This window comes from Pleurodeles waltl, chromosome 9 (assembly GCF_031143425.1).
Source record: "Pleurodeles waltl isolate 20211129_DDA chromosome 9, aPleWal1.hap1.20221129, whole genome shotgun sequence".
NCBI lineage: Eukaryota > Metazoa > Chordata > Amphibia > Caudata > Salamandridae > Pleurodeles > Pleurodeles waltl.
The window spans coordinates 598,680,198-598,824,376 of NC_090448.1; positions in this window are offsets into that span (position 1 = coordinate 598,680,198).

Sequence of the window (144,179 nt, forward strand, 5' to 3'; positions counted from 1 at the left end):
CTGCCTTGACATCACTGGTGGTAGCCTACTCTATTCCCCAGAGATGGTCTGTAAGATCATACTCACTTGTGCCATATTGCACAACATTTGTGTAAAAAGGAACATTCCCCTCCTTGAACCAAACCCAGACATGCCTGAAGATGACGAAGAGGAGGATGCTGGCCTGCAACAGGAGGGGGAACAACCAAACACGGCAGCAGGAGTGCGTAGGCGGCAACAGCTTGTAAATACATTTTTTTCATAATTTCTTATATCAACACTTATTGCACAATTGTAAATAAACACAGATAACAAACACCACATCATGCTTTGGCCTATTCATTTCTGCCCACCTTTAGTTCGAAATTGCTGAAGAAGAATGTCGTCTCATTGAGCAATAATGATATAACAATCATGACACAAAAAAAAAACATCACAAATGTATGCACAGAGGGTAGGATGTTACATCATACATTACCATCCACAGAGGCCAACAGGAGTACAAATGTGGCAATTACACATGCCTGATCCAGACACCTGACACAGTCTCTCACTCAGCACAAAAATGTAGCTCATTTGAAAGTCTCATTACACGTGTTCAGTGACAGGGTGGGACCATCCATGTGTACGTGACCATGTCCTCAGTGGCTTCTCTCAAGTTTTTGATATGAACAATACCCAATTGGAACAATATTAGCTGCAACTAACTCATGAGGAGACCTTGAAGTTACAGTGACAACATACACCCAGACAGGTGATAGTGGATCCACATTCGCACACACATATAAACATATGTCATCCAATCAACCAAATATTTGCAAGCTGCTCATCACAGTAGTGTCCCAGTTTAAACCTAGCAGGAAGAATTTAACATGCCACTAAACAAGGTAATGCAAAAAGGGCCACATACATCAACAATCTATTTGTCATCAGCACATGAGGAACGCTGAGATTTTGCAAACATAGTCATTGCAAAATGGTATGTCAGATTGCTCCAAATCATCAATAGTGCAAACGTCAAATGGGCAAATGAGTTGAATGAATGGCTAACAGTGATTCATACCCTATGGCCTTACATTAGCCTGCTGCTGCAGGTTTTGCATAACAGAATAAATAAAAGCCATGGATACTTTAGCAAATCTGGATGGGCAAACCCTAGGGTGCTGGGGGCCAAAGTCCACCTCTACCGCCCCCCAAATAATCAAGAATCATGTACTTGTGAACTAAACACATGCATAAGGCGCATGTGTGGCCTACATGTCAAAAGTCAAACACAAATCAGATACACAAAATCATAATAGGACATGGTTAGCCCCATAAAAACTGTAAGTGACTATTGCACTCCCTGTTTGGACTATAGATAAATGCATTACCATGATAATTGTGGACACATTTTTTAGAAGGAATACATCATGGTATCCCATCCATCATTTCAAAATAGCCATCAGCAATTACCCAAAATATGTGCACAAATATGGTTAGTACATTTTTTTAAGGTATCATAAATATTACAGTGTGAATGCCTTCTATACATCCAATAAGGGACATGTGTCATAGCTAACCACAAATGTGTATCACATAGCACCGTTTGGCCATGACAAATTTCCTTCCCCAACTTAAAAAAATGAAGACATAATTTAAAAATGTGTCAAAATTCCACACATACAGCATAGGCGTCATAATTTTTTCACGTACAGGAGTGCACAGAATGCAGAGTCAAAAAAATATGATATGAAAATTAATAAATTAATAAGGTACATGACATGTCCACCATATTGTCCATGTTGCGTCACATTTCCACGCATACAGCATGGGCGTCATAATTTTTTCACGTACAGGAGTGCACAGAATGCAGAGTCAAATATACATTTTCATAAATGTTTCTCCTATTTTGCCATGAAATTATAATTTTCATATCATAATTTTTGACTCTGCATCCTGTGCACTCCTCTACGTGAAAAAATTATGACGCCCATGCTGTATGCGTGGAAATGTGAAGCAACATGGACAATATGGTGGACATGTCATGTACCTTATCAAATTATTAATTTTCATATCATATTTTTTGACTCTGCATTCTGTGCACTCCTGTACGTGAAAAATTTATGACGCCCATGCTGTGTGCGTGGAAATGTGACGCAACATGGACAATATGGTGGACATGTCATGTACCTTATTAATTTATTAATTTTCATATCATATTTTTTGACTCTGCATTCTGTGCACTCCTGTACGTGAAAAAATGATGACGCCCATGCTGTATGCGTGGAAATTTGACGCAACATGGACAATATGGTGGACATGTCATGTACCTTATAAATTTATTAATTCTACACTAGAACTGTAAACTCAGCCTCACAATAATGTAAGGGAACAATGAAGAAATTAATTTTGACTCTGCATTATGTGCAATGTTATGCGTCAAAAAATATGACGCACAATGTGTATGCGTGAAAATATGACGCATAACGGGAAAATAAAAACGGCGGCCATTTTATGCAGGAAGTGATGTAATAGGATATCCTGTTTACAAAATCTGTACTGGGAGTTAACTTTCACTTTCACTTTGCAGTCTCAGATTTATCTAGACTGTGTGGTTGTGTGAAAAGTGTAGTCCTGTGTTTAACTGCTTTTGTGTCCTGTGTACCTTGTATTTTGTCTTTTTGTGATCCTACTCTTGTTGTCTAATATTGTCTCAGTCTGTTTAGTGTACTTTTGTCCAATCCTGTATTTGTTTGTATTGTCTGTGGGAGTTTGTTCTGGGTAGTTTAACTTTGGGGTTAGTTGGGCTATTTTTCGTAACTTTTCTTTTTCCTTCACTACTCTACCTTTCCCCATTTCCCACTTTTACTTGTTTATCTCATTTTTCTCCTTTAAATTAGTTAATATGTCAGGTAGGCCTCGGCTTGGCAGGATGGGTGAGGAGGAATTGGAGGGATTCATTTGGCTCGTTTGCCATTTCCTCCCACTCATGCTGGAGGCTGGGGGCCGTGTGATACAGGGGTAAAGTCCGGTGGGGGAAGGTGCGCCATCACCTGGTCTGGGTGTACGGGAGCATGAGGAATGAGCATCAACTAAAGCACCGCTGGGCTGATCTCATATCCAGGGAGCAGGACCTGCTGGACCACCTGGGAATCAGAATTGGTGGCCATGTTGGTGAGTACAAATCAATTACATGTGAATAAAAGAAATCTGTGTGGGGACATGTTATGATTGTTAGCCAATCTGCTAGATAAGTAGCTGACTGTGTGTAATGCTAGGGAAACCTAGGCCCATATTCATACTTTTTTAGCACCGATTTTGCGCCGCTTTTTGATGCAAAAACTGCGCAAACTTACGAAATACAATTGTATTTTGCTAGTTTGCGCTGTTTCTGCGTCAAAAAATGACGCAAATGCGGTGCTATAAAAGTATAAATATGGGCCCTAATGTGTATTTGTTGCACAATGTGTAGGAAGACCAATGCTAGCAGTCAGATGGCTCATGTTTTCAACCCATACCGGATGCCTGTAGCTGTATGTAATGTAGTGTTGCCTTTGTGTCAGACAAGCGACACGTTAATGCCTCTATTTGAACTCTACAAGTCATATTGGCCAGTGAGAAAGTCATGTAGAAACAACATACCTACATATGTTGACGCCATAGCTAGACAGAAAATTGTAAACCCATGATGATGCTATAAATGTGTGGTGCCTTCATGTCACATGAAGTTAGCTATGTTGTCCACACATATGTCACATGTGTGTCTGGTTGCTGTGTTTTGAAAATGTCCACCTAGCCTGTTTGATTGTGAGGGGTCATGCAGTCCTCAAGTAACCAGCTTTTGGATTTCTCTCTGGGATGCACATGATGAGATGTATGCAAGCCATTATTGTTGGGGCATACTAATGGAGGGGTATCTTTGACAACACCTGGCTGTCCTGGCCACTGCATGTGTGTAGTAGGGTGTGTAACTGTAGCAGGAGACTCATCCAATGTTAATGTTGAATAAAAATTCATCCATGCAGTATGAGCATGTGGGAAAGTGTATCATTACCATGTCATATTCACACAGTGTCATAGTAACTGCAATTATTTGTCAGTGCACCGAGTCTGAGTATATTCTTCCTTTCATGCTTTACAGGTGGACCAGCACCGTACACCGTGGGAGAGGTGGCACATTTTGAGGACCCTGATACCTACAGTGAGTGTGGCCTGAGTGCTATATTTATTGTTTGCTAGTGATGAATGATGGACTACTGTGTGTTCAACAGAATTCATGATTTGTTGCGCTGGCCGTTGATTGGCATTGCTGCTTTAGTGGGATTTCAAATATCACTTCTGTTTCTGTAGACCAATACTTAGCCATCTCTCAGATTTAGGGGCTGTAGGTCATTCCAGTTGGGCCGCTATGGGGAATGGGATGAGTCATGTGGAATACACTGGTTAATGTAAGAGTTGCTCTGGGACTTGGCTTGAACTGAGTCTGCATATCAGACTGACATTCTCCCAGATAGCTTTGGCAAATGGCTTGTATGAAATGTGCAGCTTCCTAGTTGAGGATGCACTGTGTACACTGTCGGTTGGATCTTCCGGGGGCATGTACTTCCACTAGTTGAACTAGAAGTGTGTGTGACTAGAGTGCAATGGCCTAGGTGTTCAGTCGACTCATGATCATGGGTGTTCTTGCTCCTCTGTGTGTGTTGTAAAACATGCCTCAATGATAGTATGTGATGTTGGCCTGAGTCAGAGCATTTTGACATGTGTGGACCTTGGATATGACAATGTTTGGCTGACTCCAACGTGTTGCTAGCCCTTCATTGGTGTTGTGTGTGAAGGCACATACTTGTTGACCTTTCTATTGACGCCTGGGTGTGCATTGAACCTGGGATTGTTGGTTGTTCTTCCCACCCCACCCTCAAAGACTGCCATGTGATTGGGGATAGGGTACCTAGGACTGTAGCAACCAGTATGTTACACGTACTTGTGACCTTTTGCAACTTTGTTTGGAACCTAGGGCCAGATGTAGCAAACAGTTTTCAAGTTGCAAATGGCAAATATCGCCCTTTGCGAGTGGCAAACGTCTGTTTGCTATGCAGAAATGCATTTTGTGAGTCGGAACCAACTCGCAAAATGCATTTCCGACTCGCAAATAGGAAGGGGTGTTCCCTTCCTAATTGCGACTCGCAGTGGTATGCAATTCCATTTGCAACCGAGTACGTGGTCGCAAAGGGAGTGGCAGTTACCATCCACTTGAAGTGGATGGTAACCCACTCGCAAACTGGAAGGGGCCCCCATAGGACCCCTTCCCCTTTGTGAGTGGACCCAAAAATATTTTGGCAGAGCAGGCAGTGGTCCAAGGGACCACTACCTGCCCTGAAAAAATCAGAAAATAAAGGTTTTGGTTTATTTTTCTAAGTGCAGCTCGTTTTCCTTTAAGGAAAACGGGCTACACTTGGGGAAAAAAACACCTGCTTTATTTAAAAGCAGTCACGGACATGGAGGTCTGCTGTTCCCAGCAGGCCTCCATCCCCGTGAGTGCCCATAGTCGCTAAGGGGGCGCAAATTGGGACCCACCTCATTGATATTAATGAGGTGGGTCTTTGCGACCCCATAGCGACTCGCAGACGGAGACCTGGTCACCACATCCACCAGGTCTCCCCAAGTGGCCCCAGCAACGTCGGGCTCAGTTGACCCTGGCTCCTCATCCAGACCTGGACCCAGCCATGTTCAACAACCAGGACAGTCCAGTGGGCATTCAACTGCTGGCACAAGGTCCACCTCGGCCGGGACACAGACAGCATCAGCCCCTCCTGTGGACCCAGCCGCATTCCTGGCATTGAGCCGTAAATTGGACAAGGTGTTTAATAAGGTGGACAAGCTGAGCCAGGATGTGGCGTATATAAAAAAAAGGGTTCGCTCCATCAGGCGGACCCTACGGAGGTCCAACCTCTAGGACATTTGCCTTGTTTTACTTTTACCCCTCCCCTCTCTCCTCTTTCCTATTTTGTACTGATATTTGGGTTTTGGGGATCAGTATTAGGTTAGTATAGGTAATTAGCTTAGTTAGTGTTAGGGAAGAGGGTGGGGGGTCCTTATTCTTTCTATCTTTATTTTTTGGGTGGGTGGGTGGGGGTCAATGTTGGGATTCCTGTTTCTTAAAAAAAAAATACAAAAACATAAAAAAATAAATAAAAAAAAGACAAACAAATATATGCTTGTTTAGGATAGTATAGTATGTGTGTAGGTTAGTAAGTGTTGTGCTGCATGTGTCCTGTCTCATAATGGTGGGTGGGGGGTTGATGTTTAGATCGTTTTGTTATATGTGTAGAGTAAGTTTAGCTTAGGTTAGTTAGGGACAGTTGTGGGTTAGTAGTAGTCAAGTTAGATTAGTGTAGGTATTAGTTTTCCCTTAGTTGCCTCTTGTGTGAATAAATAGTAATAAATATATAGTTAACCCTTTACATGATGCGTTAGGTGCTACTTTATCATGGCCTTGACATCAGTGTAGGTGAATGTTTTTGTATGACGTTAGTGTCCTATGCTAGCCATCCCCAGAAAATGGAGGTTTAACATGCCAGCTACCCCTGTGATCACTTGGTAAGTATCCACCATTTGGGAGACCCACCATTGGTAGTTTGCATTGATCACCAAGGTTTTGTGTTGGTGAGTATGTATTCTACTTCACAAAGTGTGCTTCCAGACTTGTTATTGTGGGTAATTTCATAGGTCGGACTGCAGTGTGATGTTCAGGGAGATCATTGTAGATGAGGTGTTGTTAACACTCTTGTCTTGTTGCCTTCATTGCTGACCTACATCATGTGTGTGCTAATTCTGCATGACTTTCCTTCATGGAAGTATACTCAGAAAGGGTGATTGATGCAGTGTTATTTGTTTATGTTTGCTTACATTTTGCAGCATAATTTCATGTTTTAGTATTGCATGGTGCCTACATATCTCAGCCACCATTAGTTGACTAGAATTGCTATAGATGGTGCATCATTCTGTCCAAAACACCATGATTGTGTGTGGTTAGTCCCTTCATCAGTTATTCTCCTCAGTATGGTAAGGCTATGATGCAATCCTGGCCACTGCACAGATGTATCAGACTACATGATGTCAGGACAGTTGTATTGACAAGCTACATGGTTGCCACACAGGCACTTTGGAGTTATGTACTGCACAGTTGAAGTGTGAAATAACACAGAGACATATTAGGTGTGCAAGTGCTATTTATTTATAGGTGCTGTAGTGCAAAATGTCCATTGTCCATGATTGCTGGGTCCGTTCTGGTGCATTCTTACATAGTGATCCTACAGAAGGGGTGTGGATGATGCTCCTGACATGCTGGGGTGATGTCACAGACACTGCAGAGGGACAGGAATTGGCAAATAGTAGGAGAGAGACATTCACTGGCAATGCTGACAAGTCATACAGTGGATTGCAGAACAGTCATTGAGTGTAGTTGTAGTGAGACTGGCATTTGTCAAAACGTAGGACCTTGGTCAAAGTAGGCCATGGTGCAGGGACTAGTGCTTCCGGGTACTCTTCCGTGTGAATGTGATCTGTTCCATGTCTTCTTCTTCTGATGTGTGTGTTGCCTGGTTTATCCTTGTTGTTGTTGGTTGTGAAGGAGCAACACACACCTCAGTGTTAGAAGACGTGGAGGCAGACATCCCGGGGGCTGCTCCCTTTGGAGTTATTAAGGGCAGTACTGCAGCAAGGAGGACCTGCTGGTTTTTGAAAATGGCAGCCACATCACGATGGTAGGCAGCCAGGTCGGCCCTGAGGGGTTCAATGTTGCATTCGTGCACACGTTGACTGGATTGCAGTTGTAGGTGTTGTGTCAACTGGATGACAGCTGTGCTGATTTCCTTCAGTGTTTTGGCAAGTTCCTGCAAGAGAGATGTTCGGGCTTCCGTAGCAGCTGCCTGATCTGCAAATGACGTCATGCACGAACGCACCCCCTCAAGGCTGGCTGCCATGTTTTGCATCCCCACCGCACCTCCTTGGCCAGCTCCCGCTGGACACCAACTACAGTTCTTTCAAAGCTGGTGCCAGTGTCGTCAGAGTCCTCAGCTGTGTTGGAGCTGGCAGGTCTCACAATTGGGGTGGTGGGTGGTTCTTCTGTGATGGCTGCTTCTTCTGTGCTCCTCCTTGTGACTGAAGGTGGGGTCTGGAGGCTTTCAAGGACCTTTTGGATGGTCTCCTGGGACATATTTATGGGCTCGTCATCCATGTCATCAGGGAAATCAGGGACAGCCATATCTGCAGGAGATCCATGTTGCTCTGCAATGAAAGAGGGTACAATTAGTGTGTCTGTGTTGTGACAATTTTGCCATAAGATGCAAGCCTTTGGATGACTTAACTTTGTGCTCTGGTTTGGTATTGGTATCTGCTGTCCTTCATATGGGCATTGTTATAGGCCTATGGCCCACCTGTGTATCACATGTATGATATTGAGTTATCAGACTTGTCTGCCTAATTGCCTCTAGTTGTTGCTTTGTCCAAATTTGGGAATAGCCATCTTTTTGTCCTACTCGTCCCTCCGTGTATATCTATTCTTATGGAGAGACATTTTGTCGCGTGGGCTCTCATTATCCTACATGAGATTACTGGATTTCTAGGCAGCAGGATAGCTAATGGTGTGGGGGACTGAGTCTGACCCACTTGTAAATAACTCTGTCACCCTAATTCTTTCTTTTTGCTCTGGCTAACTAGCAGTGCCTGATGTCTCCCATGGCAAAGAAATGATTAGACAGCCGAGCGCATGACATCTTTGGAACTTCTCCGGGAAGTCGTGGTCACTCAGATCCAAACCAATTCTCTCTTTTCCAGTATGATCTCATATACAAATGACAAAGACCATATTGGTTTTATATGATGATTTCATAAAACAACTGTCTTTTAGATAATTAGGTGTGAGCCATAATAACCCAAACAATACAACATAGTAGAATTGAAATAGTCACCAGGAGTGTAAAACATTTGAACAAAGCTATCATGGTGCCTAACTGTTTCTACTCTCCCTCTGCTTGTACTATTTAGAGCACAGCATGTTTAGCTTGGAGCTTGCCTGTCTGAATCACTGGGGAGACATCAGCCCTCATATCTGAGCAATGGCCTGTGATCTGGTTCAGCATCTGCAGCAAGGCGGGCAGCGTCTAGTTGTGGTTCACTGTTCGGAAACTCCCTATTGCGTGTATTGGGACAAGGAAGTGATTTTATAACTAACATGTCATCGTGATGACAAAGTGTCCCTACGCAGGAACGCCAAATCTGAACTCCTACCACTTCTATCGGCAATGTACCAGACTGTATCCTTGACTGGAGCACAAAGTGAATATGTTCTGGAGAACTGCAGTGCTGAAGTAGGCAAAACAGTCTGATATGACTAAAAAACAACACCGTAGGACTGGCTATTTACAAAATTACTGATACGAAGCCTAATAAATAGCATTTAGTGCAAAGTGCACAGAGGCTCTAAGCTGTTAGCAAATGAGTAAAAGTACATTCAGGGCAAAGTGCACAAAGGCCTAAAGCCTGAAGCTAATGCGCAAAGTATATGTAAAACTTACCACACTACACTTTGACTGGCTGTGGGTGTTGTGAATGCCCTGGCAGCACACTTGCCTCTCAGGACCTGCCCCAAACACTTGTTATTCACATTGACCTAAATGTACATGTTATGTGGCATATCCTATGCATGGCAATGTTAGGATGTGGTATGGATGTAAACATTGTTGATGTTTCGAGATGATGTTGGGTAATGTGTGTTTAATTGGATTGCCCTGTTTATCGTATCAAGGTCCTATTTGGTTCTCAGACTGTGCAGGTGTGTTTCAGTGACCAGTTGCATGTGTCCCCTCCTCAATGTTGTTGTCTGAGCAGTATGACATTAGTGATGTTGCCTTGTTAGCCAGGCACGTGAGGGACCCTGACGTATGCAGCATGTGTGTGTCATTAGTGCTGTGTGGTTCCTATTGCTATTTAATTTGGCTGATGTATGTGTCAAGTATGGACATTGGCATTTGAGTGTACTGGTGCCTTTGTCTTATTTCTATAAATAGTTGCAGATGTCATCCTCACCCCCTAATTTAGGTATGTATGTTCCATGGGGAGGTTCCTGCCATTTGCTACTACAGCTGCACAGAGATCAGAGGTGTTATTGTCAACTGTTGTCGCAGTTACATTGCAGTTGTTGTTTTGGCTACTGGATTACAGATGGGGACCTAGTTTATGTAGGATACATTTTGACTGACGAGTGCCTGGATCTAAGTTTGACGTAGTGGCCTTCCCACCGGTCTCTGCCTTCCCTTGGCTCCATTGTTGTGATTACAGGATGGCCCCATGGGACTGTTGTTGGTGCTGTATTTTGTCGTGCCCCAGCTTCAGTCTGTGCTGGCCATGCCCCCCTGCCGTGCCCCTTTACCCATGCCACTTCATATATGCTGAGTTACATGCATTGTGTAGTAGGTATTCCCCCCCCCCGGTTGCAGTTATCATTATTGTATTATGATTCCCCATGCGACTTACCCTGCATGTGCGTTGTGTCGTGGTAGTCTGCGCTGTCCTGTCCTTGAATCCCTGTGATGATCTCCTCAGGGAAGACGGCTGCGACCATCTCCTCCATGTGGTCCAGGGCCTCCTGGTGTGCTGGACTCCCCCCTCCAGTCTGCAGTGCTGCCTTCCTGTTCCTGGCCATTTTTTCTATTGTCCTACGTTTGCAGTCATGCCAGCGTTTCTTACACTCGGTGACTGTTCTGCGTGCTTCAGCCACACTGTTGATCTTGTCCACAATTTGTTTCCATATGGCCTCTCTCCTACTGATAGGCAATTTAGAGGTGATGAACAATTTGTGCTGGTGTTCCGTCACCTCTTTAAGCAGGATTTCCTGCTCCTCTGCACTGAAGAGACACTTTCTTTTTTTTCTGAACATGTCCTGGTTCCTGTATGGTTCATCCTGGCTGGTTCCTGGTCTGCTGTCATCTTCCTGCGGTCTGTTGTGGCATCTGGGATCCATTTTGGCTCTCCTCTGCTGAAAGGGTAGTTTCTGCGGGTAAATGTGACGCAATTGTGTCAAAATAAACAGCGCTTTCCGGGTTGCGCTGTCGTAAATAGACCCACAGTCATTTGCGTCGCGTTAACGTTGGTTTCCTTTACGACTTGATGCCGCTGGGTGCATCACGAAATAATGACTCCCACCTGTTTGTTGCGCCGCCGTGCGTCAAAGTATAAATTTGACGCCCTCACGGCGCATCGAAATGGCGTTAGCCGGCACTAATTTTTTTGATGCAAAACTGCGTTAGCGCAGTTTTGCGTCAAAAAGTATAAATATGGCCCAAAGTCTTTTGCCATTTGTACAGCAAAGTCTCTAAGCATAGGTTTGACACAGTGTCAACCTTGCCGAGCTGTAAAATGACAAAAGCCATTTACCACTCTAGGCACAGTATTACAGCTTTGGACTGGTAAAATACCATCCAAGCCAACCTGGAATGAGTAAAAGCAACCCCTGACACGTGTTTCGCTCTCATTAGAGCTCATCAGAGAGGTTTAGCTTTGTCCAGACACAAGGGAGCACCCAGTATAAGTCAAAACAAATCCCTTTCAGGGTTAGAGTGCCGCATAAATTATGCAAAAAAAGAGAATAGAGAACTCTGGGTAGTTCCCAAGTTTAGGTGGAGAGCAGCTCCAGTAAGGAGCACCCTGCAACACCAGCGACACTCTAGATTTGCTCACCTCAAATGCCTGTTTATCTAGCAACGTTTTTAAGCATTGGATCAGCACAGTGCTATCCACGCCGAGCTATATAGACAAAGGGGCATATTTATACTCCGTTTGTGCCAGAATTGCGTCGTTTTTTTTGACGCAATGCCGACGCAAAATTAACTCTATATTTATACTTTGGCGTTAGACGCGTCTAGCGCCAAAGTCCATGGAGTTAGCGTCATTTTTTAGCGTGGACACCTACTTTGCGTTAATTATATGCAAGGTAGGCGTTCCCGTCTAAAAAATCGACTCCGAGGCATGTGTGTCGGATTTATACTCACGGGCAAAATTCACGCCCGGGAGTGAGCGGGTCCAAAAAAATTACGTACGGCCGCTTTTGCGCCGTTTTTTAGCGCCTGCAAAAGGCAGGCGTTAAGGGACCTGTGGGCTCTGAAGAAGCCCAGAGGTGCCCTCCCATGCCCCCAGGGACACCCCCTGTCACCCTTGCCCACCCCAGGAGGACACCCAAGGCTGGAGGGACCCATCCCAGGGACATTAAGGTAAGTTCAGGTAAGTTTAAAAAAAAAAAGAATTTGTGGCATGGGGGGCCTGATTTGTGCCCCTCTACATGCCACTATGCCCAATGACCATGCCCAGGGGACAGAAATCCCCTGGGCATGGCCATTGGGCAAGTGGGCATGACTCCTGTCTTTGCTAAGACAGGAGTCATTTCTATGGGGGTTGGGAGTGAAAAAAAAATGGCACAAATCGGGTTGAGGCGAAAAAACTGCCTCAACCTGACTTGCCCCATTTCTTGACACCCAAGCCCCATATCCCCCTACGCCGGCGCTGCCTGGTGTACATCGTTTTTTTTAACGCACAACAGACGGCGCCGGCAGCTAACGCCGGCTAACGTCATTCAATAAATACGGCGCCCGCATGGCGCTTCAGAATGGCGTTAGCCGGCGCTAATTTTTTTGACGCAAAACTGCGTTAGCGTAGTTTTGCGTCAAAAAGTATAAATATGGGCCAAAGTCTTTTACCATTTGTACAGCAAAGTCTTTAAGCATAGGTTTGACACCCGCCGGTTTTCCGCTGCCCTTTTGAATCCTCCATGGCGGCGCAGCTCGCTGCGCCACCATGGGGATTCACACACCCCATACCGCCATCCTGTTCCTGGCGGTTCGCCCGCCAGGAACAGGATGGCGGTATGGGGTGTCGTGGGGCCCCTGGGGGCCCCTGCAGTGCCCATGCATCAGTTTTGCGTCAAAAAAATTAGCGACGGCTAACGTCATTCTGAAGCACCATGCGGGCGCCGTATTTAATCAATGACGTTAGCCGGCGTTAGCCGGCGGCGCTGCCTGGTGTGCGTGGAAAAAAACGACATACACCAGGCAGCGCCGGCGTAGGGGGATATGGAGCTTGGGCGCCAAAAAATGGGGCAAGTCAGGCTGAGGCAAATTTTTCGCCTCAACCCGATTTGCGCCATTTTTTTCGACTCCCAACCCCCATAGAAATGACTCCTGTCTTAGCAAAGACAGGAGTCATGCCCCCTTGCCCAATGGCCATGCCCAGTTACTTCTGTCCCCTGGGCATGGTCATTGGGCATAGTGGCATGTAGGGGGGCACAAATCAGGCCCCCCTATGCCACAAAAAAAAAAAAAAGTACTTACCGGAACTTACCCTAATGTCCCTGGAATGGGTCCCTCCAGCCTTGGGTGTCCTCCTGGGATGGGCAAGGGTGACAGGGGGTGTCCCTGGGGGCATGGGAGGGCACCTCTGGGCTCCTTCCGAGCCCACAGGTCCCTTAACGCCTGCCTTGTCCAGGCGCTAAAAAACGGCGCAAAAGCGGCCGTACGTCATTTTTTTTGACCCGCCCACTCCCGGGCGTGAATTTTGCCCGGATGTGTAAATAGGGCGCACATGCCCCGGAGTCAATTTTTTAGACGGGAACGCCTACCTTGCATATCATTAACGCAAAGTAGGTGTCCACGCTAAAAAATGACACAAACTCCATGGACTTTGGCGCTAGACGCGTCTAACGCCAAAGTATAAATATGGAGTTAGTTTTGCGTCGGAATTGCGTCAAAAAAAACAACGCAATTCCGGCGCAAACAGAGTATAAATATGCCCCTCTGTGACTATAGACATGTTACACCCATCACAATTCTCCAGCAAAGTAGATGTGTCACATTACACAGAGACAAAGTGGTTGTGTAGGTGCTGTTTTTTAAAGTGCTGTAGTGCAAAATTTACATAGACCAGGTCTGTGACCCCATTAGTGTAAACCATTTTATTGTGACACAACACAAGTGTAGGGTTGAGGGGCATGTCATTGGACATCCTGAGGTGAAGTGTCATTCAGTGCAGGGGAACATGAATTGCCAATGGAGTATTGAGAGACAATTGCAGTCCATAGTGGAAAGGTTAACAGTGTGTTGGTAAAGAGTGCATGCCACCAACTGTAGCAACACTGGCATGTTGCAAAGCACAGGACAAAGGGAAATCACTGCCCAGGTGGCAAGGGCTGGTGCTACTGGGTACTTCTACGGGTGAAGATGATCTGTTCCACATCTTCATCCTCTGTTGTGTGTGTTGTCTCCTCTGCCCTTGATTGTGGTGGGGGTGGGGTTGAGGGGGCCACACACCCTTCAGTGGTTGGGGAAGTGGACACCAAATTCCCGGCAGCTACCATCTGTGGAATTACATACGGCATCACTGCAGCAAGGAGAAGCTGCTGATTATTGAGTATGGCAGCAACATCCCTGTGGTAGGCTGCCATGTCTGCCTTGAGGGAGGCCAGTTCCTGGTACATGGAGTACTGCTTGTTGTCATGCATGCAGCAGCAAGATTGGGAGGGCAGGTGTTGTGGCACTCCCTCACTGCAGTGGTTAGGTCCCTCACACACTGTTGGACTCCATGCAGTGGGGATTGTGTGCCTTGTTTGGCTGCTGTCTGTTCAGTGGCTGTTATCATGCACATGTGCATACCCTCAAGGCTGGCTGTCATAGTTTGCATCCCCACCCACAACTCCTTGGCCAGCTCCCTCTGGACCCCCACTACTGTCCTCTCAAAGGTGGCCTCTGTGTCATCAGAGTCCTCAGCTGTGTTTGAGCTGGCAGCTCATTCTATTGAGGTGGGAGGCCTGTCCTCTGGGATGGCTGCTACATGAATGCTCCTCCTTGCGACTGGAGAAGGTGTCTGGAGGGTTCCCAGAACATCTTGGAGGGTTTCCTAGCTGATGGTTGTCAGCTGGTTATCCAGGTCATCAGGGTAGCCCAGGACAGGCAGATCCACTGGAGAGCCATCGTCCTCTGTAAGGAGATATTGTACAATTAGTGTGTCTGTGTTGTGCCAGTTGTAATGTGACGTCATTGACTTCCTATTGGTGGTACATTGTCAGCTTGGTTCCAATGCATTGTTCCTGTAATTAATGTTTGCAGTCTCTCAGCCCTATGCCCCACTTGCATGTCACATGTAGTGAAGGGCAGTTTGGGCAATTGTCTGCGTCACATCTTCTAGGTGTGGGTTCTGTCTATTTGTGGATTGCCATCTTCTTGTCCTCATCAACCCTCCCTCTGCTTCCATTTGCATGGTGAGGCCTTGCAATGAATGTTGGTGTGGTGATGCCACAGCACCACACATGACAATATCGCCCTGTCCCAGTCTTTCATTTTTCTCATACACCTATGAGGTGCGGAGGCCTAGCACCACACCATGCATGTTGATGTTTGCGTATGTGTGCTACATTCCATTGCACTGATGGACCTGGCAGAGTTCTGTTTTCTTTTGTGACTGTGCGGGTGTGTTCGCCTTCCCACACACATATGTCCTCCCCCTCAATACAGTTTTCTTTGCACTATGATACCTGAGATGTGGCACGGTGGCATTTCAGCTAATGTGACACAGGCACAGGGCTAAACCCAGGGATGGCCAGCATGAGTATGAGATTACTGCTGTGTACATCAATATGTCTGTGACAGTGCCTGATGGTTATTGAGTCTATGCACATGACCAGTTGACAGGAGTTGCACTTGAATGGGGATTGATGGGGATTGATCATGTAGTCATACTGAACCCTCATTTCGAGTGTGTTTGTTCTATGGGCACCTAAATGCCATTTCCTAATTGACCAGTGCAAACAGCACAGGTAGTTGTGGCAATTGTTGTCAATGGGGAATGCCGCTTGAGCCAATGGCCTGACACTGGGAATTTTCCTATAGTTTACATTCTGACAATACCAGCTTTCCTGTGACACAAGACCAGTTTTATGTTCTACCCTACCCTCCTGGTCTGCTTCAGCATTTCCACCAGCCTTGGCATGGTGGTGTACCCCCATGCAAAGGTTGCTGGTGTTTTGTTGTGCTGTGTCACTGGATGCCCTGCACCATCCATGCACCTGGCATGGGCAGTGCAGGGGGTCCCATGCCCTGCCTCTATGCCCTTTCCACTGCCTGATTTGATGACTAACATGCATTGTGTAGTAGCTATGTGCCTCCTCCTTCTTGTACTTAACACGTTGGCATTTTTGTCCCCCGTGCAACTTACCCTGCCTACATGTTGTTTCCTCGTAATCTGCGCTGTCCTGTGATACCAGTGATGATTTCCTCCACGATGATGGCTGTAACCATCTCCTCTATCTCGTCCAGGTCCTCTTGTGGTGCTGGATTCCCACCTCCGGTCTGCAGTGCTGCCTTCCTGTTCCTTGCTATTTTCTCCTTTGTCCTCCGCTTGCAGTCATGCCAGCGTTTCTTGCACTCAGTGACAGTTCTCCTGACCTCTGCCACACTGTTAATCTTGTCCACAATCCGCTGCCAAATTGCCTGTCTCCTTCCAATTGGCAATTTAGAGGTGATGAAGAGTTGATGTTGGTGCTACATCACCTCTCTCACCAGTATTTCATGATCCTCAGAGCTGAAGTGACACTTCCTCTTTTTCTTGTCTCTCCCCTGGGTCTTGTCAATGTCTTCCTGGCTGGTTCCTGGTTGTCTTGGGTCTCCCTGGGGCCTCTCCTGGCTTTGTGGATCCATCTTGCCTCTCCTTTACACTGTTTGCTCCGTTAGCATCGTGCTTTGACGCTATTGTGGGAAAAAATGGCACATTTCCTTTTTGCGACATGTTTACATGTCGTAAACCGGATTAGAGTCATTTTTCCTGTGTGAACGTAATTTTGCCTTACGACAAGGCGCAATGTTTAGCATCAGGAAAAATTACTCTAACCTATTCTTAGCACCACCCAGCGTCATTGTATAAATATGATGCATGGGTGGCATTAAAAAATGGTGCTAGACAGCGCTAAACCTTTTGACTCAAAACTGTGTTTGCACAGTTTTGCATCAAAAAGTATAAATCTTCTCCTTTATGTCCAAATCCAGCCAAATGATTTAATAGACCAATTGTGTCTTGTTTGCAATCTTCTTTTGTGCTTGATGCCACAAGTAGGTCATTTCTATATTGCACAAAAACTGATGTACATGGCATATTCAATGTCTGAAGGTTTTTCTTTAGGATCTGAATAAAGATTGAATGAATCTCAGTACACCTTTCTGGGACTCAACACCATGCTAAGACTCTCTCTCAATACACAAATTAGAATAGGAATTGGCTACCCTCTTGTAATGGAATCAAGAAGAAAGCTTGGCAAATGTCCAGAACAGTGAAACACTCTGCTGTGCACAAAATTTGATAAAGAAATGTGGCTGGATTCGGTACCATATGACAACATGGGATTACAATGTTATTCACCTTTCGAAAATCCTGCACTCTCCTAAACTTGCCATTAAGCTTCTGTAATCCCATAATCGGTGAGCTGCATGGACTCCTGATTATTTCGCTAAAGATTCCTTTGTATCATGTCCTCATTTATTGGTGCTGTACTTACTATTATTTCTGGGGGTCATGTGATATAGTGGTGTTTTTGGAAAAATCATTTTGGGCTTGACTGTGATTCAGACTGGTTCTTTGCCTTTGATCAGTCTGATATTCTTTTCTATGACATCCCACAATTCTCAATTCACAGTCTCATTAAAATCTGGAGACTATTCATCCACAGTTTTCATTTGGTAAAGCCCTGTAGCATCTTGTTGGGCTAGTTTAAATTCAAGGTCTTTATCATGTGTCTGGAACTCGACCCCATAAGGAATACAATAGATTGTGCAATTTAACTTGTACAACAGGATGCATCCTAAAAGATTTACAGGACTTGAATCACATACAACAAACTGATGAGTTTCTTCAAATGAACACATTTTTACAGGAAGGTATTTTGAAACTGGGTTTGTAATCTGTTTGTTTGTAACACCTACAACTTGGATCTTCTTTCCCAAGAGGAGTAGATCTGGAATTTCACCTACAACTTGGATCTTCTTTCCCAAGAGGGGTAGGTCTCGGACTTTTGCTGTTCTTACAGTCGAATGGGGAAAACCTGTGTCCATGAGAAATAACACTTAGTGGCCTTTACCTCACCTTCTATAAATGGTCCATGTTGGTCCACCTCAAAGACTGCGCCAGGCACCCAATCTGCCTCCCCTCTCAGGAACCATAACTGAGACGTGTCTGAGTCAAAGCTCTCACTATCAAACATTGGAAACTGTTGAATTGCAATCTGATTCTTGACCTGAAATGTATTTTTATTTACTAGGGGCATCTGGTTCACATTCATTTTAGAATTACCCACATCCTGTTGAGCCATAGAGGCTTGTGGGACTAGTGTATTTTGAACTTGGTTTTGCACTGGGACTTACGGTGGCTGGATAGGCACCTTCTGCATTTGCATCTGGTTTCTTCCCTGCATTTGATTATTATTTATTCTGTCTGGGTTCAGCCTACACTCGCACTTCCAATGCCCAACCTTGTTACAAATGTGACAAGGAGTCATTATCTTCAACATTGCAACATCTACACCACTATTTGACCTGTATGCTGCTGAAATAATTTCAACAACTTCTCATAGTACAAATGCACAAATTCTTTCACCTCCTGCTGAATCCTGTTCAACATCACATTGTCCAAATCCTTTGGAGGAACTCTGCCTTTCAGGAAAGTAATCACCTCACTATATTGTTCCATCACAGTAGGTGATGGTGCACCAGTGCAATCATTTCTTGGTGGCTTTGAGTGTGGCCAGTGCACAGCAATTTTATACACAGACCACAAGTCTTTCTGGACAACAATATTAAAGAAAGTATTCAAATAAGTCCACAACATCTTTGAAGTCTTCACAAACATATTAACCTGAGTGTACCACTGCATGGAGTTTTCCCTCAGCTTGGGAAAATTGTTTGTAAATGCTGCAAGATCTCCCCTATTCCAAGGCATATTAACATAACCTCCACCTAATATTTCTCTTAATAGATAAACAATGCTTCTACATCATCTGGGGAACCTGAAGATGACTTTCTCTTTTCAGCCACCTTTGTTGGTTTCTTTTTCTTTTCATGTTTCTTTGCCCATTTGCTTAATTTCTCAAACTGACTCCATCCGTGGACACATTTAACTAATTCAGTAATGTACAATCATGTGAGAAAACTGGGCTGATTGCAGAAGCCCCCTAACTTTTTGCCCCCATTTTTCACATTTTGCAGGTGTTTTCCTTACTGTGATGGTACCCTAGGTACTGCTAACCAGTCCTAGGGCCTGTCCTCTGTGTAAAATGAGTATGCAAATTAGGCTAAATATAATTGGTAGATTCAACCTATCTTTAAGTCCCTAGTATATGGTAGAACATGTAGTTTTAAGGAGCCCCAACATAGGTAGGGTACCCATAGATGCACTGTTGAGGTCCCCAGTGCCATTTTAATGGCAGGCCTGCCTCGCTTGCTGCTTTTAAACTAAAGTTATATATAATTTTGAATTTGGAATTTAAAGTGCTTCCAAAGTCTTAAACTACCTTATTTTCACATCTGAGTAACCCCTAAGGTGCTCCCTAAGTGTCACTAGGGTTGAGTGCCACGTAACTATAAACAGAGACGTTAATTGTTTTATAATCCCTGGTGAGGTAAAATAGCCAAATGTGTTTTCCCTCAGTGTAGTTAATGGCCTCCCTAGGCTAAATTAAGGAGCCTTTGGTGGTCATTACAACCCTGGCGGTCGGTGTTAAAGCAGCGGTAAAACCGCCAACAGGCAAGTGGAAAATAAATTTGAATTACGACCGTGACGGAAACCGCCAACATAGACAGCCACTTTAACACTCCGACCGCCAAGGCGGTACAAACAAACACCCGGAGGTCACCGCCAACAGACAGGCGGAGGACAACGTATCACCCACAGAATTACAACAGGCCAATCTGCCACCTTTTCCGGGGCAGATTCACCGCGAACAAAAACACGGTGGAAACAGGACTTGGAAGGGGAAACGCTCACCTCTACACATCCCATGAGGAACCAGGATGCCATGGAACCTGAACTTCAGATTCTTCCAGCCTTTATCTTCCTGCTCCTCTACCAGGAGCATGAACGCCGGCGTACTACACCTACGATACTGTGGAGGGGGGAGGGAAAAAACAGTGACACACACACGCAACACTCTCACCCCCACCCTCACCCACGACAACACACACTAATACATCATGCTACATTACAGTTACACCCCCCAACCCCCCTGGAAGAATGCAAGGACAAAAGGAAATGAGTCGAATGATTGTAATATATCCAAAGACAGTAATCAAAAATATGTACAGATATAAAGATATTCACACTATAAACAAATATATACACCAAGAATACAAGTCCAAGGTATTCCATTATCATAGTCCGTGGACCACTGGGCCCAAAAGGCATGGGCGAGGCCCACACTCAATACCCGAAAAAGACAGAGAGAACACTGCTGGGGCATCAGATAGAAATAAAACAGGCACCCGAGGGGGAAGGGAAGGGAGGGGCACCTCAGCCGGATGAGTGCACAACACCAGATCCACGAGTGGGCTCCATGCCCACTGTTCAAACCTGGGGAGTGTAAAGCCACAGTCTCTCAAGTCTCTCCAGTGGGTGGTTTGCCAACTGTTCAATCCTGGGGAGTGCAAAGCCACAGTCTCTCAAGTCTCTACAGTGGGTGGTTTGCCCACTGTTCAATCCTGGGAAGTGCAAAGCCACAGCCTCACAAGTCTTTTCAGTGTGTGGGTTGCCCACTGCTGCATCCTGGGGAGTGCAAAGCCACAGTCTCTCAAGTGGATAACATTCTCCACTGGTTTCTGGAGGGGGCTTTGTGCCCAGAGTGCTTCATCCTGCCAAGGACTGAGGTAGTGGATGTCTTTCTCCACTGGTTCTGGAGGGGGCTTTGTGCCCAGAGTGCTTCATCCTGCCAAGGACTGTGTGAGTGGATGTGATACTCCACTGGTTCTGGAGGGGTCTTTGTGCCCAGAGTGCTTCATCCTGCCAAGGACTGAGGTAGTGGATGTCTTTCTCCACTGGTTCTGGAGGGGGCTTTGTGCCCAGAGTGCTTCATCCAGCTTGTGGCGGCCTCAGTAGCGTTGGAATCTTTGGCGCTCACTGGCCTGCGGTTCTGGTGGCGGCTGTGTCCTGTTCAGCGGTTCTGGTGGTGTCCTGGGCAGTGGTGCTGGTGGCAGCGGTGTCCTGGGCAGAGGTGCTGGTGACGGCGGTGTCCTGGGCAGCGGTGCTGGTGGGTGCGGTGTCCTGGGCAGTGGTGCTGGTGGCGGCGGTGTCCTTGGCTGCGGTGCTGGTGGTGGCGGTGTCCTGGGCAGCGGTGCTGGTGGCGGCAGTGTCCTGGGCAGCGGTGCTGATGGCGGCGGTGTCCTGGGCAGCGGTGCTGGTGGCGGTGGTGTCCTGGGCAGCGGTGCTGGTGGCGGTCCTGTCCGCCGTGCAGATTTTCACAGACTTGCCGGTTTTACTGTGCCCTTTTCCCACCTTGGATGGTGGTACAGCTGTCTCCACACTCCCAACTGTACCCCTGGGAGCGGCTTTGGTGGCTGATTTCTTTCCTCTCTCCCGCCGGGCACTGGACAACTTTTTGTGCTTTACAGGTGGGGGACTGTCTGTGCTCTGGCTCCTTGCCACACTGGCTTCCCTGCTGCCTAGCACACTCCAGAAGCCGGTTACTACTGGCACCACTGGTCCCGCAGATGTTGTGGCTGAGGTGCTGGGTTGGGACCTGGAGAGGCGGGCCCTAGGAGACTGAAGGGGTGGGGGAGGTGAGGGGAAGAGGTCAAGGTTGGACAGGAAAAGTTTTTGGGGAACACTAGGACGGGTAGACGGACGGGGTTTGGGATTGGAGGAAGAGGTAGATGTTGTAGGAGGTGTACGTCTGCTGACTTTGGGTGAAGGTGCATGGGCTGGATGCTGTCTTGAGGTGGATGTCTGTTGGGTGGGTGTGTGGCTGCGTTTGTGTAGTTTGGGAGGAGGGCTCACAGACACACTGGTAGAGGACACAGGGGATGTGTGAATGGTAGTGGGGGTGGTGAGTGCACGTGAGCAAGGTGTGGTGGTGGGTGTGCTGGTGATGAACATAGTGGCTGAGAATGTAGTGCATGCAGGTGTGAGTGGAGACAAGACAGGGAGGGAGGAGGGAGACGTGAAGGAGGGGGACACAGTGGAGGCAGTGGATGTTGGTGTGTCTGCATGTGTTTGATGCTTGTGTGAGTGCCTGTGGGATGTGTGGTGCTTATGTTTGCCAGAGCTTGTGTGTTGAGGTGAGTGCATGCTGGTCTGATGGTGTGCTTGGGATAGGCTGAGGTACAGGTGTTTGGGTCTGGGTGGAGGAAGTTGGAGGGGGGAGGCTAAAGACAGGGACAATGGCTGCCATCAGTGCTGAGGCCAGAGTCTGAAAAGCTCGCTGATGGGCTGCCTGACCAGAATGAATGCCCTCCAGGTATGCATTGGTTTGTTGCAACTGCCTCTCTACACCCTAAATGGCATTCAAAATGGTAGACTGCCCAACAGTGAGGGACCTGAGGAGGTCAATGGCCTCCTCACTGAGGGCAGCAGAGGTGACAGGGGCAGGGGCTGAGGTGCCTGGGGCGAAGGAGATGCCCACCCTCCTGGGTGAACGGGCACAGGACACACGCTGAGGGGCTGCTGGGAGGGCGGTGCTGGTAGGGGGGTGGCGGCTGTACCTGTAGATGCGGGGGCCACAGATGGGCCCGCCACCGCAAGGGAGCTCCCATCAGAGGGGGAGTCCGTATCACTGGTGTCAGCTCCTGTCCCCGCCCTTCGTCCTACTGGGGAATTTCAGACTCCGTTGTGTCACCCTCCACGGCCATGTGGGATGCAGCTCCCTCCTGCTCCGGTGCCACTGCTCCTCCGCCTGATGATGCTAATGCACACAAGAATAGAGAGACCACAAAAAGGGGGGGAAGACAGAAGAAAGACATGTTGAGTGCATGCAATACCACTACAGTTGGCGGACACTTCAGACACAGAAGCCCCCTGCCCTACGCCGTGCACTTAGAGTTCCCTAATCTATCCCAGGGACATGGGTTACAAGGCTATGCCTGCTTGCTGAACACATGGATGTCACAGGAGCATGACTAGGTGTAGTTGGCACTGTACACAGGTGCGGTGGGGCGCCAAGGGCCTGCCTTAAGAAGGGACCTTGTCTACTAAACTCGCCCTGGCCTAGGGGAACCCACAGCCCACCTCCCCGACCCAGATACCTACAATGCTCGCTGAATCAGCAGAATGAGAGTGTACTCACCCCCTTGTGGCTGCTGTGATGCCCTCAAGCGCCCATCCAACTCCGGGTACGCCACCGCCAGGATCCTGAACATCAGGGGGGTCATGGTGCGACGGGCACCCCTCCCGCGTTGGGAGGCCATCCGCAGCTGGGCCTCCGCTGTCTTCTTGCTCCAGCGGCGAATGTCCTCCCATCTTTTCAGGCAGTGGGTGCTCCGTCTGTGGTAGACCCACAGGGTCCGGACTTCCTTGGCGATGGCACGCCAAATGTCCTTCTCCTGGTGGGTGCTGACCTTCAGGAATAGTACAGGGAAAAAGGAGAAGATATTACCGTCCGCACCGTCACAGTCATTGGCCCGTATTCCTACCCTTGCCATGACGCACATGCACTCACTGTCGTTTCATGCACGCCTCATTCTCACCCCCCCTATCTTTTTTCCACACCACTCCACACAGGCATTGCCCATACAGCATGCTCACAGTGTACTTACCTGTTTGTCTGGAGGACCGTAGAGTAGGGTGTACTGGGGAGGACCCTATCCACTAGTTTGTCCAACTCCTCCATGCTGAAGGCAGGGGCCCTTTCCCCAGACACATGAGCCATTGTCTCTTCCAGACTGAGGTCACAGCAGCACTTGCAGTGTAGGTCCTCTCCTTTCGAAGATCAGGTATCAAGTGATTGAACATAGAGAAAATGGCGGTCACGTCCGCAGCGGTGTGTACCGTCACCGCCGGCGTACATCGTCATTGGCTCCTGGGACCCATAGGATAGGATGCAGTATAGCCAAGACCTGCTCCTCCCATGTTGTTAGTTGTGGGGGAGGAGGTGGGGGTCCGCCGCCAGTCCTCTGAACTGCAAGGTGGTGTCATGAGACCACGGAACGCACCTTTCCCCGTATGTCGTTCCACCTTTTCCTGATGTCATCCCTAGTTCTTAGTTGCTGTCCCACTGCGTTGACCCTGTCCACGATTCTTCACCATAGCTCCATCTTCCTAGCTATGGTGGTGTGCTGCACCTGTGATCCGAATAGCTGTGGTTCTACCCGGATGATTTCCTCCACCATGACCCTGAGCTCCTCCTCAGAGAACCTGGGGTGTCTTTGCGGTGCCATGGGATGGCGTGGGTGATGTGTGGGGTGGTGGGTGTTGTGATATGTGCGTGATATTTAGAGGTGTGTTGTGTGAGGTGCTTGGATGTTGTGTGAGTGATAGTGTTGAGTGCCTGTGGATGCTAGTTTGTAGATGGTGGTGTCTGTCTCTGGCCTTCAGTCACAATTGTTGACGTAAGGGTTTGTGGTTGATGTGGGTGTGTGTTTTATATTGTATTGGATGTGTGGGAGTGGTGTGTGAATGTGTATCAGGTTTGTGTATTTGGAATTGTCCAATGTGGTTGTGTTTTGTAAATGTGTGTGTATTTTGAACACGGCGGTGTGTACCGCCAATGGACTACCGAGGTTGAAAGACCGCCTCGTGGATTTGTGGGTCGTGATAGTGTGGGCGTATTCCTGTTGGTGTGAGGGTGGAGGTTTTGTTATCTCCAGTTTATCACTGACCTTTGGTGTGGCGGACTTGTGTGGGTGTCTGGATTTTGGCAGATTCCGAGCTGTGGGTCATAATGACCATGGCGGAATTCCACAGCCGCGGCGGTGTGTTGGCGGTCTTCTGCACGGCGGTAAGCGGCTTTTACCGCCAATGTTGTAATGACCCCCTTTATTTTGTTATAATAAATCCCACAACTTGCCATTGTTGGACTTAACATAACTAGTTCAGGTAAATAGTTTTAAAACTGTATCAGAATGTTGCCAACTTCAGCTCTATAGTGTGCTTCTCTGATTGGCCGGCCTCTGGCAGCCTGGCAAGGCTGCCTTGGTGAGGTGTGAAGTGGCTTGAGCTGAACACAATGGATGTGCCTGGGGAAGGAGATCTGCCTCAGCAAATGGTGAAACAGGATGGGGAGAGCAGCCAAACTGGTCTTCAAAGGCAGGGAAGGGCATTTGGAGCAGCTCAGGATGTGCCCAATTCCTGCCACCCCAGACAATTAGGTGCCCTTTTGATTATATTAGGAGAGGGAAGGAGAGGGGTGTGTTTAGGATTTTTAGCCACACCTGTGGGTGGGCTCAGCCAGATCTAACCACCAGAAATCACTTTCAGGCATGTTGGATTTTTGAAGAATGTTGCTCTTTGAGAATCATTTTTGCCACACTTCCCAGGAAGTGGTCATCCAATGGGGAACTGGCTACCCTGTGATTAGACAGTTGCCCCCCCTTGCTTTTCACCCCAGGAGCAAGGATAAATATGGCAGAGCCACAACCACACTTCATATCACTACAAGGAACAAGACAAAGAAGAAGAAGGAGTACCCTGCTGGACCTTTGACTTGCAGCTGGACACTGAACTCTGAAGGACAGCACTAGCAGCACACTTGGGCTTCACCACTACAAATATCTGAGTGTCTTCAACTGCTTCAAGAAGGGTCTCACTGTAAGCTACAGGTACAAAGGAGCTACCCAGAGTCCCCTGCATCAAGTCCTGCAAGAAGAGCCCAGCTGACCATCATCCATTGGCCATTTGATGATTCTAACCAGGTGCATTCTGGGAATTGTAGTCTTAATTCCCAAGAGGCAACTCAGAGCTTCTGGAACCTTGAATCAAGTTGTGGATCCTTCAAGGACCCAAAAAGGACCCCTGGAAGAAGATCCAGAAGGTTGGAGTCATTTGGAACACCTGTAGCAAACCACTACATAGGTTGAAGAGGTGCACTGTGGGAGTTGTATTCCCAGACCCCATGAGGCAAACCAGAGCCTCTGAACCCTTGGCTGGTGCTGTTTACCACGTCCCTGTATCAAGATACATTCTGAAAGTAAGTGTAACTGGGTTAGATCGTGGGTGGTTTGAACTCTGCCCAGTGAGACCTTTTGTAACCTTCTGAGTGTTATTTGCTTCTAAGTGCCAGAACTACTTTTATTCTTTGAAAATTCATATCTCCGCTTCCCCTTATCCGATTTTAATCAGTTGGATCTCATTTTACAGATAAAAATACAATCTATTTTTATAAATTGGTGTTGGATTTTTATTGTGTTTTGTGTTTTACTTATTTACCGTTTTGTGATTTTTAAATACTTTCCACACTTGTCTCCTAAGTTGAGCATAACGACTTGCTGCCAAGCTACTAAGGGTTGAGCTGGGATTAATTTTTTGAGACCTGACTGAGCCTAGTGGAGGTTAGTGGCCTATTGCTAAATGAGGGTACTTATCTGGCCTTACCAATAATCAGCTTTCCAACAAATCACATTCTTGAAGAACGCATTATCTCAATTGATTCATCATCCAACTATACCCTGAAACTTCTCTGCAATGGAATGTTTTTGGAAAAATCAACTTTTATTATATTATTTATTTGCTAGTTCAGTCAATTTGTCATTTATAGTTGCAGCTTGCCTAGCAATTTCTTGGCACAAATAAATCAATTATTTTTCTTGATACTGATTCACATGTTCCAAATCCAAACACCCTCTATTGTATTTATTTCTTCCAATTCTATTTTTAATCATGGGACATTTGTGGGCTCTCTTTTTCTGCGCTCTCACTAGTACTCAGGCTTTCTGCAATCTCTGTGTTTGCACTGCTTCTGATAAGTTCCTCAAATCACAAGGGAAAAATCAATTTTTTTTATATTTTTGTTTCAGCCTGTGTTGTCTGTGTCGTAACGACAATTCTCCGTTCTTCCCCTAATGATGGAATAATCTCTGGTAGTGTCCATACAACAGTCTGTAAATCTTGCGAAGTCAGTATAAACCCAGTCACAGGTGTGCCTTCTGCAACTCCTTAAGATACTGCATTTGCTGCATTTAGGGCACAATTAATCAGAGCATTTGGTGCATTTGGTATAACTGATGTGCACACCTCTACTGGCTGTGCTGCTACAACTCTAGCTACAGATGGTGGTACAATCACAATAAAAGCAGACAGATGTAGGCATCATTGCCAGTACATTCTGAACTTAGGCAGACACATTCTTAGGTTTCACTGCTTGTACAATAGGCTGTTTCATCACAGGTTGTGCTACAATGAATTGGGTCATTGGTAATGACCTTTCAATCTGATATACATTTGGATTAACAGGGGCTATAGCCACTGTCACATTATAAGTTGCCATTCCATCAGTATTTGTCATAGGACACACATAGGGGTTGAACGTCTAGCCAATAACTCATCCAAAATATCATCTCCTGAATCAGTGTGTGTCTGATTTCATTTAATCTTTTGTCTCTTTTTCTGCTTTACTCTTTTTCTTTTTGGGTTTTTCATATTTTTCAGATTGTTCATTTTTCTCACCTAGATCTCCCTGCTATATTCTTTCTCCATCTTTGCTGTTGCTCATCCCATATTGTATCCGTGCAATTTCTCATTGCACTCTTTGTTCATCTTTGGTATTTCTCTCTGTCTCTACTGTAATCCATCTTCTCCCATGTACTTAGGGGCATATTTATACTCTGTTTGCGCTGAGTTAACGCTATTTGTTTAATGCTAATTCAGTGCAAATTCAACGCCATATTTATATTTTGACGCTAGACCCGTCTAGTGTGAATATATTAGTGTTAATTTCATATTTTGGATGTGTGAAACCTTGCGTCAATGAGATACAATGTTGGTGTTCCCATCCAAAAAATGACTCTAACCCACTAGCGTCATATTTATCCACCTGGGCAAAAAAGACGCCCAGGTGGGAGGCGGACTCACAAAATGACGTTAACTCCGATTTGCATCAAAATGTAACGCCTGGGTCATCACTACTTAAGGAAAACACACAGAAGCAACATTACCAACCCACAGGAGAGGATGGAGGTGATACTGATCCAGCTTGCAAGACAACCCAGAGGACAGCATCAACTACAGCAATCACCACCACCACAACACAGCCCACAAAGGCAACGAAGAAGGCAGGAGAGGGTCTTCAGAATCAGGACAACCCTCCTTGGCCTCAGGGACCAGGGCATAATAAGGACCTACAGACTGAACTGGCAAGCCATACTACAACTGCTGCACCACATTGAGCCACAACTTGCATCCAGGCTGCAGACCCCACACATCATACCACCTGTGACAAAGCTGCTAGCTGTCCTGCACATGCTGGCAAGTGGCTCATTCCAAACAATGGGTGCCTCGATTGCTGGCGTCTCACAGCCGTCATTCTCTGCGTTCCTGCCAAAGGTGTTAGACCCTATAATCTCCATGATACCCCACCACATTAGCTTCCCCAACAGCCAGGAAAAGCAGCAGGAGACAAAACAGGGGTTCAGCCAAATCTATGGTTTCCTGCATGTGCTTGGTGCAATTGACTGAATCCATGTCCAGCTCATACCACCTGCAGCAACAGAGCACTTATACCGGAATTGCAAGCACATGCATTCCATTAATGTGCAGGGCATATTGGACCACCGGGGGCTATTCATAAACCTTTTGGCCAAGTATCCTGGGAGTGTCCACGATGCCTTCATGTTTCGGCACAGCAGAATCAAAGAACAATTCTAAGATGGACAATATGGTAATGGCCTACTTGTGGGTAAGTCAACTAACCTAGAAATATACACATAACACACCAACCCTGTAGGGCAAACAAGACATACACCACTGCATTAACACATGGCCAGGGTAACACAGATGTGCAGGTAACAATACACATGCACCATGCTGTAGTACAGCACAATCAGTGCACACCACAAACACATACACCCACATGTACGTAACACATCCACAACTTGACAGGCACACCTCGTGAAGGACAAGTGCAGATATGTCCCCTTTCCTAACAGAAGAAGTACACAGACTACTACAAGTGCCCAGAGGTTGCCTACCACGTACACACAGTACACCAAACAAAGAATAGTACAGCCATGTCAATGGCATACACCATGCTCATGTTATGTAAGTCTCATATAGGCACAGATCCCTCAAATCATGCCGTAGATGTCACTGCCAGAACAAACATCAAATGCCAGACAACTGCTGCCTATACCAACTACATATCATCAACACATACCTGACTTACTTGTAGTGTGCACAGACATCTGCCTGAAGCATTGGCTCACACACATAGGAATACAAGATCAATGGCCATCACATACCATATGCCATTTGTGTGATAAGTGGCACCACACCTACTATAGTGCTACCTCACATGCACCACTTACTGACCCACAACACTATCATGTCTGTACCATAAACATTAAATGGCCAACCATGGGGCAGAGTCACTGTCAGCCAGTGCAGATCATGGATTTCGTAGTGGAACCCTGTAGGAGAATACAGGACATCACTGACCTCACATGCACTGTGCCAAGGGACATATTTGCTAAGTATCTGAGCTCCATCCCATAGCCTGCACTGTGCATGTGTTGACAGTGTAAATGCTGATTCATGTGTTAGAAGATAGGAGCGACACCGGTGGTTATGTTGATCATCCTGAAACAATGGGATACACGCCCTTGGACACCTGATGGCTGCCACAAACATTAGCTGCCACTCAGGATCACCAAAGGACCTATGTAAAAGCCCACAGTGCCATTGTCATGGTCTGCACTGTATGTACAACTTGGCAAATGACCATTGTTTTATGACTTGAAGACACAATGTAAATTGGCCACCCTCCCATGCAGTATGTAACATGGAAGAGGCGTGCAATGTGTGTTGCTGCAGGTCTGTCAGCACAAGACACATCGCATGATGATGCTGACTCAGATGTGGGTGTCACCTAAAACCTGAGGCAGTGCCAACATCAAACATCACCCCAGGGGTGCCATTTGCAGGTTGCAATAAGGAAGTAGAATGTACTTTCAACGTATATGAATGTCCCACCAATGCATGCTTCATACTGCTGCACACACAGAAAGAGCCAATTGTCCATCAAAACAGCATATGTATTGGGCGGTGTTAGACTTTTCATCCTTGGTGTGGTCTCCCTTAAATTTTTACCTCTGTTTCCCAGGTTGTTGATGTGTGCTGGACTCTGTTTTTGCTGTTTTTGTTACTCAGTGCACTTTACCACTGCTATCCAGTGCTAAAGTACAAGTGCTCCTATAGAAAATGTGTATGTAATTGGTTCGTCCAGAATTGGCATATTTGATTTACTGGTAAGTCCCTAGTACAGTGCACTAGAGGTGCCTAGGGCCTGGAAATCAAATGCTATTAGTGGGCCTGCAGCACTGGTTGTGCTACCCACATTAGTAGCTCTGTAAACATGGCTCAGACCTGCCACTGCAGTGTCTGTGTGTGCAGTTTTAAGCTGCCAATTCAACTTGGCAAGTGTACCCACTTGCCAGGCCTAAACCTTCCCTTTTCTTACATGTAAGACACCCCTAAGGTAGGCCCTAGGTCGCCCCATGGGCAGGGTGCAGTGTATGTTTGAGGTAGGACATATACTAATGTATATTATATGTCCTAACAGTGAAATACTGCTAAATTTGGTTTTCACTGTTGCAAGGCCTATCCCTCTAATAGGTTAACATGGGGAATACCTTTAAATATGATTAAAGTGTAGATTCCCTTTAGGAGCGGATAGACAGGTTGAGTTTGGGGTCTCTGAGCTCACAATTTAAAAATACATCTTTTATTAAAGTTGATTTTAAGATTGAGTGTTTGAAAATGCCACAACTGAGAATGTTCTTGCTTAAACCATTCTGTGACTCTGCCTGTTTCTGGATTCCCTGTCTGGGTCAGTTTGACAGTTGGGCTGCTTGTACCTCTCTCTAGATAGTGACACAAAGGGAGCTGGGGAGTAGCCTGCATATTCTGATGCGCCATCTGTGCTAGGAGGGAGGGGAGGAGTGGAGGGGAGGAGTGGTCACTCACACCTGAAAGGGCTGTGCCTGCACTCACAGAATGCAGTCGGCAACCCCCTGGGGTGCGTCTGGGGCCTGGCCTGGGCAAAGCAGGATTTCACAAACACGAGAGACTTTTCTGTGAAGTAAGCCTACTTCAAAGGGCAAAATGGGTGTACGAAGGGCACCCAATACCACAGGCTTTAGATCCTTTCTGGAAACCAAGAGGAACCTCTGCCTGGAGAAGAGGTGAAGAGCTGATGAAAAAGAGCTGCCCTGCGTGTGACTATGCTTTGTGGAGCTATCCTGCAGTTGCTACTTCTGCTTGTGCAAGAGGACAAAGACTGGACTTTGTGTGCCTTCCTGCTTGTGAGGAACTCTCCAAGGGCTTGAAATTGAGCTTGCCTCTTGTCAGGGACAGAAAAGACTTCTCTCTGGCAGCACCTGGAGCCTCTGCTGAGACTATTGCCCTGCCAAGTTGTGCCCTATCCAGTTCCTGGGGCCTTGAAAGGAGAAGCTTGCAGGCCAAGTTTGAGAAATCCACACACCGACCGCTGTACGGGGAAAATTTCGATGCAACGTCCGGGAAAAAACGCACCACCAGCTTTGCGGCTGAAATCGACGCTCTGCCTCTAGTGCATCTGGGAGATCGATGCAGGCAGCTGGAGAAACGACGTGCAGCATAGCTGACGGAGGCTGATGAGATCACAACCCACACTGCGTGGTTGTTGGATCACTGGGCAGCAGAATTTCCGACACAAACATCGCTGGGCATCCAACAACGACACATACCGCACCCCAACTACAGAAGATCATCAACAGCTCCTTCGAGTCCGCCACCTTCCCAGAGAGCTGGAAACATGCTGAGATCAACACCCTCCTCAAAAAGCCCAAGGAGGATCCAAAGGACCTCAAGAACTTCCGCCCTATCTCCCTGCTCCCCTTCCCAGCAAAAGTAATCGACAGACAACTAACCCGCTTCCTTGATGAAAAAACCGCACCCTGGACCCTTCCCAATCCAGATTCCACAGCAATTACAGAACCGAAACCGCCCTCATCGCTGCCACCGACGACATCAGAACCATACTGGACAGCGGCGAAACCACAGCCATCATCCTCCTGGACTTCTCGGCTGTGTTCGACACCGTCTGCCACCAAACCCTACGCTCACGCCTCAGCAATGCTGGAATCCGCAACAGAGCTTTGGCCTGGGTCACCTCCTTTCTCACCAGCAAAACCCAGAGAGTCCGTCTCCCCCATTCTGCTCGGAGACCACCAAAATCATCTGCCGCATACCCCAAGGTTCATCCCTCAGCCCGGCCCTCTTCAATGTCTACATGGCCTGCTCGCTAACATCACCCAATCCCACAATCTCAACATCATCTGATATGCCGAGGACACCCAGCTGATCCTCTCCCTCACAAAGGACTCCGCCAAGACCAACCTTCATGAAGGAATGAAGGCCATTGCCGAATGGATGAGGAGCAGCTGCCTCAAACTCAATTCTGAGAAGACGGAAGCCCTCATCTTTAGCTCCACCCTCTCCACATGGGATGACTCCTGGTGGCCTGCCACTCTCGGAACCGCTCCGACTCCCACAGACCACGCACGCAACCTAGGATTCATCTTGGACCCCTCACTATCCATGACCCAGCAAGTCAACATCATCTCCTCCTGCTTCAACACCCTCCGCATGCTCCAAAAGATCTACCAATGGATGCCCACTGAAACCAGAAGAACAGTCACCCAAGCCCTTGTAAGCAGCAAGCTCTCTACGCAGGAACCATGGCCAAACTCCAGAAGAGGCTGCAACGCATCTAGAACACCTCCGCACACCTCATCCTGGACATCCCCCACCACTGCCACATCACAGACCACCTGAAAAACCTGCACTGGCTCCCAGTCAACAAGAGAATCACCATCAAAGTCCTCACCCACGCTCACAAAGCACTGCACAACACCGGACCAGAATACCTCAACAGGCGACTCTCCTTCTACACCCCGACCCGGCATCTCCGATCCACTGACCTTGCCCTCGCAACCATCCCAGGTGTCCGCAGAACTACAACCGGTGGTAGATTATTCTCGCAACTCGCCGCCAAAATATGGAACACCCTTCCCACCCACTTGCGCCAGACCAAAGACCTCCTCACCTTCAGGAAACTTCTCAAGACCTGGCTGTTCGAGCAGTAGCAGCACTCCCCCTCCCCTCCTCAGCGCCTTGAGACCCTCATTGGTGAGTAGTGCAATTTACAAATTCCTGATTAATTGATTGAGGCTCTGAGAGACACAGGAGCCAGTGTGACTACAGTGAGGAGTCACCTGGTGTCTGAAGAGCAAATTGATCCCCGGGTACTTCACTAAGTAGTAGCATTTGACAACTCAGAGTGCCTGTGCAGAGTGGTGCAGGTTCCCTTTGAATGGTGGGGGGGTCTCAGGTTTCTTGAAAGTAGCTGTGAGTCCAACCATGCCTGTAGATTGTTTGCTTGGCAATGACCTGGAGGATTCGCCTTGGAGGGAGGTGGAAACAGGTCGCACTTGGAGATGTTGGGTCTGCCTGGGTGGGCATGCATATCTACCAGGTCAATTGCAGCCCGTCAGGATGGTCAAGAGCCCCTGGAGCCTGAAATAGTGGCCCAGGGGACCACCAAAAAGAGGAAAGGCAGGGGGTGTGGGAAACTGGCCCCCGAAGTTCCCACGGTCTGGGAGGAGGCGGAGTATGAGGGGTGACATCACGGAGCCTATAGGGGAATAGGTGGCTGAACTGGGGAGGTCCCTGAGCTGTCGCAGTGGCAGCAGGAACGGGAGCCCACCATGGAAGAATTCTGTGCAGCACAGAAGAAATGCCCTACTCTGGAGGGTTTGTGGCAGCAGGCTGCAGACCAGGTGTCTGGCAAGGAGCCAAGATCTCACCTGATCTATTGGGAGGACGATCTCCTGTATAGTGAGCCTAAGGTTCCGGAGCCTGAGCCTGAGTCAGCCCATGTGCTGGTGCTACCCCAGTGCTTCAGGGCCTTCCTACTGGGGTTAGCTCATGATGTGCCTTCAGTTGGACATTTGGGGTGGGACAAGACCTTTGAGAGGCTTGTCACCCACTTTCACTGGTCCCTAATGCGCAGGCACTCAGATGCACATCAGGCAAGTGGCAAGAGTGGGGGGAAATGTGTGGGGCCTCTGGATCCCAAGGCAGCCATGGGCAACAGGTTCATCCTGGTCTTGGTGAACCATGCCACCCAGTACCTAGTAGCCATTCCTCTGAGGTCAATAACTTCCCCTGTGGGGGGGTCATGCTTTGATGGGAGTTTTTACCCTCATGGGGTTCCCCAAGGAAGTGGTATCTGATAAGGATACCAACTTCATATCAACCTATATGAAGTCTCTGTGGAAGGAGTGTGGGGTAACCTACAAGTTCACCACCCCTAAAACAATGGTCTGGTTGATAGATGCAACCGCACCTTGAAACTCATGATCATGGGCCTGTCAGAGCCCTTGAGGAGGAAGTGGGACGTCCTCTTGCTATACCTTCTGTTCACTTACAGGGAGGTGCCTCAAAAGGGACTTGGGTTTAGTCCCTTTGAGCTAATCTATGGCCAACCTGTGAGGGAACCTTCAAGTCTGGTGAAGGAGGCTTTGGAAAAAGGTCCTAGTAAACCCCCCCAGGATGTATTTAGCTACATGCTGGCTCTGAGAAACCAGACTGCCTGCTTCAGGAGTCTCGCACAGGAGAACCTGGAAGCAAGCCTGGAGGATATGAAACTGTGGTATGACCGGAATGCCACTCTGGTTGAGTTTCAACCTGGTCAAAAAGTGTGGGTGATGGCACCAGTGGAGCCTAGCGTGCTCCAGGACAAGTGGACTGGGCCTTTTGAGGTGGTGGAGCGCAAGAGTGAAGTCACCTATCTGGTGGACTTGCAGACACCCAGGAACCCTTTAAGGTTCATTCATGTTAACCGCCTCAAACCACACTTTGAGCGGACTGAACTGTCCATGCTCCTTGCAACAGATGTTGGGGTGGAGGAGGAGAGTGTGCCTCTTCCTGACCTCCTGTCTTCAGGAGAAAAAGATGGGTCTGTAGAGGGAGTGATCCTCTCCCCCTCCCTGACTGCAGAACAGCAGATGGACTGTCACCAGGTGTTGGGACAGTTCGCTTCATGGTTTTCACTGATCCCAGGGGTCACACACTTGTGCACACATGATGTGGACACTGGGGACAGTCCACCCATTAAATAGAAAGGTTACAGGGTGACTGACAGGGTCAGGGCTAGCATTAAGGATGAGGTATCCAAAATGTTTACCCTAGGGGTTATTTAGCATTCCAGCAGTCCTTGGGCCAGCCCAGTGGTATTGGTCCCAAAGGATGCTGCACCTGTTGCCACTCCAGAACTCCTGTTCTGTGTGGACTACTGGGGACTCAGTGCGGTCAGCAAGACTGATGCACGCCCCATCCCCCGAGCTGATGAGCTCATTGATCAGTTGGGAGCTGCCACCTACCTCAGCACGTTTGACTTAACGTCTGGGTACTGGCAGATTGCCATAACTGAGGGGGCCAAGAAGAGGTCTGCAGTTTGTACCCCAGATGGGCACTTTCAAATTAAAGTGATGCCATTTGGGATGAAGAATGCCTCTGCCACCTTTCAGAGGCTGGGCAACCAGGTGTTGGCTGGGCTGGATGAGTTCAGTGCCGCCTACCTGGATGACATTGCTGTTTTCAGTTCCACATGGGAGGAACATCTGGAACACCTCTGCAGAGTGTTGGAGGCCCTGCAGAAGGCAGGTCTCACTAGTAAGGCAAGCAAGTGCCAAATAGGGCAGGGTTCTGTGGTGTACTTGGGACACCAGGTAGGGAGTGGCCTGGTGGCACCCCTACAGCCAAAACATGACACTATTCTGGCTTGGGTGGTTTCCCAAAACCCAGACTGAGGTGAGTGCCCTTTTAGGTCCCACTGGCTACTACAGGAGGTTTGTCAAGGGATGTGGTATCATTGTTACCCTCTTGACTGAGATGACTTCTAAGAAGCAAGTCAAAAAGGTAATCTGGACAGAGGCTTGCCAGACCACTTTTGACGCCCTGATGGCTGCCATGTGCACAGCGTCTGTGCTGAAGGCACCTGACTATTCCAAGGAGTTTGTTGTGCAAACAGATGCCTCAGAGCATGGTATTGGAACAGTACTCTCACAGCTTAATGAAGAGGGCCTATATCAACCTGTAGCCTTCATTAGCAGGAGGTTACCTCCCAGGGAACGTAGGTGGAGTGCCATAGAATGTGAAGCATTTGCTGTGGTCTGGGCGCTGAAGAAGCTAAGACCCTACTTGTTTGGGATTCACTTCCGGGTTCAGACAGACCACAGGCCCCTCAGATAGTTAATGCAGAGGAGGAGTGAGAATCCAAAACTGTTGAGGTGGTCCATTTCCCTACAGGGGATAGACTTTACGGTGGAACACCGCTCTGGTACAGAACACGCCAATGCTGATGGTCTGTCCCGATTCTTCCGCCTTAGTGATGAGAACTCCCATGAGGTTGGGTAGTTGCTCCCCACATTCAGCTGGAGGGGAAACGTGTTAGACTTTTCATCCCTGGCGTGGCCTCCCTTAACTTTTTGCCTCTGTGTCCCAGGTTGTTGATGAGTGCTGGACTCTGTTTTTGCTGTTTTTGTTACTCTGGGCACTATACCACCGCTATCCAGTGCTAAAGTGCAAGTGCTCCTATACAAAATGTGTATGTAATTGGTTCATACATGATTGGCATATTTGATTTACTGGTAAGTCCCTAGTACAGTGCACTAGAGGTGCCCAGGGCCTGTAAATCAAATGCTACTAGTGGGCCTGCAGCACTGGTTGTGCCAGCCACATGAGTAGATCTGTAAACATGGCTCAGACCTGCCACTGCAGTGTCTGTGTGTGCAGTTTTAAACTGCCAATTCGACCCACTTGCCAGGCCTAAACCTTCCCTTTTCTTAAATGTGAGACACCCCTAAAGAAGGCCCTAGGTAGCCCCATGGGCAGGGTGCAGTGTATGTTTAAGGTAGGACATATACTAATGTATTTTATATGTCCTAACAGTGAAATACTGCTAAAGTTGTCTTTCACTGTTGCAAGGCCTATCCCTCTCACATGTTAACATGGGGGCTACCTTTAAATATGATTAAAGTGTATATTCCCTTTGGGAGCGGATAGACATTTGGAGTTTTGGGTCTCTGAGCTCACAATTTAAAAATACATCTTTTGGTAGAGTTGATTTTAAGATTGTGTGTTTGAAAATACCACTTTTAGAAAGTGAACATTTTCTTGCTTAAACCATTTTGTGACTCTGCCTCTTTGTGGATTCCCTGTCTGGGTCAGTTTGACAGGTGGGCTGGTTGCACCTCTCTCTAGACAGTGACACAAAGGGAGCAGTAGCCTGCATATTCTGATGAGCCATCTGTGCTAGGGGGGAGGGGAGGAGTGGTCACTCACACTTGAAAGGACAAAAACGACGCAAAGCCTGCCCGGACCTGGGAGTGTTTGTCCAGATCGACGCATCCCTCTCCTGAGAAGAGAAGAAATGACGCATACCGACGCGACTGAAGGAGAAACAAAGCACGGTCCCTCTTGTGAGTTATATCGATACATCGCAGGCTTCTTTCGCCGCACACTCGCCCGTGCTGGGTTATTTTTGATGCAACCCAGGCACATTTTCACGCTAACAGCGTTGGCAGTGTGTTTAAAAGAGCCTGAAGATTCTTTTTGCATTTTAATTAATGAGTTGACTTGTGTATGCAGGATTTTTGTCGTTATGGTCTTGTTTTTTTTAGATAAATATTTCCTATTTTTATAAACAGGTGTTGTGTCATTTTGTAGTGATTTCACTAAGTTACTGTGTGTGTTGGTACAAATACTTTACACCTAGCACTCTGAAGTTAAGCCTGCCTGCTCGTGCCAAGCTACCAAGGGGGTGAACGGGGGTTAGCTGAGGGTGATTCGCTTTTACCCTGACTAGAGTGAGGGTCCTTGCTTGGACAGGGGGTAACCTGACTGCCAACCAAAGACCCCATTTCCAACAGGCGGTATCCCTTCCTGCACAGATACATCCATCTCCACAGGACAACTAGCAAAGTACCCTGGTGCAAGGTTAATAGTGTAGGTGCACGGCTGCATATGAGCTACTGGCACAGGGGACAACAAAGGATTGCCTAGTAACATGTCACACTTGGGGCACTCTTGCTTAGTCAAAATGTTGCAGGACAGTGCTGCCAATGTTGGAGACGCGTTGTACATTGTCACTTACCGATTTCAATGGGCCTAAGTGTTGCACATCATCTGCAATGACACATGTCAAAATGGATGGGATGTCCAGGGTCTGTAATGCTAACATGTTGCCACCACATCTGACCCCATTGTGTTATACAGATGGGTCATGTCCCCTCTAGTGATACAACACTGATACAAAGATGCACTACACAACAAATGGTAAATACATACTGACCATCAGTTAAGAATCCAAATCATATGTCCCAGGTCCTTGAGCCAAACTCAAGATTGTCATGTCCAACAACCCAGTGCTGAGAAGACCTTACACAAGGCTGGGAACTCAAACCATACCACAAATACATATGAGTCACAACCAACTCAAAATATCAACTTCCATGCTACATGACAAACCTGTTGCAAGCCTTAACACCAACTTACTCCTTTAATCTTTTGCAACGGATCAGGGTTATGGCATACGCCATCGATAATGACCCCATTTCCCAACCCAAAATCAGCAGCAGAGCGTGCATATAATGAGGGACATTGGAAGACACAGAATATTGTCATGAGGACATTTGGCATCTTGAAGTCAATATTCAGGTGCCTGGACATCACAGGAGGCAGCCTCCCATATGCCCCACACATCGTCTGCAAGATCATAATGACATGTGCTATCCTGCACAATATATGTGCACAGATGAACGTCCTCTTGTATGAGCAGGTTGATGACCACCTGCCTGAGGAGAAGGAGGAGGACGGTGGTGAAGAAATTGAGAGGGAACAGCACAGCACAGCTGCTGGGATACACCACAGACGGCACATAGTTGATAACTTCTTCACTTAAAAGTCACTTAGCTCACCTTGTACATTGTGTCAATAAAAACCTCACTTATTTAAACAATCCTGCTTTGGTCTCTTCAACCTCCACAACATATATCTTAGGATTCCAAGTCTAACCTCAGGGAGCATGTTACAAATACTAATCTGAAAAGTACTGTTGCAACATCACATGTGATGCGTAAGATGTTACTGCTACCATTAAACACATCACAAATAGCCTCATCACTTGAATGTGACAACTGAAGGACACAATCTATGGACCACAACATATGAATTACATCCACGTTGCCAACTTGTTCATCAATAGCTCATCACACACAACTACATCATTGTCCAACTAGGAGGTAAGCAAGGGGCCAACACATGAGGCAGTGGATGTCAAAATTTAGATAGACAGTAATGATGGAACAGACCACTATCACAACTCAGTGTGAGAGTTGCAATGGCTGTATGAATCATGTGTGGCAAGTGGAGGATATTATTGGTAAGAATGGTCATCATGATTAGCCCAGGTATGACAAGCAATGGAAAAATGTGGGCCTCCGAAGTACATCCATGGCAATCAGTCCTGCCACTGCCATGGGCCCCAATCCTGACACAGAGTACACATGACTTCGCACTTTGCACGGACACGTCTGTGGAATGCACATTAGAATGGATGAGAACATATACGGCTGGGCTGCAGGTCCACCATGCAAAAACAAGAACCATTGCTAAATGTAATAAGTTTAATCAAACATTTATGGACAAAACATAATCTGGGTGGAATGTACACAGAGTGTGTCGATCATGGTATCTACCAAAGATGTACACATGTCAGACATATGTGTAGTGCACACACAAGCCACCATAAACTCAAATTCTACATACGAAGACAGTTGTTGGGTGAAATTTCCTAGGTAGCATATATCAGCCATCATCAACAATGCCTGAGCTGTGTTTGTTGCCTTAAATGTTATACTCTGTAAGACAACTAAGCACATCACAAAAGAAAAACAATTCACAAACCAGAATTATTGCATTGTACTGACTGCCATACATATGTGGAAACACTGTTGTCACACATGCATACATATGCACGACGTGCAACTATGTGCATTCTGTTGACTCTGTAACACACACATCTGTGTAATATACCAATCACACCCTCATCACATTGTTGCATGGACTACCACATGTAGCCATACACAATATGCCACACTGTAGCACAGCCAATTTCATTTGTATGTTGACACAGGGTGCATCCATAGACAATCGAACAAAATCAGGAACTGAGTCAAAAAATTGATGCAAATGTGTCTAAAACATCCGCAAATGTAAAGTATATGACACATGGGTCCTTAGCATGAATTCCACCTTCGCACTCTTCTCAATGCTGATTTTCACTGAATTTGACGCATAAAGGTAATGAGTCAATAAAAACGACGCACGTAGGTCATGCATCCAAAATACTCACACAAATATCACATGTGTCGTATAAATACACGCATAACAGAAAACGTGACGCATGGGTAGAGGAAGTGATGTAATAGGAAATCCTGTCTACAAGCATGGTACAGTAGGTGTACTTTCACTTTCTCTTTACAGTCTCTGCCTCTTTTGACTGTGTGGTTGTGTTCTGGAGTTGGTGGTGTGATTTTCCTACGTTTTGTATCTTGTGGTGTCATATTTTTTCAATTTTTGTCTGTATTTCGTCCCAGTGTCTGTAAATTTGTGCGTTTTTTGTGTATAATTGTACTTGTACTGTGGGGTGTCTGTCCGGGATAGTTATTAAGTTGGGTTAGTTGGGATTAGTTATTGGGCCTTAAGTTTCCTTTATATTCATTTTATTTTTCTACTATAATACTTGTGGTCAACCTGTACTTGGATAATATGTCTGGTAGGGAGAGGTTGACCAGGAAGGGAGTGGAGGAGTTGGGTGGCTTTGTGTGGCTGGTAGCCCACTACCTGCCATTGATGTTGGAGTTGGGGGACCAGGTAATACAAGGTTACCAAACCGAGGTGAGGCTGCTGCGGTATTGCAAGTGCTCCACCACCAGAAGAGGATATTTCGGAGCATCAGGAATGAGCACCAGGTGAAGCATCGCTGGGCAGATCTGGTGGCCAGTGAGCAGGATCTGCTTGATCATCTTGGTGTGGTGATCGGTGGCCCTGTTGGTGAGTTTCCCATTGGCATACTATTTACTGTTTACCGCTCTTGAATGACAATAGCAGATGTGTTGGAGTGCTGCATGCAATGCTTGTAGACAGATTGCATGCAACCAGAATGAAGTGTAACTGCGCCAGTCTAGACATGGAGTTCACATGTCCTACCATTATACCAATGCAGGTCAGATGTCTGGTGAGTCATGCACAACCATCACTAAGTCACACATTTCAGGGGCCATGGTGACACCTATGCCCTGGCATAGTGTCATGTATGATATGCCAAGACATCACCAGCCTACCATATTTAACTGGATTGTGTCAACAAAGTAGGGCAATGCATGTATACCGCTACATTGTCATCATTTTACACACATGATCCCTGCCATTGTGTTAGCAAAGGGGGCTTACCCACCTTAGGGGGCAATGTAAACGGGGTATTCAGTACCATCAGACACCTTTGCCACATCAGTCATGGATTACTCAATGCATGATCATTGCAGACTAATAACTGAGCTGCATGTCCATCACAAAGTACCTCAAGGTGCCTTGCAGGACGAACTTGAATACCTGAGTAAATTGAGTTGCAAAGCACCAGGGTAGTGTCATGTATTTGTCACCCAACTCCCCCTCATACCATGGAGTTCCATCTTCTATTGATTGACCACATATGGTTGTTTCAGGGTGTATCACTACATGAGTCTCAGGCCCAGTGTAAGTGTGAAGATGTGTGGCTCTCACTCACCTGAGTGTCAGTGTCAGCGTGAGTTTGTAGTGGTGTGTCTGTTGGACTGTTTTACACCAGGATAACTTGCTTACTCCTCTAAAATAGTACACACTATAATATGTTGTCCAATAGTAGTGACAGTGATATGACACTAAGCATGGTTTACCATCCATATCTTACAGGTGGACCTTCCCCCTACACCATCAGCGAAGTGGCAAGATTTGAGGACTCAGATATATCCAGTAAGTGTGATAATGTGTGTCCCTTGAAATAATCGAGGGTTTGGTGTGAGTGAGTCATGTGTGTTGCGCACAATGCTAGATGTGATAATCTGTCAAATGCTCAGATATCAAAGTAGGCTAGATGGTGACATTGTGTCCCATTTAAAGGTTCGCCATGCAAGAGTAGAGAGTCATATCTTGTGAGGCTTGTGGTGCTCAATGGGCAGCATTGTGTAAACAAGGTGATGACAAGACACATGTAGGGCCATATGTGACTAAGAAGTGCAATGCTGTTAGAATAGTGGCACTGGGACACTCTGTCATTCTCACAACACAGTGATGCACCATTTTGAACCCGATTGGGTGCATCCCTGTATTGTAATGTATGTGTAGGACTGGGAGGGCAATTGTCCCCCAGCATGGCGCTCTCTATTTTGCACTCCATTTGCGTAACACTTATGTGGAATGTAATAGGTGTGCATGCAGGTCAAGGCCAGACATGTGCTAGTATGGATATGGGCGTGTAAAGAATTGTATTGGCAGATCAGGTATTGATGGATGTGTACACCTGGACATATGAATGTACATGTGATAGACCTAGGGAAACCAGCTTCCTAGTTGGCAGCCCTCCGAACATATGGTCCACTCCCTGACTCCATGTATGAGTGGGCATGCCTTGGTGGATGACCAGGACAGTTGAGATGATGGATTTCATTGCCTTCCCCCTTTAGGTACCGGGGAGAGGAACAACAAATTTGTAGGTAGACGTCAGGCTCACAGTGTAGGTGACAGTCATATTGATCAGGCTTGCATGTATACTGATCAACACTGACCCCTTATGGTTACAAACTGCATCCCATAACATATTCAATTTACCGGTCATGTATGGTTGAAAATTCACACAGATGAAGAGGAATTTTAGGCCTGATTTATGTGAAGTTGACGCTGCCTTTGAATTATTACACATGGCACAAAATAAATGCACACCTAATTTGGTTTGTTTCCTAATCTTGTTGTGCGTCGCTTTGGTGTCAATAAAATGATGCTAAGGCAGTGCTGTTGTTGCATTTATCAGGGCCACTGTCTTTTCCAGAATGTGAGTTGGAGTACATGTGCAACTAGATGTAGAGTGTAAGCTAATAATCTGTACATACTCCACACAATGCTGACACTGATGGTTGCCTGTCTGAATTAACAGCTGCCAACATGAACAATGAGGAACTGGAGGCATTCCAGAAGAAGGCAGTCTGCTATAGACATATCATGGCAGTGAAATCTCGGTTCCGGAGGGTGACACGCCGATATTGCAAAGAGAGAGATCCACCAGGGAATGGTAGGCATTCACCCAAGGGGTAACCACACTGGCAGTGGCCACACAGGGAAGATCAAGCTCCACAGCTGGCAGGGGGGCACAGTTGCCACCATCACTACAGCCCTATCTGCAACACGGTCCATGTCTATTCCACTGCCCACACCACCTGCTGCCATGGACCAGAAAATGATCCAAGATCTACAGAGGGATGTGACACTGGTCCTGAAAAGGTTTGACAGTTTGGAGAAGTAAGTGGCAGCAAACACTAAGGGGCATATTTATACTCTGTCTGCGCCGAATGTGCGTCAAAAAGTTTGATGCACATTCAGTGCAAACCTTGCCCCATATTTAAACTTTGACGCCCGAGCCCGCGGACATCAAAATCCCGCCGTGTGCGTCATTTTTTAGATGCAGCTACCCGCCTTGCGTTAATCATATGCAAGGTAGGCGTTCCCATAAAAAAAATGACTTAAACGCCCATGCGTCGTATTTATGCTTTCGGGCAAAAATGCTGCAGGGCCGGGAGGCGGAGCTGGAAAATGACACACAGCCCGAGTCAAGGCAGGCGTTAAAAGGGGGCAAACACACCTGTATTTAATCAGTACACCCAGAAGCAACAGCAGAGCAGCAGAGCAACAAAAGGGAGACATGGAGGTGTTTCTCATCCAGCGTGCACGCAGACGCAGAGCCCAGCAACAACAACAGCAGCTACCAGAACACCAGCAGGGACCCCAAAAGCCGCGCAGAAGGCAGGAGAGGATATAGAACAACCCTTCATGGCCTCAGGGAACATGACATCATCCAGAGGTACAGGTTGAACATGCAGGCCATTCAGCAGCTGCTGCGCAACATAGAGCCACATTTGGCACCCACCTTGCTGACACCCCACACCATCCCAACAGAAACCAAGCTGCTTGCCGTACTTCACATGCTGTCAAGTGGCTCTTTTCAAACAACTGGTGCCCAGGTTGCCGGAATATCACAGCCATCATTCTCTGCCTTTTTGCCCAAAGTACTGGATGCCATCATTGGACTCACACCCTGCCACATCTGTTTCTCTAACACACTGCAGAAGCAGCAGGAAACAAAACAGGGGTTTTACCTCATTAGTGGCTTCCTACATGTCCTTGGTGCAATCGACTGCACACATGTACGTCTTGTGCCACATGCTGCAACTGAACACCTCTACCGCAACAGGAAGCACACACATTCCATCAATGTGCAGGCCATTGCTGATCACCAAGGATTGATCACCAACATCGTGGCAAAATATCCTTTGAGTGTCCATGACTCCTTCATCTTCCGTCACAGCACCATCAATCAACACTTCCAGAATGGACGGTATGGCAATGGAGTACTTGTTGGTAAGTACAGAAACGAACTTATATACACACTGCACAGCAACCCTCTAGGACACACAACACATACACCACAACAGCAACATGGCAACAGGAACACACTAAGGTCGTGACATCGCTAGCCATGTTTCATAGGTCACAATTGAACCTGTCACACATCTGAAATTAGTGTACAGTCTAATGTTAAGACGTCAATTATCACAACGTTTGGAGTGGTTTGCCTAATTGTCACCTTGCCAAATGTAAGCGTCTCAATTATGTTTAAATGTATCCATTGCATAAGTCTAAAGGATTGGGATGTCCAGGGTACATTGATGTGAACGTGTTAACAACACTGTCAAATTGAACCTGTGTATGGAACTATCATCTCACCCCCAGTGAAGACACAGGGACACCTGTATCACAAGTCGCAATGCTAGGGAGTGCACACTGTACGTACTGCAAATCCAAAAACATACTGCTGACAACCGGTCAGCAGCCAAACACTCGTTCAGCCAAGGAAACAACACAATGCAGATGGTACATCCTACAAGCCTAGGATGCAACACAATAACACAGAAGAGTCACAGACAACACAAGACACCTACTGCCATGCAAGGTGATATCAATGGGGCAAGCAACATCAACATGATCCCATTCATTTTCTCTTTTAGCTGATCAGGGGTATGGGATCCAGTCATGGATAATGACACCATTTGGCAACCCAAGCACTGCAGCAGAGCGTGCTTACAATGACGCACATAGGAGGACACGCAGCACAGTTGAGAGGACCTTCGGCATCCTCAAGTCGAGATTCAGGTGCCTCAACATCACTGGTGGTAGCCTCCTATATTCCCCTGAAATGGTCTGTAAGATCATTCTAGCATGTGCCATCCTGCACAACATTTGCATAAGAAGGAACATTCCCCTCTTGGAACCAGAGCCACACATGCCTGAAGAGGAGTAAGAGGAGGATGGTGGCCTGCAACATGAGGGGGAACAACAAAACACGGCTGCTCGATTGCGTAGGCGCCAACATATCGTGAACAATTTCTTTTAAAAATCATCACTATCACCACTGTATGAACTAATGTAAATAAACACTGATAATAATCACCATAGCATGGTCTGGCTAATCATTTTTGCTCACCTTTATCTCTAACTATCAGAATAAGAGTGTAGCCTCATGGAGCATTGCTGATCTACCGATCAGGACAAAGAAAATCCCAGAACAATTGTGATGCGTATCATACAATGGTCACATACACAAACACTGTAAATGACATATATCCTGTACATTTCACCTTTGAAGGGCAATAGCAGAGGACCACACCAATTTCACACATACATGTTGTAAACATGGTTCATCGCAGCATATGGCACACAACTAAAACACCATCACTCAATAAGGGGAAAACAAGCCTCATACATAAGGCAGTTGATGTGCTATTGCATAGGTAACAGGAATGTATGACCAGGCCCTTGACAGCATTAAGTCCAACTGCATCCAATTTTTTCAAGGACTATCTGTGCCTAGAGTTCCATATAAGCAGAACATAGACAGCACAAGTGCCACGCATATGACAAGCATTGCTCACATGACATTCCATGTTCATGTCAGCACATTTCCGAACTCCTGACACACCCATGCTCCTGGTCACAACCCACCTCTCTGAAGAGGTCCCTGGAATAGTAATATGTGTACCCTGATATTCCCTACTCTACACACACAGACAAACAATAGTAATCCAGTGTGCTACACCCTTTCCTATGGTATACCATTGTCATAGTACATCTGACTGCATGGACGTCAGGTCAATTAATACACTGGCTTGTAGTTACTAAGCCCAGCTAGCACCTGTACATTGCTTCCATGTGAAAGGTACTGTTGGCCAGTTGAATGCAAATCTCACATACAGGACTTGTGAGAAACAGATGCAACCCACACCTGTGATCACCTCCATGCACACCACACATCTGAACATGCACTGCCCCTTCTGATGCCTGGAACAGCATAGAAGTTGCCATTTTGTCAAATACACAGTTATGCATTGCTAGTAATTAAGCCGTGTAACACAGCCCTTGGGCTCATGTGTCACCTTCAAAAACACAGGACATACACAGTTTTACATGTCAACTGTCTTGTTCTTCCTCCGATCAGTCTTAGTCAGACCACTGATAATGTAACTTGTGAAATTGCTGGATCCTGATTGACCCTGCATCCTGTCAGCCTGACTGGCACCTGTCTGTGCATTACCCTAAAGATTCCTTGTGGCTACATACTGTATGTACCACACTTGCTTTACCAAACCTCTCATTCCTCAGAGGGTATTTTGTCATGTGCTTCATCAATGCATACCCAAATACATTGTATAGCATCATCTGCCTTTTAATTGTACCATATTTGTTAAATTGTCTTTGAATACCAAAATCATGGCCCATCCCTTGTCTGGGTCTCATGTATGCATGAACGACAAAGTGTGACAGTGTCCCAGGGCCGTGTGCAGGGATTGGGTACGGTGCCTCCAGCAGAACCAGCTACCTCTGATAATGTCCATGAAAAGTCCACACATGTTAGGACCCTGACAGTTCACACGCTGAATCACATTGCTCACAACATATTGATGGGCCGTGCGTGGTGAAAAGCTGCGAGAATAATCAGCACAGAGGCTATGATGTTCCCAGATGCAGTGGGAATTTTAGAGGCCAACCTGTGTACAAATGTTGTAATGACACCTGCCGGAACATCACACCTGAGACATTATCTCACTCAGCACACCAAGGTTGCCCTGCTGACAGTCTCATTACACGTCTTCAGTGACAGGGTGGGACCATCCCCATGTAGGTTCTCATGTCCTCATTGACTTTACTCACGTTGATCTCTGAATGATACTCAGTAGATACAGGAATAGCTGCCACTGACTCATGATGAGACCTGGACGTAACTGTGACAACATACACCCCTAAAAATATACAGGATCAACATTGGACCACACACATGAACAAGACACCTCTGTGCAATTGATCACTGGAAAAATGTGGACACGTGCTGCCTTGTCTGCTGGTCCACCTCAGCCACTGAAGAGTTGTGGCTCTGTTATATGACCTGTGGCATCATATTACATTTGTGGTTCACCTTTGGCTGTCTGGGCCAATTACATGGTACCCACTTCGTCTATGCATGTGCCTGACTTGCTGTGGGAATCACCAACAAGTGCCTAGGAAGCAGTTACCAAAAATCTAGGACATGGGATGGCCAAATTGTGGACCATTGACATGAACAAGCGTCTGCCATCTATCTGGTGCATGCTTTGTCATTTGTGGTGCCTACGTTACCGAAAATCTTGGAAGTGCACACAACGGATGTTGCTACATGTATGACTAACACATGTCCTCTCTCATTTCCACAATGACTTGCATCTAAGGTTTGGACACATTGACTTCACATTCATACAAGCATATTTGCAATAATGCATCTTGTGACGCACACACACTGGGTCGACTAATACATTAGTAGCCACTGCACACACATTGAGCCATAGGCATTGAGGTATTGTACTCATGTGTGTCACCTTGCTATCCTCTCCTGATGCCAAACATGCCCAAATTGTGCAATACATATATGAAGGCCACACATATGGCCAAGCATCAAAATCCTGTTAATGAAGTAGCGGGTCATGGTCCGCTGCAGTATGATGTCTCAAATGTGAACATACACCATCAACACCAAAGTGGGTGCAATCAGCCTATCTCAGTTGTGCCCCAATGTACCATAACATTAAAATGGAAAAAATCCCCAAAACCAGTTCATGCCCTGAAATTTTGACGTTTTTATCGTTATGCAGCATATTTTTTCACACATACAGATTGTGCGTCATATTTTTCAACGCACAGGAGTGAAAATTAGGCCGCATCCAAATAATTGTTAAGACTATTTACTATTATTTGGATGGAGCCTAATTTTCACTCCTGTGCGTCGAAAAATATGATGCACAATCTGTATGCGTGAAAAAATATGACGCATAACGATAAAAACGGCGGCCATTTTATGCAGGAAGTGATGTAATACGATATCCTGTTTACAGAATATGTACAGAGGGTGTACTTTCACTTTCACTTTGCAGTCTGTGAATCTTCTAGACTGTGTGGCTGTGTTCAGGGTGTTGTCCAATGATTATGTGCTTTTGTGACCTGTGTGCTATCTTACTTGTTACTTTGTGAAATAAATATTGTTGTTGTATACTGTCTGAGTGTGTTTGTTTACAATTGTCAGGTATTGTATTGTATTTGTTGTTTGTGGGAGTCTGTTGTGGGTAGTGCTAGTTTGGGGATAGTTGGGCTCTTTTAGTTGTTAAGTTTACATTTTGTTGTACTTCTATTTTCCCCTTTTCTCCTTTCTTCTTCTTTATCCCCTAATCCCCTTTTCGGTGCTGAGATGTTGGGTAGGCCACGTCTTGGCAGGATGGGTGAGGAGGAGATTGGGGGGTTTATATGGCTGGTGTGCCATTTCCTCACTCATGATCGAGGCAGGGGGCAGGGTGATACAGGGGTATCACACTGAGGCGCGACAAATCCAGTGGGGAAAGGTGCTGCATCACTTGCAGTGCGTGTATGGGAGCCAGAGGAATGACCACCAGCTGAAGCACCGCTGGGCTAACCTCATCACCAGGGAGCAAGATCTGCTGGACCACCTGGGAATAGTGATTGGTGGCACTGTTGGTGAGTACAAATCATGTAAATCTGCACAATTAAAAGCTCTTTAGTGACATCAGATGATTTGTATAATATCTGCCGGCTAAGTTGCTGACTGTGTGGAATGCTGCGGAAACATACAGGGTCATTGATGGACTATGTGAAGGACCACAATTGGTAGCCGTCAGGAAGCACGTGCTCTGCAAACTTACAGAATACTTGTGCTTAATGCAATTTGGTGCCGCCTTTGTGTCAGACAGCAACACAAAATAGGAGCCAATCATGTCTCTATAGGTCACATTTGCCAGTGAAGTATAGATTTACTAAAAGATTGGCAACCTTTGTTGAAGCAATAGCTAGACTGACTTTAGAAACACTACATGATGCACAAAATGAGTGCTGGCTTCACGCCAATTGATGGTAGCAATGTGGCCCAGACATATGTCTCATGTGTGTCTGGTGAGTATGTAAGGAAAGGGTTTTTGGAAGTTCTATGAATGTTAAGGATTATTGTGGTCCTTCATCTTTTTGGATACATGTCAGATCTGGATTTGAAAACGTCGGAACCTAGTATAGCACAGGTATGGCACATGAGTACTATACTAGCAAGTCCAGTTACAACTTGCAGATCATGTGGCTTTAGATTTCCAGCCCGTACACTGACATCTGTAGCCCTGGCATTGGCGGAGGATGTGCAGCATGATTGTTAGCTGACAACTGGCAGAACTCAGATGCCAAATTAATGCCAGTTGTTACCCTTCTTGTAGGGTTTAGATGTGCTATGTGTGATATGACCTTTGTAGGCTGCCCTGCCATGTACTTCCTCAGGGACATTCAATGATCTGTATGATGATATGAGCTGTTACAAGTACAGTAGATGTACTGTCTGATTTACTTCTTGTGCCATTTCACACAATGCAGTTCCTAATGTAAATTGTTTGCCTTTGTCTTCACAGCTGCGAACATGACACCCATCCAGGTCCGTGAGTTCCAGAGGCGGGCTATGAGGTACCAGCATATCCTGCTGGTAGAGTCGGGGTTCACATGGATGGCCCGAAGAGACCGGAATGAACGGGCCTACAGAGCATGGAGGGCTTTCCCACAGGGTGGTCCTACTTTGCCCACCACTGCCACCACCAGCACAACCACCACTTCCATCCAGGGGGCATCACCCACAGCTGGGACTGTTGTCCTAACGTCTGCAGTTGCTCCAGGCCCCAGCAGTCGAACACCTTCTGGGCAGCCCTCAGGCATTGACTCTACACGCCCACACACATCCTCCGCCGGTACCCAGACTGCCCCAGCTGCTACAGTTGACCCTGCAGCTTTTTAGGCAATGGAAAGAAAAATGGACCGTGTGCTATGGAAAATCAATCACCTGCAGTGGGATGTTCGACATATGAACAGGCGTGTGCGGTCCATAAAGCGGACCCTCCGGAGGTCCAACCTCTAGACTTTTGATATGGACATGATTCCCTCCCCTCCCTCCTCTTTCCTTGTTCTTATACTTAGTGGGCTTAGGGGGCTTAGTGTTAGGTTAGTATAGGCTGTTAGTTTAGTTAGTGTTAGTGGGTGGGGGGTCCTGATTCTTTCTATTTTTACTTTTTAAGTGTGTGGGTGGATGGCTATGTTGGGGTTCTTGTGTGTTTAAAAAAAATAATAATAAAAAAAAAATTAATATATATATATATATATTTGTTTAGGATAGTATAGTATGTGTATCTGTTGTCCTCCATGTATCCCGTCTCATAAGGGGGGTGGGGGGTCGATGTTTAGAACGTTTCGTTACATGTGATAAGTAAGTTTAGGTTAGATTAGTTAGGGACAGTTGTGGGTAATGAGTAGTTAGGGTAGATTAGGGTAGGTAAGACTTTTCCCTGAGTTTCCTCTTCTGTGATTACCGTTTAATAAATATATAGTGAACCCTTTACAGTATGTGTTAAATGCTTGTTGATCAGGGCCTTGGCATTAGTGTACATTAATTTTGTGTTATTACATTTGTGTCCTATGCTACGAACAAATCCCAACTGAGCTGTAAGATTGGCAGCTACCCCAGAGCTACCTTGCAAAGATTCCACCATTCATTGCAACCACCAATCACAGTTAATATGGATCCCAAAGTGTTTTTGTCAATAAGTATGTTTTCAAAGTCACAAACAGTGCTTCCAGATTTGGTATTGGGGGAACTGTTTTAGGTGTGACTGCAGTGTCATGTTCAAGGACACCCTTATAAGGTGAGTTGTCATAAGCACTCTTGTAGGATCGTCTTCATGACTCACAGACATCATTTGTGACACAGTTCAGCATGATTACTTATTTGGATGTGAACTCAGAGACCTTCATTCATGCAGTTTTTGAAATGTTTGCTTAGATTTGTGTGCACTGGTATATGTGTTAGTATTGCATGGTGACAACATTTTGCTGCCACTATTCGATGACTTAGATATCCCCTGAGGAAGCATTATTCTGTCCAACACAGCATGATGGTGTATGGTTTCTCACTTCATCAGATATTACCCTCAGGAAGGGCAGAGTATGATGCAATCCTGGCCAGTGTGCAAATTTATCTGACTACATAATTTCAGGACAGTTGTATTGTCAAGCTATGTAATTTGACAGGAGTCACATTTCAGTTATCTACTGCACAGTTGATGTGTCACATTACACAGAGACAAAGTTGTGGAAGTGCTATTTATTGAAAAGTGCTGTGGTGCTATATGTACATTGTCCACGATAGTGAGTCCATTATAGTGACATCTTCCATTGTGATCCTACACGAGTGGTAAAGGAAAATGCTTTTGACATGCTGGGGTGATGTGTCAGACAGTGCAGAGGGACAGGATTTGCCAATGAGTAAGTGAGAGACAATCACTGGGCAGGATGACAAGATTAACAGTGGTTTGCAGAACAGTCATTGAGTACAGTTGTTGTAAGACTGGCATGTTACAAAGCGCCGGACCTTGGTAATAGTTGACCATGTGGCAGGGACTAGTGCCTTTATCATGTGAAGGTGATCTGTTCCATGTCTTCTTCTTCTGATGTGCGTGTTGCCTCCTCTTTCCTTGGTGGTGGTGGGTGTGAAGGGGCAACACACACCTCAGTGTTAGAAGACGTGGAGTCAGACATCCCAGTCACTGCTACCTGTAAAGGTCTTAAGGACAGTACTGCTGCAAGGAGGATCTGCTGATTCTTAAGAATAGCAGCCACATCACAATGGTGGCAGCCAGGTCGGCCCTGAGGGGGTCATGATTGCATTCGTGCATGCAGTGGAAGGTTTGGGGTGTGAGATGCTGTGGCAACTCCCTTACTGCAGTGGTGAATTCCTTGACAGTTTCTTGTAGTCCTTGCAGGATGGATGTTAGGGCTTGCATAGCTGCTGCCTGATCTGCAGATGACATAATGCACGAACGCACCCCCTCTAGGCTGGCTGCCATAGTTTGCATCCCCACCCGCACCTCATTGGCCAGCTCCCGCTGTACTCCAACTACAGTTCTCTCAAAGCTGGTGCCTGTGTCGTCTGAGTCCTCAGCTGAATTGGAGCTGGCAGGTCTTACAATTGGGGTGGTGGGTGGATCCTCTGCAATGGCTGCTTGTTCTGTGCTCCTCCTTGTGACTGAAGGTGGGGTCTGGAGGGTTCCAAGGACATCTTGGATGGTCTGCTGGGGAATGTTTGTCAGCTCGTCATCCATGTCATCAGGGTATTCCGGGACAGGCATATCCGCAAGGAGATCCATCGTCCTCTGAAATGAAATGGGGTACAATTAGTGTGTGTGTGTTGTAACATTTGTGATGTGACATGCCTGCCTTGTGATGATTTCACATTGTGATCTTGTTTCCTGTCCATTGCTCCAGTCTTTCAGATGGGCATTCTCCCAGGCCTATGGTCCACCTGCATGTCACATGTATAGTATAGTTATTGGACTTGTCAGCATCATCTCCTCTAGTGTTGTTTTAGGCCAAATAGTGAATTGCCACCTTCTTGTCCTACTCAGGCCTCCGTTTACATCCATTCTCATGGTGAGACCTTTCACTGGCTGTGGGTGCTCTGATGGCACAGGCACCACACTTAACAATATGGACCTGCCCCAGTCTCTGATCTTTCACATCCACTGATATGTAGTTGACATGTAGCGTACCCTATGCATAGCATTGTTATGGCACGATATGGATGTTGGCATTGATAATGTGTACAGCTGATGTTAGGGAATGCGTGGTACATTGGATTGCCTTGATAGTCGTAGCAGTGTCCTATTTCCTCCTCTGACTGTGCAGGTGTATGTCAGTGACCAGTTACGTGTGTCCTCCCCCTCAATGCTGTTGTCCGAGCAGTATGACATTTGGGATGTTGCATTGTGACCCAGGCACAGGATGGACCCTGGCATATGCAGCATGGGTGTGACCTTCAATCAATCAATCAATCAAGGCATTTATAGAGCGCGCTACTCACCCGTGAGGGTCTCAAGGCGCTAGGGGGGGGGGTTACTGCTGCTTGAAGAGCCAGGTCTTGAGGCGCTTCCTGAAGGCGAGATGGTCCTGGGTAGTCCTGAGGTGGACAGGAAGGGAGTTCCATGTCTTGGCTGCCAGGTAGGAGAAGGATTTACCTCCAGCAGTGGTTCTGCGGATGCGAGGGACGGAGGCTGGTTGAGCGAAGTTGACGGGTGGGCGTGTAGAAGGCGAGGTGACTGTTGAGGTATTCGGGGCCCTTATTGTGGAGGGCTTTGTGTGCGCGGGTGAGGAGCCTGAAGGTGATCCTTTTGTCGATGGGGAGCCAGTGCAGGTGTTTCAGGTGGGCGGATATGTGGCTGTGGCGTGGTACGTCGTGGATGAGGCGTGCAGAGGTGTTTTGTATGCGCTGAAGACGTTTTTGAAGTTTTGCGGTGGTTCCTGCGTATAGTGTGTTCCCGTAGTCCAGGCGGCTTGTGACGAGGGCGTGGGTAACAGTTTTTCTAGTGTCGGTGGGGATCCCATTCGAAGGGTGTGGAAGCAAGAAGACGAGACGGCGTTGACTTGCTTGGTCATGGTGAGAAGGGGGTCCAGGATGAATCCGAGGTTGCGTGCGTGGTCTGAGGGGGTTGGTGCGGTGCCCAGGGACGTGGGCCACCAGGAGTCGTCCCAGGCAGACGGGGAGTTTCCGAGGATGAGGACGTCCGTCTTGTCTGAGTTCAGTTTCAGGCGGCTGAGCTTCATCCATTGTACGACGTCTTTCATTCCATCCTGCAGGTTGACTTTGGCGGTGTCTGGGTCTTTGGTGAGGGAGATTATCAGCTGGGTGTCGTCGGCGTAGGAGATGATGTTGATGTTGTGTTTGCGAGCGATGTTGGCGAGGGGGCTCATGTAGATATTGAAGAGAGTAGGGCTGAGCGAGAAGCCTTGTGGGATGCCGCAGATGATCTCGGTGGGTTCTGAGCAGAAGGGTGGGAGGTAGACTCTTTGGGTTCGGTCCGAGAGGAACGAAATGATCCAGTTCAGTGCCTGTCCTTGGATACCAGTGGATCGGAGGCAGGTTATTAGGGTGCGGTGGCAGACGGTGTCGAAGGCAGCCGAGAGGTCAAGGAGGATGAGGGCGGTTGTTTCTCCGTTGTCCATCAGGGTTCTGATGTCGTCGGTGACTGCGATGAGGGCGGTTTCCGTGCTGTGGTTGGCCCGAAAGCCAGACTGGGAGGGGCCGAGCAAGTTGTTATCTTCGAGAAAGTTGGTCAGTCGCTTGTTGACGGCCTTCTCGATGACCTTGGCCGGGAAGGGGAGGAGCGAGATGGGGCGGAAGTTCTTCAGGTCGTTGGGGTCCGCCGTAGGTTTTTTCAGGAGAGCGTTGACTTCCGCGGGTTTCCAGCTCTCGGGGAAGGTGACCGATGCAAACGAGCTGTTGATGATGCTCTGGAGGTGGGGGGCGATGATGGCGTCGGCTTTGTTGAAGATGTGATGAGGGCACGGGTCCGAGGGGGCGCCGGAGTGGATGGTGTTCATGGTGGTTCTAGTCTCTTCGGAGCTGATGGGGGTCCAGGCGTTGAGGGTGATGGTCGGGGCTGTGAGTTTAGTGGTGGTCGGTGGGATCTGGGGTCCGAAGCTGTCGTGTAGGTCGGTGATCTTTCGATGGAAGAAAGTAGCGAGGGAGTTGCAGAGTTCTTGTGAGGGCGTGATGGTGTTGGAGCTGGCGTTGGGATTGGAGAGCTCTTTGACGATGTTGAACAGTTCTTTGCTGTTGTGGGTGTTCTTGTCCAGTCTCTCTTTGAAAGATGCCCTTTTGGTGGAGCGGATCAGCTGGTGGTGTTCACGGGTGGCGATCTTGAGGGCTGACATGTTCTGTGCAGTGTGTTCTTTGCGCCAGGTTTTTTCGAGGGTGTGGCTGGTTTTCTTGGATTCTTTGAGGGCTTCTGTGAATCAAGGAGGTTTCCTGATGTCGGTCTGTCTTGGGAGGTTTCTGTGGGGGGGCGAGGTTGTCGGCGCAGTTGGTGATCCACTGTGTGAGGCTGAGGGCTGCGTTGTTGGCGTCGGGGTGATGGCAGGTTGGTTATGGTTGAGAGTGGAGAGTAGCTGTTCTGTGGAGATTTTGTTCCAGGGTCTGCGGGAGATTAGTTGTGTGCGAAGGTGGTGGGTCTTGCGTCTGAAGGTGAAGTGGACACATCTGTGGTCAGTCCAGTGTATCTCGGAGGAGTGGTTGAAGGATACGTGGTTGCTGGCGGAGAAGATGGGGTCGAGCGTGTGGCCAGCGGTGTGGGTGTTCACCAGTTGCTTGAGTCCGAGGTTGGCGAGGTTGTCGAGTAAGGTGGCGGTGTTGGTGTCATTGTTCTTCTCCAGGTGGAAGTTCAGGTCCCCGAGGAGGATGTAGTCAGGCGAGGCTAGGGCGTGCGGGGTGATGAAGTCTGTGATGGATTCGCTGAATAGGGCGCGTGGGCCTGTAGACGAGAGTGCCTCTGAGGGTGGTCCTGGGGTTGGTGTGGATCTGGAAGTGCATGTGTTTGGCGGCGAGGAGGGTGTCTTCGGTGGAGGTAGTGACGTTGATGGAGCTTTTGTAAATGATGGCGATTCCTCCTCCGATTTGGTTGGCGCGGTCTTTCCTGGCGATCTTGTAGCCATCTGGGATGGCTAGGGCGATGTCGGGAGCCGATGAGGCGTTCATTCAGGTTTCTGTGATGAAGGCGACGTCAGGTGTGGTTGAGTCCAAGAGGTCCCATAGTTCAATGGCGTGCTTGTGGACGGAGCGTGCGTTGAGGAGGATGCACTTGAGGTGGTTGTTGTAGCGTGGGCCGGTGGACGGATTGCAGGCGCGGTGGGAGGTATACTTGCAGGTTTGAAAGGCGAAGGATCCATGAGTGCGTTTGGGGCTGGCTTGGTAGCAGGTGGTAGTTCGCCAGGGGTTGAGTGCGTGGAGGGAGGCGGCGTCGTATCTGAGCTGGAGGTTTTGGGAGCGCTGGGGGCCAGGGGTTCTGGCGCTGGGCGTGGTCCAGGCATGGACGGGCGCAGACGGGCTTGCCTTTGGCGCGCCTTTGGCGTGCCAGTGGCACGCCCACTGCGCGCGGCCACCATAAGAGGGAAGGGGAGGGAGGAGGAGTCAGCTGGGAGGCAGGAGGTGGGAGGGAGAGTAGCGAATGGAAGCAGGGGGGGCGGGGCCGCACGGGAAGTAGCGGCGGGAAGGCGGGAGGTGGGAGAGCGGGGGGCAGGGAAGCGTCTGTGGAGTGGAACGGGAGGGAAAAAAAGAAAGAGCACAACAGGAGATGCAAGAGGAGAAAAAACAAAGCACAACAGGAGAGGAAACGGAGAAAGCGAAGTCACAACAGGAGAGGCAAAGGAGAAAAGCGGAGTCACAACAGGGGAGGCAAAGGAGAAAAGCAGAGTCACAACAGGAGAGGCAAAGGAGAAAAACAAAGCGCAACAGGAGAGGCAAAGGAGAAAGCGGAGTCACAACAGGAGAGGCAAAGGAGAAAAGCAGAGTCACAACAGGAGAGGCAAAGGAGAAAAGCGGAGTCACAACAGAAGAGGCAAAGGAGAAAAACAAAGCGCAACAGGAGAGGCAAAGGAGAAAAGCAAAGCACAACAGGAGAGGCAAAGGAGAAAAGCGGAGTCACAACAGGAGAGGAAACTGAGAAAAGCAAAGCACAACAGGAGAGGCAAAGGAGAAAAGCGGAGTCACAACAGGAGAGGAAACGGAGAAAAGCGGAGTCACAATAGGAGAGGCAAAGGAGAAAAGCGGAGTCACAACAGGAGAGGAACCAGAGAAAAGCAAAGCACAACAGGAGAGGCAAAGGAGAAAAGCAAAGCACAACAGGAGAGGCAAAGGAGAAAAAGCAGAGTCACAACAGGAGAGGAAACGGAGAAAAGCGGAGTCACAACATGAGAGGCAAAGGAGAAAAGCAGAGTCACAACAGGAGAGGCAAAGGAGAAAAGCAAAGCACAACAGGAGAGGCAAATGAGAAAAGCGGAGTCACAACAGGATAGGAAACGGAGAAAAGCAAAGCACAACAGGAGAGGCAAAGGAGAAAATCAAAGCACAACAGGAGAGGCAAAGGAGAAAAAGAGGAGTCACAACAGGAGAGGAAACGGAGAAAAGCAAAGCACAACAGGAGAGGCAAAGGAGAAAAGCAAAGCACAACAGGAGAGGCAAAGGAGGAAGGAGCGAGAAAAGGAGAAGGATGAGAGCGGAGCAAAACAAAAGAACCTAGGACTTACCAGACCAGTAGCAGAGGCCTGGTCAGGTGGAGCTGCAGCGTCGGGGAAGCGACCTACCCGAGGGTACTGTGTAGCTCCTAATGTGGATGACATAGGCTGATGTTTGCGACAACTATGGGCATTCACATTTGACAGGACTGGAGCCTTTGTCTTGTTTCAGGGGATTATTGAAGTTGTCATCCTCAACCCTCTAATTTAGGTGTGTATGATCCATGGGGATGTTACTGGCATTGGCTACTTGAGCTGCACACAGAGCGGAGGTGGTAGTGGCAACTGTTGTAACTGTTACATTCCAGTTATCGGTATGACTAGAGGTTGTTAATTGGGCCCTAGTTATTGTAGGGGGTATGGTGGCTGACGTGTGCCAGGATGCAAGTTTGACGTTGTGCCCTTACCTCCTGGCGTGGCTTTACCTTTGCTCCAACGTTGGCATGGCAGCATGCCCCCCTTGGACTGTTGTTGGTGTAGTGTTATGGTGTGCCCCAGCTTCTCTCTGTGCAGGCCATACCCCCATGCCATACCCCTTTACCCATGCCACTCCATGTATATGGTGACTTCCATGAATTTTGGGGTCTGTATCCCCCCCGCTTACAGTTGACATTAGTGCGTTATAATTCCCCATGCGACTTACCATGCATGTGTGTTGTCTCCTGGTAGTCTGCGCTGTCCTGTCCTTGAATCCCTGTGACGATCTCCTCAGGGATGACGGCTGCGACCATCTCCTCCATGTGGTCCAGGGCCTCCTGGTGTGCTGGGACTCCCACCTCCAGTCGGCAGTGCTGCCTTCCTGTTCCTGGCCATCTTTTCCTTGGTCCTGCGCTTGCAGTCATGCCAGCGTTTCTTGCACTCGATGACTGTTCTGCGTACTTCTGCCACACTGTTAATCTTGTCAACAATTTGTTGCCATATTACCTCTCTCCTACTGATTGGCAACTTTGAGGTGACAAACAGTTGGTGCTGGTGTTCCGTCACCTCTTTAACCAGACTTTCCTGCTCCTCTGCACTGAAGCAACACTTTATTTTCTTCTTAAAAGTGTCCTGGTTCTTGTGTGGGTCCTCCTGACTGGTTCCTGGTCTGTTGTCATCTTCCTTGGGTCTGTACAGGCATCTGGGATCCATTTTGGCTCTCCTCTGCTGAAATGGCTGTATTCGCGGGGAATTTTGACGCTATTGCGTCAAAAAATGCTGCAAATCCGGTGTGCGGTGTCGTAAATCGACCCACAGTCATTTCCGCCACGCTAACGTCGTTTTGCTTTACGACTTGACGCTGCGGTGTGCATAAAAAAGAATGACTTACACCTGTGGTTTGCGCCGCTGTGCGTCAAAGTATAAATTTGACGCCCGCAGGGCGCACCGAAATGGCGTTAGCCGGCGGTAATATTTTTGACGCAAAACTGCGCCGGCGCAGTTTTGCGTCAAAAAGTATAAATATGGCCCTAAAAGACCTAAGTTCATCAAAAAAAACCTCAAGAGGGCAAAGCTGTAATTGGCTTTGTAACTGTCCCCCCTGGTTCTGTCCCCTCCCTCCTCATTTGTTATAATATTTTATAGTGGATTTTAGGGGGTTAGTGTCAGGTTAGATTAGGTTAGTAGTTTAGTTAGGATAAGTGGGTTTGGGGGTGGGTTTTCTACTTTTTACATGTTACTTTGTGGGTGGGTAGGGGTAATGTTGAGGCATATATGTGTTGGAAAATATTTATATATACATGTTGTCCTGCATGAGTCTCGTAATATAAGGAGGGTGGGGGGTCAATGTTTAGAGTGTGTTGTTAAATGTGTTAGGTAAGATTAGCATAGGGTAGTTAGGGTCAGTTGTTGCTTAAATATAGTTAGGAGAGATTAGGTCAGGTTAGGATAGGTATTCTTCATTCTTATTAGTTTAGTTTCATTCTTATTAAATATCTTTGGGTACTCCCTTACTTCATGTGTGATATGTTTGGGTCTCTGGGTCTTTCCATGAGTGAACAGTGAAAATTGTGTGTTGGCCTAAGGATTCTGTCTTGCCTCCAAATCCCTCTCTTGACATTTTCATCACCTGTTTACAACTGAGCTGTCACATTGGCAGCCACAACACATCTACATGTGTATGCATCTGCCATCCAGTGTACCAACCACTCAAGGTGACTATGTTAACTTTGTATTGGAAAGGTAGGTGTGGTAATTGAGCTGTCATTGTTTGGGTCCTATGTAGGAATGTTGGGCACTGTTGGACATCTGACAACAGCCTAGATTTTATATCTATCATGCTAAACTGACCAGTGGCTATTACAGATGAGGTTACACACCAATATGCTCTACTGGTACTCCCAGCTGACGATTGTGCCCGAGAACTGTTTCACAGCCATTTTTGCTGTATGTAGTGGGTGAAGCACATATGTGTTCAACATTTTTGACATACTCAGTGAATTGCTTGTAGAGGATGAGACCAGCATTGTCGTTCACCATGTAGGAACCTTGTGGGTAGATGTGTGCCACCATATTCCTGCAGTCTTGTACTGACACTCTGTGACTTAAGACATGTTACACACATCACAATTCCTAGAGTAGTAGATGTGTCAGAGTACACAAACCCATGCTGGTTGTGTAGGTGGTGTTTATTTACTAGTGCAATATTTACAATATCGAGGTCTGTGACCCCATTAGTGAAATTCTTACAATTGTGACACAACACAAGTCCTGGGTTGAGGGACATGTCATGGGACATGCTTGGGTAAAATGTTGTTCAGTGCCGGGGAACATGAATTGCCAATTGGAAAGGGAGAGACAATTGTAGTCCATACCAGAAAAGTCAACAGTGTGTCAGTGAAGAGTGCATATCTCCAACTCTACTAACACTGGCATGATGTCAAGCACAGGACACAGGAAAACACTGCCCATGTGGCATGGGCTGGTGTTACCGGAAACTCCTACGGGTGAAGATGATCTGTTCACATCTTCATCCTCCAATGTGTGTAGTGTCTTCTCTGTCCTTGATGGTGGTAGTGGGAGGTAAAGGGGGCCACACACACTTCAGTGGTTGGATATGTGGACTCCCAATTCTCAGCAGCTGCCATGTGTGGAACAACATATGGCATCACTGCAGCAAGGAACAACTGCTGATTTTTTAGAATAGCAGCAACATCTCTGTGGTAGGCAGCCATGTCTGCCGCGAGGGAGGCCAGTTCCCGGTGCATGGAGTCCATCTTGTTCTTGAGCATGCTGATGCCAGTTTGGGAGGGCAGTTGTTGTGGCCTCTCCCTCATGGCAGCAGCTATGTCCCTCAGACACTGCTGGACTCCATTCATTGGGGAGTGTGTGCCTTGTTTGGCTGCAGACTGTTCAGTGGCCGTAGCAATGCACATGCGCATACCCTCTAGGCTGGCTGCCATACTTTGCATCCCCACCCGCACTTCCTTGGCCAGCTCCCGCTGGAGTCCTACCACTGTCTTCTCAAAGCTGGTCCCTGGGTCCTCAGAGCCCTCAACTGTGTCAGTGCTGGCAGGTCGTACTATTGGGGTGTTAGGTGGAGCTTCTGGAATGGCTGCTTCATTAATACTCCTCCTTGTGACTGGAGGTGGTGTGTGAAGGGATACATGGATGTCTTGGAGGGTCTCTTGGCTGATGGTTGTCAGCTAGTCATCCAGGTCATCGGGGTACTCCAGGACAGGCAGATCCGCAGGAGAGCCATCATCCTCTGCAATGAGATGGTGTAAAATCAGTCTATTTGTGTTGTGGCAGTTGATATGTCATGCCACTGACTTGCTATTGGAGGCTCATTGTCATCTTAGTTCCCAAACATTGTTCCTGTACATCATGGTTGCAGTCTATCAGCCCTATGCCCCACATGCTTGTCACATGAAGGGAAGCCCAGTTGGCACAATTGGCTGCATCATATTTTCTAGGTGTGATGTATGTGCTTTTTGTGGCTTGATACCATGTTGCCGCTGTCAAACCACCCTATGCATCCATTTGTATGGTGAGGCCTTGCAATGGGTGTTGCTGTGCTTATGCCACAGCACCACACATGACAAATTTCCCCTGTCCCAGTCTTACATGCTTCACATTACACCGATGCGGTGCTGAGATCTTGCACCACGCCAGGGATGGCTTTACCATGACACTATGCTCTTGTTACCATTGATAGCTCCTCATGTTGATGTTTGTGTATGTGTGCTACCTTGCATAGCACTCATGGACCTAGCAGAGTTCAATTACATCTTCTGTCTGTGCAGGTGGGTTCTCCTTCCTACACACCCATGTCCTCCCCCTCAATGCAGCCCTCCTTGCACTATGATACATGAGATGCAGCATGGTGGAAGTGCAGCTAATTTGACCCTGGCACAGGGGTAGGCCCAGGGATGGACAGCATGGGTAAACATTTCTGCTGTGTACATGATTATGTATATGACAGTGCCTGATCGTAAATGAGTCTATGGGCATAGCCAGTTAACAGGAGTTGAACTTAGGTCAGGGCCTGAAGCTAGTTTGATGGTGATTCTGCAGGTAGTCAAACTGGTCCCTCAGTTCAAGTACATCAGTCCTATGGGCACCTGACTGCCATTATCCATTTGACCACCCCCAACAGCACAGGAGGTAGTGGCAACTGTTGTCAATGGGAATGCCCCATGGGCCAATGGCCTGGCACTGGCAGATTTCCAGCAGCTTAAAGACTGGCAATGCCAGCTGTCCTGTGACACCAGATCAGTATTACGTTCAATGCTACCCTCCATGTCTGTTTCCGCATTTCCCCCAGCCTTTGCAAGGTGGTGAAACCCCCATGCAAAGGTCGGTGGTGATGTGGTGTGCCCCTGCACAGTCCATGCACCTGTCATGGGTAGAGCAGGGGGTCCCATGCCCTGGCCCTTTGCCTTTTCCACTGCCAGATTTGCAGGGCTAAGTACAGTGTGTCCTGTCACACCCAATGCACCCCAAAACTGGCACTGACTCTATTTGATCCATCAACAATGTTGAAGTAAGTGCCCCACAGAGTGAATATGAACAGAAAGACTTCCACCCGCCATCCCAACGTGTGACTCATACTGCCAACCGCAAAGGGTACACAGCCCTGGCAGTCTTACCAACACCGCACTTTCTCATGCACCATCCCAGCCCATAAATGTGGGATTACAAGCCATTGTGTTCACAGTCATACCCCATGTGTTGTTGGTGTGTGTTTATTTCCCCATTTATATGTGTCCCACATGGTTGTGTCACATAGTTGTGGGCCCAGCCTGTGACTGTTGTGACCTACCGTTTGCTATCTGTGGTCCATATTTTCTGTAGTGGCACATTTCTGTTCAGCATCAAGATGTGTGGTTCAACACCACACCAGTTTAGTTGGTCTTGGTAGTGGCATGTTACCAATGATACAGGACCCGCCTGCTTTTCCCCCAGTGCCTGTTAAGTACGTTGTTTCCTGCACCCAGGGGGCATCCTGACTGCATGATGGAGTGGTGGCTGCCTTATGTGGATGTGTTGTCAATGTGCGGGTGGTGTGCTATCGGCACATGTCTGGGTACATTTGGGACAGTTGCTATGACTTGTGTGCTGTCAGATGCAGCACACATGTGTTTGGGCAATGAGGCAAGGCAGTTGCAAGGTGTTACTGCCAGGGACACCACCTTGACGTTACCTCATGAATGGTATTGACTGACTAACTAGTCTCTGAAGTTTTGGTCGTGTTGGTAGGGTTATATGACTATCTACAAGGGGTGTTGTGATGACACAACCAGAGGCACAGTGATTATACATGCCATCTATCCCTTGTGCTGCATATGTACATGTAGGTATTTAGGCCTGGTGATCGACATATGTCCAGGTTTTGTATATGTCATGGTGCATGGCACTACCAAGGCGTAGGTACATGTGTAGCTTACATCACAATGGTGCAACTTGCTTAATGTGCAATGTGCCCACTGTGCTCCTTTGACATGCATTTTGTGAGTCCTATTTGCCTCCCCGTTCTTTCACTTGACATTTTAGCATTAATTTACCCCTTGCAACTTACCCTGCATTTGTGGTGTTTCCTGGTAGTCTGTACTGTCCTGTCCTGCAATTCCTGTGACGAGTTCTTCTGGAATGACCGCTACAACCATCTCCTTCATCTCATCCAAGTCCTCTTGTGGTGCTGGACTCCCACCTCTAGTTTCCAGGGCTGCCTTCCTATTCCTTGCCATGTTTTCCTTTGTCCTTCGCTTGCAGTCATGCCAGCGTTTCTTGCACTCTGTTATGGTTCTCCTGACCTCTGCCACACTGTTAACCTTGTCTACTCTATGCTGACAAATTGCCCTTCTCCTTCCAATTGGCAATTTGGAGGTGACGAAGAGTTGATGTTGATGCTCGGTCACCTTTCTCACCAGTATTTTATGCTCCTCCGCACTGAAACAACACTTTCTCTTTTTCTTCTCCCTCCCCTGGGTCTGGTCTGTACCCGCCTGGCTGGTTCCTGGTTGATTGAGGTCTCCGTGGGGTGTCTCCTGGCTTTCTGGGTCCATTTTGCCTCTCCTTTGCACTGTTTACTCTGTTAGCGTCTATATTTGACGCTATTTTGGGCAAAAAATGTGCATTTCTGTTGTGCAACATGTTTACTTGTCGTAAAAAGGATTAGAGTCATTTTTCCGGCATTAATGTAATTTTGCCTTACGACAAGGCGCAATGGTTAAAGTCGAGAAAACTGACTAAACTATTTTTAGCACCACCCAGCATCATAGTATATATATGACGCACGGGTGGCGTTAAATAATGGCGCCAGTCAGTGCTAAACTTTTTGAGGCAAAACTGCATTAGCACAGTTTTGCACCAAAAAGTATAAATCAGGGCTTTAGTGCTTCAAATTGTGTAGGTCTGGGAGGAAGGCTCACTGGACCCTCTTTCTCAGTGATCTTGTGCCACTGGTGAAGCCATACCAATGTGTGTAACCCTTTCTCAATCATCATGTGGTAAGCTGATGTACCTTCAGGTGCCTCTTCACCTTCCTGTACAGCAATAGTCACATCACTTCTCATTCAACTCCTAATTGTTTTGAAAAACTTCATAATTTCACATTTAAATCAAGTGGCAAAAACCAAAATATAAATCTTCAGTGTTTTGATTCTGTTCTGTATATGTTAACTTTCAAAAAGCCCTTCTCCTAATCCTAATGCGTTTCTGTATACCAGCCAACCAATCACTGGGCAGTGCTCTGAACTGCCTAACCAATTTCAGCACAGGGTCTCACCATCGAACCAATACCAGCGTGGTACAATATGACACAACAATCTGCTCCTTACAGCATCTTACTCTCCTTGAGGGTATTTGTAATAATAATTGTAATATCAATTATTTTTAACATTGACTAAATGATCATTCCCCGGCCTTTCCTCTTGTCTCTTTTCCACAGCAGATGTTGATCCATTGAGTTGGTGACAGTTTTTTTATGGGTGGTTTCTGGTGACAGGACATTCTTTTTCCATTCAATAAAAGACACCATGGATTGAATTAAGGCTCTTTGGTTATGTTCACAGCACAATAAATCAGTGGTATATGTGTAAAATCCATACCCGTAATTGCAGTTCACATCATGTGGAAGTGGAATATGTGTCTGTTTTGCATTAGAATAACCTTAGCCTGGATGAAGATCTTGGAAAATAGTTGATATCCTCATGGGTATCAATACTTGTTGGATTGCCCAGAAGAGTACCTCAGTGCCTTATTAGGACATAATTGAACTCTGTTTTGGTTACGGACACTATATGGCACCAAGATAGGAGATGTTTTACAAAATTGTCAAAAAAGCATGAGGGTGCCATTTTCTCATTGTCACGAAAAGTATTGTGGGTAGTAGTTGAGTGTGCAGGAAACAGAGCCTGCTTTTTGGGATTTTTTTTTTACTGTTGTAAACATTGGTAATTTTAGCAACACAAAAGGATGATGGATGGAGTGTTGAAACTTTTCAAACACTCACCCCCAGTCACAGATCTGGGTTTAATCCATCATTCTTCTGCTCACCATGCCACCCCAGTTTGGACCCAGCCATACGCAAATCAGTCTTGACCCTGTTCCCCATGAGAACAGTCCAGTCCGAACTGCCAGGCCAGGTCCTCCCTGGACCGAAAACAAGCATCCTGGGTCCGGTTTCAGAGTATCCCCCTTCATCAGCCAGGCAAGCTTGAATCCAGTCGCACAGTTAGCAAGGGACCCACATCTGGGCATACCCTTCCCACTTAGGGCAACTTTAGCAACACAAAAGGATGATGGACAGAGTTTTGAAACTTTTCAAACACTCACCCCCAGTCACAGATCTGGGTTTAATCCATCATTCTTTTGCTCACCATGCCACCCTAGTTTGGACCCAGCCATTTGCAAATTAGTCTTGACCCGTCCATTATCCTTTTGTGTTGGTAAACATTGGTAAGTCATGATCCTGTTTGAAAAATGTGCTATATTTTTCTGAAAAACATGTATTGGAATGTAAAATTATATCAAGTACTTGTACAATGTAATATGGATGTTTATCTAGCATGCTGATTTGAATATGAAAGAATTGTATGTTTTGCTGTGTATTTGTTTGAAAATTAATTCAAATGGTCCTTTCATGAGCTGAAGTAATTATGAAACATGCGTAAAGAAATTAGCGAGGACATGATGGGAAAGGTCCCCATGTCTCCTCCTAAATAGGTTTTGATCTATGGCGAGCGAGGGTATTCAATGTTTATATTATTGGATTTGTACTGTTACATTAAGACCACTGGTAGTAAAGGAGAACTTATTTGTTATTGCAAAAAAAATGGCAATTAAAGTTACACTTTCAAGTGCTATGAACATTAGACTAATTTTAATATTATGAGTTAGTCGACTAAGCATTTGCCAAGTGACTCTAGGTGTGTTTACTACATAAAAGATAAAGGCCCTCATTTCGACCTCAAAGACCGCTTAGGAACCGCCGTGCTGAAGACCGCCAGTGGAGGCGGTTTTCTGCACGGCGTATTATGACTGCTAGCAGCCCTGCGTCCTTTTTCGGACGGAGAGCCGCCAGCAGCCATACTGGCAGTCGGCAGGAAAGTGGAGGCTGCTCCACCTCCACCGCCCCGTCATCAGAACACCGCCCACCGAATCACGTTCCATGATTCGGTGTGGCGGTGTTCTGGTGACGGGGAGCTGGCGGCGGAGGAGCCCCCATGGATCCCGTTACCTCCCGGAGGATCTACGGACAAGGTAGGTTGATCGTCCATTAGGGAAGGGGGTGGAGGGGTGTTGTGTGTTGTGTTTGTGCATGGGGGTGTGCGTTTGAGTATGTAGAGGGTGTGTGTGAGGGGGTGTGAGAGTGCGTGTATGCATGCAGGTGGTGTTGTGTGTATGGGAAATGTGTGAGGGTCAGTCTGTGTGCATGTCTGTTTGTATGTGTGCGGGTATGTGTTGTTGCAGTGTATGTGTGCGTGTAGGGGTGTGTGTCCATGCATGTTGGGGTGGGGGTCGAGAGGGGGGGTGTGTCTGAGCATGTTGGGGGTGGGGGTGGGGAGAGGGTGTGTGTCTGTGCATGTTGGGGGTAGGGGCGGGGAGGGGGGTCCTGCCACCTTTGTGGAGTGGCAGGGGGGTGGGGGAGGGGGGTCGGGGGAGACCCCTATTACAGTAGTGCCATGGAAGGAATTCCCTGGCACTGATAGTGCCTACCGCCATGGATTTCGTGCCGGTTCCAAACCACCCGAAATCCATGGCGGTATGCAGGGTCGTGATACCGCCGGCGGTCTGGTGACGGCCGCCGGGCTGGAGACCGAAGTCTCCAGCCCAGTGGTCGTCACCGCCCTGGCGGTCGGAGTGGAGAAGTGGCGGATGACCATGGCGGTAACCGCCGTGGTCATAATTCCATTTTGTTTTTCGCCGGCCTGTTGGCGGTATTACCGCCACTTCTCCCCCGTCCACCAGGGTGGTAATGAGGGCCAAAGTGCTCCCATGGGTACATGATAAGGGCATTGCAAGGCACTGAGGCTTTCCATAACCATATAGGGGAACGAGTTTGAAGGAATGAAAAAATTAATCATGTTCTTGCTGCTAGTAATTGTAAGCTAGAAAAATAGAGCAGTAGAAAGAAAAGCAATGTTTTATTTTCATTGCTTTGAATAGCTGCTCTGTGACCAGACCTGCTTTTTACCTCAGCTTTTGGCAGCAGGCATTGTGATGTCATAACTCGACTGCAATTACTAATAATTGGCTGGCATCATGGGAGTTTGAAGATGCTGAATATGGGTAGTAAATTTAATGTTGTTCCAAACAGGGGGCCTCAAAATATATATTGGCCTGGGACCCAAAAGTCCTTGAGATCCCCCTGGGATCTCTACTCTGCCTTCCTATGCCACAAACCGCCAGATAGCTGCTCTGATGGGGACCCCTTCCCATTTGTGGATGGGTTGGCACCAATTTGAAATTGGTATTAACTGCAATTGTTTTGGGACTTAATTCACAGTCACAAAACAATCATGCATAGCACTGGGAAGAGAATGCTCCTTTCTCATTCGACTGGCAAAGTCTTTTCGCGATATCGTAAAGAGATTACCGAATCGCAAAACTGGGTTGGTGCATCGCAAAAAGCCTTTTTCTTCTCACAAACGGCCTGATTCTGAAAATCGGGCCTTTTGCAACATGAATAAAGCTATCTACATGAGGCCCTCAGTCTCTATATAAAAAGCATTTTTTTACTTGCTGATATCTTTGGCACCGCTTGACAAATCTTCACAAAACTTTCCCAAAACATTTGTAAGCCATGTCATTTGCTGTCTGGATGGAGTGATCCATCCAGGGAAGGCCAAGATAAAAGGGAGTCCCAAAACAAGTTTTCCCCAGTTTTTTCTATAGGGATTTTGAACACCTATAGCGCCACAACTACTGGACGAAATTACACCAAATTTGGCACAAAGGTAGGTCCTGGTCAAGAAAGCAACCGTTTTTTATTTTGGTGTAAATCCATTCAGTAATTTTTGAGAGATTAAGGGGAAAACAAAATTGTATATATCGGAAAGCGAAGGATTCGCAACTCCTCCCGACCTCATGCTGAGATCTGATTGGCTGACAACACTTCAAGAAGGAAGCCGACTTCAGCCAAGTCCCTGAAAAAAGGTAAAAAATAACAAAAAGGGGCCAGGGTATGTACCTCCTGACCCCTTAGCTCCTGTGCTGGAGTTCGAAAGGGACCTCTCTGCAGGGCTAAAAAGCATTCTTTTAAAAATCTTTGCTGCGGAGTTGTGACGGGGTTGCGAATCTGTGGCAAAAAATTTTTTTTAAATGAAATGGGGGCTCCTGCGCTTCATCATTTTAAAGCCCCCCGGTGGGCCAAGACCTAGGAGCATTTGCAGAATAATGTAGGGCACCTCCTGGCACCCTCTCTCTGGCCCGGGGACCGCTACCTCCCTGGGGCTTATGAATAATTTGAAGGGGGCCGCGAGCCCTCCTGTTGCCCCAGAAAACTCCACCTCTCTGGGGCTATAAATAAATATAATACGGGGTGTGCACCTCCCTGCTGCCTTGGGGATCACCACCTCCACAAGGCCATCAATAAGTATAATGCAGGGGGGCCTTGAGCCCCCCATTTACTCATGGTTCACCACCTCACTTGGGCAAATGGTTGAGAAAAGAAAGGGGGGGCCCTTTGGGACTCCCAATCCCCTGGGATCACCACCTCCCTGGGGCTTCTAACAAATTTGAAGGGGACCATGCAGCCCACCTTGTGAAGCCACGGATGCCCTGGGGACTGCCACCCCCCAGGACCAGCTCCTGCTATCTGCTGGGGTGCCCAACCCCAGGACATAGCTGTTTGCTGTGTCTTGGCAGCTGCACCCAAACCGTGGGAAACACTTTGGTTTTTGACAGCGGCACCTGTTGAGCAGGTCCCGCTGTCGAAAACTGAAGCTTTCAGCAAGCAGGAAGCTGCAATTACAAGACACTGCCTGCTTGTTGAAGCAATAGCACAACGAGGTAAGCATTGAGGCTTACCCCACAGTGCCAGATAGCCCTTAAAGAGAATTTTGTAAATAATATTTAAAATAAAAAAATAAATGAATAAATAAATAAATATGTAGGGACCACAGGGGAGCCCAAGAGGGCTCCCTCATGGTCCCAGATAGCCCATAAAGGGCTACAAAATATTTTTTCAAGCAAGCAATAGCTCAGTGTGAAGGTAGCAAACCTTCACACTGAGCACTCAAGGTTTGAGTCCAGACAGACTCAGTTCCCTCTTTTTTTTAAGTACAAATTATATAAAAAAATTTAAATGACGGACACATTTTTTTCTAAACTGCACACAAATATCTCATTCTAACTCTTTGTCTCTCTTTCAATCAAATTCTCCTACTCACACACCCACTGGAACACCTACATACTCGCTCATAGACTCACTCAGACACTTAGGGGCATATTTATACTCTGTTTGCGCCGGAACTGCGTCGTTTTTTTTAACGCAATTCCAACGCAAAACTAACTCCATATTTATCCTTTGGCGTTAGACGCGTCTAGCGCCAAAGTCCATGGAGTTTGCGTCATTTTTTAGGGTGGACACCTACTTTGCGTTAATGATATGCAAGGTAGGCGTTCCCGTCTAAAAAAGTGACTCCGAGGCATGTCCGCCGTATTTACACTCCCGGGCAAAATTCACGCCCGGGAGTGGGCGGGTCAAAAAAAATGACGTACCGCCGCTTTTGCGCCGTTTTATAGCGCCTGGAAAAGGCAGGCGTTAAGGGACCTTTGGGCTCGGAAGGAGCCCAGAGGTGCCCTCCCATGCCCCCAGGGACACCCCCTGTCACCCTTGCCCACCCCAAGAGGACACCCAAGGCTGGAGGGACCCATCCCAGGGACATTTAGGTAAGTTCCGGTAAGTATTTTTTTTTTTTTTTTTGTGGCATAGGGGGGCCTGATTTGTGCCCCCCTACATGCCACTATGCCCAATGACCATGCCCAGGGGACAGAAGTCCCCTGGGCATGGCCATTGGGCAAGGGGGCATGACTCCTGTCTTTGCTAAGACAGGAGTCATTTCTATGGGGTTTGGGAGTCGAAATAAATGGCGCAAATCGGGTTGAGGCGAAAAATTTGCCTCAGCCTTACTTGCCCCATTTTTTGACGCCCAAGCTCCATATCCCCCTACGCCGGCGCTGCCTGTTGTACGTCGTTTTTTTCCACGCACACCAGGCAGCGCCGGCGGCTAACTCTGGCTAACGTCATTGATTAAATACGGCGCCCGCATGGCGCTTCAGAATGGCGTTAGCCGGCGGTAATTTTTTTGAGGCAAAACTGCGTTAGCGCAGTTTTGCATCAAAAAGTATAAATATGGCCCTTAGAGCCTTGTGCACACACTCACAGCCCCAAGCACACACTTGTGCATCCGCTAAAACACTGATGTATGCACTCTCACACCCACACACACGCTCTCACAGCCACTCTCAGATGCCAGATGCATCCTCTCACACCTATTCTGACACCCAGAGAGGCTGTGACCAACTTTCACCACACATGGTCAACGTGCTGTCCACAGCATGGGGTTGGGTGGTTATGGGGTTGGCCACACTGTCTGGCTGCAGGTCAGACCTTGCGGGCAACCTTCACTGCACACAAGCGAAGGCCGTGCATGGTAGGGTGCTTTTAGTGGGTTGGCCAATCGCCGTCACGCACGGCCAAAGGCATTGCGCGGCGGTGGCTGGATTAACATGTAGTAATTAAAATAAGTATGTGTTAAAAAAACATAGAAATTCACTGAAAAAACAAAAATTACAAGGATGTTATATCTATGAAACAGAAGTTAAAAAAACCACAGAAATTCAATTAAAAAAATTAAAGGTTAAAGGGACATTATAGTTCGGCTCACATTTTGAACGTACAAAACCTTAGAAATTCACCCAATATAGTTAGAGTCATCGCAAGTAACTAGAACTCATGCTCTAAGGTAACTATAACTCATGCCCTACCAATGCACTGCTAATTACCCCACAAATTTTGGCACTCATGGCATCTTTGATAATATCATTGAAAATATCAACGTAATATTTGTAGTCACATTTTTGATGAAACAACTGTGCATGATGGGGGCACTCATTATAGTTACCTTAGGGCATGAGTTATACTAACATGAGGTAACTCTAACTATAACTGATGAATTTCTATGGTTTGTATGTTTAAAACGTGAACCTAACTATAACTTCTCTGTAACCTTTGGTTTTTTAAGTAGATATAAATCTGTATGTGTATATGTGTGTATGTATGTGTATATATATATATATATATATATGTATATATGTGTGTCTGTGTGTATGTGTATGTATGTGTTCTGCTTTCCTACTTATCTCGTAATCAGAGCTTACAGAACATATCAAGAATGCACTTCTGAGTTCAAAGAAGACTTTTATTGTTGTTAATTCTTCTAAAACCACAAGTTCGTGAATTAATAGATTTCAAGCACAAAAGTAGTCAGTTGCAATATACACAGCAGGTTATATTTATAAGATATTGAATGCAAAGCAAAACAAATCCTTCACTGTGTGAGAAACTATTTACAGCTTCATCTTTCTGGGGTCTGCAAGTTGATGACTCCGGTCAACCACGAGAAAGAGATTATCTACCCACACAGGAGACTGGCAACTGGCGCCAAGTTCCAGCCTGAAGTCAGGCAGATTCTAATATAATTCTCTGAAGCCCGTGTCATCCGTTACAAAGGTGTGCCCCCTCCTCTCAGACTCGGGAAAACTACGCAAGCCTTTGGAGATTGGCCAGATCTCCTAGACTGCTCCTCTTCCCAAGCCTGAGCCGGATGGAAAAACACCAAATGTACTCTCTCTCTTATCAGGTCTAGTCTAGTGTGAGAAGAAAACAGCTTGGTTCATCTTGTGGCAAAACACAGCTTGGAAAAATACAGCTTGGATTCTCAACTGCAATGTCTAACTCCACGTTAAAGGCAATAGGCTGCTAACCTAAATATCAAATGTAATGTCTAATGTCATGTCAAAGCCAATAGGCAGCTAAGCTGAATACAAAATGCAATGTCTAATATCATGTCAAAGCCAATAGGCAGCTGAGCTGAATACAAAATGCAATGTCTAATATCATGTCAAAGCCAATAGGCAGCTGAGCTGAATAAAAAATGCAATGTCTAATATCATGTCAAAGCCAATAGGCAGAATACAGAATGTAATGGCTAATGCAATGTCAAAGTCAATAGGCGGCTAAACTGGATACCGAAAGTAATGGCTAATGCCATGTCAAAGCCAATAGGCGGCTAGGTTGAACAAAACATGCAATGTGCTACTGATGAACATTGAGCAACTAATATGCGCAGTGGTGAAACACAAAGTCATTGGTCAAACTTAATCAATAGCATCACATTCCACCCTTTGACCAATGAATTTTTGTTTCACATATCTCTTGTTTCAAACAAAAAAAAAAAAAACATCAGCACAAAAAAAAAAACCTTATCAGCAAATCAGATTTCAATGATCAAAGCAATCCCTGTAAAGCAATAGAAGTGGATTAACATATTGATCTCATAACCTTTCACATCAGATACATCTACACAGAAAAGACTGAAACTTTTATACTCTGAATGAGATTATAGTGTCTCTAAAATAGTAAGTTGAAGTAGCATCAGTACTATTCATGTAAAGGTGCACGGTCCACCTGAAAGGTATGCTGGAAGATAAGCGAAAGTCAGAGTTCCATACGAAATAACACAGCTTAATTCCAGTGGAAGAATGCAATCAAACAATTTGAACTTGAACTGAAGGCGCAGTTTGCGCAAAATGGATCCATGGTGCTCGCACTTTACTCAGCCAGGTTCAGGTTGGGGGTTCGGTCTCTTCCCCGACCCCACACGCACACACCCAAAGGGGGACCACACAGCACACTCAGGGACAGTGGCAAAACGTGGTAGGATCTGCAAAAGAAAAAAGTATGACTTTTCTTGCAAATAACATTTGTCATTTAAAATGTACCCTTCCTCTTTTCCCTGATTTATAATCAGCAGGACGTTTTTGGGGCCCTTTATTATATTTTCTGAAGGTTCTGGAGGGTCACTTGGGGCTTCAACCCACACCTCAGCACAGAGGTTTTTATCTGCTGCAACACAGCTTCCCTTTTCTTGCACTGTCAGAAGGGCTGGGGCAGACTCCTTCTTTACCAAACCTCCATTCACTGCACTTTTGTCAAGTTGGGCCATTCTGTCTCCAATTCGTATGAATGAATCAGATTCTTTTCTAGTTATCAGCATAATTTTGATTTCTCCTTGGTAATTTGCAGCAATCACTCCCCCTAAAACCTGATCCATTTGCCATATCTGTCCTGGTAACTTTCCTCTCCCCAACTGCTCTGTGACTGCTTGCATGACAGATTGCTTTTGTGCGTGCTGCACAGTTTTTATCAAATCTAGGGGAATGTGCATCTCTCTCATCCCTCCCCACCTGTAAGTGGCTTTTTCTCCCAGCTGTTCACATTTCTGGTGCACCCACTTAGCCATCCCCACTAAGTCAGAATTCTGGGTGAACACTTCTCTCTCTGAATTATTCTCTTTAACATCTGCAAGGGAATTGAACCAGTTAGGTGCAAGCCATGTGGAAAACCAAACTGCTAAACCATTGGCAGTAAACCAAGAATCAGTGTAAAAATGACACATCTCACGTAGCTCTTGCTTTAAAATCTGACACACATTGTACAACGCTGTTCCTTCTCCTGTGCCATAAAACAACATTTCAGTCAATGAATCATTAGTAAAACAAGCATGCTTTTTATCTTCAGTGGACACGAATTCAAATGGTGCACACAATTTCACTAGTGACTCTTTTACCTGTGGTACTCTAGCCCTGTCTTGCAAGTACCAGATCCAGTGTATGATCCTAACTAGGGGCACTATGTTTCCCTCTTACACTGCGCAGAAACCTAAAGTCTGCATTATTTCATTTGCCAAATCACAAGCGCGCAGCTGCATATATTTTTTCCCAGTGACCATATACCAAAGTGTTAGGATTTCACTCAGATTCTGTTTCCAAAAGTCAAACAAGCTAATGAAACTCGGTGTCTCTTACTTAGTGCAAACAGTAAGAAACTCTAAAATCTTTCGTTTTACTTGTGCATTTTGCAACGGTAACTCGTAAAACACATTCTGAGCTCTCTCATCGTTCTCGTCCGTGTTATCAGTAAAGGAATGCACTTTGACTGCCAAAAAACCGGGCTCACACGGAGGCTCAGAGCAGCTCGAAGCTGTCTTAACCCCCTCATTACTGGAATGGGAAAAGAAAGATTCTTCTAAAACAGCATTTTTATAACTTTCAGCATTATCTTGAATTAATGTATTCTGGCTAATTTGCTCACGGAAATTCTCATTTTCATGTTCCAACTGCCTACATTTCTCCTGCATTTCTCTGTAAGCAGATAAAGGTATCCAAACCCTTCTGTCAAACACAAAAGGAACATCACTTCCAAAAGGCACATTTTCTAAATATGCTTCATCACAACAAAACATGTTTCTCAAAACACCATCAGGCAGTTTAGCTACACATGCATTTTCAAACATGGTTTGCCGTGCTTCTGTAATTCTCCAAACAACAAAAAACAATTACACTTTTAAATTGTGCACGTAGAAATCTATAATTCGCCTCTTCACCCCACTTCTGGTACCAAAATGTTCTGCTTTCCTTCTTATCTCGTAATCAGAGCTTACAGAACATATCAAGAATGCACTTCGGAGTTCAAAGAAGACTTTTATTGTTGTTAATTCTTCTAAAACCACAAGTTCGTGAGAGACGAATTAATAGACTTCAAGCACAAAAGTAGTCAGTTGCAATATACACAGCAGGTTATATTTATAAGATATTGAATGCAAAGCAAAACAAATACTTCACCGTGTGAGAAACTATTTACAGCTTCATCTTTCTGGGGTCTGCAAGTTGATGACTCCGGTCAACTGCGAGAAAGAGATTATCTACCCACACAGGAGACTGGCAACTGGCGCCAAGTTCCAGCCTGAAGTCAGGCAGATTCTAATATAATTCTCTGAAGCCCGTGTCATCCGTTACAAAGGTGTGCCCCCTCCTCTCAGACTCGGGAAAACTACGCAAGCCTTTGGAGATTGGCCAGATCTCCTAGACTGCTCCTCTTCCCAAGCCTGAGCCGGATGGAAAAACACCAAATGTACTCTCGCTTATCAGGTCTAGTCTAGTGTGAGAAGAAAACAGCTTGGTTCATCTTGTGGCAAAACACAGCTTGGAAAAATACAGCTTGGATTCTCAACTGCAATGTCTAACTCCACGTTAAAGGCAATAGGCAGCTAACCTAAATATCAAATGTAATGTCTAATGTCATGTCAAAGCCAATAGGCAGCTAAGCTGAATACAAAATGCAATGTCTAATATCATGTCAAAGCCAATAGGCAGCTGAGCTGAATACAAAATGCAATGTCTAATATCATGTCAAAGCCAATAGGCAGCTGAGCTGAATACAAAATGCAATGTCTAATATCATGTCAAAGCCAATAGGCAGAATACAGAATGTAATGGCTAATGCAATGTCAAAGTCAATAGGCGGCTAAACTGGATACCGAAAGTAATGGCTAATGCCATGTCAAAGCCAATAGGCGGCTAGGCTGAACAAAACATACAATGTGCTACTGATGAACATTGAGCAACTAATATGCCCAGTGGTGAAACACAAAGTCATTGGTCAAACTTAATCAATAGCATCACAGTATGTGTCTGTATGCATATGTATATGTGTATGTATATATATGTATATATATATATATATATATATATATATATATATATCTATATATATATATATATATAGATAGATATCAAAACAAAGCCCTTTCAATGTTAGAGTGACACATAAATTATGCAAGGAAAGAGGAGAAAACTCTGGGTAGTTCCCAAGTTTTGATGGAGAGCAGCTCTAGTAAGGAGCAACCTGCAACACCAGCGATATTCTAGATTTACTCACCTTACATGTCTCTCTACTGTCCCTTGGGTGGGGTTGGGGGTGTTCCTGTGGCTTGGGAAGGGTACCTGTGTACCCATTCCATGATGTTTAATCATGGAAATGGGTCCACAGGTTCCTTGGCACCTGGTCTTACCCAGGCATTAAATAATAGTGCAAAGAAAACTTTGCACCATTATTTAGCCCCTCCACCCACCCGTGAGTCATTTTAGCACAGGGATAAATATGGGGCTATAGGGATAGCACCATTTGTCAGAAGGGAATGCCTACCTTGCATCTCTATGATGCAAGGTAGTTTGACGCAACCACAAAATAGTGCAAACTCCTATATTTTGATGTTAGACGCATCTAATGTCAAAATATAAATATGGAGTTAGGTTTGCGCTGAATTTGCATTAAAAAAATGGCACAAATTTGTGCAACTGAAGTATAAATATGGGCCTTAGCCTGCTCAGCTTGTCATAATTTACAATAGTATTAGCATTGTAAAGCTACATTAATGCTACTCATCTCTTGTGTGGGGGGAATAATGCAGGTTTACAACAAATTGCAGTTTGAGAGACGGAAATTGTGTAAGAAATTCCTGGTCTCATTCTGCAGCAGCTCTGCTCACTCAGGACCACATTATTTACATTTGAAAGTGTATGAAATGCTGGATGAATCAAAGGAACAGGAGTACCCTAAGAAAACAAGTTAGCAACCCCCGCATTGCAGAAACCATGAACTGGCACCTGTTGAATGACTAACAGTAGTCTCACATTTGCTTCTGCTCAGAAAGACCTCTGTTTTGCCGTTCAGACATTTGAACTCGAAAGGAAACTCTGACTCATCTTTAATATAGCTATCTCCTAGCCCTCATATCTGCACACAGCAAAATGTTTCAAAGATTTTGTGAAACGAAAGGCGGAAATTGGAAGATTTATAGCGCTGTATATAAACCATCCTGTTGAAGGACTTTCTGCTGCTGTGAAAGGTAGTGTTTCTAACTTCTCAATATTGAGCATGGTGTAACTTGCTTCCTTGTTAGCCATTATCTGTTGCTCCCTGGACAAATTAAAAGCAGTAAATAAGTCACTACTGTTAATGTTAATGTATTTCCTTTCCAGAATCCGTAACATCCAACCAAATTGCATGATGGAACAGAGCTGACTTTGTCATTTGGAATGATGTCTATTGCAGAAAACGCTATCACCTCATTACCACTTTAGCGGTGTTTATGGAAGACCGTTGCAGTGGCGGCCCCCAAAAGACCGCCATGTTGGTGGTCATCCGACCACCGTATTGAGTCACACTGTGAAGACCGCCATAAAACAGCCAAAAATCTGAGATGGCCACGACACTGGAGGGTGGGAAATAGACGGTTCCACCATCAGCACCGCCAGCATAACAAAAATCTACCCACCAGATTATGAGCCACAAATCAGCACATCGGTTCTTCCATGGTGGAAAACCATTGACGGTGCAAACCTTCGTGGTCAAAACTCACACCAGGTAGAACACCACACCACATTTGATAGTTTGAACACACAACACCTGACATAGATCCACACACCTAACACTCATTCTCCCTGCACTATATAACACACCCCTACACAACCCACAATCCTTTGCAACAAAAACGCCATTTACATACCCAGAGAGTAGGAAATAATGATTAAAATAGCACATTCACACCATAGGCACACATACATATCACACTCAGCACACACCTCACATCAGCACAACAAACACAATACACACATCACAAGCACACACAAATCACGACAACCATCACACCCCACAATACAGCACCCACACCTCACCAATCACTCAACGCTGCACCCTTACACTCACAACACCCCTACACCATTAACAGAAACACTACCATGTCCCCACAAAACACACACAATTCACTATTGAGGAGATGAGGGTCATGGTGGATAAATTGTCAGGGTAGAGCCACAACTGTTTGGAGCACAGGTCCAACAAACACTGATTGCCAGGAAAATGGAGTTGTGGCAAAGGATAGTCAACAGGGTCAAACCAGTAGGCAGCTATCCACGCACAACGGATGACATCAGTAAGAGATGTAGTGACCTATGGGGGAAGGTGCTTTCCATGGCATCATGCCATGAGATAGTCATGCACAAGACCGGCAGCGGGCCCCACCTCTTCCCTCATAGTTCACATCATGGAAAGAGAAGGTCATGGACATACTACATCCCGAGGGTCTGACTGGAATACCTGGGGGATGAAATCTGGTAAGTGTCCACAACAGTCATGACACAGCACTGTATTATGCTGCATGCTTCCTCACCACCTAAATACTCCCTAATTAACTAGCTTCCACTGCACCTCCCACAATTCACCTAATGCCCCTCTCCTGCAAGCCACCACTCCACCCAGCTCAACTGCCCCACAGCGCTTGGCAATGGCACATTAACTGCTGGCAAGTCAGACCAATACGACTCCCAGAATACACTAACCTAACTTTGTGAACACCTTGAATGTGCACAACACATTACATTTCATGCATTTATAACTAAAGTACTAGCTACCCTATCTAGATTGACCTAGTGAGGACCAGTGCATGGCAATGACCAAAATGCAACGGCACATTAAAACAATAGTATACAAAACCACACGGCAGAGTGACCATTCCTAATGGCCACAGATCAAATATTCCAAGCCAGAAATAGACTGACCTGGGTTGGAAAGTAAGATGGCCGAGTCAATGCACATACATAACATCTAGATATAGGACTATTACCCTTGCATACTCACATATTGTGTTTTCACTAGGACACAATTGTGCATTGTACATCTATAATTTGTGACATCTAGCAACACTTACAAGTCACTAGGTAACAGAGGTGAACAGCCATGTCGATGATCAAACATCACTTGCCATATCAGCATTACCAGCCACAGGTCCAGCAGCCTTCCACTTATCTGCTATCAATGGTATCTGACGTCTCAGTGCTAAATTCTGAAACATGCAGCAGGCATCGATTATTTGGCATACCTTGTGAGGCAAGTAAAGGAGGGTGCACCAGATAGTCCAGACACCAAAATCTTGCCTTCAGGATCCCAAATGTTCACTCAATTAAACGCCCCGTCCTTCTCTGCACCTCATTGAAATGGAGTTCCCCTGGCGTGGCTGGGTACCTCACTGATGTCAATGGCCAAGGAAGATTGGATAGCCAGAGTCACCTGTAAACACAATGGTAGAACAAAACATAAATAGCTTCTGCAACTGGCTATGATGTGATGTCAGGTGACATAACACTGAAACACACACCACAATGCATACTTATCAAGCAGTTAGGCCTTCTCTGTTTGTAGTCATGCCATCAGATGTGGGACATTGCTGTTCCGCATTATGTGGGAATCATGCACTGATCCAGGAAACTTGTCTGTGACTTGTGAGATGTACACATCTGCCACACTCACACCACCTGTATGTTGACTGAGTGATAGTTCTTCCTGTTCCTGTACACCTGTTCATTGGCACTGAGAGGAACCAGGGCTACATGGGTGCCATCAATGGGACCTACCACATGAGGAATGTGTCCAATCTCATAAACATCTGCCTTCACAAATGCCAAATCCGCTCTTTGGGGGTACCTGATGTAGCTGTCCAGGTATTTCAACAATGCATACAGTGCATCCATCAACACCAGACTGAACATGGGCTGAGACAACCCTGCTGTTAAAGCAACAGTGTTCTGAAAGGACCCTGTGGCCAGGATGTGTAGCACTGATAATACTTGAACAATAAGAAGTACACAATAGGGATTGTGAATGGCTGGCATCAGATCTGGCTCCAACTGTGTACATAGATCGATGATGGTATGACGATGAAGACGAAGGGCCATATTTATACTTTTTGACGTACAACTGCGCCATTTTCTTTTACGCCCAACCCCCATTGAAATGACTCCTGCCTTAGCACAGACAGGAGTCATGCCCCCTTGCCTAATGGCCATGCCCAGGGGACTTATGTCCCCTGGGCATGGTCATTGGGCATAGTGGCATGTAGGGGAGCACAAATCAGGCCCCCCTATGCCACACACAAAAAAAAAAATACTTACCTGAACTTACCTTAAGTTCCCTGGGATGGGTCCCTCCATCCTTGGGCGTCCTCCTGGGGTGGGCAAGGGTGGCAGGGGGTGTCCCTGGGGGCATGGGAGGGCACCTCTGGGCTCCTTCCGAGCCCACAGGTGCCTTAACGCCTGCCCTGACCAGGCGTTAAAAAATGACGCAAAAGCGGCTGGACGTCATTTTTTAAGGCCCGCCCACTCCCGTGCGTCATTTTTGCACGGTAGTTTAAATAAGGCGCACATGCCTTAGAGTCATTTTTTAGAAGGGAACGCCTACCTTGCATATCATTAACGCAAGGTAGGTGTCCACGCTAAAAAATGACGCAAACTCCAAGATCTTTGGCGCTAGAAGGGTCTAACGGCAAAGTATAAATATGGAGTTAGCTTTGCATCGGATTTGCGTTAAAAAAAACTACGCAAATCCGGCGCAAACAGAGTATAAATATGCCCCGAAATGTCTGGATGACATGCCTGTCCTCCATGGCTGCCAGGTCCACTAGTGGACGGTACACTGGTGGTTGTCTCACTCTCCTCATGGCAGTATAACTATGTTGAGAGGAGAGAATGTACAATGAGTTATGCAGTATGCACATATCACCAACACATTGTATATTCCCTGACACTTAACATCTGTACAGGAGTCGTAGGACTGCTGACATATAAAATACAGACTATAGATGTTCACCCAAATCACCCTAATTGCAGCACATTGGCTAACATGTAAATTGGAATGTACATAGGAAACATTTGTCATTGTACATGTGTGGGTGACATAGCTGTCCTTGAGTAATCACACATTTGTTACGATATCTACCTACACCTAGCCATGACCTATGTACTTAAGAGTAGCTTTCTATAGTTCTCAACATATAGATAGCCTCAACACGTCATTGTGTAAAGATTGTCACAATATGTTGCACAACCATGATGGTCCAACATACGGTTAGAAGGAAAATTGTGGGAATAAGTGACTGACACAGATAATTAGCACATCCATCGATTACATGTGTCCAAAATGGCAGGTGCCTGACCTACTTTAGTGGACAGTTGGAAGTAACCTAAGTCCGCCGGCGAAAGTCGTCATGGCGGTAGGAGGTCGCAACCGTCGTGCAACTTGTCACTGCTTAACATTGTTGCCTTTGGTGGACTGGGGCCAATGGGAATGACTGCCGGCAGTGACGGTCCTGTACGTGGTGGCCATGATCACCATTTTCTGCAGGTTTGCTTACTTGACTCCTGACACTGTTGCCAGAAAGCCCTCCATGACTTGAGCTGCTATTTACTGCCTCTGGGGGCCATCATGCCACGTCCTGCAGGTGATAGGGCCCCTGCCTTCACCACGGAAGAGCTGGATAAGCTAGTAAAGGAGGTCCTACCCCTATATGAACAGCTGTATGGGGCACCAGATGAGCAGGTGAGTTCAATGCCCCAGCCATGTGTGATAGGTGTTGCGTGTGACGTTTATTCAGGCATGTGAACTGGTGAAGGTGTAGATGCATGCCAATGGCATATTGTGAAGGCATGTGAGCAGAAATGCTGGGTATGTGTGCCTACATGCAGTGGCAGATGTGTAGCGATCTTTCTTATTGGTATGGTGCATGTGTACATGACTTTCTCCTTTTGCCTTTGTCCTTTGTGCAGGTGAACACCAATCAGAAGAAGGGGATCTGGCATGCCATCACCAAGCAAGTGCTGCCCTAGGGGTCCATAGCCGGTGGAGTACCCATTGTCGCAAGAGTTGGAAGGGCCTGAGACACTAGGCCCAGAAGAACACTGAGGTCCAGCTGGGGATGTCCTCCCAACGAGGAAGGGGTGCTCAGTGGACCCTGACACCCCTAATGGCCTGCATTGTGGTCTAGTCTGAGGTGGATGGGTGTTTGAGGGCAGCACAGTTACAAAGGGGTAAGTACTGACTGTTTCCTTGTACTTTGCTCTGGTTGTATGGGAGTTTGCAGTCACATCGTAGCAGCCGTGACAATGTTGTAGGTGCTACATGTATGTAGACTAGTGGGAGTACGTAGTACCCACATTGCCTGACTATTAGATGTAGATCTGGCATCATGGTTTGCTATGTGTTCGTTTCGATCACCCATGTCAAGACAATTGTATGACTGTATGGGGAAATTCTCAAATGACAATGCCACATGTGTGACTCCACCCAGTCATTTGTAATGATGTAATCTGCTGTTTCATCCTACTCATACAGTATCCAGGTTCATCCTTCAGCATATGTGTTTTGGTAGCTCTAACATGTCTGACCACTCCCATCCATCCTGATCACCTGTATTTGCAACTGTGTGCCTGACATATTTTGTACAGGGGCTATGTATCTTTTGTCATGGGACAGGTATTGATTGATTCCATGTGAGGCAGGTATCTCAATCACTCCACAGATATGACCCATATAGATCTGTACATATGGGTCGGTAGATGTATCCCCATTGTCTCTTCATTTTCATACTATGGGGTATGTGAAGGTTGTAAGGGAAGGCTATTCTATTGTGAGCATCTGATTGTGTCTCTTTGCTCTTTTCATGCCTTTCCATGCCATTGAGATGTGGGCGAATCACATTTATCCTATTGGCTTTGTACTAGAGGTGGTAAGTGACTAGGCAGAGCTACTCTTTGGCAGTATACGATGTCCATGCTATGCGTGCCAATGCCCCACCAATAACAGTAAAACACATGTTATTAGGTGCCTAAATCATGTCTCAATGGTTACTTGGGGGCACATGAAATAGAGTGAGATAATCATTGCTACCCTTAGCCTAGCTGATGTGGGCAGTTTGGACAGGAATTTGTATTGATTGACTTCTTATTTCAAGATGTAATGGTTTAGCTGTACTACTATTTATAATACAGGTGTTGGTATGGGATATGTTGCAATGGCAGTCGTGTAGTTCCATATGTACAGGATGTGCACATATCTTTTCAGTGGGATATGTGTGTGGTCTGGACTTAGGTACAGGCAATCACATGTCAGGAAAGGTGTACGTTATGTTGGTTTACTCATTTAATCATGTGGTGGAACTGTAACAGCATGCCAGGTGGAATGTTAAGTGCCCTATGATATATTTTGTGGCTGGCTAATGTTTAGGTGTTCTTACACTGCACTCAGTGATTGTCAGTGGATGTCTCTTGTGTCCTACGTAGGCCACTGTAGCTGCACATGCACGTAAGAAGTAATGTAATGTATCTGTGTTGAGTGTCTGCAGATGTTCCTCTGGGTTTTGGTACATGTAGTAACATGGCTGATCTCCAGACATGTATTCTACACATCACATGTCACCTGTATGGGAGTGGCTCATGTTGTGACTACATCAGGGGTTGTACCCATTATGGCATATATGTACAGAGGGTTCAGCCAGGCATGTGATTTGAGTGGCAGGTGCTGTGTGGTCTGTGTATAGAGTATTCTTAACTATCATGGGACATTGCCTATGGATGTGGACTGGTCAGGTGTAGAATCAAAACATTCATGATATGTTGTTATCAGTCAACTGCTTGTCCTAAAGGTGATATGAGTATGGAGTGTTATGATTAGAACAGATTTTCAGCTTCAGCCAGGGTATGAGGATCATGCTTAGGTAGCTTTACAGGTGATTTCTTGGAAAGCTCCAGCCGTGCCACCTTATTTTGATTATGGTGTGGGCGAGAGGGATGACATAAAGGGCTGGGTAAGAGTAAACTGGAGTAACATTATGTAGGTTTTGTGGGATACCATAAGAGATAGTCTAGCTAAGAGATGTATACCTACAGTTGTCCATGTTGTAATGTGTGTATGTGAAGAATGTGATGACCTTCTCTATCCATTTCTATCTCACACTCCCTCTCTCTCTATTTGTGTGCATCAGCATCGACAAACAAAGGAGATGGGGCACAGAAGAGTGAGGATGCTGCTGGCCATGGGACCGTGAGTGCTGATACAACTGACAGTGAGGGACCCAGTGACCCAGAGGGCAAGGGGAGTGCCATGGGAGAGACAGGATCCAGCACATCTTCGGAATCCTCCTCCAGTGGACACTCCCTGGCGGTGGCGAACTCTTCTGAGACCACCCCAACACCATCTTTGTGCACCAACCCCCTTACTACCACTCCCCTCCCTGTAGCTCCCCACCCAGTTGTCCGTGCCCGCTCACCCAGCAACATGGGCCTCTCCTTTGCTGCAGGCACCTCTGCCCCTGTCAGCCCTGCTGCCCTCATTAAGAAGGCTATTGACTTCCTGAGGTCGATCTCTCTGAGTCAGTCGACCATCATGAATGCCAGCCAGGGACTGGCAACTCAGGACCAGCAGAGCAGTGCGTTTCTGGAGGTCATTCACGGTGCACTGGCTGACCTTCAGAAATCCTTTCAGGCTCTGGCCTCCACACTGACGGCAGCCAATCACCCTTTGTATTCTGTCCCCCCTCCATCTTCTTCTTTCCAATACCAAACCCCTCTTGCTCATTCCAGCCAAAGCACACAGATAGACAAGCATGCATCCACCTATACCACTGACAAGCACAAGCACCACAAGACCCACCACTGGAATGCACACAAACCACACCCACCTGCAGACACACCAACACTCACTACCTGCACTGACTCCTCCACCATCCCCACCTTCACAGACACTACACCGGACACACCTGCAGACATTACACCAAGATTCAGTGATCCAGCCACAACTCCTATCCTACCCACAGTCACCACAATAGCAGACCTTTGGATATCCACCCCAATCACCACATCTGCAGACACCACAACCACAGACATGCCTACATGCAGCACATCCACCATACCTGCAGTCGCCACCTCAAAAGACAGTCACCCATCCACCTCCGCATCTCCCAGCACCTCTACCTCCCTCCTCACAAGACAGATAAATACCCACACTCACTCACCCAATAGACACCCAGCCGACATAAGCATACCTTGCACACAAATGCACCCAAGACATCCACTAAAACACCTCTTACAGCCACTCCCTCTACCTCCACTCTAAAAGCCTTTTGCCAGGACCGTCCTCCTGTGTTGAAGAAATGTTTCCTCTCAGAGTTTTCCCTTTTACCCACTCCTCTTCCACCCTGTGTGACCCACAAAAGATCTGTGTCCCTCCCCAAGTCCAGCCTTTCGAACTCCAAGTCCTACCCTGGCTCCCCTGCAGTAAGCCATGCCCCTCTCCCACTAAGAAATCAACCCCTCCCACGAGCTCTCAGCCCTCCACTAAGCCTCAACCGAAGCCTCTCTAAGTCCAAGCCCAAAGACACACCTCCAAAACCCAAACACAAAACTCTCCTCCACCCCTCTATTCCCTGAGGTGGCTGCCTGCCCCCTTGAAGCCCCTTCATGTGGAGGTTGTATAGCAAACGCAAAAACAACAGATGATGGACGGAATGCAGAACAAATCAAACATTCACCCCCAGTCACAGATCTGGGTTTAATCCATCCGTTTTTTTGCTTGCCATGCCATTCCAGTTTGGACCCAGCCATATGCAAATCAGTCTTGACCCTGTTCCCCATGGGAACAGTCCAGCCCTAACTGCCAGGCCAGGTCCTCCCTGAACCAGAAACAAGCATCCTGGGACCGGTTTCAGGGTATCACCCTTCATCAGCCAGGTCACCCTCCTGAGTGAGCGGGCATGGGCAACTCGGTGGGGGGCTACTGGGAGGGCTTCTATCGGAGGAGGAATCAGAGTCAATTATATCAGCTCCTGTCTCCCTCGTGGTGCCCCCCTCACCCTCGATTCCATGGGTCCCCTCGGCGTCAGGGGACTCTGCTCCTGGGTCCCGTGGGCTGCAACTCCCTCACTCGCTGGTGCCTTGCTCCTTTGCCAAATGATGCTAATTCACACATGGACAGGATGACAAAAGGATCGGGGGGAGAGAAAGGGAGCACAGGGTTAATTACAGCACCAACAGCACAGATGGCATACACATCACTATCACTCACTGGGACTAAGAATGGGCAGTATGGACCACAGTCGCATACCATTGGCTAGGCATTACATCAGGTAGGACCCAAACATTTCCATCTGCACACCTACTGGGACCAACTAATCCCTGTCTGCCATGGAAAGTTGGCTACCTAGCAATTCTATGCATACCACCCTACATAACTAAGTAATACCACATAGCAATATCTAAACTGGCATATTGGGGCATCCACTGACTAGAGCCCTACACCCAAATACCATGCCAGGCAACAAATGATGAATGTCACACACACTGTACTCACCCCCTTGTGGCTGCTGTGATGCCCTAAAGCGCCCATCCAGCTCTAGGTGGGCCACCACCAGTATGCAGGCCTTTAGGTGGACTCAGGCTCCGAAGGGCACCCCTCCCTCGGGAAGCCATGCCCAGCTGGGCCTCTGCGGTCTTCCGGTCCCAGCGTTCCAGGTCCTCCCATCGTTTCGTGCAGTGGGTGCCCCGCCGGCTATGGACCCCCAGGGTCCGCACGTCCTTGGCGATGGCATGCCACAACCCCATCTTCTGATGGGTGCTAACCTGCAGAGGAAACACAGACAGAGGGACACCATGAACCACACAATCCAGCATGTCACACATATGGCCTACATACTGCATTTGCCCCTCATCCAACACACACATGACCCGTACCTCTTCATTCACATTGCCAGCAGCCATACCCCCCAAAATGACACACTGCCAGCACACACATCCATTTCCATGCAGCCATGTCGCATGCAACGTACCCATGATGTACTCACCTGTTGGTCTGGATGCCTGTACAATTGCCCATACAGGGGTAGGACCCCATCCATGAGCCTCTCCAACTCCTCCAATGTGAAGGCTGGGGCCCTTTACACATTAACACAGGCCATAGCAGGTTCCAGACACAGGTCACAGCAGCACACACAGTGGAGATGTAGTCCAATGGAAATTCCGGAATTAAGTGAAGTAGCAGGAAGAAAATGGCAGTCACGTCCGCGGCGGTGAACACCGTCACCACCGGCATTGATCATCATTGGTTCCAGTACTCCATAGAGCCCCATGTTAGCCAATGAGGAATTGCATAGCGGTGCAGACTGCCTTCCACCGTGACACATAACGCCGGCAGAGTGAGGTCACTTCCACCTGTCCCTGCATACAGGACAGGCATTAGCCATTTCCTCGCGCTAGTACTCTTGTATCAAATTCAAAAGTACGTCATTGGTGTTGACTGTACACAACTAGACAATTCTAGTGCCAACGCACATACATGCACTGTTTACTCTGATGTTCTGTGTCCATAGGTCCTGTTGTCACACCCTTTGAACTTTTGGTTCACTTAGGTACCAACCACTGCAGAGGAATAGGAGGAGGAGGCAAGCACATGTGTACAGACCACTTGTGCACTTGGCTACACTAGAGGACAGGCACATCATACTCACCTATCGGTTGGACAGGGCCACAATCACGGATCTGTGTGCGCAATTGCAGCCTGATCTGCTACCTGCTATCCATTGCACCACAGTGATACCCCCTCTTGTGCAGGTACTATCAGTGCTCCATTTCCTGGCAACTATTCTTTCAGGTGACTGTGGGCTTGGGTGCAGGAATGTCACAGCCAATGTTCTCTATTGTACTTGGAAGGGTTTTGGCTTAAACACATGTGCAGCTACATCGCATTCCCCTAGGTTGATGATTTGCCCACTGTGAAGGCTGGATTCTACGCAATGGGACACATACCACATGTGATTGGGGCCATTGACAGGACCCATATTGCCTTAGTCCCTCCCAGGGCAAATGAACAGGTGTGCAGGAACAGGAAGAGTTTCCACTCTCAATGTCCAGATGGTGTGCCTTGCTGATCAGCACATCTCCCACGTCACTGCTAAGCATCCTGGATCTGTGCATGATGCCTATGCCCTGAGAAATAGCAGTTTCCCATAGATGATGGCACAACTACAGAGGCACAGAGTGTGGCTCATATGTGAGCTTGAGTCCCCACACAATGCATGTCTGTATATGCCTGCAGGAGTCATACCCTCTGCCATTGTGCAAGGCTAATGTGTGTCCCTCACTTCCTACAGGTGACTGCGGCTACCTAGACCTGTTCTGGCTCTTGACCCCTGTTAGGAATCCGAGAACAGGGGCTGAGAATAGGTACAATTGTGCTCATGGGCGAACCAGGAGGATTGTTGAACAGACCTTTGGTCTCCTGAAGGCCAGGTTCAGGTGTCTCGATCTGACAGGTGGAGCTCTATGCTACTCCCCTGAAAAGGTCTGCAAGATTGTTTTGGTGTGCTGCATGCTGCACAATTTGGCCCTCAGTTGCCATGTGCCCTATCTGCAGGAGGAGGGGGTGACAATGCACCTGTGGCAGCAGTAGGCACTGAGGACAGTGATGTGGAGGAAGAGGAGGAGAATGTGGACAACAGGACACATATCATTCAGCAGTACTTCCAATGACACTCAGGTAAGACTGTTGAACTATACATTTCTCCATTTCAGTGTTGTGCTGTGTGGCTATAGTAAAATGCCACTCACTAACTTTGCATCGCAACTGACTGTCACCTATGCCTTCGCTTATTGCAGATATTGGTGTGGTTACAACAGTGTAATACTGTGATGTGTACAGACTGCTGAGACACATATGTAGGATGGATTCGCACATTGCAGGACAATTTCACAGGATCATGCAGTTCTTTACAGTTCAATACATTGCATATTTATTTCTGATAAAGCACTATTACTCAGGTTGTGTCCAAGGGTGTTTAGTTAATTAATAATGTATACAATTCGAAGTGCAATAGGGTGGGATGATGGCTGGGAGAAGTCCAGTGTAGTGGGCCAGTCTGTTTTTAGCACAGGTCCAGTGTCCAAGGGATCATGGGAAGAGGAGCAATGGCAGTTCACAGTGAACAAGGTGACACAGTAGAACACAAGGGGGTCATTCTGGAGAGGCTCATTTCCTGGTGGTGGCCTTGGTCTTGGCAACTGACTCTAGGGGGTCATTATGACCCTGGCGGAAGGCGGAGAAGTGTCGGTAAGACCGCCAACAGGCTGGCGGTCTTTTTTTTTGTATTATGACCATGGCGGCTACCGCCATGGTCATCCGCCGGTTCTCCGTTCCGCCCGCCGGGCTGGAGACCTGGGTCTCCAGCCCGGCGGCCGTCACTATACCGCAGGCGGTATTTTGACCCGGCTTACTGCTGTGGATTTCCTGCAGTTGGAACCGCCATGAAATCCATGGCGGTTAGCACTATCAGTGACAGGGAATTCCTTCCCTGGCACTGATAGGGGTCTCATCCACCCCCCACCCCGACTCCCTCCCCTACACCCCCCACCACCCCTGCCACCCCCCAAAGGTGGCAGGGCCCCCCACCCCACCCGACCCCCAACATCATAGAACTCACACACACACAACATGCACGCAGGCACCACCAACATACACACGCACACACACCGACATACATGCCTACATCCACACACACAGTCAGACACGCACACCCACATACAAACATACACGCACACATCCATACAGACACCCACAGACATACACGCACTCATTCCCAAAACACGCAACATCCCCGCAAGCATACACGCACTCACACACCCCCTGTACATACACAGACGCACACCCCCATGCACCCACACAACACACAACACCCCCTCCCCTAACGGACGATCGACTTACCTGTTCCGTCGATCCTCCGGGAGGGGACAGGAGCAATGGGGGCTGCTCCGCCAACACCACACCGCCAACAGAACACCACCACTCCGAATCACAGGACGTGATTCGGTGGGCGGTGTTCTGTTGGCGTGGCGTGAAGGTGGAGCAACCTCCACTTCCCCGCTGCTCGCCAGTATGGCTGTTGGCCACTCTCCGTCGGCAAAAGGATGGAGAGCAGCCAACAGTCATAATACGCCGAGCGGCAAACCGCCACTGCTGGCGGTCTTCAGCACTGCAGTCCCTCGGCGGTCTTGTAAAAAGACCGCTGAGGTTGTAATGACCACCCTAGTGTCTGTCTGGGTCGCAGGGAACGTTTGCGTGGTGGTTCACTTTCTGCAGGGGGAGGAGTGCTGGTGGCCTGTGAGTCCTGTGGCAGGGCCTCCTGTCCACTAGCTGCAGCAGATGTGGAGGGCTGGTCAATACACTGGCTAGTGGTGGGACCCACTGGTGTGCTGTGTACTCCTGTATGATGGTGGCCATGTCTCCCAGCACCCCTGCAATGGAGGCCATGGAGGTATTCAAGGCCTGCAATTGTTGCTTGACCTCCTGGAGGTGTTCCCCCTGCAGGCGCTGCTTGCCCTGCATGATGTTGAGCACCTGACCCATTGTGTCCTGGGATTATTGCTATGCCCCCAGGACATTTGTGAGTGCCTCCTGAGCAGTGGGTTCCCCTGGCCTGTCCTCCCCCTGGGCACAGCTGTTCTCTCAATGTCCCTGCCCCCCTGTGCCTGTGTCCCCTGAACGGTGTGCCCACTCCCACTGACACCAGGACCCTCATTGTCTTGAATGTGCGGAATGGACTCGGTCCCTGTATAGGTGGGCACACTACTGATTGACGTGTCCTGGGGACAAAGGTTTCGGGGCGTTGGCTGGCTGCTGTGGTATTTGAATCACAGGAGGAGGCCTGTAGTGGACTGGCTTTGGGATGGGGTAGCTGACTGACTAGTGGTCCCAGATGGTCCAGGGAGTTCATCCAGATCCAGACCTCCTGACTTGCTGTCATCACTGGGGGCATCTTCTGGTGGGGGACTGGGTAGCCGTGGCACCTCCTCGTCGCTGACATTGGCTGGGGTATCTGTGGGGATGTAAGTGATGTGTTAGGGTACTTGTCTTTGACATATTCCACATTTCTGGCTTTCCCAATGATATTGGTGTTGGCCTCTCACCTTTGGTAGTGTGTGGTGATGGATTTTGGGATTGTTCACCATGCTGTGCATGCATTGGTGGTGGGTGTGCATGCAGAGCTGGTAGGGATGTGCTTGCAGCGTGCATGGGATTCAGGGGTTGACATTTTGGTGTTGTAATTTGGTTGAGCTCTGTGTGGGATGCAGTGGGGTGAAGGGAGTCAGGATGAGAGGGTGAGACTGCATGCAGGTATGGGGGGTGATAGATTGTAAATGGTGACTCACCAGTGTCCAGTCCTCTGGTTACTTTAGTGAGTTGCTCAGGATGCAGTATTGCCAAGACTTGCTCCTCCCATGCTGTCAACTGTGGGGCAGGAGGTGGGGGTCTACCGCCAGTCCTCCTGATGGCAAGCTGGTGCCTTGCTGCATTGGAGCGCACCTTCCCCCATAGGTCGTTTCACCTCTTCCTTATGATGTCCCTTGTGGGTGGATGTTGTCCCATGTCATTCACCCTGTCCACGATTCTTCGCCATAGCTTCATCTTCCTGCAATGGAGATCTGCTGTAGCTGTGCTCCAAATAGCTGTGGCTCTACCCTGACTATTTTCTCCACCATGACCTGCAACTCCTCATCAGTGAAACAGGGGTGCCTTTCTGGGGACCTGGATGTTGTGTGGTATGTGTGTTGTGCAGAGGGTGATGTGTGAAGTGAGGGGGTGTGTGATGCATGACAGATGTATGGGTAGTTGTGGTATATGTGTGCAGTTGTCTCTGGGATTCATGTGGCAAGGTGTGACGGTCTACTCATGTTTGCAAAGGTTTGTGGGTGTTGTGAGAATGTGTTTTATAGTGCCATTGGTGGGTGTGTGGGATGTGTACAATTGTGTCAGGTTTGTTTTTTTGTTCTGGACAATCTTGTATTGTTTTGTATTTGGGTGGCCATTCCCGCCTTAGCAGTGTGCACTGCCAATGGTTTACTTCCATTGTATGTTCGCTGTGGTGATTGGTGGGTCATTATTTGGAGGGCATTGTTTTGGTGGCGTAACAGTGTGGGTGCTAGTTCTGACATTTTCTCATGTTCAGTGGGTCTGGCAAATTTGTGGTTGTGCTGTTTTCTGTCAGTTTTGTGTGCATGTGTCATAATCTGGCGCCGGATGTTGGCTTCTGTGGCGGTATGTTGGCGGCAGTCACCGCAGCGGTATTCGGTATTTACTGCCAATGTCATAATGAGGGCCAATATTATTTTCATTACTATATGTGAATCGAACCACCGCCATGCATGGCCTTTGACCAGTGGCCAGACCTTACGGCCAAGCCCCCTCACCACCCAAACCCATGCTGCACACGGCCTTTAGACCATACATGGCGGTAGTTGTCCCCGGCCGGTCTCTCTGGGTGTGACAATAGGTTTGAGAGGGTGTATCTAATGTGAAAGTGGGCGTGAGAATGTCTGTCTGGGCGTGAGAGTTGGTGCATCAGTGTGTTAGTGGGTGCGTCAGTTTCTGTGTGGGTCTGTGAATGGGTGCACGAGGGTCTGAATGGGTCTGTGAGTGGGTGAGTTTCTGGGTGGGTCTGTGAATGGGTGTGTGAGGATCTGAGTGGGGCTGTGAGTGGGTGCATTAGTACATTAGTGTGAGTGGGTGTATGAGTGTGAGTGGGTGAAAGAGATTGAAAAAGATAAATTAAGAGAAAGAGAGTAAGAGAAATAGAACTTTTTAGGCTTTGATGGAAGATATGCTTTGAATGTGATATTTCTGGACAAAATGAAAAGAAAAATGTATTTATCAATTAGAACTAGTTAGATGACCTTTCAGTATGGACCTTATCATTTTAAATGTTAAATGAAATTAAAGTAGGTAATTGAACACGGGCACACCTGTACTAGAATCTTAAGCTTTAAGTGTGAGGGACTGTGACCTTAACTATTATGCCACAGGTAACTCCTTATTGCTGTCTTTCTCTCTCTTCACCCCATGATGGGGTGGAAGAGAGATAGAGAGAGAAAGAGATAGAGATAGATAGATAGAGAGAGAGAGAGAGGGAGAGAGACAGAGAGAGAAAGGATCGAGGGAGGAGCCTCAAGGACCCTGTGGTCCAAGCTGCCTCCCCACGTCCTGTGGGAGCCAGCATTGCACCCACAAGCAGGGAGATGCTTTAAGTAGCATCTCCCTGCATGTAGAAGCAATGTTTTCACCTGGCTTCCCTGTACGCATATTTGAGTGTAGAAAAGACAGATGAAAACTTTGCTTTCTGCAAGGGAGAGCTGTTTGACAGCTCTCTCTTGCAGAAAGTGGTCACTTTTGCAAGGTGGGAACTGTCAAAGCTCACACCAAGCAAAAACAAACAGTTTTGTCACGGGGGAGGGCACCCCAGGACATAGCAGGAGCTGGCCCTGGGAGGTGGTGGTCCCCAGGGCCATCTATGGCTCTTCAAGTGGGGCTTCTGGACCCCCCTTCCACTCTACTTGTAGCACCGGGGAGGCAGTGGTCCCCAGGGCAAATTTCCCCCAGGAAGATGGTCCCCTGTTTCGAAAATATAAATGCCCCCAGGATCTAGTCCAACCGGGGGCTCCAGTGAAACAAGCGCTGGAGCCATTGTTTTTTTTTAATTTTTTTTTTTTACGGAACCGCCATGTCACTGGCTGCCAATTTTAAAAAAAATGCTTTTTAGCTCGGGCGGGGGGTTCCTCTGGGACCCCAGCACCAGAGCTGAGATGTCAGGGTGACTCTACCCTGACCCGTTTTGTTATTTTTTAACTTTTTTTCTGGGACTTATAGAAGTGTTGGCTCCCAATCATGGGATTGGGAGGGTTTGCGAAGCCTTTGCATCTCTATATATACAAATTTATATTTTATTCAATTTCTCTAAAACTACTGAATGGATTTAAACTAAATATTAAAAAGTTCGCTTTCTAGACCAAAAGCTACTTTTCTGCCAAATTTGTTGTAATTCCATCCACTGGTTCAGGTGCTATTGCTGTTCAAAATCACATTGGAAAATTTAATGGGGAAAAAACGTTTTGGGACCCCACTTTTTCTTGGCCCCCACTTGACATATCAGACAGATGCTGAAGGGTGTGTTGTATTTTCTTATCAAATGTTGTTAAGATTCATTAAAGGGCACCAAAGTTATTAGCAAAACAAAATACGCAAGGTCTTAACTATAACTACCTAGTGGCAACACCCACTAGGTTTTTATATATATATATATATATATATATATTTATATATATATACGGTTGGCATTGGCAGGACGATCATAAAAATACATTGATTTTCAATACATCCCAACATTGATTTAGGTGGAGGAAATCCATGTCAAACTTTTAGGAAGTCCACATGAAACAAACTTACATACAGTGGCTTGATGTGGAACTCATGACATAGCCTGCAGTAATTCTGAAAATATGACAGGGATCACATGCATCACCATCAACTTCAGCTCAGGAAAAGGAAAAGTGATATTCAAACAGCTGTTCGATTTTACGTGACTGTCAAAAAGAGCAATATTTCTCGAAGTTGTTCAGCCATAAGAAGAACGCTCATCCCAATGGTGTAAGGCAAAGTGAGTAGGGCTTCCCTGCAGAATGTGAAGATGGGCCCCCTAGTTTATCATATCACACTGATAATCATTGACCTTGGGCTGAATAGAGGACTCCAGAAAGGTTGGGTGCCCACCCCTCCGCTCTGCTCGGGTTTGTGTTACACCCACGGTTCATCCTTGACTGAGGCCACATTACTCACCAATCAAAATAGCCACAGCGCCCAAGGAAAAGACCCCTGACGAGGATCTTACGAATTGAAACTAATGTTAACTATTTTTTTTCTGAGCCAATTGATGCTGGAATTGTGTATTATTATTTGGGGCAAAGTGTGACTTTTAATGTAGAATTCGCAAAAAGCAATTGTAGTATGAAGTGTAGCCACCTATTCATAGGCCGAATCTATTTTACGGTTGAAATAATCCTAAAACTCGTCGACACAATTCATGTACTCCGGCCCCAGAAGATGTGTTTATCATCAACATGTAGAAAACACCACACTGCAACAGCCTGAGAAAAATGATCAATTGCCTAATCCGGGCAGCTGCATCCAGTCACACCTCAGACTATTGAGAATTATTTTAAGTTTCTAACGAACTCAATATGGCAGGTTGTGCGAGAAGTTGAAAGGGTGCTGGAGAAGTGCTGAACATGTATTACATTTCCTGTGAATTTGCCCTCTGAACACAAGGAAAGAAAATTTCAGACCTCCTCTTCTCGAAGCAAAAAAGACATCTTGCTGAAAGGGAGCAGTCTGGTTGCTGTTAGATATGAAAGAAAATGCAAATGCTGCCATATGGGCACGGTTGAAAAATGCTATAGAAGACAGAGCAGAATAATGCACCAATCAATGCCACGAGAAAGTCCGTCACGAACCCGTGACGATCTCTCGACATTTCTATCGCTTTGTTTTTCATGTGGGACAAACATAAAACTTTATTTCAGATTAATTGAGCCGTTTTCATCTTTCAAATGGCTTTGAACTCCATAGTCACGAAGTAAACTTTGTCCTGCACTTATCCAAATTGGCATCCTTAGAGTATAGTGCGATGAAAGTTAAAAAACATCGACCTTCGTTCTTACATGGCATTTTTATATATTCTCGGAACAAGATCAAAGGAGTATTCACTTCTGAGACAACAGAGTCTCTTCCTAAAAATGAATTATAGTTGACCGTTTTGAGAAATACATTTCTGCCAAATTGTACAAAAGGAGCACCCTAGGACACCCGTGGACTTACTTCCATTCAGACATAGGTAACAAAAGCACTAGCTACGCGAGTATTTTTCACTTTGTTACTCCCTGCCCTTTCATCTTCTCCTTTCTCACAGACCTTGCCTTCTCTCTTCCTAGTACTCCCCCATCATCACTTTCGTTTCTCAGTGAACACATTGAGGTGGATTTTTTAATTAAATTGACTGCAGTTTATCCACTTACCAACTTCACACACGATTCAGAAGCATACCTGGGGTCTGTAGATGGCATTGAGGTTGACAAATGCCAACCCCACCTGTTTCATGGACAAAAGAGGGAGTTATACATTCTTTATTGAAGCATACATTTTCCAACGACATTAAGGGCCATATATTACGTTGCTCATGCATACTAATTCAGGCCCATATTTATACTTTTTGACGCAAAACTGCGCTAACGAAGTTTTGCGTCCCAAAAATTAGCGCCGGCTAACGCCATTCTGAAGCACCATGCGGGCGCCGTATTTATTGAATGACGTTAGCCGGCTTTAGCCGCCGGCGCCGTCTGGTGTGCGTTACAAAAAAACGACGTACACCAGGCAGCGCCGGCGTAGGGGAAAATGGAGCTTGGGCGTCAAGAAATGGGGCAAGTCAGGTTGAGGCAATTTTTTCGCCTCAACCCGATTTGCGCCATTTTTTTTCATTCCCAACCCCCATAGAAATGACTCCTGTCTTAGCAAAGACAGGAGTCATGCCCCCTTGCCCAATGGCCATGCCCAGGGGACTTCTGTCCCCTGGGCATGGTCATTGGGCATAGTGGCATGTAGGGGGGCACAAATCAGGCCCCCCTATGCCACAAAAAAAAAAAAAAAAGACTTACCTGAACTTACCTTAATGTCCCTGGGATGGGTCCCTCCAGCCTTGGGTGTCTTCCTGGGGTGGGCAAGGGTGACAGGGGGTGTCCCTTGGGGCATGGGAGGGCACCTCTGGGCTCCTTCAGAGCCCACAGGTCCCTTAACGCCTGCCTTTTGCAGGTGCTAAAAAACAGCGCAAAAGCGGCCGTACGTAATTTTTTTTGACCCGCCCACTCCCGGGCGTGAATTTTGCCCGGGAGTATAAATCTGACGCACATGCCTCGGAGTCGATTTTTTAGACGGGAACGCCTACCTTGCATCTCATTAACGCAAAGTAGGTGTCCACGCTAAAAAATGACGCAAACTCCATGGACTTTGGCGCTAGACGCGTCTAACGCCAAAGTATAAATATGGAGTTAGTTTTGCGTTGAAATTGTGTCAAAAAAAACGACGCAATTCCGGCGCAAACGGAGTATAAATATGCCCCTCAATGTTTCCCCTTTTAAAATGACCGATACTGCAGTTATTGGTTCAATGGGATACAGAAATACCACAGTACTGAGCCAGATACAGAGACCAGATTAGTCCCGCTGAAAAAGTCACCTTCTAAAGTCTAGTGCAAAGAGCTCCGTTCGAGTTGGAGCAGACCACAAGGAGCAGGGAGAGAGCAGTGGATGGTCATCACTGTACCTCAAATAGCACAACAACACCCCCTGACTTTGCTTTGGGGTGACTGCCCCGCCCCTCTCTTCGTGGGGAGCACAACGGCGCTCCCCGGCTTGTTTTCAGCAGCATGGGGTCTCTCTCACCATTGCAGCGAGGGGGGTGTATGGCCCCATCCCTCTTCTCCACAAGTGGGCACAGTCTTGAGCAGTGGCGGAGCCCACGCTTTGTTGCTCGCTCAGGAAACGGTCAAAGGTCGCAGACCTGCTTCTTCATATCTCTTGGGCCCCAAGGGCTGTTTTCCTCCTGGTGGCGAGCCCTTGCCACAAGGATCACTTTCGTTAGGCCTCCTGGCCTAGAAAGTTCCCAATTTGTAAGGAGCCAATTCGACTGGCTTCCAGCACCAGCCTTTCCTCTGGGTGCCTTCCTTTTCTTCTGGGCAGTGTGCTCTCCTTGCACCTGCCCAGTCTTCCCCCAGCTGATCCTCAGGGGTAGAAAGGAGGCCAGGATACCTGGCCCTGGCATGCACCGAGCTGGGTCTGAAGTCATTCAGGGAAATAGTCCTTGCCCTAGTGGGCAGTCAGGTGGTTCTTCTTTCCAGTTGTCCATGACACCTCCCCTCAGTCCCATTGTCCTGCAGGGAAGCACAGCCAAGAGAGAGAGACCTCCACTGTGCTAGAAGTTTTAACCCTATAGGTGCGTGTGTCGGCCATTGGCTGACGCAGACACACTCTCCCTGGTGCGGGCCACAAGGAGTGGCTGATGACAGGAAGGTTTTTTTTTTTTTGCGGCACGCTGATGTCACATTTTTCCCCACCGGTGGATCAGAAGAGCAGGTGAGCGTCCTCTTCCCACTCCGGTGGGGGAAAAAAGGCCAAAACAGCCTCCCCAGATGCCCGGAAGGCACTGATGGAAAGGGGAGAGTCACCCCTTACCATCAGTGCCTTCCTCGCACCATTTCCTGGCCATGGATCACAGCACACCTGGATCTATGGCCAGGAAATGGCCCTAGGCACCAAGGGGCATATTTAGACTCCGTTTGCGCCGGAATTGCGTTTTTTTTTTTTTTGTCGCAATTTGGACACAAAACTAACTCCATATTTATACTTTGGCGTTAGACGCATCTAGCGCCAAAGTCCATGGAGTTTGCGTCATTTTTTAGCGTGGACACCTACTTTGCGTTAATGAGATGCTAGGTAGGCGTTCACGTCTAAAAAATCAACTCCGAGGCATGTGCGTCGGATTTATACTCCCGGGCAAAATTCACACCCGGGAGTGGGTGGGTCAAAACAAATGACGTACGGCCGCTTTTGCGCCGTTTTTTAGCGCCTGCAAAAGGCAGGCGTTAAGGGACCTGTGGGCTCTGAAGGAGCCCAGAGGTGCCCTCCCATGCCCCCAGGGACACCCCCGTCACCCTTGCCCACCCCAGGAGGACACCCAAGGATGGAGGGACCCATCCCAGGGACATTAAGGTAAGTTCAGGTAAGTGTTTTTTTTTTTTTTTTTTTTTGTGGCATAGGGGGGCCTAATTTGTGCCCCCCTACATGCCACTATGCCCAATGACCATGCCCAGGGGACAGAAGTCCCCTGGGCATGGCCATTGGGCAAGGGGGCATGACTCCTGTCTTTGCTAAGACAGGAGTCATTTCTATGGGGGTTGGGAGTGAAAAAAAATGGCGCAAATCGGGTTGAGGCGAAAAAATTGCCTCAACCTGACTTGCCCCATTTCTTGACGCCCAAGCTCCATTTTCCCCTACGCCGGCGCTGCCTGGTGTACGTCGTTTTTTTTAACGCACACCAGACGGCGCCGGCGGCTAACGCCGGCTAACATCATTCAATAAATACGGCGCCCGCATTGCGCTTCAGAATGGCGTTAGCCGGCGCTAATTTTTTTGACGCAAAACTGCGTTAGCGCAGTTTTGCGTCAAAAAGTATAAATATGGGCCCAAGGATCTTGTTTGGGGAGGTCGGCCCCCCATGTAAGTGGTTCGGGCCCAGCCGTGGGGGCATAATTAAAAAATAATAATAATTTAGGGGTTCTCCTGGGGGGAGATTGAGCCCCCCAGGGTCTAAAACAGTGTCTTTCTGGCAGGGGGGGAATTTGTAGTTTTTTTTTTTCTTTTAAATGTTTTCTCCTGGGGGGCGATCGCACCCCTTAGGGGATATTTCAGGAAAAAAAATGAAAGAACACGTTTAAAAGAAACACTCTCTCTCTCTCTCTCTCTCTCTATATATATATATATATATATATATCACTTGTTTACATGTGTTGTTTTCCTGCAGCTACATTCGCCCCCTAGGGAAACCACACACATATAAAAGTGATATATATTTATATATGGCAAAAACAACAAGTGATGGACGGAATGCTGAACATTGTCAAACATTCACCCCCAATACAGTGATCTGGGCCTACATCCATCGTTTTTATGCTGCCCATGCCATTCCAGTTTGGACCCAGCCATATGCAAATCAGTCTTGACCTTGTTCCCCATGGGAACAGTCAAGCCCGAACTGCTAGGCCAGGTCTTCCCTTGACTGGAAACAATAGATCATTTTTTGCTATTGCAGTGCTGCAATTCAATTCTGTTGTATTGCCCCGGGACCATCCAGACCATGACAGGTTGTTCAGAATTTGGCCTGTCGTGGAACATTCTGTTCCAGGTTTTCAGAGATCTATACTCCTGGAAAGAATATAGCAATTGATGAGTCCTTGAGCTGTGCAAAGGGTGGCTGCTGTTCAGACAATACATTGTGAGCAAAAGAGCTCTATATGTATACAGGGAAGGACTCCACCCTAAACCCTGAAGGTTGCTCTCCCGCGTTCGGGGTCACAGAAAGGATTATATGGGAACTTGTCCAGCCACTCCTTCACAAAGGTTATAACCTTTATGTGGACAATTTCTATAAAGGAGTAGAGCTGTTCAGTGAGCTCTACAAAGTTGGCACTGTGGTCTGTGGTACAGTTTGTTGTAACTGCAAAGGATTCCCACAGGAGCTTGTTTGCAAGAAGTTCCAGAAATCTCATAGTACTGTGTTGCGTTCCAATGAGCTGCTCGCAGTCAAGTTCTCGGATAGACGTGATGTATACATAGTCACTACAATTCATGATGAGAGCACTTCCCCCATCATGGTTTGGGGTTAGATGGCCGAAGTCCACAAGTCCACCTGTATACTTGATTACAATAAGTACATGGGCCGAGTAGACAAGAACGACCAGGTTCTTCAACCATACAATGCATGTCATAAACTCACATTTGGTACAAGAAACTGTATACCCACCTGATCCAGATGGCAACATACAATGTGTATGTTGTTTATCGTCAGACCACGATAGGAAGACTCATGACTTTCCTTGACTTCCAGTTGTCTACAATTGAAAGCCTCATTGCTGCTACAGAAGCAGCAGCCTCCACCTCATATGTTCTGGAGGATTTGTCAAGGCTGCAGGAGCGACACTTTGTGGATCTCATTCCTAAAACACCCAAAAAGGATCAGTCATGTCGTCACTGCAAAGAGTGCTTGAGGCATGGAAAGCAGCAGGAGAGTTGGTATTACTGTCCCTAGTGCCAATCTCAGCCAGACCTCTGTGTCCCTACTTGCTTTACGTTGTATCATACTAAAGTAAAGTTCCGGGGAATCGACTGATGTGGAACTGCCATTGGGTAAACCTTTCAGTGGCTGTGCATGGATACTGAACACCCATGGGCCACTGCTTCATTAGGCAAGCAGCCACAGAATTGTACTTCATCTACTTCAGGAAATCATGGACTTCCTTATTGACTGCTGGCATCTATGTCCCCAAACACAGTAGGTGTTCTGTTTGATTAACATGCATTATAGTCCCCAAACTGCACATACTAGTGGACAGAACATATGCCACATTGTCACGGAGAAACCTGTGTGGCAAAATGTTAAAGGCATGACTGAATTTTTAAGTGCTTGTTAGGGAACTTATGTATGCTACACAAGGACCACCATGATTGCCAACGAGAAGGGTAAGTCTAATAAGTCAAACAAATGTCCTGTCAGACATATTCACCAACATTTCTACTTGCTTCAAAGTGTGCAAACTCAATTTGTAGCTTCTCTTTCAAAGCAAAAGTAGACGTACTGCTGACTGAGTCCCACAGGATATTTGTTTGACTTTTTACTTTAGAGACCTTAGGATGTTTTCATCAGCATGTCTGCCTTAGTTTCAACAGTAGATATGCTTGTTCAGTTCAAGGAATTCTCCTCCCAAGGCATACTCGGACAGCCCCAACTTGTATCTACAAACTGGAAGGAGTGGGTTTTAGCACAGTAACTGCGTTGATGGTGCATGAAAAACATGTTTTCTTCAGCTTCAAGTAGCTAATGACGGAAGGCATTAGTATAGGTTTATTTGGCAATTATACAGAATTAGTCAGGACTCTGATGAGGACAGAGACATGAACAGGTAAGGAAAGCTTATGGTAGGTGTGCTTTCACAGGGATATTGCACAGGAAGAAGGCAGATAGCAAAGGTAGTACAAATGCCCATCATCTACACCTATATATTCAAACCTATTGGTGCCACCCCAGCACTGAAGGACAATGACACGTATGGGTCAGTGTTTGACCTGCTTGCCATGTTCATCCTCCATCAGAACTTAGTGGATGTTCAATTTGCTGTATGATAAATGTATTACAGACACAGCACTGCACATAATGTTGGCTGGGACAGATGCAACGCTCTCACAGACAACCCTGTGTGCCAAACACTAACCTTTTTCATAGTCTATGACCTTCTCTTTAGGGAAGATCACGAAAATTCACCAGCATGTCTGCCTTAGTTTCAAGGTTAGTTATGCTCAATCAGTTTGAGGAAAAGGTCTCCCAAGGGATACTCGGACACGCCCAACTTTCATCCACAAACTGGAAGGAGTTGGATTTTGCACAATGAGTGCGCTAAAGGCACAGGAAAAACGTGTCTTTCTTCCTGAGCCCCAGGTGACTGTCATGGGAGTCATTAGTAAAGGTTCCTTACACATGCCTTCAGTAACATTCAGGAAGAAAGAGACAGTTACTTGACAGGTGGTAAAATGTAGTCAAATGTATTCCTTTGTGTTGCGTACGAATGTGATGGGCCTTTTTCTGGCAGAGGTAAGTTGATGTGAGTGCAGTGATTGGTTGAATTGGTCACGTGGCCAGCGGTATTAAAGTGTTGGTTGTGTATGAATGGTGTCTGAATGGACCATAAAGTGGTTGGTGCCTTGAACTGGCTTAAGGTTCACCTTCAGAGGTTTAGTTTCAATAAACAGATACTTTGATGAGTATTCATAGCTTGAAACCATAATTTCTGGAGGTGCTAAAACCAACCAGTGTGAGTGGTGGATTAATTTTAACATACTAGTACCAGGAAAGTCCAAGGGTGCAGGACTTGCATGGCTCTCACCAGTTTTCCTTCACCCAGGATCCACTTGTAATCACAAACTATGCTTAAAACACATTTGCCTTGCATTCCAGGGAGGGGAAGTCCTGGAATCTGCAGGCAGACACCAATTTTCCACCACTCAGCATTCCACAATGTCTCCAGGGGAAAACATTGCCTCACTTGTGTGGGTACACAAGTGACCACGACAAGAAAGTGCCCAAAACAGAATGTGGAGACATCAAAATTGCCTACTACAAAACAGCCTGATTTTGTAAGACAGTAACCTGTGTTTGGTCCTGGGCTCGGCGGCCATATAGGGAAACCGACCAAACCCAGATATTTCTGAAAACTGGACACCTGGGGCAGTCCACAGAAGTGTGGCGTGTTTGGATTCCACAAAGTTTTCCTATCCAGAATATCCTTCAAAGATGAAATGTTGATTAAAAACACTAAGACGCTCATTATGACATTGGCGGTAAATCCCACTTACCGCCATGCTGACGGCAGCCAACTTACCGCAGCCGCTGCGGATATCTATTCACTATATTATGACACACACAAACCATATCCATCAGTATTCAGCCACATACACAAATCCACCAGATCAAAGGTCAGTGATAAACTGGCGGTATCAAAACCCACACCGTTACGCCAACAGAAAAACGCCCATCACATTATGACCCACGAATCACCACAGCGGACATTCAATGGCAGTAAATCATTGGCGGTATATACTGCCATGCTTACAATGGACACCCACATACAAAACAACACCACATTGGACAATTTAAACAACACACACCTGACACCCATACACACACCACACCCACACCACTATAAAACACCCCCCCATATTACTCACAACCCTTTACCATTACAAACCATTACCAGCAGAGAGACACCAAGACCACTGACACAACTAGAGCCACACATTACTCATACTTATACACCACTCACGCACACCACATCACACACCACAACACATTACCCAACACACTCTCAACAACACACCTCACAGGACATCCATGGCACCACAAAGACACCCACGTTTCACAGAGGAGGAGCTAAGGGTCATGGTTGAGGAAATTGTCAGGGTAGAACCACAGCTATTTGGAGCACAGGTGCAGCAGATATCTATAGCCAGGAAGACTGGACAGACTTTGTAGACTGTTCAGTAAAGGCCTTGGAGGGATGGTTACATGGCAGTAAGGTGACTGACTATGAAAGCCTGTATAATCTAATCCCGAGAGAGCATATTTTGAATAATTGTGTGCCTGACTTGTTGCATCAGTACTTGGTAGACTCAGATCTGACCTCTACCCAAGAATTGGGAAAGAAGGCAGACAAATGGGTCAGAACAAGAGTGAACAGAAAAGTTCATACAGGTGGTGACAAGGGTGGCAAGAAGAAGGATGGTAAGTCTTCTGACAAGGGTGGGGACAAAGATAAAACACATTCTGAGTTGTCATCAGGCCCACAAAAATCCTCTGGGGGTGGTGGGTCCAAATCCTCTTTCAATAATCAAAAGAAACCATGGTGTTCTTTATGTAAAAGTAAAGGCCATTGGGCAAGTGATTCCACCTGCCCAAAGAAAAACACCAAAGCCCCCACTACCACAACCCCAACTGTGTCCTCTAGTGCCCCTAGTAATAGCAGTGGTGGTGGGAAGTCTACTACAAATAGCAAATAAAAAGGTGTAGCTGGGCTCACCATTGGTAGTGTAGTTGTGGTTGGTCTTGTTAGGGAGACCACAGAGGCTGCTTTAGTCTCAGATGGTGGTATTGAATTTGCCACCTAGGTTGCTTGTCCCCTTAATATGGATAAGTACAAGTAACTTCCCCTAATAAATGGTGTTGAGGTTGAGGCCTATAGGGATACAGGAGCCAGTGTCTCTATGGTGATTGAGAAACTGGTTCACCCTGATCGACACCTACTTGGTCAGCAGTACCAAGTGAATGATGCTCATAACAACACTCTTAGCCACCCCATGGCTGTTGTGAATCTCAACTGGGGGGGGGGGGTCACTGGTCCAAAGAAAGTTGCGGTAGCCACTGATTTGCCTGTACACTGCTCACTAGGCAATGATTTGGAGACATCAGCTTGGGCTGAAGTGGAGTTGGAGGCTCATGCAGCAATGCTGGGCATTCCAGGGCATATCTTTGCATTCACAAGGGCTCAGGCCCAGTTGCAAAGAGGACAGGGAAGCTTGGATCCTGGAACAATGGACCATGTGTTCCCAAAAGCTAGAGGTAGAAAGGGTGAATCCTTGCCCACTATCCCTCCCTCTCCAGAAGATTGTCCTTTTCAGGAAGAGGAATCCTCTCCCTGTGCAGACCCTACACCAGATGAGCTGGCAGCAGACACTGCTGAGCTTTTGGGTGCAGGGGGGCCTGCTAGGGAAGAGCTGAGTGTAGCGCAGCAGACCTGTCCCACACTAGAGGGTGTAAGACAGCAAGATGTCAAACAGCAGAATGGGGATGTCATTGATAGCCATAAGATCTATTCGGAAGACAACCTTCTTTATACTAGGTCAAGGGACCCTAAACCTGGAGCTGCCAGGAGATTGGTTATCCCTTTGCAGTGTAGGGAATTTCTTCTGACCTTGGCACATGATATTCCTTTGGCTGGGCATTTGGGTCAGAGTAAAACTTGGGACAGACTTGTTCCATTGTTTCACTGGCCTCACATGTCAGAGGACACTAAGGAGTTTTGTCGCTCCTGTGTGACCTGCAAAGCCAGTGGCAAGACTGGTGGCACACCTAAGGCCCCCTTAATTCTTCTCCCAGTGGTTGGGGTGCCCTTTGAAAGGGTATTGGTTGACAAAGTTGGCCCCCTTGACCCTCCAACAGCTTCAGACAATAGGTTTATCCTTGTGGTAGTGGACCATGCCACTAGGTACCCTGAAGCAATTCCCTTAAGGACCACTACAGCTCTTGCAGTGGCAAAGGCCCTCCTAGGAATCTTTTCCAGAGTGGGCTTCCCTAAGGAAGTGGTGTCAGACAGAGATAGTAACTACATGTCTGCATACCTCAAAGCTATGTGGAAGGAATGTGGTGTAACTTATAAGTTCACTACTCCTTATCACTCCTCACTGAGTTGACCACCGGCTTCGTGGGACCCTCCTTTCTTAGGTTGAGATCACCACTGTGCTCAGTTTTCTTGAACCCATGTTCAAGTACTTCTGTGGGTGCTGCCTGCTTCTGCACGGGCTCTCTATGTTACTGAGTGCCCCCTGTGTCTCCTCCTTCAAAGGGGGACATCCTGGTCCTTCCTGGGCCCGGGCAGCACCCTTTTTCGTCAACCACAACCTTTGCAGCTAACAAGGCTTATTTGCGGTCTTTCTGTGTAAAAACAACTCTGCATCTTCCAGCACCCAGTGGGACATCTTCTGTGCAAAGGATAAGTTCCTGGCATTTTCCGTTGTTGCAGAATCTTCAGCTTCTTCCACCCAGAGGCAGCGATTTTTCACCTTCATCTGAGGTTTAGTGGGCTCCTGCCCCCCCGGACACTTTCGTGACTCCTGGACTTGGTCCCCTTACTTTACCGGTCTTCAGGTCCAGGAATATGTCTTCAGTGCTTTGCAGTCAGTTGTGGTCTTTGCAGAATCTCCTATCACGACTTTAGTGTGTTTCTGGGGAAGTAGGGTCACTTTAATCCTACTTTTCAGGGTCTTGGGGTGGGGTATCTTGGACACCATTAGTGTTTTCTTACACTCCCAGTGACCCTCTACACACTACACTAGGCCTGGGGTCCCTAAGTGGTTCACATTCCACTTTCTTAGTATATGGTGTGTCTTGCCCCAGGCCTATTGCATCCTATTGTATTCTACAGAGTTTGCACTACTTTTCTAACTGTTTACTTACCTGAGTTTGGGTGGTGTGTATATTTTGTGTATTTTACTTACCTCCTAAGGGAGTATATCGTCTGAGATATTTTTGGCACATTGTCATTAAAATAAAGTACCTTTATTTTTTGTAACTTTGAGTATTGTGATTCTTATGATATAGTGCTACATGATATAAGTGGTATAGTAGGAGCTTTGCATGACTCCTAGTTCAGCCTAAACTGCTCTGCTATAGCTACCTCTATCAGCTTAAGCTGCTAGAACACTACTAATCTACTAATAAGGGATAACTGGACCTGGCACAAGGTGTAAGTGCCATCAGGTACCCACTATAAGCCAGGCCAGCCTCCTACACCTTCCATAAGAGAGGACCTCCACTGAATGTTCTACTGTGATCTTTGTCTGGAACCTATCATGGCCTGTGTGACCGGGAAAATGTCAACAGCCTTCACTTTGTAGGAGTTGGAGAGACTGGTGGATGGGGTCCTACCCCAGTATGGACTGCTGTATGGGCCTCCAGACCAACAGGTGAGTACACTATGAGCACAATGAACGTGGCTGGAATGCATGGAGTTGTGTGTGTGAAGGCCTTGTGTAAGGGGGGTGGGTGGATGTCCTCTTGGTGGGGTACAGGTTGTGTGCTGGGCCATGTCTTTGGAAATGGTGATGTGAATGGGTATGGTCGGCCATATGTGTAACAGGCAGGACTGCTTGTCTAATGGAATTTCCCTGTGTGTGTTGCCTCTGCAGGTCAGCGCCCATCAAAAGAAGAGTATATGGCGTGCCATCGCAAAGGAGGTCCTGACCCTAGGGGTCTATAGCAGGTGGAGCACCCAGTGTCGCAAATGGTGGGAGGACCTGAGACACTGGGCACGGAAGATGCCAGAGGCCCAGCTGGGGATGGCCTCCCAACGAGGAAGGGGTGCCCATTGAACCCTGACCCACCTAGTGACCTGCATACTGGCGGTGCCCTAGCCAGAGCTGGATGGGCATTTTAGGGCATCACAGCAGCCACCAGGGGGGTGAGTACAGTGCCCATCATTAAAACTTACGCATAGTATAGTGGTATCCGGGTGGGGGATGTGTGTCATTGGGTGTCCCTAGGCCAGGCCTAGGGACAGCCTAGGTCCCCTGGTGACTAGGGTTCTGAAGGGATAATCCTGCAGCCTAGCTCGTAGGCATCAACTTCTAGTCAGGGCTGCGCGGGTCCCAGGTGTGCTGCATTTGGCAGTGTGTGCCTCTCCCCATGCCTCAGAGGCAAGCTATTTCTCTGGTAGTGCAATTCATAGTGTGTAGGCTTGTTCCCTGTGTGTGAGGGTGCTGTGTACGTCAACGGTGGTCTTGGTGCAGCCAATGACCCAGTGTATCCTTTGTCTGTTCCCCCCTCCTGTCCTTATGTGCATTAGCATCATCTGGTGGAGGAGCAGAGGCACCGGCGATGGAGGGAGCTGCATCCCACAGGACCCAGGAGGCAGAGTCCACCGACGATGAGGGCATCAGTGGGACGGAGGGCGAGGGGAGCACCACGGCGGAGACTGGAGGGGACTGTTCAGACACAGAGACCTCCTCCGATGGAAGCTCCCTGGTGGCGTGGGACACTTCTGTAACCACCCTAGCTACAGGTACATCCGCCACCCACGGAACCAGCACCACCCTCCCAGCAGTTCCTCATCGAGTTCCCCGTGCCCGCTCACCCAGGAGAGTGGGCATCTCCTTCCCCCCAAGCACCACATGCCCTGCCCCAACGAGCCCTGCTTCCCTGAGTGAGGAGGCTATTGAGCTCCTGAGATCCATCTCTGTAGGGGAGTCAACCATTGTGAATGCCATCCAGGGGCTGGCAGCCCATATGCAACAATCTAATGCATTCCTGAAGGTCATTCACAATGGATTGGTGACCAACAGAGATCGATTCAGGTTCTGGCCTCCTCTCTGATGGCAGACATTGTCCCTGTTTCTACCGTCCCCCCTCCAACGTCCACTGCCCAGTCCCATTCCCCTCAACCCCAACCTATCCCAGGCACACATACAGACGAGCATGCACACAAGACAACACCCAAGAGTGTCACAGGCAAACACAAGCACCACACTTCATCCCACAGGCACTCACACAAACACCATCCAGTTGCATACACAACAACATCCAGTATTTCCACTGTCACCCCATCCTCCCCCTCCACACCTCCCTCCTAGCCACGTCTACACTCACACCTGCATGCACTATATCATCATTCACTACCAGCATCCTCACCACACCAAGTAGAACACACACCTCACTGGCAGACACCTCCACAACATCCATGCACACGTCCCCTGTGTCCTCTCCTACTGTGTCTGTCCCCCGTCCTAAAGTACACAAACACAAGCATGCATACACCCAACAGCCATCCACCTCACAACAGCATACAGCCCATGCACCTGCACCCAAATCCAGCAGACAGACACCTCTAACAACCACTCCCTCATCCTCCACTCCCATTCCTTCTACCTGTTCCCGCCCCAATGTCCCTAAAAAGCTTTTCCTTTCCAACATTGACCTCTTCCCTACCCCTCTCCCCCTGTCCTACACGTATGGCCAGGGTATCATGAACCCAAGCAAATACCTCAGCCACACAGTCCATGGGCCCATTCCTAACCGCACCCACTCGTGGTGGAAAGAGATCCAGGCCACATGTACTGAAGGGGAAGGAGCCTGCACCAGCCAGCCTAAAGGGGAATAAGCCTGACCCAGCAGGCAAGAAGGGCAAGGAGCCTGCACCTGCCACCCGAAAGGCAAAGGAGCCTGCACCTGCCACCCGAAAGGTAAAGGAGCCTGCATCCGCCACTCGAAAGGCCAAGGAGCTTGCACTAGCAGGCAGGAAGAACAAGTAGCCTGCCCCAGCAGGCAGGAAGGGCAAGGAGCCTGCACCAGCAGGCAGGAAGGGCAAAGGAGCCTGGACCAGCAGCTGTGACAGAGCCCCCACCACTAACCATGGTTGTGCATCTGTCCGAGGATGCAGGGGATGTGCAGCAGCCTCCCCCTACCAGGAGCACCACCACTGTGCAGCTGTCAGAGGGTGCAGGGGATGTGCAGGAGCCTCCCCCCACCAGCAGCACCACCACTGTGCAGCCATCACCGCCGGCTGACACTATGTAATCCTGACTCCATGGGCTGCTGTGCAGCCTCCCCCTCCAGAACCAGTGGACAAGACACCCACCTGAGAGACTGTGGCCCATCACTCCCCAGGATCAAGCACAGGGCATGTTGCCCCCTCCAGAACCAGTGGTCAAGACACCCACCTGAGAGACTGTGGCCCATCACTCCCCGGGATCAATCACAGGGCATGTTGCCCTCTCCAGAACCAGTGGGCAAGACAGCCACCTGAGAGACTTTGGCCCATCACTCCCCAGGATCAAGCACGGGGCATTTTGCGCCCTCCAGAACCAGTGGTCTTGTTTCATCTCCCGGATGAGGTGCCCCCCGTCCCCCTGAGGTGCCTGCCTATTCACCAACTAATGCCCCTGAAGTGTTCTCTCCGTGTTGAAGCAGGTGGCAAGTGGGGCCTTGGACTTTGGCCTGTGGCCATGTGGCCCACGCAAATTGAGGACTGGGCTGTGTCCCTTTTTCTGTAAATTTGTTTATATCAATTATCTTTCCTAACTTATTATTTCTACTGTGTTGATCTTATTACAAACACTTTGTCATTGCATTATTCAGCCGATTTACGGGGCTAAATTATTTTGTAGTACATCTGGTTATGTGTAATGTGTGTGTGTCTGGGTGTGTTGTGTGTGTCACTGCCGTTTTCCTCCCCCACTCCCTTGTGTGCTAGGCGTCTGTACTCACCGTCATCATCTTCTCTGCCGTTGGTGGAGCAGAGCATAGAATATCATTGGAAAAACAAGCAGTTCTGGTTCGATGGCAGCATGGTTCTTCCCTGTGTCTCCAATGGTGATTCCTTTCACTTCTGAGCTCAGTTTCCGCTAGGCTTTTGATGTCATTGGTACCGTCCCAGGAAAGGTGGCGGTTTGCAGGGTCATAATATGGTGGGTGGAACATTGACTTCCGCCTGGCTGTAGGCGGCTAGCGCCATGGTGGCTGTTTTTTCCACCCTGGCGGTCGGTGTGGTACATTGGCTGTCTTTCGGAGATCTTTCCGCCATGGTCATAATTTGGTGATAGTTACCACCAGCCTGTTGGCGGTATTACCGCCACTTTATCACCGACCGCCAGGGTCGTAATGAGGGCCTATTTTTCCTTGCTTTTTAGTCACATAATGTGCAGGGATTCACAACATTCCTACCATCCATGGTCAACAGTAGCCCTCATTCAAGGACTACCATTGACCTTTGTGACCCATTGATCATTCTTATCGTGGGCACTAGGCCTACCCACACAAGTGAGGTACCATTTTTATTGGGAGACGTGGGGGAATGCTGGGTGAAAGGAAGTTTGTGGTTCCCCTCAGATCCCTGAACTTTGCAACACCAAAATGTGAGGAAAAGTGTTTTTTTAGCCAAATTTTCAGGTTTGCAAAGGATTCTATGAGACAGAACCCAGTAAGAGCCCAACAAGTCACCCCGTCCTGGACTCCCCTAGGTGTCTAGTTTTCACAAATGCACAGGTTTGGTAGGTTTCCCTAGGCTTCGGCTGAGTTAGAGGCCAAAATCCACAGCTCGTCACTGTGCAAAAAACAAATCAGTTTTTATTGGGAAAATGTGATCTGTCCATTTTGTACTTTGGGGCATTTTCTTTCGCAGGCACTAGGCCTACCTTAGTGAGGTACCATGTTTAGCAGGAGACTTGGAGGAATGCTGGGAGGAGAGAAGTTTGTGGCTCCCCTCAGATCCCAGAACTTTGCAGCACTGAAATATAAGGAAAAAGTGTTTTTTAGCCAAATGTACAGGTTTGCAAAGGATTTTGGGAAAAAGAACCCAGTGAGGGCCCCACAAGTCACCACATCCTGGACTCCCCTAGGTGTCTAGTTTTTAAAAATGTACAGGTATGGAAAGTGATTATATGACGGAACACCGAATTATAAACAACTACTAACCTTAACAACGAGGTCGGAACACCGACCTCGTCCTTACTACTAATGATTTTACCACGAATGCCTTAACAACGATATTTCGTTGTAAAGGCATTCCTGATAAAATCATTAGCAATAGGCACCATTCACCGTACATCCCTCACCCCCCCCCCAACCCCACCCCAAAACCTAAAACCCGCTGACCCCCCCACCCACTCCCCAAAACCAAAAAAAACCCCACCCCCCAACCCCACCCTAAAACCTAAAACCCCCTGACCACCCACCCACTCCCCAAAACCAAAAACGCCCCACCCCCCAACCCCACCCTAAAACCTAAAACCCCCTGACCCCCCACCCACTCCCCAAAACCAAAAACGCCCCACCCCCCCAACCCCACCCCAAAACCTAAAAACCCCTGACCCCCCACCCCCTCCCCAAAACCAAAAACGCCCCACCCCCCCAACCCCACCCCAAAACCTAAAACCCCCTGACCCCCCACCCCCTCCCCAAAACAAAAAACGTCCCACGCCCCAAACCCCACCCCAAAACCTAAAACCCGTTGACCCCCCACCCACTCCCCAAAACCAAAAACGCCCCAACCCCACCCCAAAACCTAAAAACCCCTGACCCCCCACCCCCTCCCCAAAACCAAAAACGCCCCACCCCCCCAACCCCACCCCAAAACCTAAAACCCCCTGACCCCCCACCCCCTCCCCAAAACCAAAAACGCCCCACCCCCCCAACCCCACCCCAAAACCTAAAACCCCCTAACCCCCACCCCCTCCCCAAAACCAAAAACGCCCCACCCCCCCAACCCCACCCCAAAACCTAAAACCCCCTGACCCCCCACCCCCACCCCAAAACCTAAACCCACCACTTACCTTAGCCAACTCCCTTCTTTGTACCTTAACCACGCATGTTCGTTGTTCAGAACATACGTAGTTAAGGCACAAAAATATGAAGTCGTGGTTAAAAAAAGCGTTGTTACGCTTTCGTTAACCACGACTTTCGTAATAAAAAAGTTGTAAAAAAGGATGTTTCCCATGGAAAGTTTCTCTAGGTGCCAGCTGAGCTAGAGGCTAAAATCCACAGCGAGGCACTTTGTGAAAAACAAATCTGTTTTCATTGGAAAATTGTGATGTGTCCACGTTGTGTTTAGGGGCATTTCCTGCCGCGGGCAATAGGCCTACCCACACCAGTGAGGTACTATTTTTATTGGGAGACTTTAGGGAATGCTGGGTGGATCGGTGTTTGTGGCTCCCCTCAGATCCCTGAACTTTGCAGCACCGAGATGTGAGGAAAAAGTGTTTTTTAGCAACATTTTCAGGTTGCAAAAGATTCTAGGAGACAGAACATTGCGAGAGCCCCACAAATCACCCCAGCATGGATTTCCCTAGGTGTCTAATTTTATAAAATACACAGGTTTGGTAGGTTTATCTAGGTGCCCGCTAAGCTAGAGGTCATAATCGACAGCTAGGCACTTTGCTAAAAACAGGTGAGTTTTCAATGGAAAAATGGGATGTGTCTATTTTGTGTTTTGGGACGTTTTCTTTTGCGGGCACTAGGCCTATCCACACAAATAAGGTACCACAGAATAGAAGAACAAGTGTTATTGACAATTGTCTTTCTTTAAATTTTTGCCTTCCAAATGTAAGACAGTGTATAAGAAGTAAGTCATTTTGAGAAATGCCCTGTAATTCACATGCTAGTATGGGGACTCCCGAATTAAGAGATGTGCAAATAACCACTGTTCCTAAACCCCTTATCTTGTTCGCATTTTGGAAATACATAGGTTTCCTTGAAACCTATTTTTCATTCTTTATATTTCACTAAATGAATTGATGTATACCCAGTGTACAATGAAAACCAATTGCAAGGTGCAGCTAATTTATTGGCTCTGAGTAACAAACATAACAGTATATTGCTTTAAAATGTTTATCATAGATGGAAAAAGGTATGGAAGAAAACATAGTCAGAAAGGGCTGTTTTTTTTCAACTCAATTTCAATATTTTTTTTCAACTGTTACTTTCTGTAGGAAAATCTGAAGGATCTACACCATTGACCCCTGATTGAATTCCAGAATTGTGTCTACTTTTCTGAAATGTTTAGCTGTTCAGGATCCACCATTGGTTTCACACACATTTCTGTCACTAATTGGAAGGAGGCTGAAAGCACAAAAAATAGTAAAAATTAGGTATGTTACAGGAAAATACCAAAACTGTGTTGAAAATATTGGTTTTCTGGTTCAAGTCTGCCTGTTCCTGAAAGCTGGAAAGATGGTGACTTTAGCACCACAAACCCTTTGTTGATGCCATTTGCAGGGATAAAAACCAAATGCTTACTTCTGCAGCACTTTTTTCCCATTCCCCCAAAAAGAAAAACACATTTTAGCTGTATTTTTGATAATTTCTCAGTCTCCTCAAGGGTAACCCACAAACCCTGGGTACCTTTACAATTCCCAAAATCTTGTGGAAAAAAAGGACGCAAGTTTGGAGTGGATGTGCACAAAACGTTATGGGGGCCTAAGCATGAACTACCTCAAATAGCCAAAAAAGGGCTCAGTACTGGGGGGAAAAAGGCCCTATAGCTGACGGGTTAAGTGAGGGCGGAAGTGACCAGCAGGCCTGCACCTCTGGCTTGTGCCACATCACTTCCTTGCCCCATGTCCCCTCCTTCCTGCACAGTCTTCTGGGATAGCTTGAAATGGCATTGTCCAGGAGTTAATGCCACATGTGCACTGAAAATCTCGGCCCCTCCTCCCTGACATTCCTTCCAAGGACTCAAAGGCCAGTTCCTGGCATGGGATGAAAGCTGGATGATAGATGTAAGGCCCTGCTCAGGCCGCTGGACAGAGCAGTAATTGGCCCTAATCCTGAGCTGAGTCAGAGAAAGATGACATTCCAAGATGACCCATAGGTTGTACAACTATGCTTTTGAAACCTGCTGCATCATGCTTTTCATACAGGTCACAGTGTACATTGGTGTGACTCGGTGGAGCCTAGGGGACTGGAGTTTCTCCCTAGCCCTAGGCCATCTTTTCCATTGGCATTTAATGGAGTGTCACTGCAGTGAAAAGATGGCAAGCACACTGACTATCCCTCACATGAGTACACCCATCTCATGAGGCCTACTCTGGTCACCACCCACTCCGCATAGTTCCTTCTGCTCTAGGCTACCTAAGTGCAGTTCTTGGGCTGTGCATGCCAGAAATACTTCCTGCGCAGCCTTCACACAGTTGCACAATCGTGTGCACACGTGATCACTTGTAACCAGCTGTGGGCCTCCTACTCTGGCTGCATCATAGCAGTCTCCGTTAAACATGAGCAGTCCATTTTACCATGAGTCTACTGTGGGTGAGTCCCCAACTATGAGGCTCTCTCACAATAGAAGGTCAAAACCCAAGTGATCCAAAAGCAAATAATCAGGGTGGACCAGATAGTCAGAACCATTCTCTCACATAGTAGAAACTTCTGGAGGCTTTCCCCACATAAGTGTATGGAATTTCCTGTTTCACTGCCCTGGTCCTTGTCTGTCTGCAGGCACAATAGACTAGTGGGAAGTTCTTTGTGTGAGAGAGAAGACACAGGCCCTCATTACAACATTGGCGGCAAAAGCCGTTTACCGCCGTGCAGAAGACTGCTAACACACCGCCACGGCAGCGGAATTCCGCCACGGTCATTATGACCCACTGCTCGGAATCCGCCAAAATTCAGACACCCACACAAGTCCGCCACACCAAAGGTCAGTGATAAACTGGCGAAAACAAAACCTCCACCGTCACGCCAACAGAAATACGCCCACACTATCACGACACACGAATCCACTCGGCGGTCTTTCAACCGCGGTATTCCATTGGCAGTACACACCGCAGCGCTCAAAATACACACACATTTACAAAACACAACCACATTGGACAATTCGAAACACACACACCTGATACACATACACACACCACACCCACACACCCAATAAAATATAAAACACACACCCACATCACCCACAAACCCCTATGACCAAAATCCCGAACGAAGGCTAGAGAGAGACACCACAAACAACTACCAAGCATCCACAGGCACACAATACCATCACCCACAGAACTTCCACGCACCTCACTCAACACACCACTAAATATCACCCCACTTATCACTACACACACCACCCCACACATCACCCACACCACCCCATGGCACGGCAAAGACACCCCAGGTTCTCTGAGGAGGAGGTCAGGGTCATGGTGGAGGAAATCGTCCCCTTCAGGACCCCTACCCAACGTCACCGGACAGAAGGGTCCACACATGTCCACACCACCAACAGAAGAGGCCCACAGTGATGACAGCAGCTCTGTCCAACTGGATCTAGATGACCAGCCCGGCCCATCTGGGACCTCTGGACAGTCAGTTCCCCTGACACAGTCACAGGCCACTACAGACCTTCCACCCTCTGGAAACACCAGCACAGCACCCACCCAGCTGGCCCATACCTCTGTCCCCAGGACACGTCAATCAGCAGTGTGTCCACCACTACAGGGAACCCAGGCTAACCCACCACCCCAACAACAACAGGGACCTGGGGGCAGTGGTAGTAGGCACACGGTCCAGGGGACGGAGGCCCAGGAACACAGGGGAACTGGGAGGGCTGCTGTGCGACAGGAGGAGGACAGGCCAAGGGAACGCACTCTCCACGAGGCCCTCTCCTCCATCATGGGAGCCTACCACCACTCCCAGGAGACGATGGCAACGGTACTGGCCAAGTTTCAGGAGACCCAGCGCCTACAGGAGGAACAGTATATGGGCTTCAGGGAGGAACTCAGAGCCATCAATTCCACCCTGGGCATCATCGTAGGGGTGCTGAAGGAAGTACTCAACACCAGGAGGGACACTGTGGCACAACAAGGGGCTCCTGACACTAGCATGGGCGATGAACTGCCCACCACCTCCGCCGGCGCTAGTGGACAGGAGGCACAGCCACAGGACCACCACACCAGCACCCCACCCCCAGCAGAGGGAGAACCACGCTGCAAACGGTCCCTGAGATCCAGGACAAAGACAGAGAACGATGCCAAGACCCCCGCCAAGAAATGAGACCACCCTGTATGTCATCCTTCTGTCCCACTTTGTCACCCTGTCCATCCTCAAACTGCCCCCTCTCCACTTTCTATACCCATTTGGGCAATGCACCTGTTAGACTAATAGACTGGACTCTGCCATGGACATTTCTCCACCATCACCCCTCACCATTTTACAACCCCCTCCAATATTGATCACTTAAATAAACACCCTTGAAGCACAAAACAATCTGGAGTCAGTCTGTGATTTCGGAATAGTGTATTAGCAATTACTATGGCAAAATGCTCTTTCAATTGTAATGTCAACCTACCTGTGTCACACAGCTCTAGTCCATGGGGAAACAAAGCAGATGTCACACTGTGGGACACACATCTGTGAAATCGTAAGGGAAAGTGACAACTCAGTGACCATACACTGGGTGAAAACGACAGACAGTAGAGAGGTAGTAGTGTTAAAGTACATGTAGTAGGCAGGTTTGTATTCTTACCTGTGTCTCACTGGAAATATTGCAGGATCACCGAGTTCCTGTTGTCCATGTCCTCTTCTTCTGCTTCCTCGTCTTCACTGTCCACAGGCTCCACAGCTGCAACAACACCGCCATCTGGACCATCCTCCTGCAGAAAAGGCACCTGTCATTGCAAAGCTAAGTTGTGAAGCATACAGCAGGCCACGATGATCTGGCACACCTTCTTTGGTGAGTAGAATAGGGATCCACCTGTCATATGGAGGCACCTGAAGCTGGCCTTCAGGAGGCCGAAGGTCCGCTCTATTATCTGCCGAGTTCGCCCATGGGCCTCATTGTAGCGTTCCTCCTCCCTTGTCCTGGGATTCCTCACTGGGGTCAGTAGCCATGACAGGTTGGGGTAACCAGAGTCACCTGCAAATGGCGAGGGGCAACTGTTAGACACGCACTAACTTGGAGGGATATCCCCAGACAACCATTCCCACTGACTTGCTTCCAGGTGCTCACCTATTAGCCACACACAGTGCCTCTGGAGTTGACCGATCACATAAGGGATGGTGCTATTTCGCAGGATGTAGGCGTCATGCACTGAGCCGGGGAACTTGGCATTCACATGGGAGATGTACTGGTCTGCCAAACACACCATCTGCACATTCATGGAATGACAACTCTTCCGGTTTCTGTACACCTGTTCACTCCTGCGGGGGGTACCAAAGCCACATGTGTCTCATCAGTGGCACCTATGATGTTGGGGATATGTCCCAGGGCATAGAAGTCTCCTTTCACTGTAGGCAAATCCTCCACCTGAGGGAAAACGATGTAGCTCCGCATGTGTTTCAGCAGGGCAGACAACACTCTGGACAACATAGGCTGGGACATCCCTGATGCTATGGCCACTGTTGTTTGAAATTACCCACTTGCAAGGAAATGGAGTACTAACAGCACCTGCACTTGAGGGGGGATTCCTGTGGGATGGCGGATAGCTGACATCAGGTCTGGTTCCAGCTGGGCACACAGTTCCTGGACTGTGGCACGGTCAAGCCTGTAGGTGATGATCACATGTCTTTCCTCCATTGTCGACAGGTCCACAAGCAGTCTGTACACCAGAAGATGCCGCCATCTCCTCACATGTCCCAGCGGACGGTGTCTATGAAGGACAACAGCGAGCACAGAGTCAAACAACTCAGAGGTACGTACCCACAGATTACACAGAACACGAATCATAATCCGAAAATTGGCCTGTATGTGTGTTGTGACGCAGTTAAAAATTAAGCCATGTGGGCCCCTGAAATGGCGGCTGCCTGACCTGTAAAGTGGGACAATGGGATGTGAGGTAACTGCGCTGGCATTGTACACCGTTGCGGTAGGTGGTCGAAGACCGCGGCGCAATGCTGCATTGGTTAACATTGGACACTATGGGTCCCAGGAGCCAATGACGATGTACGCCGGCGGTGATGGTACGCACCGCCATGGACGTGACCACCATTTTCTATCTGTTCAATCACTCGATACCTGATCTTCGAAAGGAGAGGACCTACACTGCAAGTGCTGCTGTGACCTCAGTCTGGAAGAGACAATGGCTCGTGTGTCTGGGGAAAGGGCCCCTGCCTTCACATCGGAGGAGTTGGAGAAACTTGTGGACGGGGCCCTCCCCCAGTACAACCTACTCTATGGTCCTCCAGACAAACAGGTAAGTACACAGGGAGCACGTTGTATGGGCTATGCCTGTGTGGAGGGGGCTGGATGTAAGAAGGAAGGGGCAGAGTGCTGCGTGCATGAAAGATGGTGAATGCATGTGCCACATGGCAAGGGTAGGGATGGGGGCCAATCACTTTGACGGTGCAGTTGGTAATGACTTCTCTTCTTCCCCTGTACATTTCATGTAGGTCAGCGCCCACCAGAAGACGTGGGAGGGGTGCCGTCGCACCATGACCCCCCTGATGTTCAGGATCCTGGCGGTGGCCTACCCGGAGTTGGATGGGCGCTTGAGGGCATCACAGGAGACACAGGGGGGTGAGTTCACTCTCATTCTGCTGACTGCGTGCAGTGGAGGTGTCTGGGTGGGGGAGGAGGGCTGTGGGTTTCCCAGGTTTCTATCTGTTCAATCACTCGATACCTGATCTTCAACAGGAGAGGACCTACACTGCAAGTGCTGCTGTGACCTCGGTCTGGAAGATACAATGGCTTGTGCGACTGGGGAAAGGGCCCCTGCCTTCACATCGGAGGAGTTGGAGAAACTCGGGGATGGGGTCCTTCCCCAGTACACGCTACTCTACGGTCCTCCAGACAAACAGGTAAATACACTGGGAGCATGCTGTATGGGCTATGCCTGTATGGAGTGGGGTGGATGAAAGATGGGGGGGTGAGAGTGAGGCGTGCATGAAACGACGGTAAGTGCATGTGCATCATGGCAAGGATAGGGATGGGGGCTAATGATTGTGACGGTGCATGTGATAATAACTTTTCTTTTCCCCTTGTACAATCAATGTAGGTCAGCGCCCACCAGAAAAAATATATTTGGTGTGCCATCGCCAAGGACGTCGGGACCCTGGGGGTCTACCACAGACGGAGCACCCACTGCCGGAAAAGATGGGAGGAGATTTGCTGGAGCAAGAAGACGGCGGAGGCCCAGCTGGGGATGGCCTCCCAACATGGGAAGGGTGCCCGTCGCACCATGACCCCCCTGATGTTCAGGATACTGGCGGTGGCGTACTCATCCACAAGGGGGTGAGTACACTCTCATTCTGCTGATTTTGCGCGCAGTGGAGGTGTCTGGGTGGGGGAGGTGGGCTGTGGGTTTCCCTAGGCCAGGGCGAGTTTAGGAGGCAAGGTCCCCTTGTTCTGGCAGAGCCTGTGGCACCCCACCCCACCTGTGTACAGTGCCAAGTACACCTAGTCATGCTCCTGTGTTATCCATGTGTGCAGATGTCGTCCATAGCCTTGTAGGCCATGTCCCAGGGATTGAACAGTGGAGGCCAAGTGCGTGGTGTAGTGCAGGGGGCTTCTGTGTCTGTTGTGTCCGCCAACGGTAGCGGTAATGCATGCACTCAACATGTCTTTCTTCTGTCGTCCCCCCCTTTTTGTGGTCTCCCTGTTCTTGTGTGCATTAGCATCATCAGGCGGAGGAGCAGTGGCACCGGAGCAGGAGGGAGCTGCATCCCACATGGCCCTCTACGGACTCAGAGTTCACCAGTGGGACGGAGGGCGAGGGGAGCTCCACCGCGGGGACAGGAGCTGACACGAGTGACACGGACTCGTCCTCTGATGCGAGCTCCCTTGTGGTGGCGGCAACATCTGTGCCGCCCCGCATCTACAGGTACAGCCGCACCCCCCCCACCAGCACCGCCCTCCCACCAGCCCCTCAGCCTTTGCCCCGTGCCCACTCACTCAGGAGGGTGGGCATCACCTTCGCCCCAGGCACCTCAGCCCCTGCCCCAGTCACCCCTGATGCCCTCAGTTAGGAGGCCATTGACCTTCTCAGATCCCTCTCTGTTGGGCAGTCTACCATTTTGAATGCCATCCAGGGTGTAGAAAGGCAGTTGCAACAAACAAATGCATTCCTGGAGGGCATTCATTCTGGTCAGGCGGCACTTCAGTGAGCTTTTCAGACTCTGGCCTCAGCACTGATGGCAGTCATTGTCCCTGTGTCTAGCCTCCCCCCTCCAACTTCCTCCACCCAGACCCAATCCCCTCTACCTCAGCCTATCCCAAGCACACCTTCAGACCAGCATGCACACACGTCAGCACACAAGGGAAGCTCAGGCAAACATAAGCACCACACATCACACAGGCACTCACGCAAGCATCACACACATGCAGACACACCAACATTCACTGCCTCCACTGTGTCCCCCTCCTCCTCGTCTCCCCCCTCCATCCCAGTCTTGTCTCCACTCACACCTGCATGCACTACATCTACAGCCACTACTGCCATCACCAGCACACACACCACCACACCCCACTCACGTGCAGTCACCACCCCCACTACCATTCACACGTCCCCTGTGTCCTCTCCCAGTGTGTCTGTGATGCCACCTCCCAAGATACACAAACGCAGGCACACACCCACCCAACAGCCAGCCACCTAACGACAGCCTCCAGCGCATGCACCTTCACCCAAAGTCACCAAACGAACACCTCCTACAACCACAACCTCTTCCTCCACTCCCAAACCCCCTCCAGCTACTCGTCCCAGTGTTTCCCAAAAACTTTTCGTGTCCAACCTTGAGCTCTTTCTCGCACCTCCCCCACCGTGTCCGTCTCCTAGGGCCCGACTCTCCAGGTCCCAACCTAGCACCTCAGCCCCAACATCTCCGGGACCAGTGGTGCCTGTAGTCACCGGAATTTGGAGTTCACCGGCCACCAGGGCAGCCAGTGTGGCACGGAGTCACAGCACGGACAGTCCCCCACCTGTGAAGCATCAAAAGTTGGCCAGTGCCCGGAGGGAGAGGGGGAAGACTCCAGCCACCAAAGCCGCTCCCACGGGTACAGGTGGGTGTGTGGAGTCAGCAGCGACACCTACCAAGGTGGGGAAGGACCACAAGAAAGTCAGCAGGTCTGGGAAGAGCAGCACGGCGGAGAAGACCACCATCATCCCCGCTGCCCAGGAGGCCACCGCCATCATCCCCGCTGCCCAGGAGGCCACCGCCACCACCTGCCCTGCTGCCCAAGAGGCCACCGCTAGCACCAGCCCCGCTGGACCAGAGAGGACCTCCAGCACCAGGCCCGCTGGGGCAGACAGGACCGCCAGCACCAGCCCCGCTGGGCCAGACAGGACCGCCAGCAGCTGAGTCACTGCAAAGGACACTGCCGCCACATGCACCGCTGAACAGGGCACCACCGCCACATGCACCGCTGGCCCATGAGCGCCAAGGGCACTGACGCTACTGAGTCCGTCACAAGCAGGATGAGGCACTCTGGGCACCATGCCCCCCCAGAACCAGTGGAGAGATCCATCCACTACCTCAGTCCTTGGCAGGATGAAGCACTCTGGGCACCAAGCCCCCTCCAGAACCAGTGGAGAGATCCATCCACTACCTCAGTCCTTGGCAGGATGAAGCACTCTGGGCACCATGCCCCCTCCAGAACCAGTGGTGAGATCCATCCACTACCTCAGTCCTTGGTAGGATGAAGCACTCTGGGCACAAGGCCCCCTCCAGAACCAGTGGAGAGATCCATCCACTACCTCAGTCCTTGGCAGGCTGAAGCACTCTGGGCACTAAGCCCCCTCCAGAACCAGTAGAGAGATCCATCCACTACCTCAGTCCTTGGCAGGATGAAGCACTCTGGGCACCATGCCCCCTCCAGAACCAGTGGAGAGATCCATCCACTACCTCAGTCCTTGGCAGGATGAAGCACTCTGGGCAAAAGGCCCCCTCCAGAACCATCCACTTGAGAGACTGTGGCTTTGCACTCCCCAGGATGCAGCAGTGGGCAACCCACCCACTGTAGAGACTTGAGAGACTGTGGCTTTGCACTCCCCAGGATTGAACAGTGGGCAAACCACCCACTGTAGAGACTTGAGAGACTGTGGCCTTGCACTCCCCAGGATTGAACAGTGGGCATGTGGCCCCCTCGTGGATTTGGCGTCATGCACTCAACCGGCGGAGGTGCCCCCCACTTTCCCTCCACCTGAGGTGCCGGTTTTATTGCTATCTGATGCCCCTGCAGTGTTCTCTCTGTCATGGTCGGGGATCTTGTGTGGGCCTTTCCCATACCGTGTGGGCCCAGTGTTCCACAGGCTTCAATGGAGCACTATTTTTGGTGTATATTTAGTTTATAGTGCATATATATATTTTTGCGTACTGGATTTTAATATATTACAATGGTTACACTCATTTTCTTTGGTCTTTGCATTCTTCCGGGAGGTTTGGGGGTGTAACTATAATGTATCATACTGTATTAGTGTGTGTGTTGTCATGGGTGAGGGTGGGGGTGGGGGTGTTGCGTATTGCGTGTGTGTGTCCCTGTTTTTCCCTCCCCCCTCCCCTGTGTCGTAGGTGCAGTACTCACCATGGTCTTCGCCGCCGGCGTTCGTGCTCCTGGTAGAGGAGCAAGAAGATAAGGGCTGGCAGGATCTGCAGCTCTGGTTCCATGGCGTCCTGGTTCCTCGTGGGGTGTGTAGAGGTGAGCGTTTTCCCTTCGAGATCCTGTTTCTGCCGTGTTTTTGTCCGCGGTGAATCCGCTCCGGAAAAGGTGGTGGATTGGTAGGTTGTGATATGGTGGGCGTTACATTGTCTCCTGCCTGTCTGTTGGCGGTGACCGCTGCTCTGTTTGTTTGTACCGCAGTGGCGGTCGGAGTGTTAAAGTGGCTGTCTTTATTGGCCGTTTCCGCCACGGTCGTATTTCCAATTTGTTTACCACCGGCTTGTTGGCGGTCTTACTGCCGCTTTAACACCATCCGCCAGGGCTGTAATGACCCCCACAGTCTTTTATAGTGCAAGTGGACCTGTGCAAGGCACCTCCCTCCCATCCTGACTTTTATGGCCCATCGAGGCACATCCAGTCTCTCTATTGTGTGGCTGTCCGAGAGGAATACACAAAAGCTAACTTCGAACTACAACTAGTCACCTGACCCAGGAAAAAAGCTCCAGGCACTAAATCCTTAGGACAAGAAAATGCCAACTTTCTAAAAGTCACACTTTCGAAATTGTTACTTAAAATCCAACTTTACCAGTGAAAAAGGATTTTAAGTTACAAATCCTCAGACACCAAACATGACTTTTCTACCTGCTTCTGATCAAAAGTTATCCCTTACTAAATGTGATATGGTAATTTTATCCTAAGAGAGAGGTAGGCCTTGCAATTGTGAAAACATTTTAAATACAGCTGACCCCCAGCCCATGGGCTGTTTAGGGTCTACCCTAGGAGTTATAGGTTTAGACCTGAAAGAAGGTTTATTTTGCCAGCTCAAAATGGCAGTTAGAATCGACATCCAGAAGTTGCAGTGGCAGGCCTGAAACATGTTTAAAGGGCTACTTAAGTGGGTGGCATTATCAGTGCTGCAGGCCCAATAAAAGCATTTAATTTACGGGTCCCAGGTACACGTAGTGCCATCTAACCAGGGGCTTTCAAGTAAATGTGATAATTGGGTATAAGTCGATATCACCATGATTAATGAGAGAGTACAAGCATTTTAGTACTGGTTAGCAGTAGTAATGTACACAGACTCCTAAAGCCAACAAAAACAAATTCAGCAACACGGGAGGAGTGAAGGCAAAAGGTTTGGGGGAAGACTACCCTAAGGCTGACAGGTCTAACACTGGTTATATGTCTGGGAGGTCAGCACAGGAATGCCATTTTCCTGCACTATTTTTCATTCCAAATTGATTCCATTTCCAGCTGAATTGGAAATTCTGAATAAGGATTTTATAGTGAAGAAATTCTGAAACTGCAAATATCCCAGTGACATTTTTAGGCATGGACCAAGTGGCCAATTGCACAGGCCTCCCTGGGAAAGTGAACTTTTTTTCTCACTCCTGTATACCTTTATATTTCAACTTCGGTCCGTCTACCTCTTACTCTGTCTTCCTTTGCCCAGTGTAATTTTAAGTATTTTTGAGGCAACCATAAAGATATATTTCAACTGTTTTCTGTGACCCTGTTTCTCAAAGTTTGTTAGTCATCATGCAGGTTTAAATTAGCAGAAAATGTATAATACACTTCAGAGTTGTTCCGAACGGGCAACCCCAAAATATGCCTTTCACAGGCACCAGAAAATGCTTAAGGTGCCACCACTAGGAGGGAATGCACTATGGACACAAACTGTCCACTCTTCTCATAGGGCCTTCCCTTAATTACTAAGCATCCAGAACATATCTCGGCGTGCACTCTGAAATAACAGGAAGAGATGTTTTAAATTCATAGTATGGGTCAACAACTCATAAAAAATGTTGATGGAAATGCCGAGCGTGGAGTCACTTGAATTTGCATATATATACACATATGCTGTTAAAAAGCGTATCTATTAATAAAAATAGGAAAAGGCAAGTTAGATATTTTTATGTAAGAGAAAAGAGTACGATGTACACATTTTTGTTTGTTTTGGTAATGAAGAAATGTGCGCTGTTCCTCAATAAAATGTCATCACTGTCAAAATCAGTGTGGCGTGAGAGTAACAGAAAGGTACAAGAGCTCTCCTTTAGGGCTTATGTGCCCAGTCTGCAACTTACATTGCGTTGTCTATGTCCATGTGAACAAAATGTCTCTTTTATCTGGGAGACAAGAAGCTGGTGCCATCTGTGCACCCCGAGGCTCAACGTTTAACATCCCTGCAAGGTTAGGTGATATCGCTGTGTGGATATTACAAGGCGGCAGCTGGCACAGCAAAAAACAACAACCTTTTGTAACAAAACATGACATGCCCCAGTCTCCTATGATTAAAACTAACATTAACCTCATGAATTTCAATCGCTTCCGATTTGTCATTGTCTTCAATATTGTAGTGTCTCTATTTGGAGCTTTTTTACATCTGTGCCCGTTTTTGTGACACAGGAAGGAAGCTTTCCCGGAACAAAGCAGTGTCATACAAAATTATTGCAGGTTTGGATACCTCTTATTGGTCTGCCCAATATGTAGGTAAGGATGGTAGCCTTTAAAAGCTTGTCAAGTTTTTTCAGATGTGATTATATAAACGTTCAGAAATCAAAAATACCTAGATTAGTAGACATTTATTCAGAAGCCTTTATTTAGAAAATGAGAAGTCCGTAGTACCCTCTAGCTCTTGTTCTAGTAATTCACAATCAGTTTGCAGGAAGCCCTGGGTCACAGCCAACATCATCCAGGTTTTAAGGTACCTCAATCAATCAATCAATCAATCAATTTTTGTAGAGATTGGCTACTCACCGTGAGCGTATCAAGGCACTGGGAAGGTGGGGGGAAGGTGAGAGAGGATGGACCCTCATCCGAAAAGCCATGTCTTGAGGTTCTTCCTAAAGATGGTGAGCGATGAGCTTTGGCTGAGGTATAGGGGAAGGTTGTTCCAGCTCTTTGCTGTGATGTAGGTGAAGGACTGTCCTCCGGCAGTGGTTTTCTGAATGCAAGGGACAGTAGCCTGAGCCAGTTGAGTGGAGCAGAGGGATCTGACGGGGTGAGGAAGGAGATGCGGTGGTTCAGGTAGGCCGGTCACATGTTACGTATGGCTTTGTACGTGTGGGTGAGTGGCTTGAAGGTGATTCATTTGTCTACCGGGAGCTAGTGGAGGGTCCTCAGGTGCTGGGAGATATGTTCTTGGCGTGGGAGGTTGGGGACAAGTCTGGCAGCGTGGTTATGGATGAGCTGCAGCTTTTTGATGTTTCTCGCCGTGGTGCCGGTGTAGAGAGCATTGCTGTAGTCCAGCTTGCTAGTGACTAAGGCATGGGTGAAAGTCCTGCGACAGTCTGCCTGGATCAATTTGAAAATGTTCTGGAGGTTGCCGAGGATGTGCCAGCAGGAGGAGGTGACTAAGTTTAATTGTCAGGTCATAGGGAGGAGTCGAGGATGATGCCTGGGTTGCAGGCATGCTCATTCGGTGAAGGCGGGGTGCTGAGAGATGTGGGCCCCCAAGAGTTGTCCCATGCTGAGGTGACATTTCTGAAAATAAGGAGCTCTGTCTTGTCAGAGTTGTGCTTGAGGCCGCTTTCTCTCATCCAGGTGGTGATGGCTTCCATTCCCAAGTGGAAATCCATTTTGGCTGTGTCAAGGTCTTCGGTTAGGGAAATGATGAGTTGTGTGTCATCGGCGTATGACCCGATGTCCATTCTGTGGCTTCTGACGATGGCTGCTAGTGGGGTCATGTATATGTTGAAAAGAGTTGGACTGAGAAAGGATCCTTGGGAAACTCCGCAGCTCACTCCTTTGGGTTTAGATGTGTAGGGAGGTAGCCTGACCCTCTGAGTCCTTCCAGAGAGGAAGGAGTGGATCCATTTCAGGGCTGTTCCATGGATTCCTACCTTGTGGAGTCTGATGCATAGTGTGCTGTGGGAGACCATGTCGAAGGCTGCTGAGAGGTCGAGGAGGATGAATGCTGCAGAGTGGCCATGGTCTAGAAGTGATTGGATGTTGTTGGTGGCCGCAAGAAGAGCTGTCTCTGTGGTGTGGTTGCTGTGGAACTTGGACTAGGAGCAGTCCAGAGAGTTGTTGACTTTGATGCAATTTCGTAGTTGTGTGTTGGTGGCTTTTTCCAGTACTTTGGCCGGGTAGGGGAGCAGCAAGATGGGCCCCAAAGTTCTTTAGTTGATGGGTTGGCCGAGGGTTTCTTCAGGAGAGGGTGTACTGAGTTGTGTATCAAGTTCTCGGGGAAGGTGCCAGTGTTGATGGAGTGGTTTATTGTGTTCCGGAGCTCAGAGGCAATGGATGTGCTGGCTCTGATGTAAGTATGGTGCGGGAAAGGGTCCCTGGGGGCTCTTGAGTGGGTGCTGTTCATGATGCTTTCTGTTTCTTCCGTGGTGAGCGTGGACCAGCTTTGGATGGTCTGGATGGATTCTGGGGGGGGTGGATCAGTCATAGGTTCTGCTGCTGGGTTGGTTTTCTGGGAGGAAGCTGCCCTAAATGTCTTGGATCCTGCGGTGGAAGAACGTAGCAAGTTTGTCGCAGAGGTTTTGTGATGGGGGGATGCTGGTGGCTTTGAAGGGGGATTTGTGAACTTGTTTGTGACTGAGAAAAGTTCCTTCGTTTTGTGTTTTGAGGAATAGATGCTTTCCCGGAGTGCGTTCTTTCTTGCATACTTGAAATGTCGGTGGTGGATGGCGGTTGCAGCTCTGAAGGAGTCAAGGTCTTTGCTGGTTTCGTTATTTCTCCATTTTTTCCCTGGCCGCCTGTGGGTCTGTTTGGATTTTTGGAGTTCGGTGGTGAACCGGCTGGCTTGGCCATTGTCTCAAGGAGAGATAGAGAGAGATACTCACTTGTTGATGGACACTAGACCACCAAGGATAAGGCGCAGGAAGGAGCCTGCGGGTGGAGCCAACTACACTGACCTCCTGTTCAGCATCTTCTGCCCTCCTCAGCTGCCCTGGCTGCTGCTGCCTCTGCCTTGCCTGGAAATGAGGCCCTCCCCCACCCGCAGGCTCCTGCCTGCGCCTCATCCCTTGTGGTCTAATGGCCATCAACAAGGGAGTATCCCTCTCTTCTCTCCTTTACTCAGTCCTTTACTCCTACTTCTATAATTCTACCTTATTTTCTTTCACTTCTTTTCTACTTTTGGTTTTTCTCTTTTTCTGTCCTTTTCTGTTCCTCTCCCTCCCGTGCCGCTCCAGCCCCTGCGGCACCCCACCTCTCCCTTCTGCAAAGCACCTTTGCCGCCCTGCCGCCCTCCTGCCTCCCAGCTGACCGGACACCCAGTTCCCCCTCCCACCGAATCTGATGCCCTCCCCAGCTCCTCTGTCTGCTGCTGCCTCTGCCTTGCCTGGGAATGAACTGAGAGTCTACCTGACTCTCACTTCGAGTTCAAGACCTCAAAATATGGCCATCTCTAATGCACTCCTACCCATCACCTCTGAACAGACTGATTTTGAAGTGTTAGAATGGGGTTAACTTGTAGTGGAAGACAATGTAACTTTACAGTAGTGAGGTGCAATGAGAATAAGTTGCTATTCTTTAATTTGTTTGTGAGAAAACAAGGCTGAATGCGGAGGCCCCCTAACTGTTTGCCCCCATTTTTAACTTTTTGCTGGTGTTTTTTTTGTTGTTGTCCTCATACATCTCACAAAAACTCCTATACTAGCCCCATAGTTGATCTTGGCACCTTTTCCAGAGAGAAGCTGATCATGGCATGGAGCCCCCATTTCCTCTCATGTAGACATCAAACGGTGGATGGCATACCCACACCAACCAGTCTAACAAAAGAGGGGGAGGAGGAGAAATAATCATTGGACATTAGTATTCAAGACCTCACTTTATACCCTCCCTATTGCAATAAAGGCATACTTAGCCTCCTCGCCACTTGAGCAGAGGGGCCCACATTTCCTCTTTCCTCCTACTTGAGCCTCCCACCTCCATATCCATTCTTGCAGAATAGAAGAGGACCTGCAGCCAATCCTTGAGCAGAGGAGGGGTATTCACCGTCCATTTTCAACATATTTCCCCCCTGGCCGCCAAAGTAGAATAAAAAATTAAGTTCTTGTGAGCTTTATGTCGGTCGTGGCTTTCTCCACCTACCCCTTGTCTCTGCCCAAAAATAATCAGAGGGAGAGTTACCAGAAGTCCCATCACAACATACTAGAGAGAAATTGACATAGATCTTTCCAGAAGAGCTTCACCACTGGACACTCATACAACATATGAACATCAGAAGCTAGCTGTAAGTCACATTTAGGGCACTTGATTGCCTTGTTACTATCTATTTTAGAGAGCCTTCCTGGGGATAGGTATGCTCTATGTATATTAAACAGATGGTTCCTCCGCAAAGATGCCGGCTTTCCTATCTTAAACAGAGTTAGCATAGAAGATTCCCACCACTGCACAACTTTTCCTTGAGGCATAGCCTTCCCCCAAAGGGAGACAGGCAGTGTAAATTCCCCATCCACTCCTTCTAATATCTCCCAATACCAATTTGAGACCTGCTTGAGTCTGGGGACTCTGCTAACATACACTTCTCCAAAAAGCCGGCACCCCCAAATGATACTCAAGATTCTCGTAACCAGCCTTTTATTTGAGCATACTTCAGTCTAGAGAAAGCACCCCCAGCTTAACCTCAAGATCCTCCAGGGAGATTACCACTCCTTTGCTAAATAGGTCCCCCCAAGACACTATGGGGGTCATTCTGACCATGGCGGTAATTACCGCCATGGCGGAGGTCGGCGGTAGCACCGCCAACAGGCTGGCGGTGCACCGCTGGGCATTCTGACCGCGGCGGTTCAGCCGCGGCCAGAAACGGAAAGTCGGCGGTGTACCGCCGACTTTCCGCTGCCCGTCTGAATCCTCCATGGCGGCGGAGCGCGCTCCGCCGCCATGGGGATTCTGACACCCCCTACCGCCATCCTGTTCATGGCGGCTCTCCCGCCATGAACAGGATGGCGGTAGGGGGTGCCGCGGGGCCCCTGGGGGCCCCTGCCGTGCCCATGCCAATGGCATGGGCACGGCAGGGGCCCTCGTAAGAGGGCCCCAAAAAGTATTTCTGTGTCTGCCCAGCAGACACTGAAATACGCGACCGGTGCAACTGCACCCGTCGCACCTTCCCACTCCGCCGGCTCAATTCTGAGCCGGCATCCTAGTGGGAAGGTTGATTTGCCCTGTGCTGGCGGGCGGTCTTTTGGCGGCCGCCCGCCAGCACAGGGCAAATGTCAGAATCACCGCCGCGGTCTTTCGACCGCGGTGCGGTGTTCTGACAGCGGTACCTTGGCGGACGGCCTCCGCCGTCCGCCAAGGTCAGAATGACCCCCTATGCCTGCCTTCTTTAGTGGCAGTGCTAAGACGTCCTTTAAGCATTCAGGAGTACCTGGGGAGTCCCAAATCTGAGCATAGGGGCTGTAATGGCTGACTCCCGCCCAACCCCCAAATGGTACCAACTTCCCACAAGATCACTGAGAATTTTCAATTTTATTTTTTTGAAGAATTTTGGATCTCCAAACTTTTAAAGATATCCCTTAGAGGCTCCCTTGACAGTGCCCAACATAGCTTTAAACATTACGCCAATAGCCGAGGAGTCAGGAATGGAGAACAGCATTTTTACGGGGTTCAGTTGGAATGCCCAAGCATAATAGTTTAAATCCAGAAGAGCCAAGCCCCCTTTTTCTCTTTTTCTCCTCAATTTTTTCATAAGATCCCAGAGCCTTTTGATGCCCAAATAAAGGAAGTAATAGCCTGTTGAAGCTTTAGCAAATGCTGCTTATGCATTAGTAAAGGTATAGAGCTATACAGAAAATTAACTTTAGGCAGAATCTTACCAAATTGACCCTCCCAACCAATGTCAGGGGGAGATACAGCCAGAATTTTTGCAAATATCTTATAATCACAGTTCAGCAGTAGATAGGCCTATAAGACTCACACTTAAACAGACTCTTACCCGATTTCAGAATTAATGCGATCATAGCCTCATTCCATGAACCCGGGATAGGGGCCCTATCTTCAAAAATCACTGCAAATAATTCTACCAAGACTGGAATTATTAACTCAGCCATCGTTTTATAGAATTCCATAGGAATGTCATCTGGCCCAGATGCCTTGCCATCCTTACTACCAATCAACACCTTCCTAATTTCCCCAGCAGAGATCGGGCTATTCAGAACAACTTGGTCTTCTTGTGAGATAGTAGGGAGTATAACATCCGCCAACCATTTACCAATATCCTCCTCTCTTACCTCAGCCTACAATTCAGAAAAGAAAGACTGAAAAGCTGCCTCCATTACCTCGCTATTTGATGATCTCTCCCCTGCTTGATTTATCTCTACTTCCTTAATATAGTTCCTCATTAAATCCCGCTTACATTTCCATGCTAATAACTTCCCTGCATTCTCACTGTACTCAAAGTGAGCTAGCTTAGTAGCCTCTGCTCTTTTGATGAACCTGGCTTGTAACACCTCCTCTAACTGAAATCTCAACTCCTTCAACTTGTTCTCCAGAACCTCACCCTCCTCCTTCTTAGTATTCCCCAGTAATTGACTCCTTACTTTAAGCATTTCCTGTTCCAACTGGGAAGAAGCAGCCCTAAACTGCTTATTCTTATAACTGGCTATACTCATAATTTTGCCTTTCATAACTGCTTTAAAGGTATCCCATACCATTGCCAAGCAATCCGAACCCAAATTGGCTTAAAAAAAGACCTCTATCTCTGTTCGTAACCGATCGAGAACCTCCAAATCTTGTAGTAGCGTACAGTCAAATGTACATCTACTAACACCCAACCCTTAAGTCTAATGTCACCGTTGCATGACCTGAGAGGTGGGCTGGCAGATAAGTAATGGTGCCTACCAAGCCCTCGAGCCTCAAGTCCATAAGAAAATAATTTTTTCGAGAGGCATGCTTCTATTTTTTATTGTAGAAGGAAAACTCCCTTAGATCTCCCTTTCTCTGCTGCCAGAAATCCCTTAACCCCCACTCTTTCATCATTCCTCTCAATAAGCATTGAGATATAGGAGTCCCTAATGACCTGCACTTCTCGGATCTATCTAGTTTGTTATCTAGCACAACATTAAAGTCTCTGGCGACTAAAACTGGATCCGGAAAATCTAATAGCTGTGAGAAGCATTTTTTAAAAGGGCCAGCATTGTCGCAGTTCGGCCGTAGAACCCTGCCACTGTAAATCTTCTGTTGTAAATTTGTAATTTGACTATAAGCCATCTACCCACTGGATCAGACCGTATCTCTAATAATCCTGCCTTGATCCCATGATTGACTAAAACAGCCACTCCCCTAGTATTAAAATTGTGCTCCGTGAAAGCATAGGAGTGTAGCCATTTTTGCTTTTTAAAGAGTTCAACCCCCCTTCTCTGGTCAGATGGGTCTCCTGTAGAATTAAAATTTGAGCTGGGGAGTCTTTTTGGTATTGAAAGATTTTATCTCTCCTAAACTTTGTTCTTAAACCATTGACATTCCAAGAAAGTATCTGGAAAGAACTACGCCTGGGGTCCCGGCATTCATTACTCTCACCAGCCATTATCCCCAGGGTGCCACATTAATTGAGGTGAATTAGGTACCTTTTTTTGTTTTTTACCCCACATGCTCCCTACCCTGTGACCCATCCCCTCCCCCTTCCCAACCCTCCCATGGAGAACCCCCTTCGAATAGTGTACTGAGATATGTCCACAATTAGAGCGCATGTGACTCCCGGGCGAGGGCCACAGATGTTACTTTCCCGTCGCACTGCCCTCCGACTTGAACGCTGCCAGCAAATCATCCACAGCCTTCGCATCCCTTACATTGTACATCTTATTATTAAACATGACCTTAAAAATAGCGGGGAACTTAAGTTGTGCAGAAGCCCCCAACGATCTAAACTCCTCTAGCCGTTGCCCCAACTCTCACTGCCTATTGATGGTGATCCGGGAGAGTTCTGATTTGATCTCAAAAGAAAAATCCTGCGCTTTTAAGGTTCTCAATTTAAGTGCCTTCGACATTTTTTTTTCCTTCAGACCATATGTTAGAAAATTAATCAGGATTTTCTGAGGCGTGCTGATGTTTGGATTTTTCCTGAAGGGGTCTCTATGTATCCTTTGAATGTCCAGCGCAATTTCTTCTTCGCTTTCCTCTAATGAGAGCATGGACTTCAAAAGTGATACGAGAAAAGCCTTCAAATCATCTCCTTCTGCCCCTTCCGGAACATGCAGGACTATCAAGTTATTTCTCCTATTCTCTAATTGTTCCAGTTTACTCTGGAGGACCTGTTCAGAGTCTTTCAAGGCCTGAATATCGACTTTATGCACTTCAATTTCCTCTTTCATAGTTCCCACCGTAGCTTCCAGAACCTGCGTTCTCAATGACAGGAGATCAAGCTTCCTTTCCAAAGCCTCACAGGCCTCTTTAATTTCTGCCTGATTTTTTTCCGATATGGAAAAATCTTTCCCGGTATCCTTAGAAAGGGAGAGTAACATTGTTTTTGCTGAGGGCTTATCACTAGAAACGCATCGAGAGGGATCCAACTGATCAGCCGGGACCTGACAAGGGACACTATCCTCCAAAGAGCTCTGTGTTACCCCCCCAACAAAAGGAGCCTCAATGTCAGCTTCCTGAGGAGAGGGGACCCCTTCCTCCCCCTGGGATGGCTCCTCACCTGTGCTTAAAGGAGTCTCCATTACTTGGAGGGACAATCTAATCCAGAGGCCCTTATATCAAATTGCTCATGCATCTACGTAGTGCCTTGAGAGTGCCTTTCCTGTACAGTCTCCAATTTTTTAGATGGGAAGACTTCCACCCCAGGCTTACGTTTAAAGAAAGATCTCACAGAGGGGGTAATTTTAGGGGTAACATTGTTATTTTTTTGCCTCCCAAACCTCTAGTCTGTTTTTTTAGAGACTGGCCCAATACACAGGTAGAGTAGCTTCACCCCTGGGTCCCCGGGGCCCTTCACCTTCATCTAAACAGGCAGAGTTAGAGAAGTGACCAACAGTCTCCAAATACAAAGGGTCAGTGACCCTCCTACCTTGTAGTTGAGCCCCATTCCACAAGTTCCACAACAGGGGCCATCCTTGTTGGCCCCCTGAAAGCTTTCCGGGCTCTTCTGGAGCTCCACTCTCACTCCTCATTGTCTTGCAGCTTCCTGGTGGAGCCTTAAGCCGGCCTTTGCCTGTGTTGGTTCTGCCCCTGCCTGCTTCACTACGGAGGGGGGCCTGTGCCACGGCCCTCCAGGAGCATTGAAGCTCCTGGGCTGCTCTGTCCCACCACAGAGCCCCTGGAGAGCCAAATCCAATGTTTGAGCCTCCTCGCGGCTCGCGCGGCCTCAGGAATTCCTGCAGTTTGTGCCGGCACAAACGGGGAGCTCTTGCCCTGCCCTCACCCTCACCCGGAAGATGCAGCGCTCAGCGCGCAGCAGTGCCGCTGCAGCCTGCCATGTTCTTCGCCTCCCCATCACTCTTTGCTGGTGTTGTCCTGACTCTGATGGTGCCTGGGTACTGCCAACCAGTCCCAGGGCCTGTGCTCTGTATAAAATAAGTATGGAAATTAGGCAAATTATAATTGGCAATGTCAACCTACATAGAAATCCCTAGTATGTGGAAGGGCATGTAGGTTTCAGGGACCCCAGCATAGGAAGGGCACCCATAGCTGCACTGCTGAAGTGCCCAGGGTCATTTTAGAGGCAGACCTGCCTTGCTGGCTGCTTTTATATTAAACTTAAATGCAAATTTGACCTTGGAATTAAAATTACTTCCAAAGTCTTAAACAACCTTATTGTTACATATAAGTCACCCCTAAGGTGTGCCCTATGTGCCCCTAGGATTGGGTGACATGTAACTATAAGCAGGGACCTTATAAAGAATGTTTTATAAGCCCTAGTGAGGTAAAATAGCCAAATTCATTTTTCCCTCACTGTAGTGAATGGCCCCCCCATAGACTGAAATGGGGATACTTAGGGCCATATTTATACTTTTTGACACGAAACTGCGCTAACGCAGTTTTGCGCTAAAAAAATTTGCCGACCGGCGCTGCCAGGTGTGCGTGAAAAAAAACGATGTACACCAGGCAGCGCCGGCGTAGGGAAAAATGGCGTTTGGGCGTCCCAAAATGGGGCAAGTCAGGCTGAGGCAAAAAAATCGTCTTAACCCGATTTGCTCCATTTTTTTTGGGCGCCCAGACGCCATTAACATGACTCCTGTCTTAGCAAAGACAGGAGTCATGCCCCCTTGCCCAATGGCCATGCCCAGGTGACTTATGTCCCCTGGGCATGGTCATTGGGCATAGTGGCATGTAGGGGGGCACAAATCAGGCCCCCCTATGCCACAAAAAAAAAAATTAAAAAATACTTACCACAACTTACCTTTTCCTCCCTGGGATGGGTCCCTCCATCCTTGGGTGTCCTCCTGGGGTGGGCAAGGGTGGCAGGGGGTGTCCCTGGGGGCAGGGGAGGGCACCTCTGGGCTCATTCTGAGCCCACAGGTCCCTTAACGCCTGCCCTGACCCAGGCGCTAAAAAGAGGCGCAAATGCAGGGTTTTTTGCCCCGCCCACTCCCGGGCGTCATTTTTGCCCGAGAGTATAAATACCACGCACATGCCTGGGAGTCGTTTTTTAAGACGGGAACGCCTACCTTGCATCTCATTAACGCAAGGAAGGTGTTTACGCCAAAAAATGACGCTAACTCCATGAACTTTGGCGCTAGACGCGTCTAACGCCAAAGTATAAATATGGAGTTAGTTTTGCGTCTAATTTGCGTCGAAAAAAACGATGCAAATTCGGCGCAAACGGAGTATAAATATGCCCCTTAATTTTAATTAACAAAGTTTCCTTGCATGTCAGATACCTCAGGTTTGGTATCAAATTAACTGTTATAATAAATCCCACAACTTACAATTGTTGGATTTAATATAACTAGTTCAGGTAGAGGGTTTTAAACTCTACCTAAAAAGTTGCCAACTTCAGCTCTGTAGTGCCAGGCTGCCTTGATGAGGTGTGAAGTGGCCTAGGCTGAACACAAAGGAAGTGCCTGGGGGAGGAGATCTGCCTCAGCACATGGTGAAACAGGATGGAGGGAGAGCAGTCAAATTGGTTTTCAAAGGAGGAGCAGCTCAGGACCTCCCCCATTTCCTGCAAATCCACACAACCAAGTGCCCTGTTGATAAGATTAGGAGAGGGCAGGAGATGGGTGTGTTAGGAATTTTTAGCCACACCAGTGGGTGGGCTCAGCCAGACCTAACCTCCATAATACAGTTTCTGCCATTTTGGATTTTTAAAGAATGTTGCTCTCAGGATTGATTTTTGACACACATCCCAGGAAGTGATCATCTAAGAGGGTTGTGCCTTTTATTGGACAGCTGTCCCCCTTGCTTTCCACCCCAGGAACAAAGATAAATATGGCAGACCTGTACCCACACCTAAGATCCCTACAAGGAACAACATTAGAAGAAGAAAGACTGCCCTGCTGGACCACAGACCTGCAGCTAGACACTGCACCCTGAAGGACTGCACCATCTGCACACTTGGGCTTCACCACTAAAATGACTTTGCCTGTCTTCAACTGGTTCTGGAACTTTGGGGAGACCTGTGGACTCCTAAAGGACCTTTAAACACCTTCTAGAAAAAGATCCAGAAGTTTGGAGAACTTTGGAGAAATTTTGGAAACAAAGCTCCATAAAGGGACTGGCTGGCTGTGGTGAGTCAAGCCGCTCACCTCAACTGCAACCCGGCTTGACTTGCAGGTTCATCCCGCTGAAAAGCTCCAGAGCCCCAGACTTTCAGGGTTTCACCGGGGGCTACTGGAAAGGTGATCTGATGACCTCGCATTGAAATCAGCTTGCTGTGGAGGGTTGAACCCTGTCGGAAGGAAAAAGATTCATAAAAGTGACAAATTCTGCATGTAAAAAGTTAACTGGGACTTCCCACGCAGCATATCGGAGGAGGGCTCCAGGGACGTTGGATCAAGATTCAGCTTTGGCTGGATGAAGATTGCTGACCTGTAAAATTGTCTAAGTTCAAAGGTAGAATCCTTCACCGAGGTCCCCTGTGATGCATATCCAAAGAGGGCTCCAGGGAAGTCGGATTGGTGACTTCATCCTGCTGAAGAAAATCTTCAAGAAAAACACTTAGTCCGAAGGTAAACTTTCGACCAAGGCCTCCAGCTTGCTGTAGCCGAGCCGGGCTCCATGCGGTCGGCCTCAAACTTTGACTTTGCCCCGGTCAAGGTGCGTCCAGATGACCAGATTGGCGCTTTTAGTTTCTATGCGCTAGAAAATATTTACTCTTTACAAATTCACAACTCCGGTTCACCTTATCCGATTTTAATTGTTTTGGTGTCATTTTAAAGATAAAAATATGCTCTGTTTGTATAAATTGGTGTTGGTTTTATATAGGCGGTCATTCTGACCGCGGCGGGCGGCAGTCGCCGCCCGCCATGCGGTTACCGCCGAATGACCGCACCGCGGTCAAAAGACCGCTGCGGTCATTCCAACTTACCCGCTGGGCCGGCGGGCGACCGCCAAAAGGCCGTCCGCCGGCCCAGCGGGAAAGCCCCTGCAACGAGGAAGCCGGCTCCGAATGGAGCCGGCGGAGTTGCAGGGGTGCGACGGGTGCAGTGGCACCCGTCGCGATTTTCACTGTCTGCAAAGCAGACAGTGAAAATCTTTATGGGGCCCTGTTAGGGGGCCCCTGCACTGCCCATGCCAGTGGCATGGGCAGTGCAGGGGCCCCCAGGGGCCCCACGGCACCCGTTCCCGCCATCCTGGTTCTGGCGGTGGACACCACCAGAAACAGGCTGGCGGGAAGGGGGTCGGAATCCCCATGGCGGTGCTGCAAGCAGCGCCGCCATGGCGGATTCCCTGGGCCAGGGGAAAACCGGCGGAAATCCGCCGGTTCCCCTTTTCTGACCGCGGCTTTACTGCCGCGGTCAGAATAGCCCAGGAAGCACCGCCAGCCTGTTGGCGGTGCGTCCGCCGCCCTGCGCCATGGCGGTCATGGACCGCCAGGGTCAGAATGACCCCCATAGTGTTTTGTGTTTTACTTATTGATTGTTTTGTGATTTTAAATGCTTTACACACCTGTCTCCTAAGTTAAGCTGTAAATTCGTTGACAATCTACCAAGGGTTGACCTAGGTTTAATTTATTGAGATCTAATTGGACCTAGTGGGGTTAGTGGCCTATTGCTAAGTGTAGGTACTTACCTGCCCTTACCAATAATACACTTTCCAACAGACCAGTACTCACTTATGTGCACCAGGGACTTATTTCACATCTATAAATTTGGAGCAAGAGAAGGAAATGCAAAACAGGGAGAAAACAATGGGAAGAGAAACAGTGACAAAGGGAGAAAGCAGAGGTAAAGAAGAACCTACAAAAGTGTGCACTTTCTGTTTTTCTGGTCGAGTCACTCCCTGGAAGTTCCTTATATAAAGGGCCCAGATGGAAAAGTATTCTTGTTGTTTGAGTGCTGGACTCTTTGGGTTCTCTTCCCTCTCCAGTTTTTTCCTGCCTCCTGTCCTGGTTTGTTAGATCAGCACCTTCTGCTTATCTTGTTGCATCCTGGAGCTTCAGTTGTTACTAGAGGCTGCAGAAAGTTCTGACGTTGTTGCTAAAAAGACAAGCTCTTGAACCTGCCTTTCTACTTGGCTTATCGGGCATGCAAAAGTAGGGCCTTTGAGGCTCCTAAGGAACATTTTGTGCTCCTGCACTTATTTCTTACAAATTAAGCAATGTTTAATCCCTCACCTTGCTACGCATGCGTAGATGGGTGAGAATTGGGATAGGTTACAAAAAACTGTAAGCAGGATGAGAGAGGTTCTGAGACACCTCCTTCTCAACTGATTGACTGACCAACCGGTGAGACCATCAGCATGGATAGAGCTCTTCCACCACAAAAAGCTCAGAATCATGTTCACCATTTCAAACATCATCTCTCAATATGTTTATTAGTAGACAGTAACCATGGAATCAACAAAAGGCAACAACATTTTAGTTTTGACTCTGTAAGTATTAGAACAGGACATTCCTGTCTTTGAAGTTTTAGTGAGGTGTTCTTTCTTTTTGGTGTAGGTTTATGCAACTGGGAGTATGAAATGGTACATTGTGCATGTGTGGTTCTCAATTTTTGATATGCAGCCAGTGGTCCTGGGTATTGGGAGTGCCAATATTTATTTACACTGGCTGTGGGCTACTGAGCAAAGCTTTGGGCACTAGCACTTATTCTTATCAAGTTAAACACAGTTCTTGCTTGTTATTAGAGATGTCCCAAGTAATTCTTACTGTCCTGCATAGGGCTGGACATGAAAAAAACTTCCTTAGTGGTAGCCAGAGGTCCATGCTAATCTCTGAAAATGGTATCAGAGTACAGTTGCCTTTATTTTTGTGACCAAAGACTACCCCCATGTTGTGCAGTCTGCTGTGAGTGATACTTTCTTAAGTCGGGCAGACACCTCATTAGCACCTCAGGGAAATAAGAATTGTGCTTGGTGCTTTTTTTATAGTTATCTCATCCAGTTTTATTAAGATGTTTTCAGCAAGACAACTATGGCTTATTGCCAGATTCACCAGAACAAAAATAATCAGCCACCAGAGTGCTGCCTAACCCTGTTTATATGTGTGCCACTTCTGGATTACCTTTTAGATTCAGCCATGTTGTCACCCAATAGAACTCCTCCCCTAAATTGTAGGCCTCAATAACAGGCTTCCCCAGACCTCCTTCATGAACCCCTTGCGTTCGTGTGTTGGTTACTGTCGAGCGTGTCAGTTTCAATGGAGCATCTGTCGGTCATTGGCAGACACCCTGGAGGGTTTAAAAGGATCTTCCGTGGCTTGCACCAGATGATTCTTTTTTTTTTTTAGAAATAAAGTGTGAGGGAGATGTAGAATCGCTTCCATGTCAATTCGGGCCACACCTCCCGCCCATCCATGACATCAGTGTGCCATGAGGCACACTGACATCACAAACCCCCACAGGACGTGACTGAATGAGTGGGTAAGAGCTGCTCTCCCATCATGTATCCTTTTTATTTTTGATGCCCCATGTTTGTAAGAGGCATAATTGGAAAAGCGAAAATCTCCCCTTTCCAGCAATACCTCTCATAAACTGTTTTCTGCTCATGGGCACTGGAATCCCATTAGGCCACCAGGGCCACCACAAAGGGGGTTTGTCCTTGGGGTACTCAGCCAGCCCCGGCCCTTTATTTTTTTATATTGGGTTTTCCCCTGGGGTGGTTAATCATGCCCCCCAGTGGACTATAAACATTTTTAAAAAGTAAAAATAAAAATAATTATATTTTCAAGGGGAAATCCAACATGTGCACCACTGTTCGTGTTGAATAAATATATACACACACATATATATATATATATATATATATATATATATAGATATATATATATATAGATATATATAGATATACACCTAGTGGCAGTCACAACTAGTTAGTTATAGTTAATAGTTAGGACCTTGTTTCTTTGGAAAAAGCATTTTTTGACTTGCCTAAATCTTTGGAACCATTTAACATATGTCCTGGATTGAATTTCTATTCTTTTGCCATACCGGAGCTTTTCCCAATTTGGGAGAGTGGAGTTTTTCTGTTTGAGGATGGGTTCCTCACCCATCATGTGCAGCGCTGCCGACTGGGCTACCTGCAAAGAGGAATGGAGCTTTTAGTGTTGAATATATATATATATATATATATATATATATATATATATATATATATATGTGTGTGTGTGTGGGGGTGTGTGTATGTGTGTGTGTATGTGTGTATATATATATATATATACAGGGAGTGCAGAATTATTAGGCAAGTTGTATTTTTGAGGATTAATTTTATTATTGAACAACAACCATGTTCTCAATGAACCCAAAAAACTCATTAATATCAAAGCTGAATATTTTTGGAAGTAGTTTTTAGTTTGTTTTTAGTTTTAGCTATGTTAGGGGGATATCTGTGTGTGCAGGTGACTATTACTGTGCATAATTATTAGGCAACTTAACAAAAAAAAATATATACCCATTTCAATTATTTATTATTACCAGTGAAACCAATATAACATCTCAACATTCACAAATATACATTTCTGACATTCAAAAACAAAACAAAAACAAATCAGTGACCAATATAGCCACCTTTCTTTGCAAGGACACTCAAAAGCCTGCCATCCATGGATTCTGTCAGTGTTTTGATCTGTTCACCATCAACATTGCGTGCAGCAGCAACCACAGCCTCCCAGACACTGTTCAGAGAGGTGTACTGTTTTCCCTCCTTGTAAATCTCACATTTGATGATGGACCACAGGTTCTCAATGGGGTTCAGATCAGGTGAACAAGGAGGCCATGTCATTAGATTTCCTTCTTTTATACCCTTTCTTGCCAGCCACGCTGTGGAGTACTTGGACGCGTGTGATGGAGCATTGTCCTGCATGAAAACCATGTTTTTCTTGAAGGATGCAGACTTCTTCCTGTACCACTGCTTGAAGAAGGTGTCTTCCAGGAACTGGCAGTAGGACTGGGAGTTGAGCTTGACTCCATCCTCAACCCGAAAAGGCCCCACAAGCTCATCTTTGATGATACCAGCCCAAACCAGTACTCCACCTCCACCTTGCTGGCGTCTGAGTCGGACTGGAGCTCTCTGCCCTTTACCAATCCAGCCACGGGCCCATCCATCTGGCCCATCAAGACTCACTCTCATTTCATCAGTCCATAAAACCTTAGAAAAATCAGTCTTGAGATATTTCTTGGCCCAGTCTTGACGTTTCAGCTTGTGTGTCTTGTTCAGTGGTGGTCATCTTTCAGCCTTTCTTACCTTGGCCATGTCTCTGAGTATTGCACACCTTGTGCTTTTGGGCACTCCAGTGATGTTGCAGCTCTGAAATATGGCCAAACTGGTGGCAAGTGGCATCGTGGCAGCTGCACGCTTGACTTTTCTCAGTTCATGGGCAGTTATTTTGCGCCTTGGTTTTTCCACACGCTTCTTGCGACCCTGTTGACTATTTTGAATGAAACGCTTGATTGTTCGATGATCACGCTTCAGAAGCTTTGCAATTTTAAGAGTGCTGCATCCCTATGCAAGATATCTCACTATTTTTGACTTTTCTGAGCCTGTCAAGTCCTTCTTTTGGCCCATTTTGCCAAAGGAAAGGAAGTTGCCTAATAATTATGCACACCTGATATAGGGTGTTGATGTCATTAGACCACACCCCTTCTCATTACAGAGATGCACATCACCTAATATGCTTAATTGGTAGTAGGCTTTCGAGCCTATACAGCTTGGAGTAAGACAACATGCATAAAGAGGATGATGTGGTCAAAATACTCATTTGCCTAATAATTCTGCACTCCCTGTATATATATACACATATTTTCAATTGGCGGTTTCCATGGAAAAAGCATTTTTTGACTTGCCTACATTTTTGGAACCATTTGACGAATCTCTGCTAGTTTCCAAAAAAAGTGTGCCAGTGATTTTTGTTGCACATGGAAAGTTTTGGGGTTATCCATCAAACGGGGCTAAGAAAAAGGGGAGGTAAAAAAAGTTGTGTTTCCCATGTAAATTCTGCAGGACCTTTAGACATGACTACAGCCCGAACCATTGGATGAAATTGCACCAAATTTGGCAGAAAGGTAGTTAAGGGAATGCAGATTATTTATTCTCTTATTTGGTGGAAATCCATCCAGTAGATTTGAAGATATTAAAGGGAAAACAAATTTGTATATATCTGGCTGCTGCAACTTCTCGAGCTTGTGCACAGCAAATGCACAAAGTGTTGGCAGCCATCTTGGGACTTAGCTTCAGCTGAGTCCCAGACAATTATGTAAAAAAAAAAACAAAGGGCCACAGTAGGGACACAATGACTCCTTAGCTCCAGTGCTGGGGTTTCAGAGGGACCCCCCAGAGCTAAAAAAGTGTTTTTTTTCATTTCCACAGTGATCCACGGATCTGGTGACATTTAAAAAAAACAACAAATGGGGCTCTCATGCTTGTTTTCTATAGAGCCCCTGGGATGACCAGGTCCAGAGGGCATTGATTTATATATGTCCCCTGGAGCTTCGGTCAAAATTAATGCAGGGGCCCCCATACCCCAGG